Source organism: Pleurodeles waltl, chromosome 3_2 (assembly GCF_031143425.1).
Source record: "Pleurodeles waltl isolate 20211129_DDA chromosome 3_2, aPleWal1.hap1.20221129, whole genome shotgun sequence".
Taxonomy (NCBI): Eukaryota; Metazoa; Chordata; class Amphibia; order Caudata; family Salamandridae; genus Pleurodeles; species Pleurodeles waltl.
The window spans coordinates 181661106-181805284 of record NC_090441.1 but is presented as its reverse complement, the minus strand read 5'-3'; positions in this window follow the sequence as shown (position 1 = coordinate 181805284).

Here is a 144179-nt window from a genome sequence, read left to right as displayed (position 1 = left end):
GCCAAGTGAGCACCTATCAGGAGGGGGCTCTGACGTCACCTGCCTGACCTAGCCACTCAGAAGCTCCCAGAGGTCCCTGCCAACCTTGGATTCAAGATGGCAGGACCTAAGGACCCTCTGGAGGAGCTCTGGGCAACACCCCTGGGGTTGTAATGGACAGGGGAGTGGTAACTCCCCTTTCCTTTGTCCAGTTTTGCGTTAGAGAAGGGACTGGAGATCCCTGGACTGGTGAAGACTGGTTTATGCATGGAGGGCACCAAATGTGCCCTTCGAAGCATACCAGTGGCTTGGGGAGGCTACCCCTCCCAAGCCATGTAACACCTATTTCCAAAGGGAGAAGGTGTTACCCCCCTCTCCAAAAGGAAATCCTTTGTTCTTCCTTCCTGGGCTTGAGCTGTTCAAGCAGCAGGAGGGCAGAAACCTGTCTGAGGGGTGGCAGCAGCTTGGGCTTCCTGGAAAACCCCAGAAGGCTGCACAGTACATGGAATCATACTTCCAATATTGGCAACAGGATTGGCATATGATTCCGACATGTTTGATACCAAACATGCCTAGGTTCAGTTTTACCGTTATGTAGCTGGACATAGGTATTGATCTATGTCCAGTACACACATAAAATGGTGTCCCTGCACTCACAAATTCCAGGAAAGTGGAACTAGAGTTTGTGGGGGCACCTCTGCTAGTGCAGGGGTATCCTCACACATAGGTACTTGCACCCTTCCCTCTGAGCTAGGAGGGCCTGCCATAGGGGTAACTTACAGTGACCTGGTGCAGTGACCTGTAGTGAAAAGGGTGCATGCACCCTTTCATGCAGGCTACAATGGCAGGCCTGCAGATACACTATGCATGGACTCCCCAAGGGTAGCATAATACATGCTGCAGGCCATGAGGATCCCCTGGCACCCCAATGCCCGGGGTACCTGGGTACCATATATCAGGGACTGACATAGGGCCACCAGTATGCCAAATGTGGGGTGTAAGTGGTTCAAGTAACCAGGTTTGAAGAGAGAACACACAGACAACATGCAGAAAATGGGGGTAACTGTGCCAAGAAAGAGGGTACTTTCCTACAGGTGGTGAGAAGTAGAGGGAGTGACCGGAATGCTAAGCCCAATAGGCCCTGTGTCTCCCACTCCAAACACAAAACCAGTGTTCACTTGCACAAATCCATCTATTTGTGGACTCCCTATTAAAGTCTACCTACCTGGGAAGATAAACGTTGTCAAGTGTGAGTAGTATGGAGAGTGACATGAGTGAAACCCCCAGAAGGCACTGTTTCAATAACTCCAAACACCAGACCAGTGGTCACTTGTTCAAAAGCCCTTGCTTGCTACCTCTCAATTGAAGAGTTCTCACCTGGGATTGACCAAGATACAGATTATGCTCAACTCTGAGATGTCTCTGGCTACCGAGCTCCATCTTGACCTGCTAACCCAAAATGAAACTATTGAGGACAGGAAGGACAGCTTACCCAGTGTGAAAAACTATGATCCCAAAGACCTCAGGATGCATCACCAGAATGGAATTGGCAGCAGGCACAATCACAGTGTACTGACCACATGATGACTCCAGTCACAAATACAACAAACTCCCAGGTCTGTCTGCATCATAATCAACTAGGCATCAAAATGGACAAAGACATATCTTGGCTAGCCACTGTTGTGCCTGCACTGGTGGCAAGATGGCATTCTCAGGCAATCCCCCAAGGGCTAATGATCTGCACATTTCAGCTGCTGCTTGACCTAAATGGAATTGGCATGCTTCACAAATGTCAGGTCAATATAAACAATGCAATGGGTACCTGCACATTAACTTTGTACAAGGTCTAAGCTTAATGCAACACTAAACTGTTGGAGGTAGATGTCACAATACAACCAATAACATTGTATCTTTCGCATCAACATGTTGTACTGCCACTGGGCACACCGAGGCTACAGAAGAGACTGCCATTACTTCCCTGGATTAAGCCCTCAGTGAAGAAGACACTCCTGGATTGCTGGACGTGAAAGACTGTTCTGACCCATCTGGGCACCCTGGTCAGACAACAACAGTGAGTTTCACTGTGCCCATCTCAACACCTCCCAGCCCGGCTGCCTATACATCACAGGCAACCATTCGCCCCCAAACTGTGTACCGAGCACAGTGTCTACCACCTCATGTCCCCCAGTCCTGGCTCCTGGGTTGCAGAGCAACACTTCTGACAATGAGGGTCCAGGAACCAGTGGGAGAGGGCACCCTGTGGCAAGGGCACAGGCCAGTGGGGGCAGGGTGCATGGGAGGGATGCTGTTGGCCAGTGTGGCTGATCCTGGCCAGGACACCATCAACCATGTCTTGGGGGTCTATCAGGAGTCCCAATGCATGATGGGCCAGGTCTTGATCGAACTCCGGGAAATCAAGCAGCTACAGAGGGTCATGCATAGGGACACGCAAGAGCAGTAGGACACCCACAATACCAACATGGCCTCCCTAACAGGGGTGATGAGGGACCTAAACACCACTCTGAGCAGGGATTTACAACAGAACTCTACCCCTTCCTTGGGCTCATTAACACCAAGCACATCTACATCAGTGCCAGCCACTGGAAGGGAGGCCCTGCCAGTGAAAGAACCTGCCCCAAACACCCCTGCCTCTGTAGCAGCAGTTCCCCCCTACTACACAAGTGGGGATGTCCAGCAAATAATCCAGGAGGTACGGATGGCAATGCACCTACCACTTCTAGCAACTGACCTCTTCCTTAGGAAACTCCTTTGTATGCCACATATTCACTCTGTTGACTGAGCCTCAACCACATACCAATTCCAATGGGAGGATGACTGTGGACTTTGGACCACTAATGGTGTGGGATCTACTCCAATTATTTCATAAATCCATTACTGACACATTCACTTTATATTTTCTTCTTTTCTGTCCAAATATTTTTTTTTTATCAGCATTGTAATACAGTCACCCATCACAAACTCATTGTCTGGTTGCTTAATTTCAACATTTTGCTATGTAAAGATGTAAGACAATGTGAACCAGATGATAAAGACAGAATGTATTTGTGCAAGGAGGAATTTGTTACAGGTACACAGTGTCCTGTTCAGGATTACAGCCATTACACACATACACATATGTCTGGTCACAACTAAAATGTTATTAATGTGTATATCACATGTGCTGACCATATGTATGGACTTTTTGAAACAATGTTGTGTGACTCATACTGAGTCAAAGTACATATCCCAAGGTACAGCCAGACCATGGATGGAAGTGATTTGTCAGACACTGTCCTGTAGAATAGGCAAACATTAAAGTGGTTTGGTTGATGTCAGCAGCTGGAGCCTTATCACATACCAAACCAAAGTAATCCAACATTACATTATCCAAGAAACAGACAGATGGCAGTACAACAGTCCCTGACCACAGGCCCATCTTAATCCAATGACCATGCATCTGGTGGTATGACACAAACATATGTCAGAGATGTGGTGCAGGCACTGTGGCCTGCTATGAAACACAGCTACAGCTACATACAGGTCATATAAGAATAGGGTTTAGCCAATGTGAAGGGTGAATGACTTGGTCGCAATTGATGACTACATATTTCATGCCCACAAGATGACACACATGATGCTATCAACCCACCACAGCATGGTACAATCTGCACCTCTGATCTTCCACCCAAACTGTGCAAGCTGCCTTGGAACAGGTCTCATACACATCAAATCTGTGACCTATATTACCTGGAACAATCCATGTCCACTTCCTATGTCAGAACAGCATCAGATACCTGCCAATGTCACAACTCTGAAATACCCACAGGAGGATGTCATGGTGAAGGTAGCTATACAAAGACAGAACACAGAGTATAGGCTTCAAAACATACCTATTACACAACTCACATAGCAAGCACCTGGAAATGTCATTATATTGCAAGGAAACTGACACAAACAAAGCAACATCATCAAGGTGGAGATAGTTCAGAGGGTAACTCTTCATGCAGCCTTTGGCTGACTATTGCAGAGTATCAGCTCCCTAGTTGTTGCTAATACACCAGACTCCACACATTCTCACAAATACAGTTCATTGTACAGTCAGAGTCATTACATCACATGACATACTTACACTCATGAGAAGTAGCTGTTGAGATCTTCTCACAGGTCAGCTGCTTCCTCTTCACCACTATCATCCTCATTTGGCATTTTAGGATTTCCACCAGGTGTCACTGCAGGGTCCCCTCCTCTGGGATGTATGGAATATTCCTCCGTAGGGTGATGTTGTGAAGGATGCAGCATGCCTCCAGGAGCCCAACAGCCCATTCCACTACCCTCATTGAAGAAGACTTCCTCTAGTAAAGCTGGATTCCTTACTGGTGTCAACAACCAAGGATGGTTCTGTTGTGTGGAGTATCCTGTAAAGTAAAAGGACATATGTGAACAATGAGTCACTAACTTCGTGATTGCAGAATCTGACACTACACACACACACACAATCAAGACAGATTTGACTTCCTAACCAGCCAGGCCCACTCTAGGTACAGCTGTGACGTCAGCTGGGATACGGTGCTGTTCTGCATTATGAAGGAATCATGGACTGAACCGGATAACGGGCACAGACGTGAAATGTAGAGATCCGCCAAACAGACAACTTGCATGTTGATGGATTAGAAGTTCTTGCTGTTGGGATACACTTGTTCATTTGCCTGTGGTGGGAGCAAGCCAACATGTGTGCCATCAATGGCCCCCACCACATGTGGGATGTGTGCAAAACCATAAAAATCTGCCTTCACATTAGCTAAATTCTCACGTCGGGAAAAACAGTTATAACTGTCAAGGGGTTTTAACATTGCTGATAGGACATCCTTGAACATCAGACTGAACATAGGCTGGGACATCCCAGCAGATATCGCCACTGTATGTTGGAAGGACCCTGTGGCGAGGAAGTGCAACACTGACATGACTTGTACACTGGGCAGTATGCTGGTTGGATAATTAATAGCTAGCCTCAGATCTGGCTCCAACTGACGACACAAGTCCACAATTGTTTGCCTATCCAGGCGGTAGAACATTATTATATGGCTTTGTTCCATGGTCTGAAGGTCTGGCAGTGGATGGTAGACAGGCGCTTGTCGATTCCTCTCACTCCCTGGGTACCTATGTAAGACAAGAAATTATTTCTGACAGTAGTCAGTGTGTTCACAGCAACATATGATGCATTTCAAGGATATCATGTGACAAAGCCTTCCTGACTGGATAGACATGGCCCTCTGTACAGATCACAGATGAAAATTACACAAAGGTCACATGTGACCCCCATGGTTTACCACACATGTCAACAACATGGATAAGGAACCAACTCAGAAATGTGCAACACATTTCCCCTCGAAATCTGACTGTTAATCCCGACTACCAAAATGACCATCGGTGGTGGTGGCCTGTGCCCCGCTGTTAAATGCCATCTGTGTCCTGGAACATACTACAATGTTTGGGTAGTAGGATCTACATGGCAAGATAGGATAAGGATGTTTGAGACCTCAGAAACCCTTTTTACAGGTGTAACACATTTTCAACAGCACAATACAACATTTCAGGCTGCCAAAATCACAATGCCTGACTTACTTCACTTGACATTGGGAACCACCCACAACCGTTGGCAAAAGTCATCATGGCGGTAGGCAGATGCAACCACAATGGACACAGACATAGGGTGACATTCTTGCCAGTGGCGGTAGGAGCCAATGGCTGTGTCTGCCGGTGGTGATGGCAGTGTATGTGGTGGACGTGACCACCATGTTCTGCAGATTCACTCACTTGACTCCTGACACTGCTGCCAGAAAGACCTCCCCAACCTGAGCTGCCGAGTGCCGCATCTGGGAGCAGTCATGCCACATCCTGCAGGTGATAGAGCCCCTGCATTCTCATCAGAAGAGCAGGAGAGGCTGGTGTATAAGGTCCAACCCCTGTATGAGCAGCTCTATGTCTCACCAGAGGAGCAGGTAAGTCATTCATGTGCACACTTTCTTCTGTACATCACCATCCTTTCCCTCCTCACAGGCTAGAATGTGTCCCTATGTGCCAGTTAGACTTCTTGTGTGCTTATAGTTGCAGTCTGTGTAGCATCAATGGGATGTAGAGTGTGCTGGTATTGGTGAGCAGTACCATATGTTAAGTCCAGTCAGTTTGTGTTGTGTGAGGTTTTGGGGTCCTAGATCATCCTTGTGTTAGATGCACATAATGAGGTAAGGAAACATTACTGTCATCCACTGACATCTCTTTCCACATGATTGTTCTAAACGTCAGACAACATGTATGTGCATGACAGCATGAGCTGTGAATGCATGTTGCATGAGTCAGTTGACAGTCATTTGAGCAATGTGTATAGTGCTAGAGATCGTTCAAGCCACATATGCCCTCGGTAAACTGTTGTGTGGAAGTTACTCTTCTCTTCAGGCTGCCACACACACCACACGCCAAACTGCTGTTGGCCACATGATGTACTGTTATGCATAGCAGTGATTGTAGATTCTGTCTGCTCAGCCTGCAGAGACCAGGGCCTGTCACATGTATCTCCCAATATGGGACATAGTCTAGGCTGTGGGAGAGTCACTTTGACTATGCAACTGTGGCACTGTGCCGACTCCCTGTACACCAGCAGATCCTGTCACATGGCCAATATGTGGCTCTGGTGGCAAAACCTGCTCTGAATGCCTCATTCCTTTGAGTAGATTGGGAATGGGTACAGGGGTAGATCATTAATCTAGGCCATATCTGCACCTAGCATCATTGTCAGTGTGTGTCTTATACTCATGACAGGTCCCTTACTCCCACAGCTCTGTTGCCACCTTCACAAAGGTCATATTTGTCCTGTCAGGTATACTGCATAACTGACAGCCCCACAGTGCAGACAGTGTGTTGATTCCTGAGAGGCCATGATATATGAATCAGTAACTTGGTCACATAGCAGAAACTGTACAATGCCTGCCTATGTATGTTGCAGGCCATCTTTGTAGGATAGACACATATGTCCAAAGCAGTGTTCTGTGGTACAGGTACCTACCACAGCACCTCACCACCTGAAGTGACATGAGTCTACATTTGTTACTCCACATGTCCACACATGGACAGTCAAGACACTTTCTGTACCCACCATGCCAGCCCCTTCATTGTTACTCATGTTTAATGTTGAAGTTTGTACTCTGGCAGTTGCCTGTAGGAACTGCATGCAGTGAGTCATTCTTACAGAGTGTGAATGTGTTGGTCCATTCATGCCTAAAGAGGTTACCCTTCAGAAGCCACATTGGTGTATAGTGATTCATTATGGATCATGTCACAGTACAGGTTCCTAGAGAATGGTCTCCCTGATGTCAGTAAGCTTGCTTAGTCATTGTGGGCCATAAGCAGAGTAGTGGGTTAGTCTGCAGATGGAAATATATACGTCTGTAGACATGTCCCTGTACTTATTGGCTTGTGTGTGTCACATTTGGGGAGTATTGTCAAATAGAAAACTCCAATCATGATGTTACTGGCATGTAGGTGACTCAACCTTTTGTGATAAAAACATGTGATTATAATCTCTGGATTTGTCTTTTGCATCAATGCAGGTCAAAGCCCATGAAAAGAAGGCCCTATGGAGAGGCATTGCATGGAAGGTGCCGCGCCTAGGGGTGCCACAGCCGGCGGAGTGCCAACTGCAGGAAAATGTGGGATGACCTGAGACAATGGGCCAGGAAAATTGTTGAGGCCCAACTGGGGATGTGCTCCCAACATGGATAAGGTGCCCATCGGCCCATGACCCCCCAAATGGCCCGCTTACTGGCGCTGGCCTACCCAGACCTTGATGGGAGTTTGAACACAGCACAGCACCCACAACGGAAGGAGTACAGGGCATTTTCCTGCCTGTCACATGGCCAAGTGAATGTGTTAGGTCTTGACATCTCCCCCTGAAGAATAGGGATGAGCCATGTGTCACACAGTAGATGAGTGATTGTTTGTATAGACATATCGTGTTGTATACTAATGTGCCTTGCCTATTGGACCAGGAACCTAGGACACAACTGTGTACAGTCCACAAACCACTTGCTCTCCAGGGACGACACATGGCTGTGTACTGTGATGAATCAAGTACTGTTTGTTGTTGTAGCGTGTGTAAATTCTATGCAACAGACCACTACTCCTCAATGTTACAGGTCAAAGGTAAGCAAGTGATGGATCACTGTCCTCAGGCATGTTTCTGGGTAAATTAGTATATTGGTATCTGCAACCCACAGTCTAGTTTTCTTCAGCATGTGATGGGTACTGGTGCCTCACTGCAGTATGTAATGTGTAGAGGGCCATCACATATGTGACAGATGTTCTTTGGGTACAGCTATGGATCGCTACATTATCTTAGTAAGTGGGGAATGTCTATTTACATGATTAATGTGCTATCACTTTTGCCAACATTCCTTGGGCCTACATATCAGCATGTGTCCCTTTCTCATTAGCAAAACATTTGTAAGCTGCTGTTTCATGCATGGTCTACCTGTGTTGATGAGATGATGTATGTATTCCCTCACATATATGTGCATGGCAACCTTTATGTGGAATAAGACATTTATAATAGGGGTACATTACATGTTGTGCCACATCCAGGAGTGTGTCACCATTGTTTCTTGGGTGACACATTCCCTCATGCATCATAGTATGTCATTTGGCATGTACAATTGCAGTAGCAATGAGGGAAATGACAGGTAGGCCTAAAGTTTTCAGCCATGATGTGCATTTATATGCCATTAATGTGGCAGCCTGTAGCACAGTGCACTGCACATGTGTGATGGTTAAGGTTTGTGACCGGACTGTTGGCATGCATTATGGAGTGACTTGCAGTTATGTTGAAATCACCTGTGTTTGGGTACAAGCATTCATCCACAAACAGACATCTGGATTTGCATGACCATAATGGAGACAATGATGTAGCTCCCAATTTGGCAACTGTTGAGGGCCTTCAAAAAAGTACTCCCAAATCTCAGGGCCTCTCCAACATCCAAGGGACTAAAGGCGTCTACTGATGCATCAGAGTATGTCATTGTAAGGGGTGCCAGACATTAGTGGTGATTATCCTTGGGCTTGCTGATTCATTGTGTTATGGTTTTTGGGGACCTCTCTGCCTGACATACTGCACATGATGTCTACAGTGTCCATTTCCATGGCACATGTGTGGCCTACCTGAGTAACATTAGTACTACCTCCATGACTCTGTTGGGACAAATATCACTTGGTGAAGTGGGCATGGTGGAACTGCTTTCAGTGTGACATGAGTATTTCCATGTCACCTTCTCCAGGCTATTGTACTTTTGTTATCAACATGCCAGAATTTTAGAGCATCATTTCTTTTTGTTGGATCATTATGTATGTGACAAATAGATATGTGCATGACCTTGTGTGGGATTTGTAGGAAGGTGGCATTGGCCTACTATTGTATGACAACAGGTAACTGAGGTATGCTCCATGGGGCAAAGCATTGAGGATGATGAGGTCTCCTACTTGTTCAATGGCTACCGTGAGTGCACATCTTCAGCCATGCAATTGGAGTATCGTGAGATCCTGATTTTCCTGTGGGCAACTAGTGAGAGTTCAGATGGCATGCATGCATATGGTATGGCACATGTATGGGCCACTTAGGTGGAGTTTTTTGCTGGGGCCTATTTGACATCATGGTAATGTTTGGTAATCAGAGCTGTTATGCAAGTGTGATCACAGCCGAGTGGGGACACATCTGGCCACGGGACCTTGGGTCAAGACACCACAGACACAGAGGGACCTAGTGGCCTGGAGGGCGAGAGGAGTGCCATGGGAGAGACCAGAACATCCTCTTCACCATCGGATTGGACACTCCCTAGTGGTGGTGGACCCATCCGGGCATCCCCTTGTACCATCTTTGTCTGCCACCACCCGTTCTGTCGCTGCCCTCCCTGTTGCTCGCCAACCAGTTAGCCGTGCACGCTCACCCAATTGGGTGGGCGTCTCCTTTATGGCAGGCACCCCCGCTCCATCCCCTGTTACCCCTGCTGCCCTCAGTGAGGAGGCTATTTACCTCCTGAGAAGTATCTCTGTGGGTCAGACTGCCATTGTGAATGCCATCCAGGGATTGGTAAGCCAACTCCAGCAGACTAATGCATTCCTGGAAGGCATTTATGGTGTAATATCTGGCCTACAGAGATCTTTTCAGGCTCTGGCCTCCTCATTGACGGCAGCCAGTCACCCACCACCTTCCGTCCCCCCTCCACCTCCCTCTTCACATTACAAATCCCCTTTTCCCCTTCCTACCCAAAGCACACAGACCGCTCTGCACGCACACACCTCAACACACAAGAACTGCACACACAGACACAAACACCACAAAACACACCAGCACACAAGCAAGCTACAGACACCAACAGATACAACATCACTCACCACTTCCTCAGACACCCCCACCACCCCCAGCATTACACACACAACATCAACCTTTTCCCTGTTCCCTCCATCCCCCATCCCAAACCCAAGAGGCCTCAACCCACTTCCCAGCCCCTCACTTCCACCTTCCAGTCCCCCCCGTCACAGCTGTCCCCCTGCAAGCACCCATACCCCTCACCCAAGAAGAAGCCCACTCCTCCCAAAAAGTAGTCTAACCCTTCAAACTCAAGACCAAACCCACCTATCCCGAATCCAACCCCCCTAACTCCCCAAAGATGATCCCAGAGGTGCTTGCCTGCCCACCTGATGCCCCTTCCTGTGAAGGTTCCCTGGCAGTTAGGAGTCAAGTGATGGCACTATGATGTGCCTGTGCACACCCTAATGGACTGGCCAATGGCCTTGGATTTCTCAAGTTTGATTTAAATAAACCCAAAGAGTTTTTTGGGGTATGCATTTGTCCTGCAATTCCTTTTCTACCTTTATGTTGCTCCTCAGTGACTTGTGTTGTGTGCCTACAGTTGTGTATGTTTTAGCCTGCTTGCTGATCAATTTGCTGTTGTATGGAGTATCTGACTTTGTGGGCAGTGCTGGTGTCCCCCAAGACAAGGGTATATGTTGACTCTATGGATATGTGGGTGTAAATGCAATGGTGGTGCCATGGCATTGTGTACTGTTTGATATGGTAAGAATGTCATCTTGTGTTGTCTAATGTGCGCATGTATGGTGTTGGATTGTCCCCTTGATATGGCATATGGATCCATATAATGTGTTGCAGCTTGAGGTTTGTTTGTGCACACATGGAGTGTGTGCAATTGAGCTACCCTTGTTTGCAGTTGACTGTGCTTGTTTCCATTTAGCTGTGTGTACCTTGCAGCTAGTTCATGAAGATGTTGGTCCTATGCAGTTGGATTTGATTGTGCTTTGTTGACTTGCACTTCCACGTTGTGAAGATAGGCATGCCATTTAGGTCTAGTACTGTTTGTCCCTGAAATAGATGATGGGCCAGTTCCTGTACAAATATTGTTTAAGGGGCATGTGCAAAGTACTATGTGCCCCCATTAAGCCTCCTTCCCTGAATGTTCCAGATGCCCTCATCCCTATTGTGCCAGTATTGTTTGCATAGTGACCTTTGTATATTTGTCTCTCTGTCTATTGTGCATCCCATTGTCCTTCCATTGTGTTGCAATGTGGGTGATATGTGTGTCCATTGCAGGGTTGTTTGATGGTAGTGATGTTTGTGTTCCATGCAACATCCATACATATGTGTGTTGAATGTGACAACAGTCCATGGCATGTGAGGAATGTGTGAGTGAGTTGTGTTTGTAGTTGTAATGTTGATGTGTTGTTGTTGCTGTGTGACCCAGTGTTGTATACACTTCAGTGTCCCTATGCCTGAGATGGTCAGACGTGTGTTTTTGTGTAGTTTTGTGGTGCAGTGTGAATGCCCTGCCAAAAGAGGGTGTTAAATGGCTGTGAATGTGTCCTTCTGTGTGAATTACTCTGACTGTGTACACAATGTCAAGTGTACCTGGTGCCCGTAGCATGACCCGCATCTAATGTGGCTGACAGTGCGACAATCTGTTGTTGAGTGCAATAGAACAGGTAGGTGTGTGCACATAGTCAGTTGCATCCTTGGCGGCATGGATTTTGGACTTCATCGTTGAGCAGCAACAGCAGCAGAACACGTGTGATGGGATCCATGGCAGCACAGGATGTGTGAGGCTGCCTGCAGGTGAGCGTCTCCCTTTCCGCCTGCTGAAACGTGGCGGTAGGACCACCACATTGGTGGTGTGCAACCTCATAATGTTTTCTGGCGGAAACACAGGCTCCGCCAACCTGTTTCTGCTGCCTCATGACTGTGGCGGTCTGTGGTGCCGGCAGGACCGCAATGATCATTGCTCCGTAGGCCAACATAACTCGGAATATGGTGGTCCGACCGCCAATCCAACATCAGTCAGACCGCCAATGCCGTCATGACGGTCCACGGACCGTCAAACTCGCAATGAGGCCCTAAGACACCAAATGACACTTATGCATACAGTGTCAGACTCAGTGACAAACTTTTCCAATAAGTGTCAATCCAAGAAAGTCATTTTTTCCACATAGTCACACAAAATATCACATACTAACACGCATGCTCCGATATACAAGAGCACAGTGATACAGATGGTAGTATACCCAAGCACACACTGATGGATATGCTGACAAAGGCATAGGGGCATATTTACAATAAAGTGGTGCAGCAAGGCGCTGCGCCAAAATTGGCAGCACCACACTGCGTCACTTTAGAAATGGAGGGATGCACTGTATTAACAAGAATACTGTGAACCCATGGTTTTCCCACTATGCCGGCCCTACATTTTCTGCTGAGCACCAACGCAGCCACCCTTGTGCTATGATGCAAGGATGGCTGCATTGAGGGGGAGATTGTTTTTGTGCAGGAAAGGACACCTTCCCGCACAAAAACAATCTTCAATGGCAATTTGCTCTTTCTATGCATGCAGCAAAAAGCATCACACATAGAAACAGCAAAAAACAAGGAGAAATTAAAGCATTTCTCCTTGTTGCGCCATGCTAATGGCAACCCTGGGGTGGCATTAGATTTTGGAGCTACCTCAGGTTTACGAAATCTCGTAAATCTGGGGCAGCGTCAAAGGGCAATGGGTGCTGCTATGAAACGCCCACAGCAACACCCATTGCACGCCCCTTCCACGCAAAGTGTTGTATGTGAAGGGACAGTATTTACAAGGTATTGTTAAGCCACAAAAAGGTGCTTAACGCTGCCTTGTAAATATGGCGGAGTGCACAGCTCCACTGAAGCGTCATGAAAAGTGGGCCTCCGGTTGTGCTAGGGGCTTGTAAATATGCGCCCAAGAGTCACAGACATAAACATAATAAGTGAAAGAGTTATAGTAGGTATACCATAGTAATATATCTGTTTATAACATCAGTTAAATGGTTAAAAATATATTTAAAAGCATGTAAAGAAAAGCTAAATGTACTCAGACATTTACTAACACTTAAAAGAAAACAATCACAACGCCATCAAAAACTGCAAGAAGAAAGCAACAGAAAAAAGTTTATTATCTCCTCACAAATGAGAAACAAAAGGGACAAAATGCAGACCATGGAATGAAAGCGAAAAGAGCTGCTGAAAACATTTCTTAAAATGATATGTGGAAAACTGCAAAGTGAGCAAAAGCAAGTGAGAAGAAACCAAAGTTTTAAATTGGCTAAGAAAGGAGAAAAAAGTTCATGATACTAGGAGTAAAACATTGAAAAATAAAACAGATACTTTAACCAAAAGATAGAAGTGGTGTAAGCAAATAAGAGTTAGCATGTTTCGCAGTAGGGTAATTCAGAAGCTCGTAAAAACTATGAAGCAGTAGAAAAGGAGAAGAGAAGTAATCAAACAAAAGGAATGTGTTGAAACTGCAGTTGATAAGGCGTTTGCCCTCAAGTGGAAGCTATTTATTTTGATTCCAAGCAGACTGAGAATACTGGATAAAATAGTGTTGACTATGAGGAAGAGAAGCCAAAGGAAAAGATTTGTAAATAGAACAGAAGAAACTTCTGCAAACATTTCAGTGGCGAATGGAAGCATACTTCCAGTACTGAGCCTTATTTTATTGAAAAAAGCTACTTCCAAGAAAACATATTAGTGCATGCAGTTGAAACATCTGGAAGGCGTTATGAGATGAAGGATGGTAGTCCTATTGCAAAAGAGAAGATGGTACCTAGAAATATAGAGGAAGTTCTAGCTATAGAGGTAGAGGGACAGCATAGACAGGCACCTGTATATAAATTGAACTGTAGCAGCATGTGCAGTATACAGAAGGAATCAATTGATAGATTGAGAACTTTCCTTTGTACATTTTCCTGCAAAAGTTTGACAGAGAAAGTAGGGATATTGCAAGGATTGGATCAATGCAAAGTAAGGAAGTACACACATTTACAAGGGCATTCACTAGCATGTCTATCGAAAAAAGTGTGCCAAAGCACCTTTCATTATTTTAGAATGTTAGCTGTACACCACTCGAAAATGCGAACTTTCGTTATGAGGCTTTACTATGTCAAAACGTCTGCTCTATGTTTAGGAGAAATGAATAGAGTACTTTTACATAGTGCAGTAGCAGATGTGGATAGAGTTTGTGAACATGTTCAGTTTTGTTTCTTTGGTCCTGAACAAGAGCGTAGGGAAAATGAGGACTTTGTATCTATCGGTAAGGAGGAACAGGACACACTGCTGATAACTTCATAGAAGAAATTAGGAAGTTTAAAGCAGTTTCTTCAGAGAAACCAAACTGTGTTTGTATATGTTATTGATAGACTAACTACAAAAGTCAAACTTGTAATTTCGTTCTGTACTCAAAAACCGAAGAAAACAGAGATAAGTGGCTAGATTTTGCTGCTTATCTGTTTGCAGAGGAACACTTTGAATTGGGAACACAGCAAATAATATGTAAGTACTGCTATGATGAGTTAAAGGATAATAAAATGCCAGCTACAGCAGTACATAACAAGTTAGAAATAGTTTTAATACAGCAAGAACTTCAAGATTTAAATGTTTATGAATCAATTTTTATACAATGTGTACATCATTTCCTAGCTATCATTTGTATGGAACCGAGAAGAGGTAAATTACCTACGACTGAGCTACAGAAAGGTCTTAAGGGTAGAGATGTGCACTTGCCATTAGATTTTAAGAAGAATATTGAAACTATAGGGGATTTGGAAGATGCACTTTTTTTAGTAACTGGTGTACCTACAAAGAGGAAAAAGACTTGGCAAGAATTAGTAAATGTGAATAAGGTAAACAAAGCAAAATTATACTTGGTACAAAACCAAATTTATTACAAAAATACTGATGTTAATCAAGATATAACACATAAAGCAGATGAGACATTACCATCAAGTGGTCAAAAAGGAAAGGTGGATTGATCAAGATCAGGAGAAATTTATGAACACTACAGTATCCATCCTCTTCATTCAAAAGAAATTATTGGTGATCCAATTAACCTTTTTGTAAATGAAGCAAACTAAAGGAGCTCCCATGAGTGTCTGGGAAAAAAGGTTTATAGACTTGCTGTTTTCCACAACTGTTTTCCACTGGAGAAGGTGGAGGCTATGATGACTGACTTGTACAGACACCAGCAGCAGAATACCGCTCAACAAGATTTTATTCAGAAGATCCTAGATTTCGCCAATGTATTCCATATATATTTCTTCTTCTCTTTGAGTGTGACTGGACTTTCATACGCAGTAAATCATACTGATGATAGGAGTACATTTTCAAAACCTTTCAGCTAAGCAGTTTGTTGAAAAAGTTCATGGAAAGGATGAAAAGTTGGAGTACAGCTTAATTACTATGGATGACTTGTCAACGTGGTATCAACGAGTATTGGTACTGTCATCATGGTGAGCTGAAATGTATGTTAAGATATCTAGGTGCACCTACTTAGTTCCTGACACTCAGTTGTGCTGAGTATGCGTGGGATGGTCTGCTTGAATTTGTGAGAGAAGCAAACTGCTGAGATGTTACTTTCCATTATTTCCTAGGATATCCCTTTCTAGAATGTGGAATGTCATGATGCAGTGGGTGAGATCAAGAATAGAATGGGGAGGCTGGGAGGAGAGGATTCTGGAGAGAAGGAGAGATTGGATGAGGAGCTGCGCTGAAGGTGTCATGACTCTGAATATTAATAAAGGAAAAACTTATGAAAAAGGAAAAGGAATTCTGAAGGAGTGATCTTTATACAAACTCTAATATTAAAGACATTGAACTGAAGACAGGAGGAGAACTCTGTTCCTTGGATCCCACTAATGTTTGCAGATACTTTAACCACTGATTTCAAGCTATGGTGTCTTTCATCTGCAACAAGACTTGGTGAAGTAACTGGTTTCTTTTGGCATAAAGAGTACCAAGCAAGAGGTGCTTCTCATATTCACATGCTCTCATGGATAAAAAATGCACCTAAATTTGGAACAGACAGTGATGAGTCTGTCCTGTCTTTCATTGAACAGTATGTGACATGCACTATTCCAGAAAATACTGGTGAGCACTGATGCAGACACTAACAACAAGTTCTGCACTTCCAAAATCACATATGAGGAAAGTACTGCAGATGAAATATAGAACAAAAGGTAAATTTTATCCAAGATGCCATTTTGGATTCCCTCTTATTTCAGAAGTAAGAGTAAACAGCTTTATACCTGCAGTCAGACATACATTGACACGAAAGTCACTGAAAAATATTTACAACTTAAAAAGAATGGAAGCCTCAAAGTATGTTAATGATTATAATCCAGTCATTTTAAAAATGTGGAATGCAAACATGGACATACAGTTTGTTGCACATAACTCTATTGCTATTGCTCGGTACGTCACTTCGTATATCACAAAATCTGAGAAGACTGAGATGAAAGAGATGTGGGAGGAGATTTCCACAGAAAATAGTCTTACTAGGAAATTGTACAGTTTCAGCTTGAAAATGCTTTCCCACAGAGAAATTGGATCTTATGAGTGTGCGGATAGGTTGAGCTCTTTTAGTTTATTCTCCAAATCTAGGGTAATTGTTTGTGTAAATCCAGGGCTTGCAAACACATGAAACAGAGTGTTGAAGTATTTCCCGGAAATTCAATATCTAGCAGAGTTTGATCTGGAAAGTAGAGACATTGTAAAATCTAATATGTTGGACACATACTACCCAAAAAGGAGTCCACATCTAGAAAGTATATGCCTTTACGAAGTACTTTAGTACTACATATATAGAAGCAATGTAGGGGAAAACATAGAAGTAGGTAAATATGCAGTTGTTGGATGTGACAGTTGTTTGGTCAGACATACCAAACAAATCTAATTAACCACAGAAAACTTAGGCCCTCATTATGACATTGGCGGTAAATGCCGCTTACTGCCACAGTGACGGCTGCCAACATACCGCCACGGTGGCGAATATACGTTCGCCATATTATGACACACACACACCAATCTGACAGAATACTGCCACATACACAAATCCGCTAGACCAAAGGTCAGTGCTAAAGTGGTGGTAACAACACCCATACTGTTACGCCTACAAAATAAAGGCCCACTACATCATGACCCACGAATCACCATGGCGGACATTTAATGGCGGTAAAACATTGGCGGTATACACCGGCGCGCTCAGAATGGACACCCAAATACTAAACTGCACAATATTGGCCAATACAAAAAACACACACCTGACACTCATACACACACCACATCCACCCACCCACCCACAGCGCTATAAAACACACACCCACATTACCCACAACCCTTTACGAATACAAATTATTGCCACAAGATTGACACCAAGACCACTGCGAAAACTAGACATACACACCACATAGACCCATAAATCCCTCACGCACACCACTGTGCACACCCAACCACAGCACCCAACACCCACACAACACCAATGTCCCCACAAAGGCACCCTTGTTTCACAGAAGAGGAGTTGAGGGTCATGGTGGAGGAAATAGTCAGGGTAGAGCCACAGCTGTTTGAAGCACAGGTACAGCAAATATCCATTGCAAGGAAGATGGAGCTATGGCGGAGAATTGTGGACAGGGTGAACGCCGTGGGACAGCATCCAAGAACAAGGGACGACATCAGGAAGAGGTGGAACGACCCACTGGGGAAAGTATGTTCCATAGCAGCAAGGCACCAGCTCGCCATACAGAGGACTGATGGTGGACCCTCACCTCCTCCCCCACAGCTCACAGCATTGGAGGAGCAAGTCTTGGCAATCCTGCATCCTGAGGTACTCACTGGAATTGATGGAGGACTGGACACTGGTGAGTCAGTATTTACTACTTATCATCCCCCATACCTGCATGCCATCATACCCCCTCACTCCCATCATTCCACTCTATCCCACACACTGCATCTACACATATGACTAACCCCAATTCCCAACCCTGCATGCAATACCAATGCATGGACAGCCCTCCATGGACACCCACCACTAAAGCATGCACAGCATAGGGGAACTAACAATCCCACAATACATCAACATACACAAACCAAGGTGGCAGGGCAACAGCAACAATAGAGGGGAAGCTAGGGATGTACAATATGTCACAGGCATGAAGCATAATACATCCCTACATCCCTGCAGGCTCCCCAGCCAATGTCAGAGGAGAGGTGGTGCCACAACAAACCAGTCCCCCAACAAAAGATGCCCCCAGTAATGACAGTAACTCTGGACTTCTGGATCTGGATCAACAACCTGGCCCATCAGGGACCACTGGACAGTCGGTCACCACAGCCCACTCACAGTGCACCACAGAGCTTCCCCCATCAGTATCCAACACCACAGCACCCTCCCAGCGTCCCTACAACTCTGTCCCCAGGGCACGTCAATCAGCAGTGTGCCCATCTGTACAGGGACCCCAGTCCACACCTCACACCCAAGACAATCAGGGACCTGGGGTCAGTGGGCACACCGTTCAGGGGATAGAGGCACAGGGGAACAGGGACACTGGGAGGCCCGCTGTGCTCCAGGGGGAGGACAGGCCCAGGGAACCGACTCTCCAGGAGGCACTCACCAAGATCCTGGGTGCCTACCAACAATCCCAGGACACAATGGGCCAGATCCTTGACAACATGCAGGAGAACAAGCAGCTGCAGGAGGAACAGCATCTGGAGATCAGGGAGGACTTGCAGGCTCTCACCACCACCATGATCTCCATAGCAGGGGTGCTGGCAGACATGGGCAACATCATGAGGGAATCAACAGCACACCAGCGGGCCACTTCCACTAGCCAGTCTATTGACCAGCCCACCACCTCCGCTGTAGCTAGTGGGCAGGAGGCCCTGCCACAGGACCCACAGGCCACCAGCACCCCACCCCCTGCAGAAGGTGAACCACCCCGCAAAAGTTCCCTGCGAACCAGACAGAAGCCAGAGACACTTGCCAAGACGAAGACCACCACCAGGAAATGAGACTCTCCTGATTGTCCCCCTTGTGTCCCACCCTGTCACCTTGTCCACTTTGAGCTGCCTTTGCTCCCCTTCCTATGGCCCCTTGGACACTGCACCTGCGCTACAAACAGACTGGAACAATACCCTGGACTTTCCTCTACCCTCACCCCATTCCACTGCACTTTACCCTCAATTTTATAGCACTACAATAAACACCCTTGAACACAAGTTGACTGATAGTATTTTATGTGTTGAGAATGTGTATTTAGGGGAACAGTCACATCTGGTGCAAATGATATGGACACTGTGATAGCATACAATTAATGACCTGTAACTGTCTGTAGTAATCACATCAGGACACCGTTGTCATATCACCAACATCTGTAAAATGACAAGCCATAGGTGACAGTAAGTTTAGATGCAAAGGAAGCAAATGCCATCATGCAAAAGTCACACAGATGAAATCAATATTCAGAGCAATGATCAGTCCCACTCTCTCACCTGTGTTTCATTGGAAGTATTGACGTATAACTGATGTTCTGTTGTCCACATCCTTATCCTGCCTACTCATCCTCACTGTCCTCAGGGTCCACTGCTGCCACAGGGGCATCTCCAGTGTCCTCCTCCTGCAGAAAAGGCACATGTTGTCTGTGGGCCAGGTTGTGCACATGCAGCATGCCACTACTATCTGGCAGACCTTCCCGGGTGAGTAGCAAAGGGATCCATCTATCAGATGGAAGTACCTGAACCTGGCCTTCAGGAGGCCAAAGGTCCTTTCAATTATTCTTCTGGTTCGTCCATGTGCCTCATTTTAACGGTTCTCAGCCCCTGTCCTGGGATTCCTCACAGGGGTCAGGAGCCACAATAGGTTTGGGTAGCCAGAGTCACCTGCAAATATTGATGGACAAAATTTAGCCTTACACAATGCTATGGGGATAACACCTGAAACTCTTCCGATTCCTGAACACCTGTTCATTCTGGCGGGGGGAAGGGGCGAACACAATATGTGTACAGTCAATCGCCCCAATAATATTGGGGATATGCCCTATTGCATAGAATCCTACCTTAACAGTAGATAAATCTTTCACCTAGGGGAAAACAATGTAGCTGCACACGTGCTTCACCAGGGCAGACAAAACCCTTGCCAGCCCGATTGAGAACATTGGCTGTGACATTCCTGCTGCCAATGCAAATGCCATCATGCAAAAGTCACACAGATGAAATCAATATTCAGAGCAATGATCAGTCCCACTCTCTCACCTGTGTTTCATTGGAAGTATTGACGTATAACTGATGTTCTGTTGTCCACATCCTTATCCTGCCTACTCATCCTCACTGTCCTCAGGGTCCACTGCTGCCACAGGGGCATCTCCAGTGTCCTCCTCCTGCAGAAAAGGCACATGTTGTCTGTGGGCCAGGTTGTGCACATGCAGCATGCCACTACTATCTGGCAGACCTTCCCGGGTGAGTAGCAAAGGGATCCATCTATCAGATGGAAGCACCTGAACCTGGCCTTCAGGAGGCCAAAGGTCCTTTCAATTATTCTTCTGGTTCGTCCATGTGCCTCATTTTAACGGTTCTCAGCCCCTGTCCTGGGATTCCTCACAGGGGTCAGGAGCCACAATAGGTTTGGGTAGCCAGAGTCACCTGCAAATATTGATGGACAAAATTTAGCCTTACACAATGCTATGGGGATAACACCTGAAACTCTTCCGATTCCTGAACACCTGTTCATTCTGGCGGGGGGAAGGGGCGAACACAATATGTGTACAGTCAATCGCCCCAATAATATTGGGGATATGCCCTATTGCATAGAATCCTACCTTAACAGTAGATAAATCTTTCACCTAGGGGAAAACAATGTAGCTGCACACGTGCTTCACCAGGGCAGACAAAACCCTTGCCAGCCCGATTGAGAACATTGGCTGTGACATTCCTGCTGCCAAGCCCACTGTCACTTGGAAAGATCCAGTTGCCAGGAAATGGAGCACTGATAGCACTTGCACAAGAGGGGGGATCCCAGTGGGATGACGGATGGCTGATATCAGGTCAGGCTCCAATTGGGCACACAGCTCTGTGACTGTGGCCCTGTCAAGTCTATAGGTGAGTATAATGTGCCTGTCCTCCAGCTTAGCCAAGTCCACAAGGGGTCTGTACAAGGGGATTTTTCTCCTCCTCCGATTCATCCGCAGCGGTAGGTATCTAAGGGACACAAGAGTGAGTAGGCTGTCACAATTTGAACAACGGAACCACCACCTCAGTGTACACACAGCATCAATGTGATGGGACAGTGGGAATGGCAATGTATGTGCAATTTTAGGCAACAACACAGTTATGGTTTATCTGATCGTTGTCCACCACCATGAAATGGCGATTGTCTGCCCTGTATCTTGGGATAGGTGGAAGTGGGGTAACTCTGCCGACGTTGGGCGTTGTGGCGGAAGGCGGTCTTGCACCGCCGTGCAATTCCTCATTGGCTAATATGGGGCTTTATGGAGTACAGTGGCCAATGGGGATCAGCGCCGGCCGTGACAGTGTACACCGCTGCGGATGTGACCACCATTTTCTATCCAAATCCTCACTTGTTTACTGACTTTCCACAGGACAACACCTACATTGCGTGTGCTGCTGTGACCTGCATATGGAACCTACCATGGCCCGTGTGACTGGGGAAAGGGCCCCTGCCTTCACTTTGGAGGAGTTGGAGTGACTGGTGGATGGGGTCCTACCCCAGTATGGACTTCTGTTGGACGATGTGTGTGCCAATGGTGATGGAAACGGAATTGGTAATAAAAACTAGATCTATTTCTTTCAAGCGTGAGCCTTTATTTCCATCTCTACTGCTCCATCTTCATACAGCCTTTTTCCTCACAGCTCCCCAACATTCTATCATGAGCTTCAGTCCACATTCTATCTACTATGGAACATACTAACTCCTAAGGAACTAGGTGGGGTGGAACATACCATTAAAATACACATCTAGCATGCATTTAATACTTACAACGAAACATATAAAATAATATAATGTAACCAACATTGATTTAGATAGTTAAATAAATAAAATTACAACACATCTTCCACCCTAATAATAAACAAGGAATTATGTTAAGACGTTACGAAGGGAAGTTACAAGGAAGGTTGAATCAACCCAACGTGAATGGTACAATTCCTGGGAGGAAGGATGATTACAAAATAACATCCTAGTGAATTGATTAATTGCAGGAAGGAGTTATTCCCCGCAAAGAAAACACGCACAAGGATTACATTGGTGCAAAAGGAATCATATGTTAACTTCATAGTCCTTATGCCAGACAGGAGTTTGGATTTGTCTACTACATGTTCTTTTAGAGATGTCCATTCCTATATCTTGATCTGACATTTCCTTTCTTCTCCAGCTGGCTTCATTGGGGTGTCTTCTATCAAAGCCGGCAGGTGTATCCTGTTTGACAATCCTATCCATACTCCAACACTGACCATTTTCTAACACCGCCATTTTGTGCTTGACCTTATTGATCCGTATAGGTCCCATATATTTCGTACCTTTCATGCCTGTCCTCAATTTTGGTTTTTTAACATACAGCCAATCTCCCACCTTCCATAATTGGTGTTCTGTGCCGTGTTTGAGGTCATAATACATTTTGTACGTGTTTTGGTGTAAAGATTTGTGTTTTTGTATGTTAGGGAAGGTACGTCCCCTCCACCTAACCAAGTGGGAAAGAACTTTGTGCTAGGTTTCCTGCCTTTTAGTGCTGAGAATGGGGACATTTTAGTAATGGGGTTAGAAGTGGTGTGGTGTGCCTATAGCATGTCTCGGATGGCATTCTGAACATTTAAATGATTAATGCTGGCAAGTTGGATACATTCCTTGATCATACGGTTGACTCTTTCAACCAAGCCATTTGCATGTGGGCAATATAAAGCGATAGTAAGGTGGTTAATGTTGAGAATAGCAAGGAAGTCTTTAATTGCTGACGAGGTCAGTTGAACACCATTATCTGTGATGATGGTGGCGGGTATGCCTTCCATCGAAAATACATCTTTCAGAAAACTGATTAATGATTCAGTAGTAATTTGATTGATCATCCTTGCACTGATCCAATGAGAATGGTAATCAATTAGCACAAAAGCATAGCGTTTCGGTACTCCTGACATATTAATTGGTCCTATGACATCCAAAGCTCATTTTTCCCAAGGTTTACTCTGGATGGAGACAGGAGAAATGGGAGTCTTGTGAACCATTCTAGATTTGTCACTGTTTGCAGAGATAGAACAATCTTTCACCTCAGCCTCTACCATAGAATCCATACCAGGGAACCAATATTCTTCTCGAAAACATGATTTAGTTAGGTTTCTGCCCAAGTGACCCTCGTGGGCAAGCATAACGATCTTACGCCTTAAATTAACTGGGGGTATTATTTTGTCATTTCTAAACAGGAAGTTATTGTTTTCATTAATCTCATACCTTATCTCCCAGTAACCTTTGATGTCTTTGTTGACATCCTTTCTCGAGATAAGCCAACCTTCTTTAGTAAGTACTTTCAGCATGGATAAGGACTCATCCTGCTGATATGCAGAAACCCATTCATCTCTGGTGATAGAGGGTGTAGTGACTATCATAACAGGATATTCTGGGGTTTCATAGTCCTCCTTTATATCTAAAGTAGCTCTAGATAAGAAGTCAGCAGCAGTTTTCTTATTACCAGGGAGAAATTCTACCTTGAAACAGAAGCTTTCAAGGCCCAGGATCCATCTGGCGATCCTTGGAGTACTATTGAAAGACCCTTTTGTGGAAAATATATAGACTAAAGGTTTGTGGTCTGTACGAATGTCAAACTGAGTGCCCCAAAGAAAGAACTTAAAATGTTTAACTGCCCAGAAGCAAGCTAGGGCTTCTCTTTCAATTACAGAGTAATTGGATTCTGCTTTGCTAAGGGCCCTGGATGCGAAAGCTACAATTCTTTCCTTCCCCTCTATAATTTGAGATAAAGTCGCACCTAATCCCTTCTTGCTAGCATCCGTAGTAAGGATAGTTTTTCTTTTGGGGTCAAAAGTACACAGATATGGTGCTGCTAATATGGCCTGTTTTATTCTTTGGAAAGCATTGTCATGGCTTTCAGATTTTATAGGGAATGTGACTTTTCAGTAAGTCTCTTAGGTCGTATGTGAGTTCAGAGAAGTTCTTAACATATTTCGCCATGAACTCGGCAAGACCCAAAAACGACTTAAGTTCTTCTTTACTTTTGGGTGCCTTTGCTTTTTTAACAGCTTCCATTAGGCACAATTTAGGTTTAAAACCATCTTTAGAAATTGTATGCCCCAAATATTCCACAGCACTCACCCCAATTTGACATTTTTTGTTTTTTAATGTAAGTCCAGCAACTTTTAATTTATTGAGTACAGCTTTTAGATTTATGTCATGTTCTTCAACTGAGGCTCTATAAATCATGATGTCATCCTGGAAGCAAAGAGTTTTGGGTGCATCATGTAGAATGTGTTGCATGATTTTCTGAAAGACTGCAGTGGCTGACGCCAACCCAAATGGCATTCTGTTGAACATAAAAGAGCCCAAGGGAGTGGTAAAAGCAGTTAACCATTTGGAGTCCAGATGCAACTCCACTTGATAGGATTTGGATAACTCAAGGACAGAGAAGCATACGGCTTCACCCATAGTACTTAACATTTCATGAATTCTGGGGAGAGGGTGTCTCTCAATCCAGATATTCTTGTTTAAATCTCGAAGGTCAATCCAAACTCTGATGTCATTGCTGACAACGGGGGCTAGCCATTCAGAACTTTCGATGGGTTGTACCATGGATTCCAATCTGTTCAGTTATTTTGCAAGGGCATCCTTGAGTAAATAGGGTATAGGTCTGGTCTTGTGAACCACGGGTTTTGAGCTAGGTTTTAATTTTATTTTGTTCTGGAAATCTTTAAACCCAACTTCTCACTAAAAACCTCTGATAATTCCTAAAAAATTTGTGCCGCCGAGTTAGGTTCATTGATGACCATAACCTGCTCTGGATTGTTAGGATTGTTAGGATCCAACTTGATTCCAAGTTCCTTCTGGTGTTGCCAGCCAAATAAGTTGGATCCTTCTTGCACTACACATATTTTCCCAACAATGGAACGATTCTTGAAAGATATGAGGGCCTTAAACATACCTTTAGGAGGAATAGAGTCTTTGTTGTATCCCTTAGGGTTAATGTCTGGCTCAAGTAATTTCATTGCCTGTGCGCCTTCAATCTTAAAGAAGTCAGAAATATTTAAGAGAGTAAAAGGTGAGCATGAGTCTGCAAATACTTTGATAGGATTATCATCAATGTATATTGTGCATTCAGGATACTGGGTGGGAACAATATCTTCATTTTTGACTTGTAAAATAATCTTCTTGATTTCTTGATGGCTCTCTTCAAATTTTTTATTGTCATTAGGTTTGTCATTTTTAGAAAAATCTCTGCAGACCCTTGCAAAGTCACCTTTTCTACTGCACTTCCTGCATGTGGCTGTTCTGGCTTGGCAAGAGTTTGAGTTTGCAAGATGGTTGTTGGTCCCACAATGATAACACCTTAAAATTAGGTTTGAATTAAGGCGTAATTTGTCACCACTCCTAATTTTGAGTACGTTATCATCTGTCTTGTTTTCTTTAATTTCTGAAACTTGCTCCAAAGGTGTTGAGGATTTGATTTCTTCTAAGCGCATAGCTGTGTGTTCAATGGATTTAGCAATTTCAATTGCTTCTTTTAAATCAGGTTGTTTTTGCAACAGCTTCTCTTGTATTTTTGAATTGTTAGTACAACATACTAACTGATTACGAATGAGGGAATCGCCAAAGTTGCATAAGGTACTTAAACTTCTTAATGCAGCTACGTAATTTGTTATACTTTATTGTTTTCCTTGGGTGCGACAGAAGAATTTGTGGCGTTCTAACACCACATTAATTCTATCTCCAAACTGCCTTTTCAATTTAATGTAAGTGATAGCATATTCGTCACGTTCACCATCTGGTTCTGGTTCAGGCAAAGAATCATAAATTTTCCTACCATGTGTTCCTAAGTTATGCAGTAATATGTGTTGTTTCCTGACTGCGTTACATTTGTCCCTACCTATAGCAATTAAATAGGATTCGAAGATTTTCACCCAATCTTTCCATGGAATATTAGGCTCCCCCATTTCATTTAGAATTGGAATGGGCTGAGACTTACTAGCTGCAGCCATAGTGAAAGTAGGCAACCTATAAGTTACTATAAACAATTTGGATAGAAGGAAACACAAGAATGGAGATGTGCTTAGTAGGAAAACGGAGTGATTATAAAGTACATCCATAAACGTATAAACAGGTCAAAACAAATTTAAATCAGGTAAACTCAAGTTCTTTGAGAGGGGAAGACTCACAATAGTAAACTTCCACTGAATAGGTTAACCGCACTGTTTTTCTAAATGACTGCAGTGAATGGCCAATTTAGTAGATTATCCCAAAGGAACAGTATTTGCTCTCCTTAGTGGTTTACCCCACCACAATAGTACATGCTCCAGTCATCTGGTTATATCACGCCAGCAGCACTGATTCAGATAATTGGGATATCCTAAAACAGTAGTAAAAGCCACAAACTGACATATGCTTAAGCTAAATCTGTTCACTCCATACAGAAGCAGTATTGTGAGGGAACTACAACGGAGTCAGCGGAGTTAATGGAAGCACAACACCCGGTTTCTGACAGGCAGCACGATTCAGCTGTGCCTGTCAGCGAAACTGATGTGAGCGCAGCGTCCGGTTTCTGACAGGCAGCACAACTCAGCTGTGCCTCTCAGCGGAATTGACCTGGGGGTGTTTACAAGAAATACGGTATGCGGCGTTGTGAGAAAACTCCACTCAGCTGTGCCTATCAGCGGAAAAATGCAAGCGGGTTCCTGACAGGCAGTACGATTCAGCTGTGCCTGTCAGCGAAATTGACAAGGGCGTGTTTCCAGAAAATATGGTGTGCGTGTCACCGGTAAACCACCCTGACACGCTGAAGAAAAGTGAAGTAAATCAGTGCGATAGCACTTGCTGGAGAGTGCTGCTGTCCTTGACCATTGCTGCGACTGTTGCTGTTTGCTATACAATAGCGCGATGAGGCAGGTGTGCGTGCTATCGGAAAATCCTTCATAGTGTGCGCTGTAGATTGTGCGATACCGCCGCCGTTGCTGTAAGCGAGTAAGGAAAGTGTGTGCACTATCAGTAATCCGTACAATGATGATGAGGAAAAGCAAAGCGAAGTGACAAATTCTAGTCACAACAGTACGTGTCAATAATATATTTTATTAAGCCAATGAATAAACAGCATAGTACTTTGGCTCGAAGTAAACAGAAACAGAGGCTCCCAAGGTCGAATAAGGCTGGTAGGCAGTGTACAGGTGAATGAATAAGCTGATCCAGGAAGCATGGAGTGCTAGTTACTGGTTGATGTTATCGTAATAGAAATCACAGTACCTTATCAGGAAGCAGATGGAGTAATTGAAAGGGGTAGAAAAGGAAGTGCCCCCTTACACACTTTAACTCGTCGCCAGTGTTGTAATAAAAACTAGATCTATTTCTTTCAAGCGTGAGCCTTTATTTCCGTCTCTACTGCTCCGTCTTCATACAGCCTTTTTCCTCACAGCTTCCCAACATTCTATCATGAACTTCAGTCCACATTCTATCTACTATCGAACATACTAACTCCTTGCTTGAGTGTGAGGCAGTGTGCTCCCTTTTTTCTTTTTGTCTAACTCCTAAGGAACTAGAGGCGGTGGAACATACCATTAAAACACACATCTAGCACGCATTTAATGCTTACAACGAAACATCTAAAATAATATAATGTAACTAACATTGATTTAGCTAGTCAAATAAATTAAATTACAACAGTGGGCCATTCGTGTGACAGGCTGGATTGTATGTATAATGGTGTCCTCCTGTCTGCATTCCCTCTGCAGGTCAGAGCCCATCAAAAGAAGGGATTGTGGCGTGCCATCACCAAGGATGTGCGGACCCTGGGGGTCTACAGCAGGCGGAGCACCCACTGCAGAAAACGGTGGGAGGACCTGAGACGCTGGGCTCGTAAGACCGTAAAGGCCCAGCTCGGTATGGCCTCCCAACGAGGTAGGGGTGCCCATCGGAACCTGACCCCATACTGGCGGTGGCCTACCCAGAGCTGGATGGGCGCTTGAGGGCATCACAGCAGCCACAAGGGGGTGAGTACAGTGGGCATTACTATAATAATTGGTAGGTGGCATGGCATTCGGGCGCTGCGTGTGAGTTAGTGGGTGCCCCTTAATGCCAGGCCAGACATTGCAGCGTGATCCAGCTCAAGGGTAATGGTTGTATGGCAAATGCAGGTAACCTAGCTTGTTTGCATTCGTCAGTCAGGGCTTTGTGGGTCCCAGGAGGTGTGCAGGTGGCGGTGTTTGGCCCTCAACTTGCTGTGGCATCTACCCAAATCAATGGCAGTGCAATGCATATTGCTCAATTCTGATCCCTGCATGTGACGGTGCTGTGTATGCCAACAGTGGTGTTGGTGCAGTAATTGACCCAGTGTTCCCTTTTTCTCCCCCACCTTTTATCTTCTGTCATCCTGTCCATGTGTGCATTAGCATCATCTGGCGGCGGAGCAGGGGTACCGGCGACAGAGGGAGCTGCATCCCACAGTACCCAGGAGGCAGAGTCCACCGACGCCAATGGAACCAGTGAGACGGAGGGGGAGGGGAGCACCACGGTGAAGACAGGAGGTGACAACACTGACTCAGACACTTCCTCCGATGGAAGCTCCATGGTGGTGGCGGACACCTCTGTGACCACCTCAGCTGCAGGTACAGCCACCACCCCCATACCAGCACCGCCCTCCCAGTAGCCCCTCAGCGAGTTGCCCGTGCCCGCTCACCCAGGAGGGCGGGCAACTCCTTTGCCCCAGGCACCTCAAGCCCTGCCCCAGTGAGCCCTGCTGCCCTGAGTGGGGAGGCTATTGACCTGCTGAGATCCATCTCTGTAGGGCAGTCAACCATTGTGAATGCCATCCAGGGGCTGGGATCCCAGATGCCGCAATGCAATGCATTCCTGGAGGGCATTCACAGTGGATTGGCGGCCCAACAGAGATCGATTCAGGCTCTGGCCTCTTCTCTGATGGCAGCCATTGTCCCTGTTCCTACCCTCCCCCTCCAACTACCACTTCCCAGTCCCAGTCTCCTCAACCCCAACCCATCCCATGCACACATACAGATGAGCATGCACACAAGGCAACACACAAGAGTAGCACAGTCAAACACAGTCACCACACTTCAGCCCACAAGCACTCACGCAAACACCAGACAGTTGCACACACAACCACATGCACTGCCTCCACTGTCTCCCCCTTCTCCTCCTCCTCCTCCACCTCCCTCAGTCATGTCCACACTCACATCTGCATGCAATGCTTCAACATCCACCACCAGCATCACCACACCAAGCAGCACACACACCTCACTTGCAGACACTTCCACAACATCTATCCACGCGTCCCCTGTGTCCTCTCCCACCTTGTCTGTCTCCCCCTCCTAAAGGACACAAATGCAGGCACTCAGATACCCAACAGCCATCCACCTCACATCAGCACACTTCCCATGCACCTGCACCCAAGTCCAGCAGATGTACTCCTCCAACAACCACTCCCTCAACCTCCACTCCCATCCCTCCTCCCTCATCCCGCCCCACCATCCCTAACAAGCTTTTCCTTGCCCAACTTGATCTCTTCCCTCCCCCTCCACCCCGTCCTGCCCGTAAGAGCAGGGTCCCAATGACCCAACCCAGCACCTCCGCCAAACAGTCCACGGGGACAGTGGAGGCACCTCCTAGTCGTGGAGGCAAGACAGTGAAGGATCCCACTCCAGCAGCCAGGAAGGGGAAGCATTCCACTCCACCAGCGAGGAAGGGGAAGGATCCCACTCCAACAACCAGGAAGGGGAAGGATCTCACTCCAACAGCCAGGAAGGGGAAGGAACCCTCACCTACTGCCAGGACAGGAAAGAAGCCCTCACCTCATGCCATGAAAGTGAAGAAGCCCTCACCTCCAGCTAAGACACAGCAGCCCTCGCCTCCAACAGAGGCTGCCCAGCAGGAACGTTCCACAGCTGAGACAAGCAGCCCTCACATCCAGCAGAAGCTGGCATGGTACCTCCACCACCACCACCACCACCACCACCAGTGGTCACGGAGCCCTCACCTCCAGCTGAGACAGTGCAGCCCTCACCTCCAGCAGCGGACATTTAGGCCACCCTCCAGGGACTGCTGTACAAGGAGCCCCCTCCAGAAGCAGTGGGCAAGTCCCCCACCTCAGAGACTGTGACCTTGCACTCCCCAGCTAATTGTAATGGGCATGGAGCCCCCTCCAGAACCAGTGGGCAAGTTCCCGACTTCATGGAGGTGCCCCAAACCCTCCTTCCCCCTGAGGTGCCTGCCCACTTCAATAATGATGCCCCTGCAAAGTTCTGTGAGGATGTTGTCAGGAAAAGAGTTGGGCCTTGGACTGTGCCCTGTGGCCATGTGAGCCCTTAGTACTTTGGACTGGGCATTGGCCCTTTGTGAACAATTGTACATATCTGGTTTATGTGGTGGCTTTTGCCTTGCTAATACATTTTCAGTACTTCCGACCTCTAGTCCCTGAATTATTATGCTGTGTGTTGTGTGCCATTGGTTTATATCTGCAGCTGGTTGTGTGTATGGTGTGTGTGTGTCTGGTGTGTGTTGTGCATGTGTGTGTCACTCTCCTTTTCCTCCCTCCCTCCCTTGTGTGCTAGGCGGCTGTACTCACCGTTGTCATCTTCGTCGGCGTCGGTGCTCCAGGTGGAGCATGGCATAAAAGAGCCTCGGGAAGACTTGCAATTCTGGTTCCATGGCGGCGTTGTTCTTCTCTGTGTCTCTGATGGTGAGTCTTTGGTCTTCTGTGCAGTGTTTCCGTCAGGCTTTTGATGGTGTTGGTTCCGCCCCGGAAATTGTGGCTGATTGCAGTGTCATGATATAGTGGGTGGTACCTTGTCTTCCGCCTGGCTGTTGATGGATACCGCCGTGGTGACTGGTGTTAACGACCTGGCGGATGGTGTGGTACATTGGCTGTCTATGGGAGTTCTCACTGCCATGGTCTTAATAAAGCGGTAATTACCACCAGCCTGTTGGCGGTATTTCCACCACTTTATCACTCACCGCCAATGTCATAATGACCACCTTAGTTGTCAAATTGCAGAGAAAACTTTTACAACTATTCAAGCCTTGGCGTGCTGAATTAGAACTACTTGAAAACTATGAGTGCTATGAAGATTCCTTCAACACTGTAAAAGGCAGTATTGTGTGTTCATTCTTTCCAAACTACTTGCAAATGTGGAAAGATGAGATTGAACAGGAAGAAACTATAGTAGCTGAGATAGCTAAGGAGAGTTCATAAAGCAGCCAAAGGTCTGGACCACGGAGTCAAGATCCTTTTGGAGAACCAGTTGTTCAAAATGAAGCAGCAATATCAGTGAACGAGGTAGAGACTGCAATGCAGCAAGCAAGAGAGGAACGTGTCAATTTGGAAATGTTAGCACAACAGCTAAACAACGAACAGAAAGAAATTTATGACAAAGTAAAAGGTAAAATAGAGCATGGATATCTGCATGAAAACAAACAATGTCCATGCTTCCTTTAAACCACTACTACTACTACATAACAGTGGTGAAGCTGGCACCGGAAAAAGTTTTCTAATTAAAGTTCTCACTGCTTATCTACAGAAGACTACAGAATCAAATTTATCATGTGTAGTAACAGCACCAACATGATTAACTGCCACAACTTTGAAGGAATTACTTTATATCGGCTACTTATGCTTCCTGTTGAAGACGATAATAAACTGGAATACCAGAAAATTATCTGGTGAAGTGCGTCATAGAGGTTTCCAGAGTTTTGAAGAAACTGAAGCTTTTAATTATCGATAAGGTGAGCCTGGTATCAAACTTAAAGCTTGCCTTCAGAATGCAGCAAGTTTTAAAAACAGAGAAAGATGTACTCTTTGGAGGAAAGCATTTAATTGTGTTCGGTGACCCACTGCAGCTCACTTCAGTGAAAGGACAACCTGTTTTCAAGACACTTGTCCATAATGAAGCAAGAAATTCCTTGGAAAGTATTGGGAATGTAAATATTTGGTTAAACTTTGAATACAAGGAACTAGTGAAGAATATGTGCCACACATCCTGCAGAGAATATGGAAATACCCTAAAGGGTATTAGAGCAGAGGTTTTGACAAACAATGGAAAACATGCTTTACAGAGTCGCCTTATCAAGAAATTATTTCCATCAAAGAATACAGCAGCCAAACGATTATACAAATTTATCAAAGAAGAAACATCCATACTCTGTTTACTGCCTGCACTTTAAGAGTGTTCTAACTTCAATAAAGAATTATTGAAACTGGAGAAAGAACATATTTTAGAAATTATTACCATTGATAAAATGGAACATCAGGGAGTCACAATACTACTAACAGAAAAACTACAGGCAATATTGGATTATTTGGAAAAGTCTGTATCAAAGACTGCAGGATTAGAAAAGTGTTTACGCATGTGCAAAAACTGTCGAGTAATTTTGCAGCATAATTTAAGTGTCACACACTGACACATATGTTGACATACCCAGACACAAACTGATGCATACACTATTGCACCCATGTACACACTCATACATGCAATAACATACTCAGGCACTCACTGATGAATATGCTAATACCCAAGCACACACTGATGCATGGACAGACATGTCCAGGCACATCTTAATGCATATGCTGATACACCCAGGTACACACCCATCCACACACTCATGCATCCAGGCAGATACTGATACATACACTAACACATCCAGGTACACACTGATACATACACTAGTACACCAAGCGCACACTGATGTATATGGTGACACTCCCAGGCACATACTAATGCCTACACTAACACAAGCAGGCACAAAATTATCCATACACTGAGATACCCTGGCACACAATGATGCAGACACTAACACACTTACCAAACACTAATACAGCCACTCACACACCCAGACACACACCAAGGCAGACATTGACAAACCCACTCAAAAACAAATGTATCCAATAATACATCCAGGCACACACTGATGCGTACAATAACACACAAAGGCACAATCTGATACAGACACTGACACGCCCAAGCACACACCAATATACTCACTGACACACCCAAGCAGACATCGATGCAGACACTAACCTACCCAGCCAAACACTAATGCAGCTACTGACACACCCATGAATACACTGATTGAGACACTGATACAACCTGCCAATTACCATTCTTAGACTATTTATAGACATTAGTGCATACGCTAACAGAGCCATATATATACCAATGCATACACTGATAAACCCAGTTGTACATTTATTTATATACTGATACATCCAGGCACACATTAATGCAAACACTAACATACTCAGGCACACACTGATGCATACATGAACACAACTTGCCACACACTCATGCATACACTAATACATCCAGGCACATACTGACGCATATGCTGACACACCCAGCTACATAGCAATCCATACCCAACCTACCACACACACATGCATACACTAACACACTCATCAATGCAGGCACACATCCAAGCACACACTGATATATACACTAACACACTCAGACAGACAGTGACATATATTCTGAGACATCCAGGGACACACTCTTTCATACACTAATGCACTCAGGTACACATTGATGTACATATGTTGACACACTCAGTCACACACTAGTTCATACACTCCAACGCCCAGCCACACAAACATGTATACACTAAAACACTCATCCATACAGTGATACATCCAAGCACACACTGATGCATACAATAAAAAATGCAGGCCGACACTGACACATACGCTGACACACCCAGGCATATGCTCATGCACACACTAATACACTCAGATACACACTGACGTATATGCTGACACAATCAGGCATACACTGATGCACACACTAACACAGGTAGCCACACACTGATGCATGCACTAATACATCCAGGCACAAACTGACGCATTTGCTGACACACCCATACACATAGTAATACATACACTACAACACCCAGCCACACATGCATGCATACACTAACACACTATTCCATACAGGCATACATCCAAGCACACACTGATATATACACTAGCACACCCAGACAGACACTGACATACATGCTGACACACCCAGGCACATACTGATGCATAGGCTAATACATCCAGGCACACACTGACGCATATTCTAACACACAATAATGCATATACTAACACACCCAGGGACACACTGATGCATACACTAACAGACCCATGCACACACTTATAGATAGACTGATATAACCAGGCACACACTTTTGCATAATCTGACACATGCAAGTAAACACTCATCCATATATAGACATACCCACTCAACCAGACATATAGACCATTACATGCACTTTTACTTACACATGGACTGTTATTGTAACATTAATTCAGTAAACATATATAAACACACATAGTAACAGGTGCATACAAAGAAATATAAACAAAAAATATAGTTAATCTTTCTTTTAACCAGATAAGGTGTTCTAAAGAACCTTTTGATTTTTCAGGGTTTTCTGGAACTTCTTTTATTCCTTTGGATTTTCTAAATGTTTTTTTGTTTTTGGGGGTGTTTTTTGTTTTTAAAAATGGAAAACCCTTTTGAAAAACTACAAAAACAAGCTGCACAGAAAGAGTGATTTCATATTAAACTAGAAAAAAACAAAAATTAGCATTTATGACAACGCGTCACTGCTAGGGTAACAGACAAAGATTGTTCCCAACAGAAATAACTTTATTGCACGTTTTGCAAAAAGTACCCATATCCTTTAAATATCAACAGCTGGCAACACTTCAGTTCCAGGCACTGCACTAGTGCCCCCAGCTGCAGCTCTCCAGCTTTTGGCTGAGATGCCTCTTTACGCTCATTCTCAGCACAGAATAGATGTCTGGGTGCATCACCTGGAGATGTTTCAGCATTGACGAAGTGCAGTGACTATATTTTTTTGCTGTGCCTCTAGACAAATCTTTGCGGCACAGCTTGCACTGGACTTGTTGTGCCACACCCTTCTTACCTCATGATGGAGGATTCGCGAATATCAGAAAATCTTTTTAAAAAAACAAAAAACGATATAATACATAAGCATAGCTAGTACATTTTCACAAACAGGCTAATAAGACAAATCACCTGTATATACTTTGGCAGACCAGCCTCATAAGGTGGATACTGAAGGAGCATCATTACTACAATGTGGCATAGGAGGTTTTCCCCTCTCCCACAAAACATAACACAAACTTAGAAAATCTCTTCTTTTACAACATGTTTCTCATTTTACATTGATCATTATGAGTATGTGACCTACAGTAAACATTGACCCTATGATGCACCATCACACATGAATCTTTATTATGTGTCTTTAATGCTTTCCAGCATCACAGTGTGACAGTACGTCTTATCCTTGCATAGCTCCTTTCTCACATCTGTTTCATTTGTTTCAAAGCATTTGTCTTACCAGCATAGGATGTTGGACCAGTTTATATCACACACACATACATACATGAAAAATCATGCGTCTCTAAATTACTGTATGGAATATGTTGATAAGGGAAATACAAGCTCTACTATATACTCATGATCCATATTTGTAGGCATTTTCTAAGAATACTTTGTCTGGAGAAGCATAATCTAAAGATTCAGAACATGAGACAGTGGTTAGTACTAACTTTAATAAACAATTTTTTTATACCAAAAAATGTTTTCTTAAACAAAATTAGTATAATAAAAGATTGGGAAAAAACAAAACTTTCTGAGTTGCAGCATTACATTTGCAAACAGGTGTTATTGGGAAGCTTACAGGACATTCTCCTATATCTTAATTGTAACTAATTAACTACTCCATTAGAAAATGAGCTCTGTGACAAAAGCAGTATCACACTGAGGTATGCACATACTGTACTTTTCTGTGATATGCACAGAACACATTCTTTACATGAGAGCCAAGAGCAACAAACTTGGGTGCCGAGCCGCACAATACGAAGCCAGCCCCTGCCTCCAACTGTGCATTGCAATGGGCATTTCAGTTAATATTAAAAAACCTTAGAAATTCACAAAAAAACAGTTTACAGGTATGTTATAGTTAGGGAATAGAATGAAAAAAACTAAGAAAATCACTGAAAAAAGGAAGGTTTTAGTGGCGTTATAAGTAGTTAAAAAATAGAATTTTAAAAAGCGTTCTAAATTCACACAAAAAAAGAAAGGTTACGGGGATTTGATAGTAAGGTATTGAATTTACTCACACAAAACCATTGAAATTCAGCCCGAACTATAACTTGCGCCCCTGCAATGCGCTGCTTATGACCTCACATATTATATAACTCATGACATGGTCAGTGACATCACTGATGACATAGAAGGAATGAGGAGTCTAAGAGCAAAACAGATGAATGCAACTCAGTACTACTAGAAATGATAAGTATCGAATAAGTCAAAAAGGCATTCTTCATCAGACATGATGAGTGTCAGTGCCCCAATACACAAGCGGACAGCCAGTCTCGCAAAACCAACACCTGAGATTGTAATTAGACCTATATGCCCTATCTCATAGGAAATAGTGAAACTAATTGTTTATATTAAGGTCTAAATTTACTGTCCTTAGATGGCATATCCACCTTGCTTCAGCTTGCCTAAGTAGTATCTCTCTATTACCTCCTCTTTAACTGTGATATAGTTATTCTAACCCATGAACCAAATTTGAGTATTTGTATGATGGGATAAGTATATATGCATTGCTACTAGATATTTTTCATCTCGATGCTTCACAGCTCTAACATGTTCCTGTATTCTTATTTTCAAACACTGCACACTGCTGGTAACATACATTTTTCCACAACCCCATCCTATTGCATAAACAACAAAGGGTGTGTTGCAATTAATGAAGGAACCAAATGTGTATTCAATCAAGGTACTACACCTAAATTTAGGAATTTTATTAGCCCCTATATGACATATGGAGCAATCTCCAAAAGTGTAATAACCCTTAGGTTTACCTGGCAACCATGTACGGGCATCGATTCCATGGTAATTGCTTTTAACATAACTAGGGCATACCGTTTTTCTAAATGTGGTGCCTCTACGGTTGACTACTATGGGTTTTTTGGGCACAATCCCATCAGGGAGTGCATCAGAATCAAGTATTTGCCAGTTTTTTCTAAGTACATTAAAGATGTGATTACCTTAAATATTATATTTAGTGATGAAAATCACCTCCTGCTTCAGGTTGGTCCCTTTCTTTCTGTGTTCACAACTCATCCTGAGAGTTAGTTTTCTGTCCAATTTCCTGACCCTTTCTTTGGCATTTTCCAATACTATGGCATCATAACCCCAATCTTTAAAATCTCGCTCGATGCCCTGCACTCTTTTATCAAAATTGGCTTCTTGACTACAGTTTCGCCTTGCCCTAACTATTTTGCCAAATGGTATAGGCTCTATGGTACATTTAGGATGGGCGCTGGTGGTGTGAAGCACACTATTACATGCAGTAGATTTTTTAAACATGTCACTATGAATAACCTTGCCATGTATATACAGACATAAGTCTAAAAAATCAATCTCTTTGTCATATTTAAGAGTCAGTTTCACATTTAATCTATTCTTATTCAAGAATGCATGGCATGCCAGGAGATCCATCACAGTTCCATTCCAGATGATCAAAATATAATCTATGAAGCGTCCATAAAAGATGATGTTGTTAGTCCAATCATGTGCATTGGGACCCCAGGCATGCTCTGCATCAAACAAACCCATAAAAAGGTTCACGTAAGATGGAGCAAACCTGGAACCCATTGCTGTCCCTTGTTTTTGGAGAAACACCCCCGTCATGAAGAAAGACATTAGTAGTCAGAATGATCCTAGCCATTTCAAGCAACATAAGTGTGTGTTCCAAATGGCAGGTATTACACTTGCAGAGATGAAACCTAAGTGTCTCAAGTCCACGCTCCATTTGTATATATGTGTACAAATGTTTAATGTCCATAGTGACAAACAAAAGGTCAACACTATCACATTGAAAGTCCTCCAGCTTACTCAATACATCCTTGCTATCCCTCAAATAGGACAGTAAATTCTTAACGAATAGCTGCAAAAAGCCATCAACATATTCAGCCATGTGTTCTGTGGGTGAGCCATTGTTGGAAATGATGGACCTCCCTGGAGGAAATATGCCAGGTTTATGGGTTTTCGGTAGTACATGTATGCATGGAGACCTGGGATAGTGAACCAACACATATTTATATCCATCATCCATCAATAGACATGATTCATACCAATCTGCAAGCCTGGCATTGATATGATGTTGAATATCAGTAATGGGATCATTTTTAATTTTTTCACAGTAGACCATATCTTGTAACTACCTGTTAATTTCACCCAAATAGTCAGTCTTGTTCATTCAGAAAATGCTCCCACCTTTGTCAACTTCCCATATGATTATACTAGAATTATACTTCAGTGTATTTAGAATCTCTCTATCTTATTTGGTCATATTGGAACCATGCATACAGCTCCAGCCACTCATGTGCAAGTCCTCTATGTTATACAAATCGAAAGTAACTTTTTGATAAAACTCATCAATTACCATGTCCTGTACACTTGGTGGCATATATTTGGATGGAGGCCTCAAGTCACTATCGATGGTCATATCTTCTTGTACATCAATTTCACCTGCTAGTTGCACTAGATCACGCACATCCTCAGATTCATCTAGAGATGCAATCACATGTATGTCATTGATATCCGCAATAGAGAAGGTTGAGGCCAGTGGAGTGCGCATTTGAACACCAACCGTTATTGTGCACAGAGGTTCAATAAGAAACAAAATGGATTTCTGTGATAAACACTGCAGGTATTGGAGCATATGCACGAAATGTTATTAAATCAACTTGCTAAAGAATTCCCCGGGAGTGCGGTGTTTTTCTCTTGGGCGATTCTATTTTAAGGGTTGTGGTCTTGACCCTTACACCAGCACCAGCAGCTAGAGTGCTTTGCTTTGAAGACTGCGTTGAGATTGAAAATATATATATATATATATATATATATATATATATATATATATATATATATATATATATATATATATATATACATATATATAAATATACTAGAAGATGAAGGATCACAATAAAAAAACCAGCCAGCCAGGGCAAAAACGTTTCAGCTGTGTAGCCACTGAGCAAAACATCTTGTACTACCTGAGGAAGGCGGAAGCTGAAACGTTGTAGTGGAAATATATATTTTTTCTTTGGTGAGACCATCTGTTTGAGTCACTTCTTTCTTGGATAAATATATAGATGTTATGGTTAGGAAACAGAATTTAAAGAAAACATAGAAATTCAATTAAAAAAACCAAAGGTTACATGGACATTATAGTTAGGCTTACATTTCACACGTACAAAACTACAGCAATTCACCTGTTAGAGTTATATCAAGTAACTATAACTTGTGCCCTAAGGTAACTATATCTCGTGCCCCCGCCAAGCACAGTTTTTTCATTACATTTTTTACTGCAAATATTATAGTGATGTCATCGATGATGTTATAAAAGATGTCATGAGTGCAGTAATTTGTGGGGTAATTAGCAGTGCATGGCGGGGCGTGAGTTAAAGTTACCTTAGGGCATACGTTATAGCTACTTGATATAACTCTAACTATAATAGGTGAATTTCTATGGCTTTGCACATGTGAAATGGGAGCTGAACTGTAACGATCTTGTAACTTTTGTTTTTTAATTGGATTTCTATGTTTTTTTTATTCTATTTCCTAACTATAACGTCCCTGTAACCTTTGTTTTTTTCAGTAAATTTCTATTTTTTTTTAATGTAATGTAATTTTCATTACCATATGTTAATCCAACCACCACTGTGCATGGCCTACTGCCGTGTGCGGCGGCGGTTGGTGCTCATGCGCAGTGGGGGCTGGCTGCAGGGTTATAGGGGTTGGCTGCGGCCAGGCCCTGCAGCCAACCTATAACCAGCCAACCCCGTTCTGCGCACAGCCATTGGCTGTGCACAGCTGAGGTTGGCCACACGGCCTGGCCTGTGGCCAGTTCCTGCAATCACCCCTTATAACCACCCAACCCCGTGCTGCAAATGGCCTTTGGCCATGCACAGTGGGGGTTGGCCGCAGGCCCTGCAGCCAGGCCCTGTGGCCAACCCCCATAACCACCCAATCCTCCGCTGTGCACAGCCTTCATCCCCCTCCCCAAGGCCGATCTCAGCCCCAGGGACCCCATCCCCCGGTGCCCGGCCTAATTATTATTTATTTTTTGGGGGGGAGGGGGGTCCTGCGCCCCCTCCCCAAGCCCAATTTCAGCATTGGGAACTCATCCCCCGGGCTTGGCATAATTATTTCTGTTTTGGTGAGGGGGGCCGATCCCAGCCCAGGGGACACCGTCCCCCGGGGCCCGACCATGTGACCAGATTTCTCCCCAGGACACGCAGTAACAATGTTGGGGACTGCAGGGGGATCCTGAAAGCCCTTGCATTCCCAGATGGCTCCATACCTCCTGTGGGAGCCGGCATTGCTGTCACAGATGCTCCCTCTATCTGAGAGCAATGTTTCCTATTTTTCCCTGCCTGCAGCTCTGTGGGCAGGGAAACAGAGAAAAACCTCTGCTCACATGAAGTGAGAGCTGTTTGACAGCTCTCACTTCATCTGAGCGGAGTATTTGCCGTGACTTGATGGGAGCTGTAAGCTCCCACCAAGTCACTGCAAACAGCTATGTGGGCACCCCAGGACATAGCAGGAGCTGGCCCTGGTGGGTGGCAATCCCCAGGGTCATAAATGGTTCCACAAGGGGGACTCCGCTGCCCCCCTCCAACGTAATAGTCCCGGTGAGGTGGTGGTCCCTGGGGTCCACAATCGACCCCTACTTGTTGTAAAATTAGCCCGAGGGAGGTGGTGGTCCCTAGGGCTGCAGGTGGACCGCATGGCTCCCCCTGCACGTCATTTTATTTTGTGCCCCAGGGAGGTGGCGGTCCCTGGGGCTGCCAGGTGGCCCCCCCACAGTACGTTTTATTAGTGCCCTGTGGAGGTGGCAGTCTCTGGGGCTGTGGAGGGCTGGGCAGCACCCCACATTAGTTTTACTTTGGTGCCCCAGGGAGGTGGTGGTCCCCAGGGCTGCGTGGGGCTGGGACCGCCCATGTATTCTTTACAATTAAAACATTAGGGAGGTGATGGTCCCTGGGGTTGCGGGCTGAAGCTGAGTCCAAAGATGACTGGAAACACTTACTGGTTTGAAGTAGTGGCAGCCAATCATATCCTTGAATTTCCCTGCATGAGCTTGTTACTTTTCGCAAAATTGTCACGAAGGATCCGCGTCCCTAGATATACAACTTGTTTTCCCTTTAATATCTCCTAAACTACTGAATGGATTTACACCAAATAAGCAAAAGTGTAAATTGCATACCAAAAGCTAGCTTTATGTCAAATTTTGTGCCACTCGGTACAGCGGTTTGGGCTGTAGTTGTGTCTAAAGTTCATATGAGAATCACCATGCGAAACAACTTTTTTGGACCCCCTTTTTCTCGGCCCCTGATTGACGGATCACCCTGAAACTATCAATGAGCAACAAGAATCACCAGGGCACTTATTTTGGAAAATGTTGTGAAGATTAGATATATCTATATCTATATCTACATCTATCTCTCTCTATCTCTCTCTCTCTCTCTCTCTCTCTCTATATATATATATATATATATGTAATTCATAAGAATAAGAAATTCCCCCTGGTATGCGAATTGTAAGCTCTATAGGGTCTTTGTTGGAAAGCTCATTGAGATATTTAGATCTGTTTTTACAGGAGTATGTTGTTAACCTTCCTTCATACTTAAAGGACTCCACAGAGTTTTTGAAGAAATTGGATGGCATACCATGGAAAGAGGAAATATCATGGTAACACTTGATGTGATATCATTGTATACATCTATAGATCATATTCAGGGGATGCGAGCTTGTGAATATTTCTTGAGAGACAGACCCATAGAGTTGTTTGAACACACACAGATGCTAATGGATATGCTTAGGTAGTGCCTTACACACAATAGGGGTCATTATGACCCCGGCGGTCGGTGGTAATGTGGCAGTAGTACCGCCAACAGGCTGGCGGTACATACCACCACATTATGACATTGGTGGGTTGGCTGAAGCCAACCCGCCAATGTACCACTCCCACTGCCATGGCAGCCCGGAGGCTGCTATTGTACCGCCTCAGGCTTTTTGACCCTGCCTACCGCCATGGTTTTCGTGGCGTTCGTAACACCATGAAAACCATGGCGGTAGGCCCTATCAGAGACAGGGAATTCCTTCCCTGTCACTGATAGGAGACCCCCTCCCCCTAACACTTCCCCAGAGGTCCCCCACCCTCCTCCATCCATGCTCCCCTCTTCCAATCCTCCACCCCCCCTACACACACGCAGACACGCACAACGCATACACATACCCACTCACACAGGCATACACGCATGCATCCATTCATTCATGCACACTTCCGCACCACATTCACACTGCACGCAAATACGCATTCACATATCCATACTTACAAGCATTCTCACACATGCATACATGCTACAAATACACTCACATTCACTCACACACTCATGCACACCCCCCCACACACACACATAACACCCCCCCACAACCCTCCCCTGTCGGAAACCCGACTTACCTGAATCCAGGGGGGTCTTCCGGTAGGGGACGGGACAGGGCACTGCTACCGCCAGCAGCGCCCGCCACCAGATTACCTCCAGGCTGTATTATTTTTCATAATACGGCTGGCGGCGGCCTACTGGCTTGGCGCTGCTGGTGGTAGCAGCACCACCTTAAAGCCAGCAGCCAGCAGGCCACAGCCGGATTTCTGCCCTTCTTGTGGCGGAAATCCGGCTATGGTCATAATTTGGCAGATGGCTGTTAGCCGCGGCGATGGTCTTCGATAAGACATATTACTTACAGAAACAGAGAACAGCGATGGGCACCTCCTTCGCCCCCACCTACGCAAACTTGTTCATGGGGTGGTGGGAGAAGGAGGTGGCCTGGATTGAAGAGAATGAGAAATATAATCAGAAGGTTGCAATGTGGACATGATTTATTGATGACCTCTTTATACTTTGGGAAGGTGATGAAGTGGAATTGTGTTCCTTTATTGAAAAGTTGTTTCGAAATGAGAATAATTTACAATACATGAGTTCATACAGTAATACACATTGTGAATTCTTGGACGTTGAAAGGTTTGTTCTCAACAATCAACTGGTGACCAAAATATACAGGAAACCAACTTCCACTAATGCACTGTTGCATGCCAATAGTGGGCATCCTGGTGCTTTTAAGTGGAGCATTCCACATGGTCAACTGTTGAGGGCTAAGAGAGTATGCTCTACTAAAGATGAATATAATAAAGAAGCATCAAATATGACAAACAGATTCTTAGAGCGATGGTACTCTAGGAGTGTACTCAATGATGCAAAATGAAGGGTGGATATGAAATTAAGAGAACAGTTATTATATAAACAAGAAGGAAATTCAGATAAACATAAAGGCAAATTGAAAGGACTGTTCCTCAAATATGATTGAGCACAGCCTAGTATCAAGAGAATATTACATAAGAACTGGCACGTGTTGAATAGAGATGAGCATCAAAAAACATTAGTGCAAGCTGGACCGCAGATAACTTTTAAGAAGGCTAAATCATTGGGGGATATCTTAAAACCAACCTTCTCAGATACGAACATGAGGGGTGAAAATTGGTTAACCAAAAAAACTTGGATTTTTTTATAGATGCCTCTCTTATAAAAAATCTCAATATGGCTTAAATTGTCAAAGTTATCATACATTTGAGGGATGGAATGTGTTAATTCAGGAGAAGATCTCCTGCAGCACAGATCACATGGTCTATGCTTTAAAGTGTGGATGTGATAAACTATATATAGGGAGCACCACTAAAAAGTTAATGATCAGGATTCTCCAACATATGAGAGCCACTGTGAATGGTGATAAAAGCTAACCTCTGGCAGCTCATTTTGAAAAATACCATGCTTGATCTCGGACTACCTTTAAGTGCTTTGGTATAAAGCATGTTGGGATCCATCCAAGAGGAGGTGACAGGGAGAAAATGTTGCGAACGGAGGAACCCAGATTGATATTAATTTTGGGGACTGAAACTCCTTACAACGTAGAGGCTGAACTACATGTACATCTGTAATGATGTGTATTATTGCACTGTATTGCTCAATTTGCACTGTTTAGAGCACTTTAATGCTGATGCATCTGACTTTGGGCATAAATAGTAGATATTCTTTAGATATGATCGATATAAGTGATGAACACTCTTAGCATTGAGATATTTTGGGTACGTAGTATACTGTTTCCTAGAATATTTATATATTGATTTATAATTCCTGAATATGGAATTGCGCTTGAATATATCAATTAGTATAAAAAATATATGGATATTGATTGAGATATACAATATAAATGTACCTTGATAGTAGTGATGAGAACATGTGTACATTTATTGGATAGAGATACCTTATAGATGGCAGAAGAAAATCTCAAGGAGAAGTACTATTTTTTTATTCATATATTTTTAATAATTATTCCATATGGTGTCAGCAGGTAATTTATATGTGGAATTTATATTTTGTACATTAGCTATTTAGCACTTTATTTTGCTTTTCTGACACTAGCACTTTACTCCATTTTTGCATATAACATAATCTCATGTACATTGACATGTGGATGCTGCAGCTTGAATCTCAAATGATATTTTTGTAGACGCATACTTGGAGCTCTGTATTGTTATATGTAATGTTTGGAACATTAGAGTACGCCATATAGGCACTTTATTATTGGGCTCCTAGAGACATTAATTGTGGATTTGTATCTGGAGTCCCATATGGTAAAGTTTGATGTCTAGGATACCATATCAATGAGAATCCTGAGGGAATGATAGACACGTAGATAAACATGTATTAACTTGACAAATTAGACCCTCATTCAGTACTTTCATGAATAGTAAAGCACATGAGCACTTAGTTTTTATTCAAATATTCATGAATGTGTTGAACATTTTTATTTTCATCTATTACTCGGAATTTCATTGCATTTCTAACGTTAAAATAATTATTGAAATCTGAATTAATGCTCCAAGACTTTGTAACAGTGTTAGTTTCTCTTTAAATCATATTAATTAAATGAGTATTAAGAGAGAAAATAATGATGATAAAAGTTGAAATATCTCTTTCAATTTTATGTCTTAAATGAACAACAAGAGAGAAAATGATGGTGATAATAATGATGTAATGAAACATTGAGAAACTTTGTATTGTCACTTGAAGTAAAAATGGGGGACACAAGTAGATATCTGAAGTTACAGCTCTAATGTCTTTGGCCGTTGAATTAAAGAAAGGACTTTATAAAGCTTACTGTGAAGCCTAGTGGGATGTTTTGTGAGGCTCAGATGAAGACATAAGCCGATAACTGTGGGCTGCTTTTCTTTTTCTAAATGTGTTTCGCACTTCTTTGAAATTATATGATGATACCCAAAGAAGAAGAATACAATTAATTTAACAAATCGAATTGGACCAAGGTGCCATCTGTACTAGTGCTGCGTCCGGAGGAGAGGTTAAGAAGAGACTGTTTTGTTTTGAATATATATATATACATTCCTTATGGAGAGTTTATTTGTATTAAAAGAAACTGCTCAAATGAACCAGATATGAATGTTAAATTTGATGAGACCAGACAGAGATTCCTGAATAGGGGATATACACTGAAATGCATCAAACAGGGAGAGATTAAGGCAAGGAATAAGACTAGAGCACAGGTAATGATGAAGAACAGAAATGTACCAGATGAATCAACGTTGGAAAAGAATGAGATTAGATTAATTTTAGATTATAGCAAAGAGAACCAACAAATTGTGAAAATATTGAATAAATACTAGCATTTGATACAAAAAGATAATGATATTGGACAAAGAGTGGGCATCCACCCCTCAATTACATATCGGAAAGCACCATCTTTGAAAGACATGTTAGTTAAAAGTCATCTAGAGACACCAAAATCTCCAAACTGGCTATCAGAAGGCAGTAAGGGTTTCTTTTGCTGCAGGAAATGTAAAGCATGTAAAATCTGATGCAACAAAAAAGTCGTAACAGACTTTAGAGGAAGAGAAATAGAGATTAGAGACAGAATTACATGTGAAACATCTTTTGTGGTATATGTGTTGGAATGTCGATGTGGTCTTAGGTACGTAGGCAGCACTATATGCCCTTTGAAAAAGCGCATTTTAGAACATATAAGGGCAGTGCGAAATGAGGACACTACGTATGCTATGACTAAACACTTAAAAACTCACTAAGCATTTGATTGGCTGTCCATGACGTATTATGGTGTTGCAACAATACAAAAGCAGGACCGGGGTGGCGACAGGGTTCAGAGATTACGCCGTTTGGAGTTGAGATATATCATTAGGTTGAAGACCAAGATGCCATATGGGATTAATAATGATGAGGAACTGTATTGCCATCTCTAAGCTTGGTTAAATAGTATGGACTAGCTCTCATTACCAACAAAAAAACAACAATGAAGCATATCAAGTGAAATAAGTCAAATTGCTTTATTCAGAAACAATTGGGAGGTGTATCCCCACAATCAAATGAGAGAATATAAGTTGTAAATTTGAATAATGGTAACAGATATTGTGGAGTTGGAAATACAAACATTGTAAATAGTGCAACATACTAAAAAAGTTTAATGATTAGTAGAGTAGCTGTGGTTATGTTTGTTGTTTATTGTTTCATTGTCCTTTATGTGCACTAGGTTGGTTAATTGTCATCATTTTTCAGTCTTTTCTTTGGTATTAGAAGTACACAGTGGGATGTCCAAAAAGGGCATTGTGGTGTGATTAGAAATAGTATACATTATAAAGACTACATATCACAGAATGCCACATAAGGGCATGGCTTAGAGGAATAGTATAAATAGTACTTGTAATGGATTGGTTATTCACCGTGATCAAGACCGGGAAGGTCGAAACGCGTTGGTGTCTTTTTATTTGGGGTCCTGTTATGGAATATAAGAATTCTAATTCAATCCTGTGAGTGCTGCATCCCTGACTTAAGTGTCAACTTGGTGTGAAACATATATATATATATACATATGTATATCTCTATATACATATATAGATATATATATGTATATATATATATATATATATATATATATATATATATATATGTGTGTGTGTATATATATATATATATATATATATATATATATATATAGCATTATTTAAAACCATGGACATACAAATCGGAAACAGACATTACAAAAAACTATACACTTTACTACATACATACACCAAATTATGGTTATATGATCAGACAGATGTTTCATCACTATCACAATTAAAGTGTTCAGGAAACAATAACAATTAAACACATGCCATTTGTTGACTTGAATTCACTGTGCAAAGCTCTACATAAAATGACATACCACAACTAAATTACTAAATCTAGTCTAACTGAGGCCAGTGTTTCAAGAGTATAACAGGGGGCTCAGACAATGTTAACCAGGCACAACAAAGAACCAGATTTCTATAAAATACATTGCTATTTATTACACCCAGGTCAGTCCCATTCGGAATATATAAACCTTCTATACCTTATCTCGTGAATTAGCACAGGTCACGTACATTCAATACCTAACTATAATATCCCTGTAACCTTTGTTTTTTTTCAGTGAAAATATGTATATATATAATGTGTGCATGTGTAATATATATTTGTGTGTGTGTGTGCGAACATGCAAACCAATATATGTATGTGTGTGGGTGCAAATTTATATGTGTGTGTATATGTGTGCACCCATACATACATGCATACACTCACATTTATATCATCAGTATCCTCTTCATCCTCTCCAAGAAAGTTGCTGAAACTATGTGGTTTTTGCCACTATTTATTTAGATTCTACCAAACTAATTATTTTTGGCCTTTGTCACAGTGAAGGCCGCCATCTTGTTTAACCTTTATATATGTTATGCTAATGTGCTGCATTCACCTTAAAGGCACAGTGCAATCTCCTAACAAATAAAAAACAACATCCATGCATGTTATTATTAACACAATTTTTGCATTCCCAACACGTTGCTTTTCTTTTCTGAAAATTAAAAACAACAAACACATTAATTATCATGAAAGACACCCCTCTGTTGCATCTTGGGAAATGTAGTTCATTTTTTAATTCCTGAATTCTTTAAGTAACTACTCGTGGCTATGTAACTATGTCTTGAGGAATGTTGACTACATATTAAATTGTTAATCATCATAATATTTCATTTTTATATAGATGCCCAATAGCATTCCACCCAAGTAGGCTATCAAGTACCTCCAAATGTCCCTTTTCTCTTTGGGGCTGTCAGCTTATATCCCCAATGGGTAATCCTACAGAATCATACAATAATCATCAATCCTAGTTCAATGTGTCTTCAAAAAACATCATTAAAATACATGAAATATGTCTCTCCAAGCCTATGTTTAACACATGAACTTGCTCCTCAGATTGCACAGAGATATCTTATTGAATACAACTGCCTTTAGGAATCACTATAAATGTACACATAACTCCTCCTCAGAGATAAAAACATTTGGGATTCATGTATTAAGTTCAAGAAGAAATCTTGAGTTCAGTTTTCTGATAGCCTTTTCTCTGCCCCCCTCTTTTCTCTCTCTGTACAGAGTCTACAACAAAATATTACAAGCCTTCCTCCTTGCTGTCATGCACTTCCTTGAAGTGTCGAGCCACACTGTAGGACACGTCAACATTTCTGATTGCCCTAATGTGCTGCAATATTCTCTGGGAGAACTGTGGGCCCAATGCAGTTCTCTTACAGCAAAGGTGTGACAGGATATAGACCACATAATCACTTTTGCAATGAAAAACTTTTTTTTATATTTCTTTGACTTGCCTGGAATGTCACTTTGTAGTTTGATGTGTTCACCCCATACCCTCAAGCTTTGCACTTACTGCATTAAAGAATCCCTGCTTCTGGTTCAACCTTCTTTGCACAGTGATGGTATCAGAATTGCTTTCAACCAGACTGTCGCTCATGGAGTGGGATTTTCTGAAAGAAATAATAGGTCTCTTAGATAATTATTTTCCTAATGTAGGATCATGCTGAATGAAATGCCAATGTTTATTTAGCACTGCTGCCTATTCATTACTCTACGTTGCTATAAATCTATGTTCATTCTCATCTTTTTCTTTGTTTCTCGTCATCTTCTGTTGCTGAATAGAATCCTGTCTCTGCTCATTCCCTATGCCTTCCTTATAGCTGCATTGATGATATCCATAATATTTCCTCTCTGGACAAACTGCTTCCTCACATCTTCATCAGGTACTCTGGACTCTTTCTCCTCACTACAGTTTCTTTTAATCATTATAATCTCTCTGTAAGGGATACTTCTCTTAAGGGGCCCAGGGTGATTACTCAGACTTCCAGAGTGTCAATGCGTTTTGGCTAAACTAGCCTTGATAACGACACCAGTAGCCATACTGTTTTCCTAAAAAATAGACACTCCTATGTGGGTTCCTCTAGGTTGACAAATAAATTCAGTTAATCAAACTGTACAATTAAATTTTCAGAATCAGAATTCTGCCCCAGTGGACACAAATTAATTTCCCCATGGTATGATTGCATTCAATTCACTAAAAAACAAAATGCTCATGTATATACAATATTTGGAATTAATCCAGTTTTCAGGCCCAATGAATTTCTTCAATCCAAAATACACACCTCAGAGGAACTCTGAAAAATATATTGAAAACATTAAAACCATTAAAACACGACTGCAACATTATTAACTATGCTAGAAGAATTACAGATGAACGTGAAATTCTTCATCTATAGTCAGTCTCTGGGGCTCCTTTGAATCTATATCTATAATATAACTGGCTCTAGTCTTCACAAGTCTCTTTCCCTGCCCCCTCCTCTAGCTGGCTTGTTCACTTGATCAATCACTCTATATCTCATTAGCTTCTCATCTGCATTATATTTTTGAAAAATGCCTGGCCACTGGGTAACTAAAATCCTTATTCCTTATCGCTTTGAGATGTTGCACGAGTCCTTTATGTACCTGTAAGATGCTGCTTCCTATATACACTTTACAAACCATACTCTTCTAAGGGCCTGATTACGAGTTTGGCAGTCAGATCAGCCGACTTCCAAAGTTGCAGGGAGGATGCCACCGGCAAACCAATGGCGACCCCCTACGCGTATTACAATGTTCCCGCTGGGCAGACTGGTGGGACTGGTGGGAACAGTGCCACAATATTGGTCTCGACTCCTTCAAGGGACAGCACACCAGTAACATCGGAATGCGCACTGTCTGCAAAGTAGACAGTGTGCATTCCGATGATGCTGGGTGGGGGGGCATAGCATGGGCAGTGCAGGGGCGCCCCTGTGTCCCCCAGCACTGACTTTCCGCCAGGCTGGCAGAAAGCTGAGTGGTAATCAGCCAAGCAGCACTGAGTTCAGCACTCTCGTAGCTGAGTACAACTCAGACTGCCATCAGCCCATCAGGAACCATGTCCTGGCGGGGCTCCAACCATCTCCACAAGTCTGGCGATCCTCGAACCGCCAGACTCGTAATCAGGCCCTTAGTCTGTATTTCCTTATTAAATGGTGTTCTGATCTCTGTTATATTGAGTGCTGTTGACACAGCTTACATTTGTTGCAATTTTTGAAGTCTCCTTTAAATGTTAGCCTGGTATTCTTCTCTTCTTTGGCTTCACTTTTTATTAGTCTATCACTAATAGACTTTTCTTTTCTGCACATAATCTGGGGTCTCCTGGTCATGCCTTTACCTATTACAAGCTCATTCTTAATCAGATGCTAATGTATAAATTTCAATACATCTTACATTATCCTATTGACAGTGGTAAGTAATAATAAATCTGACCTGTTACCCTTTTTCTTCTCATTGTTCTTGAACAAAGCATCTTTGATAGTGCACTTTCTTATCCCACTGCCTGCCATGTTCAGAATCTCATCAGAGTACTTTCTTTCTTTCAGTCTGACCAGTATTTGTTTTTCTGCTTTCTCGTATCCTTCTTGTGTGCTACAGATTCTTCTGGCTTATATTAGCTTGTCATACAGGATGCTCTTTTTAGGGGCCACTGGATGGGAGCTGTGGGAATGCAGAATGCTGTTCCTTGTTCTAGGTTTTCGTATGCATTGCGCCACTTTGTAAATATGGAGCGGGAAAAAGGCCACCTCAGCGCCGCCTTAGTGTAAACAAATTATGCTAAGGCGGCGCTAAAGTGAAACTAGGCCCTCTTAAATCTGGGCCTTTTTACATTACTTTGGGTCGGGGGGTTTTCTGCCACATGATCGCTCTTGATTGGTAGAGGTTGGTGGTGTACTGCTTTTAGGTGGACACCTTACTCGAATCGGGCTTTCCTTCTTTTCACTTCCGCATTTCCATTTTTTCTTTCTAGAGCCCTCATTTTTTTTAGGCTGCGTTCTAGTTGCTAAACCTCCCCAAGCTATTTTAAACAGCTGATGGACCAGGCACCAGTGGACATGCACAGCGGGTGTGCCAAAGGCAAGCCCTTCTGCACCCGTCCGCTCTCGGATCGTGTCCAGTGCCAGACATGCTGTCAGTGAGTTTACCCAAACTGCTTCTTTTATTAAATACACCGCAGTGGATTTGCACGCTTTGCGTCCTAAGCAATGTGTGCAGGTAGGGGTACCATACGCTGTTAACCCAGAACTGGGATCTATTTGCCCACAGTGTAGGTTCTCTTTAGTGTCTAGGGAACATGTCAACTTGGTTTCTCACAGTCCTTCTAGAACCTTATATTCAAATGATAATAGCATAATTTCCTCTTCATTGCCTAAAATGTTTTTTTATGGCTGGTCTTTTAGACACTTTCTAAACATACCTTAGATATGTTTGACCTTTTGACTGACAAAAACTGGGATTCCTTATTTCTTTTGGAAACATGGATGAAAGCCAGTTCATCTGTTGATATTGCCCTGGGTAGCCCCCAGGAACTCTCCATTAAGCATTTTGATCGAGCCAATAAAAATGCTGGATTGCGATCATACATCGCTCGATAATTCATTGTTCAGTTTCTAAACTAATTAATATTGGCAATATTGAGGGCATGTTATTCACGATGGCTATGTCTCCTTCCTTTTCAGTGTCAGGTGTGCTTACTTACCGCCCCGAAGATGCAGCAGCTATTTCTTTGCAACCTTTAATGGACACTTTGGCCCAATTTTATTAATTTCATGCTAATTTTACAGTTTTAGAAGATTTCAGTCTCCATGTTGATGATCTTACTAATAAAATGGCACAACAATTTGTGAGTACTTTAGAAGATTTTAACCTTGAACAATTGGTTAAAGTACCCACTCGTACAGCAGACCATACTCTCGACCTGATAATGGCTATCCCCCTCTTGGTCAAAGTGCAGCCTGTGGTTAATCTGGTATGATAGGACCATGTCCCAATTCCATTTGATATTCCAGTACCCACTTCCTCTGCCATGCCTTGTATGACAGAAACATTGTTCAGACCCTGGCATAAAGTTAATGATTTGCTACTGGCCGATGCCGTTCAGTCTACTATGTTACATCAGACCAGAGTATTAGAACAGGAAGTGGTTTTGTTTAATGAATGGGTGGAAGAGGATATTGATACTGTTGCGCCTAGGAAGACTTACATCATAAAGAGAGCGAGGGTTTCTGCCCCTTGGTTCTCTAATGCTCTAAAATCACAGTAATCCAGCTGTAAGAAGCCTGAATGGTCTTGGAGAGCCAATTATTGAAAGAAAGCTGAAATGGTGTATCAGTTTGCCATGAAGAAATAACATAGAGTTGTTCGTATGGCTCGTGAAGCTTTTATCACCCATTCTATTTCTAAGGTGGACATTGCCTCGAGAGAGTAGTTTAAGGTGGTCAGTATTTTTTTGTCTGCTCCAGTGAGTAAAAATATTCTTCCTCCTTTAATAGAGCTATGTGAAGATCTTTCCAATTTTTTTCATGAAAAAATTCAAACTATTCAGGATTCTTTCTCTCAGTCTCCTCCTACCTCTGGGTCTCCCTTCCATTCCGTTATCCGTCCCTTTGTTGTCTTGTTTTGCCCCCATCTCCCTTGAAGAATCATCCATGGATCTTGCTAAATGCAAGTCAGGTTTACCACTCGACCCCTGTCCTCCGACAATCCTCAAATTGGCGACTGCGGTGGTTAACCCCATTGTGAATGCCATTTTGAATAATTCTTTGGATCAGGTGACTGTACCTTCGGGTCGGAAGCAGGCCCTCCTACTCTCTCTATTAAAGAAGCCTGCAGCCGATTTTAAGATTTTGAATAATTTCAGGTCCATTGCACTTCTCCCTACTCTGGCGAAGCTGGTGGAAAACAATGTTAGCAGGCAGCTTTCAGCCTTTTTGGAGGAAAACCATATACTGCATGACTCCAAATCAGGCTTCAGACCGCGGTATAATACCGAAACCGCTCTTCTTAAAGTCTCAGAGTTTATTCAAGTTAATCTTGATTGTAATTCCCAGGTTATGCTAGTACTTTTAGATCTCTCTGCAGCCTTCAATACGGCCTCGCACGCTATACTGCCTGAAAGGCTGAAAAGGATTGCCATTATGGGTCGTGCCCTGCCTTGGTTTAAATCTTTTATGGTGAATCAAACTTTTTCTGGCTTTTCAGGAAAATGCCCCATCCACCCTGGGTTCTCTTAAGATTTGTCTGAAATTCGTTATGGACTGGATGAACTCCAGCTTTTTAAAACTGAATTAAGACAAAACTGAGATTCTTTTCTTCAGCACCAAATCCAATTCAAATTCCAACCTTTGGAGGCTCCCAGAAATGGGACCTCCTCCCTGCCTTCCCCCGGTAGTTAAGAATCTCTGGGTCAAATTTGAAGTTAAGCTCACTTTTGAGCCTCAGGTTAAAGCTCTGTCTAGGTCTTGTTTTTTGACACGGAGGTCATTACGAGGTATGCTCTACCTGATCCCTGCGGACTCTCCAAAAACTATTGTACATGCACTGATTACTTAGCTCTTCCAAGTTTTTTGATTCATCGCCTGCAAATCATTCAGAATGCGGCAGCCCGCCTGATCCTTAAAATTTCTCCCAGGGTGTCAGTTTCCAGCCCTCTTCGACAACTCCATGGGCTTCTGATTAACAGTAGGATCTCATTTTTACCTTTAGAATTTTCAACCAAAAACGTCCTGCCTATCACAGGAACCGATTTAAGATGTCTGTGCAAGTTGGCTCTGTGCACTCCAATCACCGCAAACTGTTTCAAATTCCTAGGGTACAAGTCTAAAAGTGGTGGTTTCTCCTTTGTTTATTTGACAGCTAGACTTTGGAATGCACTAGCTCTTGCCCTCAAACGTTGCTCTTCTGAAAAGGCTTTTAGAAAGAGCCTAAAAACCTTTCTGTTTGATTCAGTTCTACAGTAATTTTTAGCCTTTTTTAGGGCATACAATAGGACATTCTTTTCCGCAAGCGCCGGGACACCTTTTTGGTAGCTGTGCGCTATAGAAATGCATTGAATTGTATTGTATTGTAATTGCAATTCACACAAGTCCTGTGCAACTGCCTCGAAAAAGGCATTAATGCTATCATGTGCCACACCTGGCATATACTTGGATTTAGGTCTGAAGGCCATATCCCCTTCCTAAATCACATATACTTGCATCATCTCAATGACATTTGTATAATCCAATTCCATTTCAATATTAGCACCATAAAAATCAATTAAGTGTTATTTATATGTACAATTAAATTATGATTCAGAAGATTTAACTGTACATATACATTGTAATTAATTGACTTTTTTTTTACGCCCTGATTCATATAGAGAAACACACTTGGGAAGGGATGAATTGTTTATTTTTTAGGTGCATGTGTACTATAAGCCATGGATAACGTAAAATGAAATTGGTGATACAATGGTATGAAAGTGACTGTGGTGCTAGATGGATTGTGAGCACCCGTTACAAATTTGTGAGTTAACTATCATGTATACCTGTACATGCTAAGATGGTGCCCATTCTGTAACCCAAGGAAGAGTGCGTATACTGTTTCTATGTTTACTTCGGAAGGTGTAAATGAGGGGAAAAATATGGTGGCCAGTGTCGGATCAAGGCTGGTTTGTTCAAAACACGGTGATGCTCTGGAACTCTCCCCAATGGATAATTAAATGTTGCCTATTTGCAAGCTTTGGAGTGCCATCCCATTTTCCTAGGAAAAAAGGAAGAATTGATGATCGAGGCATTTTGGCAGAGGTGCTACAGTTCGTGAACCAATGACAGGCAGATGCCGATGTTATGTTCTGTTATGTTATGTTATGCAAATTTGTAGAGCACACTATTATCTGGGAGGGTATCTTGGTGCTGAGCAAGTGTGAGTCTACTTATACCTAGGGCCTAGTGGGGCTAATTGAAAAGCCAGGTCTTCAGCTTCTTTCAGAATTTGAGAAGCGATGCAGAAGCTCCTATGTGTAGCAGCAGATCGTCCCATGATTTAGGATCAATGTAGGAAAAGGCTCTACCGCTGGATCTGGTTTCCCATATATGTGAGAGGCATGCAAGTAGGAGTTCAAATGAACAGAGATATTTAGAAGGTTTGTGAAGTAGATGCAAGTGTTAAGGTATGCTCATCCACTGTTATGTAGTGCCTTGAAAGTGCAGGTGAGGAGTTTGAACTGTGCTCAGTTATGAATGGGGAACCAGTGGAGCTCCTTCAGGAGTGGTGTGATGTGAGGGTGGAAATACATGTCCCAAATTACAATGTGCTCTTGGCGAGTCAGAGCAAGCTAACAGCACCTCCTAAGACAAGGAATGCTAGTTATGATTACAGTAACTCAGAGGAGCTCTAAAGGTTCTCTTTGTAACATGGTATATCACTTGGTAATCCTATTTTCTAATTGGGTTTGTGCATTTCACATGGGACAAGGCTGTAAATCTGCCCAAAGATCTCGAACACAGGCTTGGAGTAGAAAGTGTATACACTGAGTAGAAGGCATGACTGCAGGCCATGTCCAAACTGCCTATACCCTGTGCCGAAAACTCACAAACCCTGTGCTGAAGTTGTTAATCCTTGTATGCAATGCACTTGGGGCATGCATGTTTGTTAGAAGTGCTTATAGGGACTGTGTCGGGAACTTGATGCAGACCCCATTACATGCTTCTTCTGTTTTTGTCAGGTGTCATTAGCACCTAATTCTCAGTATTATACTTACATTTCCTGGAAGGAAAGAGAAAACATAGGAGCTATAGCATCTGGTACTACCTAGTGGTGTTGCCTTGTAAACAGCTTCATTATCTTCTCATAAATTTTGCTGCAAAAGTGCAAGGCCATGAAACCCATAGGAAGGCATTGCCTCAAATATGGATTGTAGTTTGTGTGTAGTAGATAATTCAAGTCGTGCACTACTGACAGCTGAAGTATTCATTAAACAGCAGAGGTTCTACAAAACAAGTTGTGTTGATGGGGTGTCACCATTAAACGTAAGAACACAAAAAATCCTCAGTTATTGTTATTTAAGTAAGTAAACATATCACCCTTGCTACTGGACTGCTCCAGGTCTCATGGATGACATTACATGTGACATCACAAATGTCATAAGTGATGTTGCTGGTGACATGATACACAAAATCAAGTGCAAGCAGCAGATATACAGTTGCATCACTGGACTACCAACCCAAGGGAAGACAATAGTTTTGAAGATCCTTCAATTTATGTAATCTGTGCTGGACGGAACAATTTCTTACCAAACCAACTGGAAACTGTCTCACATTTTGGACCCTGGACACAGCAGCACACTCATTAAGAGTGTGAACCTGGCGGTGTGCTGTGCACAGCCTTGCAGTAGTGGTGGTGGAGTATGCTGCAGTGGTTTTCACTGTGCTTCTGCTTGCTATTCAGTGCAATGTGTAAGCCTTGCAATGGTCTGAGTATTTGACGAATCTGGAGGCATTACGGTCCCCGCACAATCAAACCGATTTCATTTGTGCTATCAGATAACCTGTAGTCAGTTTTTGGACCGTAACTTGGATATTATCAGTGTATCATATTTGCCTTTGTTCTAGGTGGGAAGTATAGTGCAAGATAGGAAAATATGTGAGAGACAAAAACAGTTTGTTTTTGCCATATATTAATAGTTTTGTTCCTGTGATCAATGGTACTCAGATATATGATGGATGTGGTTCCAACAAAACCTGTGTCAAATTAACACAAATGATTGCAACATGTATCTTGGTGATCCTTACCTAATATGACTACCAAATACTTGTATCACCTGATGATGATATGATTGTACCTCTATATCACCTTCTTCTTTATGAAAAATCAATAAACATATTAAAAAAAAAAAAGAGTACTGTGCGACTTAACATTACAGGTAAGACTATTGGTTTTTTTGAGGTATTTAATATGTGTTTTCAAATGCTGTGTATAAAGTTGTATACAATATAGTTTTTTACAATATAGTTGTTTATAGTATCTCTTCATTTGATACATTTTACTTGTTTTAGTATTATCAGCTATTAGTATTGTAATAATATTTAGGCTTCATTTGTTTTAGTATATTTTGTAAACTTGAGTATGAAATATGTATTTTTAATTCAATTAGAAATTGTTAATTTAGTAATGGGCTGTTGGGTTTGTAGAGGATTAGGGTTGAACTTTTTTAATACATTAATTATTATTTTTAATTTATAATGATTTTTTTCTTTAGTGCGCTTATTTAATTGAAAATAATGTAAATCAATTAATTGATTGCTATTTGTTGATTTAAATTTATTGGTTAACTAGTTGATCAATGTATTCATTTTAAAATTGTCTTATTTCAAGTTTTATTTAACAATTGTATTCACCTGAATTGCTTTATTTAATATTTATATATATATAACAAAATAAATTTCGCTACAGCACAATGCAAGTTTTTCCCACCAATATTTAAATATAGTTATATATATATATATATATACATTTTTGTATTATTTCAATTGTTAGGCGGTTTTCAATATTTAGGGTTGTAGGGTGGAGAGTATTTTAATTGAGAATATGTTTATTTTGTAATATTTATTTATTTGTTTATTTTTAAAACATTTGCATTTATTAAATTACATTTTGTTTAAAAGATTTTTTTAAACATCTATATTTAAATGTTTTATTTAAGTAAATATAGAGTCGGAGTAGTAAATTAGCCTCCTCCAAAGTCCTACATTTTCCCTACTGTTGCTGGTGTGTAAGTACGAAAATCTAACCCTGTGAAAGACCAACACTTTCCCTGCTGTTGCTCGAACTGGCGTGGGAATAGGAAAAGCTAACCCCTCTAAAGTCCAATACTTATCATATGTTGCTTAGATTTAGGGGTGGACAAAACTCGTATTTTGCTGTAGCGTAATTATGTGAAATTAATTAACTTAAAAGTATGCAAAATTATGCTTGACTACACAAAATGCAACTTGCACTCAAAAAATTCAACATGAAAATGTAATTTCAAGTTGATTTCCGGTCACTCACATTCAAAACACTGTTGCTAACATTCAGATTTTTAGTTTGCACAAAACAATTACCCGAACAGTCCGCTTGTGTAAAAAGTCTACCTGAAATGTTTGTTGACTGTTAGCCTTCAAGGGACTACGGCTCGAATCAATAGACTGCCGCTTGCGTTCAGATTTGTAATTTCATGCTCAAAAGTTACCCAGACAGTATGTTGTAGTAATAAAATCCATTTGAAATGCTGCTTGCGTTCACTAATTACCTGAACAGTACATCTTGCATCAAACTTTCTACATGAAGCTATGCAATGTGGCCTAATGGCGTAATCTATGTGATGTTGCATACATTTTGTTCAGTGAAATTACCACAATGAAGCCAATTATGGTAGCATAATAAGAATTTTGCCCATGTCTACATAGATTGGAGTGGGAATAGTAAATCTGAGTCCCCTACAGTAGAAGATGTTTCCTACTTTTGCTTACGTTTGAGTTGGAATAATAAGTTTGACCCCTCTGAAGTACCACACTTTCCCTACAGTTGCTCAGATAAAAGTGGAAATAGTAACTATGACCTCTGCAAAGTCTAAAACTTCCCCTACTATTCTTAGTTAGGAGAGATGATACTTATTTTATTATGGTTCAAAATATATATAAAATAGAATAATGTGTATGTTTGTTTTTTATATATATATGTTTTGTCTTTTTTTGGCATTTTAATAATTTGTATTGTTAATATTGATGATTCAGTGTTTTTTTAATTTTTTTTAATGTTATTTTATATTTTTAAATGTTTACAATTATGTGTAAGTGCTTTCTTGTTTTCAACTTTAACATCTAAATTAAATTAAGCATAATGCTCTAAATAGTAAAACTGATAAACTTTACTGTTTTTTAAAACAATCTGGTCCACAATATTTTAGTCTCTAAACTTTGTATTATATATACAAAGGCCCTCATTAGGAGTTAGGCGGATGGTAAAGCCCATCCACCAAACTCCCGACAGGGTGGCCGCTGCCGTAGTGGTGACCATTCCGCCGGACCTATCAGGAGTTTCCCGCTAGGCCGGCAGCCGGAAACCTCGATTTCTGCCCACTGGTCTATCAGGAAACAGCCTACAGCATAGTCTCCTGCTCATAATCAAGCCAGTGGCAATGATGTAGCCCGCACGGTACACCAGCACCCTCGTAATGATCACTGTCTGCACAACAGACAGTGAACATTGTGACGGTGCTGGGCAGGGGGACAACTGCACTGCCCATGCCAAGAGCATGGGCATTGCAGGGGCCCCTTCTAGCCCACTGCACCTGTCCCCCACCAGCCTTTTCATGGCAGTGAAACCGCCATGAAAAGGCTGGCGAAGACTGAGGTTGTAATCCACAGGCCAGCGCCACCGCCAGGCAGTTGGAATCACCAATTTTGGCGGTGCTGGCGGAACCCTGGCATTCCTGACCATCACTGCGTGGCTTCCATCACAGGGCCAAGGGGCATCTGTTACACACTCTGCACATCCTGAAAGTCAAGTCTCCAGGCCTAATTACGAGGGTGTTACCGTCCATCAAACGTCCGTCAGAGTGGTTGCCACCATGCTAGTGACCTCACCGCCAGCCCCATTATGACTTTCCTACTGGGCTGATGGGCAGAAACCAAGGTTTCTGCTGGTCAGCCAAGCAGGAAAGTGGCAGCAGCATTGTCTCCAGCTTGTAATCGAGCCTGCACAATGCTGCCACCCGCAAGGGGCACAGCACCCTTGTAACGCTCACTGTATGCACAGCAGACAGAGTGCATTACGAAGGTACTGGGCAGAGGGACCGCTGCACTGCCCATGCCAGAGGCCCCCTGTACCTGTTCTCTGCCAGCCTTTTCATGGTGATGAAACTGCCATAAAAAGGCTGGTGGAGAACCAGATCGTAATCAGCAAGGCAGCACTGCGTGCTTGATGACTACAACCTGCACTGCTATCCGCATGTCTGGATCACCGATCCCGGTGGAGATGGCAGTTCTCTGGAGGTCGGACCGCAAGGATCGTAATGTCATGGTCGGGCCGCCACAGCAGCGCCGGTCCAGACCACCACCACGAGTTTGGAGGTCTAGTGATTGCCAGACTCGTAATTAGGCTCCAACTCCTGACTAGCGCATACTTTGCAAATCTCTCCAATGGAGGTATAGAATGTGCCATTTTAACCAGTGGGGCTAGTAGTTTAATGCTTTATAAGTGCCCAAAAAATGCACGGCTCAAGTACACTGAATGGGCACTATCTGGTGGAGAAAATATGTCTCTACAACAAGCCATGTCCCTTGATTGCCGCAGATGGAAAAGTTAGTACAAGTGTCACTTATTGCTCAGGAAATAATTTGTGTATTAGGCAACGCTTTCATGAATAGTGAGTGGGATTTTGCAAAAATGTATTAATTGCGACAGCACATTTCTCTCTTGTGAGGTGTAGCTACACATTGCAGCTCAATTTTTCCTCAATTATAAGATTAGATAATGTTAACTGTCGGAAATGGCCCTTTCAGCAGGGTCACCCCCAAACTTTTTGCCTTCTTCTGTCTGTTTTCCAGAGTCATATTTGATGACTTTTAGGATTCTAGACACTTTACACTGAGCAGTGTTTAAGTGCAGGTGCTCTGTACTCTAAACATGGTAACATTGGCTTCTCCACAATTGGCATATTTAATTTACTTGTATTTCCTTAGTAAAGTGCAATACATGTGCCAAGGCCTATAAATTAAATGCTACTAGTGGGCCTGCAGCACTGATTGTGCCACCCACTACAGTAGCCCTTCAAACATGTCTCAGGCCTGCCAATGCAGAGCATCTGTGTGCAGTTTTAAACTGCACTTTCAAACTGGCAAGTGTACCCACTTGCCAGGCCAAACCTTCATTTTTATTACATGTAGTCACCACTAGTTACCTCTAACAAAATCCCAGGGCAGGGTGCAGTGTATTTAAAATGTTGGACATGTACTGTTTAGTTTAACATGTACAGACAGTGAAAAACTCACAAATTTGTTTTTCACTATTGCAAGGCCTATCACTCCCATAGGATAACATTGGGATTACCTTAAAACATATTTTAAGTGTAATTTCCAAATGGGAAAAGACAGAAATATGGAGTTTGGTGTCCTGGACTCACAATTTAAAATCACAACTTATGGTGAAATCGAATTTTAAAGTGTAAGTCTTTAAATGCCACTTTTAGAAAGTTGGCAACTTCTTACTTTAACCATTCTGTGCCTCCGACTGTCACTGTGTAGGAAGGTGGGTCATTAGTTGTGTGGCCTGCACAAGTAATGGGTCTGCACTCAACCACCACTGGCAACCAAACACCCCATTGTAGCACTTGACTCCCGTAGGATAGCGTTGCAGAGAAGTCCAAGGCTTACTCAAGGGAGGGGTTGTGGGCTAGTCATCCCCATTCATGAGCACACAAGAATAACCCTCAATAAATGATTGTCCAATCTGTGCTTTTGCTTTTGATAAAGCAAAGGCACATTTATTACACACACTACTCAATACTATGTAACAATTTTCAAATATACATAATTGACATTGCATAATCATTGTGGTCTTCCCCTGAGGGGAAATACAATCCAACAACCAACATGGCAAAACATTACCTTGTATCCCAATGCAATATTTGACGTTAACTTGGAGTGAGAGCACCTAAATCTTGCAATAAAGTACATCTACTTTGATAAAAGGTGGCTGTCAGTCTCATTACTCAAATAAGCATAAACAACAACCTGTAGAGGCATGTTGGAATACTTTTTGTTGTTAGGATTACTTCGAGATCACTTTCAGATTACTCTCGGACTATTATTGATAACATTGTGTAACACCATCCTGCATCCCTAGAGGGTGCCTTGTCATATGTCCTTTGTGAGAAAACAGAGCTGATTGCAGAGGTCCCCTAACTTTTTGCCCCCATTTTTCACTTTTTGCTGGTGTTTTCCTGACTCTGACGGTGACCTGGGTACTGCTAATCAGTCTCACGGCCTGTGCTCTGTATAAAATAAGTATGCAAATTAGACTAATTATAATTGGCTATGTCAACCTATCTATAAGTCCCTAGTATATGGTAGGGCATGTAGGTTTAGGGACCACAGCATAGATAATGCACTGCTGAGGTGCCCAGTGTTTTTATAAAGGCAGGCCTGCCTTGCTGACTGCTTTTAATTTAAAGTTATATGCAAATTCGAATTTGGAATTAAAAGTACTTATAAAGTCTTAAACTATCTTATTTTGACATATAAATCACCCCTAAGGTGCGCCTATGTGCCTCTAGGGTTGGGTGCCATGTAACTATAAGCAGGGACCTTATAAAAATAGTTTTATAAGCCCTGGTGAGGTAAAACAGCCAAATGTGTTTCTCCCTCATTGTAGGGAATGGCCTCCATCGGTTAGAATGGGGAGACTTTTTTAATTTATAAAGTCCCCTTAAGTGTCAGATACCTTAAGCTTGGTATTAAATTGTTATAAAAATCCCACAACTTACAATTATTAGATTTAATAGAACTTGTTCAGGTAAAGAGTTTTAAACTATACCTAAAAAGGTGCCAACTTCAGCTTTGTAGTGCTCTGCTCTGATTGGACAGCCTCTAGGAGCCTGGCCAGGCTGTCTTGATGAGGTGTGAAGTAGCCTGGGTGTACACAAAGGGATGGGCTCAGCCAGATGTAACCTCCAAAAATCACTTTCTGCCATGATGGTTTTTTGAGGAATGTTGCTCCCTGGGATTGATTTTTGCCACACTTCCTAGGAAGTGGTCATCACAGGGGGAGGACCCTGCACCTGATTGGAGAACTAGGTCCCTCTGTTTTTCACCACGGAGCAAGGATAAAGCTGGCAGACCTGCAACCACACCCCAGTTCCCTACCAGATCCCAACAAGGAAGGATGTCAGAAGAAGAAGGACTGCCTGCTGGACCCCTAACCTGCACCTTGACACTGCACTCTGAAGGACCGCACCAGCTGCACACTTGGGCTAAACCACTAAAAGTACTTTGCCTGTCTTCTACTGCTTCAAGAATGGACTCCCTGTTTGCTACAGGTACAAAGGAGCTGCCCAGAGTCCCCTGCATCAAGTCCAGCAAGCAGAGCCCAGCTGACCAGCGTCCAGTGGCCATTTGAGGATTCTTACCAGGTGCATTCTGGGAACTGTAGTCCCAAATCCCAAGGTGCAACTCAGAGCTTTTGGAACCTTGGACCAAGTAGTGGACACTTCAAGGACCCCAAAAGGACCTCTGGAAGAAGATCCATAAGTTTGGAGACATTTGGAGCAACTCCATAAGTTGAAGAGGTGCAGGACCCCAAGAGGCAAATCAGAGCCTCTGAACCCTTGGGTGGTGCTGTGGACCACTTTCCTGAATCAAGAAACACTTCTGAAAGTAAGTGTGACAGTGTATCCTCATAGGTGACCTTAACTATGGGCTTTGTTCCTTTCCAGTGTGACCTTTTTTTTCTATCCCTTTGAGGGCTAATTGCTTCTGTGCGCGAGAAAGCATTAATTCTTTAAAAACTCATATCTCCGGTTCCCCTTATCCGATTTTAATCGTTTTGGTGTCATTATAAAGATAAAAAATATAATCTATTTTTTATAAATTGGTGTTGGATTTTTATTGTGTTTTGTGTTTTACTTATTTACTGTTTTGTGATTTTTAAATGCTTTACACATTTGTCTACTAAGTTAAGCCTTGTCGCTCGTTGCCAAGCTACCAAGGGTTGAGCTGCGTTTAATTTATTGAGACCAAACTGGACCTAAGTGGAGGTTAGTGGCCTATTGCTAAGTGTAGGTACTGACCTGCCCTTACCATTAATCCATTTTCCAACATTTTTGGTGGGATCCAGTACTAGTGTTTAAGATCACACTACAATTTTAAGTGAAATAAGTTAAAAATCCTCTAAATTGACCTAGAGCAAAAGTATTTTGGATTTTTAAAAGTTGGACTAATGTTTTAATTACTTCATTTTTGATTTTGCTAAATTGTTCTGATCAATTGGTGCCAAGTTTTTTTATTAAGTGACAAAAAACTTAAGGGAGACCATGGAGCTTGATCTTGCTAGCCTACCCACAATTACTGCAGCTGAGCTTAGGGTGTTGTGTAGAAAGAAGGGATTACCTGCTGCCAACAACCTTAGAAAGGCTGTGATGGTCAAGTCCCTTGAAGCCTGGGTAGCGCAGAAAGAGACAGAGGAAGCTTCAGAGGTAGGAAGGGAGAGGAAAGATGTCCTCTCAAACCTCCAGGAGGAGGATGATTGCCTCACTGTAATCTCAGCAGCTAGGGCCCCATCTAGAGCTAGTGGGAGGGGAGGGTCTGTGGCATCAGACCAAGAAGAAGCAGAACTGGACCTCAGGCAAAGGGAACTTAGCTCTCATAGCTTTGGAGGCAGAAAGATTGGCCCTAGAGAAAGAGAAGTGGGTAAGAATTGAACCGAGAGATAGTGGCAGTAACAGAGAAGTTGAGGTGTCCCTGGGTGTGGGGTTTTGTCCCAGACTACCCAAGCAGGTGGTTCCTGCTTATGTAGAGGGAGATGACATAGACAAGTGGTTGGAGGCCTTTGAGAGGGCACTCCAAATGAGAAGGGATAAGCCTCAATACTGGGGTTCACTTCTATGGGAGTTGGTTCCCAACTCTGGGAAGGATAGGCTTCTGACCTAAAGTGGGCAGGAGACAGATTCATACCCTAGTATGAAGAGGTGCTTAACCAAGAAATGTGGTCTCACCCCAGAGCAGTATAGGATGCAACAACCTTTCACAAACCATATGTTGGACTTTTTTGCTTATGCAGGGTCATCCCGAATCTTTTTGCCTCCTGCCTCCTATTTTTTCTGACCTGTCGCTGTTGGCTTTTGAACTCTGAGCACTTTACCACTGCTAACCAGTGCTAAAGTGCATATGCCCTCCGTGTAAATTGTATGTAATTGGTTTATCCACGATTGGCCTATTTGATTTACTAGTAAGTCCCTAGTAAGATGCACTAGAGGTGCCAGGGCCTGTAAATCAAATGTTACTAGTGGGCCTGCAGCACTGGTTGTGCCACCCACATAAGTAGCTCTGTAATCGTGTCCCAGACCTGCCACTGCAGTGTCTGTGTGTGTATTTTTACACTGTAAATTCGACTTGGCAAGTGTACCCACTTGCCAGGCCTAAACCTTCCCTTTTCTTACATGTAAGGCACCCCTAAGGTAGGCCCTAGGTAGCCCCAAGGGCAGGGTGCAGTGTATGGATAAGGTAGGACATATAGTAATGTGGTTTATAGGTCCTGACAGTGAAATACTGCCAACTTCGTTTTTCACTGTTGCAAGGCCTGTTTCTCTCATAGGATAATATGGGGGCTACCTTTAAATATTATTAAAGTGTAGATTCCCCTAGAGAGTAGATGGACATGTGGAGTAACATTTCTAACACCATACTACAGACCTCCATCCTGGGACCCTACCTTTTCCGTCTTGCTGTAAAACACTTGCAATTATAGCATTTTGCCCCTAGAGGGCACAAGTCCATCAGCAAAAAACAAAAGCTCCAGGTGGAAGGTCTTGAGGAGTACATTAGACCATTGGGGGTTTATTGTTGTCTTGTCCCAACCAACCTAGGGTGGGAGCACAAATCTTTGCGTTGGGGGAGGCTGTTCTGCTGCTGCAGCTCCCCCGAGCTATGGGCATTCTGTTAGTGGTGACCCGATCTTCCTGGGGCCACCACAAGTGTTGAACAGAGCCAAGTTAGATGTTGCACCTCGCAAGGCATTGTGGGTGATATGCATGTTTGACGAGCTGCTCTCCCGCTGTGTCAGGGAGAGCCGCTTCGCTGCCATTTGCCATTTCTTCCTTTGTGTCGCCCGCTGCCTCATGCTGTGTTTCTCTTGGTTCGGGGGGGGGGTCTGGTCCCACCCAGACACGCCTTGTCGTGCTGCCTTGTTGGAGGGCAATGCAGGGAGCCCACCCCCGGCTGCCCTCTTATGCACTGTCATTGGATGGCAGCGCAGGTAGCCCACCCCTGGCTGCTCTCAGGTTCTGGGGTGTCCAGTCCTACCCGGACACCCCCTTGCAGCCTCCTTGGTAGAATGACGTTTGGGGAGCCCACCCCCGGCTGCTACCAACGGCTCCCCGCCTGGCCAGCATCTCCAGGTGCTGTCGTGGGAGCTGGCCTGCCAGATGGTGTTTTGCTGCGCCTGCGGGCAGAGACACACGGCTGCTGTGGCCAGACGGGCTGCCTTGGGGGAGTGCAGCTGCACTTAAACCTTCTCCTCGGCATCTCGCACCGGGATAGGGTGTAGGGCCCCTTCTCGCTTCTGTGGGTAGCGCGTTGGCACTCCCCGCTCTCCTCTTCTTCAAGGAGTGGCAGGATGGGGTCCGGGGCCCGCCTGGCCACCTTCACGGGGGACGCGACTACACCCCCGACTTCGTCTTGGGTGCTGTGTCCTGGGATGGGATCCGGGGTCCCGCTGGCATTTTTGGCATGCACTTGGCCGTTCACTTGGAGAAGGTCAAAGGTGGCAGACCTCCTGGTGACATCTCGGGCCCCTAAGGCCTGATTTCAACAATCTTGATGTCATTCTGCTCCTGGTGGCAAGCTGTTGCCACCAGGAGCACTTAAATTAGGTCTCCTGACCTAAAATGTTCCTGAATTGTAGGGAGCCAGTCCCACTGGCTCCCTGTGCCAGCCGTTCATCTGGTTGCCTTCCTTTTCTTCTGGGTGGCATGCTCTCATTGCACCAGCCCAGTCTTTTCCCCAGCTAGTCCAAATAGGCTTACCTGGCCCTGGCATGCACCTTGCTGGGTCTGAGGTCATTCATGGGCAGACTTCCTGCTTCAGTGGGCAGTTAGGGGGTTCTTCTTTCCAGTTGTGCAACATGCCTGTCCTCAGTCCCAGTGCCCTGCAGGGAAGCACAGCCAAGAGAGAGAGCCCTACCCTGTGCAAGACCTTTTAGGTGGGGGTGCAAGCACCCAGCACGCCTGCAACTATGACCAAACCAGATGTGCCACATCACTTCCTTGCCACTGTCCCTCCTTCCTGCACAATCTTATGGGATAGCTCAAAATGGTGTTGTCCAGGAGTTAGCACCACATGTGCTCTGAAAGTCTCAGCCCCTCCTCCTTGGCATTCCTTCCATGGCCTCTCCACCCATATCCTGGCATGGGATGACAGCTGGCTATTGACGCAAGGCCCTGCTCAGGCAACTGGACAGAGTAGTAATTGACCCTAATCCTGTGCTGAGTCAGAGAAAGATGACGTTTCTGGATGACCCATAAGTTATACACCTATACTTTCGTATCCTACTGCTTTATTCTTTTCATACAGGTTACAGTGTACATTGGTGTGACTCTGGTCTCTGTGGATCCTGGGTGACTGGAGTTGCGCCCTAGGCCATCCTTTCCCACTAACATTTAATGTAGTGTCCCTACAGTGAAAAGACAGTGAGCACACTGACTATCCCTCACATGTGTACACCATCTCATGAGGCCTACTCCAGGTCACCACCCACTCTGCATAGTCCCTTCTGTGCCAGGCTACCTAAGTGCAGTTCTTGTGCTGTGCACCCCACCAATCCTCCCCGCGCCACCCTCACACAGGTGCACACTTGTGTGTGTACGTGAGCACGTGTAACCAGCCCAGGGCCTCCTACTCTAGCTGCAACACAGCAGCCTTTCCTTAGCAAGGTGGCCCCGGCGGAAAACGCGTGCAGTCCATTTTACCTTGAGTTTACTATGGGTGAGTCCCCAACTATGAGGCTCCCTCACAGTAAAAGGTCAAAAACCAGGTGATCAAAAAGTGAAAAATCAGGGCCGACCAGATATTCAGAATTGTCCTCTCACACTCTGAATACATTTCTGGGGTACATGGAAGCTGGGTTTCGTGCATTCCCTCTAGACAGTCACACAATGGGAACTTAGGTGTGACTTAAAGGGGCTTAATGGCCCATTAACTGACTTGATGGTGTGTGGCGATTAGCACTGCCTCACTTACACATGAATAGGGCTGTGCCTCTCTCCACACAAAGGGCTGAATAACCCCCTGTAGAGTGTTTGGCGCCAGGGAGGGCAGGACAGGGACCTTGTGGACTTCAAAAGAAGCCCTGGAAGTTTCTCACACTTTCCAGAACCGGAGCACCGAAGTATAAATACTGGCCCTCAAACCCACCAAATCAGATTCTACTGGAACCAAGGACACTCAGCTAGGAAGAAGGACTGCCTTGATGCATGGAGTGACTCCCTCTCTGCAACTGCATTTCTGTGTTGGCTTACTGCTGCTGTTGTAGGAGGGACTGCCACTTTGCAACTTGCTCTGCTGTGTTGGTCTACTGCTGCTGCTGCAGGAGGGACTGCCGCTCTGCTGTGTTGGTCTGCTGCCTGCTGCTTCTGTCCTGCAGTGAGAAGGACTGGACTTGTCTCTACATCCTTGTAGCCAAGAACCTCCAAGGGCTTGGCCCCTTTTCTTCTGCAATTTCAGGGACATCAAAGACTGTCTGCAACTCACCTGCTACAGCACATGGACTCTGCCATCTGTGAATCTACCCTGTCAGGTGGTGTTGCCTCAGTCCTGGACCCTTGGAAGTGGGACTAAGGTGCTGTGCCTTCTATGGTTGTCATCGGAACTGCAGCGGAGCAATGCGAAGCCCGGCAAAGCGATGCAACACAGAGAGCACGCCAGGATTGAAGGTACTATGTTCAGTGGGCCAAAGTGGGTCCCTGTAGCCAGCCTCCACTCCATTGCAGTCAGGTTGAACTTGTAACTTTGTCCCGGTCCAGCACGTCGAGATAACCAATGTTGGCGCTTTGCGCTTCTATGTGCTTTTTTCACCTAAATCTTTAAAATTGCATATCTCAGGATCTACTTATTAGATATTTGTTGTTTTGGTATTTTTTTACTCAGCTAAATATTATACATTTTCTAAACTAATGTTGAGCCTTTTTGTGGTGTCTTTCTCTGTGTTACTGTGAATATGCTTTGCACAAATACTTTACACATTGCCTTCTAAGTAAAGCCTGCCTGCTCTGTGCCAAGCTACCAGAGGGTGAGCACAGGTTAATTTAGGTTGTGTGTCTGACTTACTCTGAGTAGGACTGTGCTCACCATTTGGCCTGGATATATACCTTTGACAACTAGAAACCCAATTTCTAAAATCACTCTAAACAAATGCAGCCAAGAGGGAAAACGTATGCAAACTTGTTCTCTGCAAACACACCAACCGCCGCATCTGTCTCAAAAATCTCGATTTTTTGGCAAATGTGAGAAGGAGTGTAACACTGTGCAACCTGATGACATAGCAAAGCTTTCCACATAACGTTGCGTATGTTCTGAGACAAAACTTTGCAGCACCACACTTGCCTAACACGAATGACACACTATTTTGTTGGCGATGTCCCAGAATAGTCTGTAGCTTGTTGGCTCAAAATACTGATGTCTGCCAACAAATTGTATAAAGATGTCTAACACTAAAGCCAAAATAGGATTATTCCTGCTAGTGTGCTCTCTATGCACTGAAAACATATGTTTTCTGACCATTAATAGATGTTTGCCACTTCTACTAGGAGGTATCTTAAGACCACTGCCTAGCCTTCTCTTATGGAAGTACCAAGCTTGTACCTGCCCTCCTTCATCAAAGTCCACATTTTGTTACAAATGGAAAAAGTTTTTTTGCCCATGCACCCAGACCAACAAATCAGTGCATACAGCACAAATCCATTCACAGGCTCTTTTTTTTAATTCTTCACAGTAGTAATCCTGCAGCCAGTTGCTGGGAATGAGGAACTTAGTAGGTGCAAGTGTGTGATGTCCACATTCATCACAAATTTGCTTGCATGCCTACTCAGAGTAAGCACGCATGCCGAACCTGAAGGTAAGGCTCTGCAAAGACTTGAGTGTGATAGGCGAGGCAGGATGTACACAGCTTTCCCCTTCACATGTGCTTGTGTACATTTGAGCATTACACTCAGCAACTGCAGTACCTGTACAAAAGGAAATACTGATGAAGTTGCATCAGGAAAGAACTGAATTAGGAACACCAAGGAGTGGATACCGGTGATATCCTTTGAATGTTACATTTGGTAAGTCATACATTGTCAAAGTGCCATCATCTTCAAAACCCTTTATTACTGATGTCCTGAAGAATGACTACATACATGTTGAAACGTGTTGACACATGTAGTCTTGTAACTCCATCTTAGCTTTTAGATTTGTGGTATGAGGATTTCATTAAAGGTAGGGGTTTGTGACATTAGCATAATTAGCTTTTTCCGTCATTACGTAAAATCACACCAAAATTATGTGAAACTATGTGTAATTAAATGAAAAGCAAATCTGACGTCATGCTACATTTTAGCCCAAAATAAGTCCTCGCGTCAATTAACACAAAAGCACAGCTAACAGCAGCTGCTCACATTCTGTCATTCCTGTGCATTGGGAGTAGATTTATACCGCAAATAGCATGTAAACAAAATGTTTACTGTTAGTGTCATGTAATTATGCGGAGTAGCATAATTATGGGAATTTTGTGTAAGAAACGTAACTTGAAATTCTCAAATTTACAGCTGCTAATGTAAACCTTGCCAAACCTAAGTAGAGTTCATCTTCTCAGCCTCACACAATTTTAACTTTAGGCTTTCCTTAGAATGGACATGTCTATGTATTACAAACATTAGTAGCTACACACACAGCGGTAACCAGAAGATAATCTCTAGTGGCAATAAAGCTTTCCCTGGTACATGAAACTGACACTCTATCGCGTGTATTTAAGAAAAGTGGCCCTGCATGCAAAGCTGCGCCTCTTTTCTAGCGCCTCTGAGCTCCCTGCCACCACCATGTGTGCACCATATTTAATATACGGCACACCACGGCGCAGGGTAGGGGCAATAGCGTCAACATTTTTGACACTGTTGATGTGCTTTGCAGGACTATTGCCAAAGATTTTGGTGCTAGTACTGCAAAGTAAATAGAGGTCCATTTTTAAAAATAGTGTGCCTCCTTTTAATGCCTGCTCAGAGCCGGTGTTAAAAAATGCCGCTAAATATGGCGCAAAGAAATCTTTTAGATTTCAAAAAATGGCGCAAAGAAATCTTTTAGATTTCATTGCGCTATTTATTCGGTCCCTCTAATGAGGGAACACCCTTCTTGCATACATTTTGCCTGGCGCTGGCATAATGTGGCGCAAGGGGTTACAAAGTGGTGCAATGCATGCATTTCGCCACTTTGTAGATACGGTGCAGTGATTTTTGAAGCAAAACGTCACATTGGCATAAACAAATGATGTTAATGTGGCGCTATAGTTTCTTAAACGTGGGCCTATGTTTGATAGCCATCCTTACATACATCGTAAATCAGTGAATGAGCATTCAAAGCCCTTTTAAAAGAGCCTTTCATCTCGTCTTTTCAGAATAAATCCTATTGACAATTGTAGGGATGCCTTATTAGCCTGATTGCATGACGTATGGCATCTATTTGGCATGTATGTGCTTTTGATGGAGGATGTGATGCTCCCTTTCTTTAAATGCTCTGTTTCTTGATTGCCAATTAGAACCAAACCAGGAGAAGCTCCCTTTGTTCTTGCTCCTGGCATGACCTGATCTTGCAGTGCTCAAGACCTTTGCAATTGGAAGAGCCCACTGAATTTGACCAGTCCATGCTATTTGATTGATCAGCTGTGATAATAACTACTGATCACCAAGTTGTTCAAAGACTTCTGTACAATGCAAGAAAGAGTTGCACATCAGTTTAGCAAAGAGATGCCTTCTGGGGGAAGTACTCTGCTGGTGAATGTTTTACTTTTCAAGCAAGGAGTACGCTTGGACCTCAGAAACTCAAGAGAAAAGTTATTCTCATCTGGTGTGTGGAAGACTACTTGGAAGAGGGGACACTAGATTGTACCTTCCCAGAAGATATGCCTGCCAGCAAGCTAAGAGCCCAGCTGTACTAAGAAGACCTGTGGAAAAAAATGTGGGATTGCAGAAACTCTGAAACATGAGCTTTTCTCAACCGGTTGCTTGAGGATTTCACCAAAGGTCATGTCTCTGTAACAAATGCAGCCCAGGGGAAGAGCCCATTCATCCTTGCCGCTCTCTGTGCTGCAGACAAAGCTTTCTGAACCTTCAAGTGGGACCCAGGAGCTTTGAGGTTTTGAAGATCACTACAGCCTTATGCCCTGACCTGCGAATGTAAACAGGTAGCTGAAACAACAAGAACAACTAAATGCATCAGAAACCATTGAATGTTTTTGGGATATCTGCATTTATAGGCCCTCCCACCCCCAGCTTTGTGTTGGTTGGAGAGGTAGCCAGAGTCTGTTCTCTGGGCACTGAGGGCATTCCTGGCACCCTGGAAATCCAATGCCAACAAGATGTTTATAAGTTAGAGTGCATTTTAAATATCTTGATCCCTATCACAGGGTGTGTGGTGTACTGACAGTCTAACATGTGAAGTCACACAACTACTGGTTGGTGGGCTAATAGACTGCAGTAAACAGGTGCCAACACCATGGGGGCTGGGCACTGCCCCCACAAATGTGTTTGCTTGAGTTTTTGTGCATTTCAAACATGGAATTGGGTGAGAAATGTTGTCTTTATTCGAGCTCTGCGCTCTTCCATGTTGCTCATTGAAGACTCAGAGTAACTGGTGAGCCAATTCTTTGAGATCTTTTGTTTGTTAATATATGTGATCACTTTAACTGGGGTGTTGAATGGCTTCAGCTCCTCCTCAAATCAGTTTCTTAGTTAAGCCAGAGGAAGTCAGTAACATCAACATAGACAGTGTCCTGTCTATTCTTAACATATGTGTTATTTATTGTGTTATAGAATTTAAAATTATTTAAAGAGCATCGTTTCCAAACGGTGTCCTGTCGCTGGAACCCCATCGGAGGTCCTGTACCCTGTACTGGAAATGGGAACTAAAGCTGAGAGAGATTGTGTGGCATAACGGACCGAGCTGCTGACTTCGATGCGGGGGTAACCAGGTTCAAGTCTCGGGGTTTGGCTCAATGTCCTGTGATTATGGGCAAATCACTTAATTTCCCTCAGTTGCTTGAGACCCTCACACGTGATTTGCAGCTCTTTACAAATTCTGGATTTATTTATTTATAAAGCCATGTTTTTAAAGTTTTTCAAATGTTCAAAAAGTTGTTAACGAGGAGGAGATCCAAAAGCAGTGAAGTCTGAAGTTTAGCAACAAATGAAGAAAAGGTCAAACTACTTTGATGCACCTTCTTAGCTTCAGGTATCTCTAAAACATAAGCACTGGCAAAATGTAAGCTGCTCCCTGGGACATAACAGTTGAACGTCTGCTGAATAAAGGCTGGACGTTTGTTATGTAGTGTCTTAAAGAAAATACAAAGGGTCCTATACATTGAATGTTTGTGAATCAGCAGCCAATGAAGATTCATGAGACGCCCAGAAAAGGAAGATTATGGAGGAAATTCAAGGAGAAATCAAGCTGTGGCATTTTAAACAGCCGGAGAGGATAAACTGTGGAAGCAATGGAATAACAAATGCCACTGCAACACCCCTGGGGTAGGGGGGAGGGGTGAGCTCCAGAGGACTTCCTCAGCACAGCGCCTTGGTTTGAGAGCTCCTGAGTGAGTCCAGAGGGGGGCCTCTCCATGTAATTTGCACGGGCCCCTTTAAGTTTTGTTACGCCACTGTGTGTAAGCAAGAAGGCAATAATATAGGGAATTAGCAAAGACGTAAGCCAAAAATAGCTTCAAGAATATTGAAGTGCGTGTGTAGAGGTAGAAAGGGGAGAGTTGTATTCAATAACTTTACGATGTAGAAGCATGTGACAGTAACTTAAGGCCTGATTTAGATCTTGGCAGAATTGGTCCCGCCTTTGTTTTTCCATTGGATACGCAGTCCGGCTGGTTTATATAAATGCTGGTGAACCCTTAAAGCAAAGTTTGTCGGTGAACCGCTATCACTATTATACTTTAACACCCCTGTCAATGGTGTCTTAAGCAAAAGCGACTGGCAGTGGGACCATAGCCAGTTTTAACGCCGAGCCAATCAAGATGTGACGGAACAGTGGCCGCTATCCTCCACACCTGAGTTGGAGGGATCAAAGGCATATAAGGTTGAAGCTTACCTTTTAAAAAACTTTTCACTACCCTTACCACAGTGAACCCGATCGTACAAGTCCTACCTTTGCTGCTGCTACTAGACCATGATGAAAATCAACCCCATTGTCACCAGAATTGAAGGTAAGTGACTGTTTTACCTGTTACCATTCGAACTGTCTGAGTACATTAGCTCTGATCCCATGCATTTTAAAATAATTCTTGCAAGCAATAGTACAATAAGGTAAAATGCATATGTGCATAATGGTGTAGTTTAAGAAATTTAAAGAAACGCACTTGTATATTTTATTCACCAATTTGGTACAAACTGCCTTCATGCTAATGGACACCTACACAAAAAGGCACATTGATACCAAATTCTAAATGTATTCATACAGGTGTGTTTAATCATTTTCCTCCAAACTATCAAATCAGATACATATGCATTACACATTATTTAAACTACATAAATCTAAGAAAATGTAATCATTGCACTACACAATGCAACAAGTGTGTTTACAAGAAATGTACATTCTGCGCTTCATTACGAGTTTGGCGGGCGGCAAACTTGTGCGTCGGGAATACCATCAGTTCTGTATTCTGCCCACTGGCCCTATTATGAGTTTCCTGCTGGGCCAGTGGGTGGAAACAGCAATTTTGTGGTGCGTCGGGAGCGGCAGCACTCGTCGCCTTTTTTAGTGCCTGTAAATCTGGCAGTGAAAAGCGTGACGGGACGGCCGATGGGGGCACCTGCACTGCCCATGCCAAGTGCATGAGCAGTGCAGGGGTCCCCATAGGGCCGCTGGCACCACGTCTCTGCCCATCTTTACATGGCGGTGGAACCGCCATGCAAAAGCTGGCAGACACGGGGTCGTAATCCCCAGGGCCGTTGACTGGTGCAAATGTGGCAGTGCCAGCGGTCCGACTGTGGCGCTTTCACAACGGTCATAATGTAGAGGTTGGACCACCGTATTGGCGGCGGTCCAACCGCCACTGCGAGTCTGGTGGTCCTGGGACCGCCACACTCATAATGAGGCCCTCAATGTCACCTCTAAACTCATTTGATATATGTATTAATGTCACATTTACCATTGTCTTGTGCATTTTCTGTTAATCATTAGATTTTTTTTAACTCAAAAGATTTTTTTATGTGCAATCCATATGTGTTTATTAACACTTATCATTTTAAATAAACACACCTCCATTCACAAATTTCAAAAATATAAACATATATAATTTTAATGTAAGTGTCCATTACTGTGTTGAATGTTTGCACCAAAATTAACATGTCCATTACAAATGTTCATAACCAATGTATGCACTATACAAATATGTCAAAAATAACACCTGCTGTGTTCACTGTCATAAATGAAATTAAGTTCATGTTACTCACATTTGCATAAACAACATTTTTATCAATCAATTACTATTTATTAAAAAATAATGTCAGGACAAAGTTTGTGAAAAGAAATTATTTTTATAACAAATGCGATACTTCTCTCATAATCAATTGATTCAACATAAAATAATAATTGTCCATAATATAGTTATTGAATCACAACCTGGGTTTCTGGCACAGAATCTCCCTCGTAATGACATTTCCCAGGGACAACATCCTCAGTAAGGGCATCTAGTGGGCAGAACAGGCATCTCAATGATCTTTCTTGGAAGGGGTGGAGTTTGGTTTCTTAGGGGTCAGGGACAGGTAAGCAGCAAATGCGGGTGGATGAGAAGGGGTGGGAGAGGACTGGGTTTGGGAGGTAGAGGGAGCTGGAGTATGTGTCAGTCTATTTTGCATGTGCAGGTCGGTCTGGTGTATGTAGTGTATGTTTGGGTGTGTGTTTCTTTGAAGGTGTTTGGTGTCTGGGTGAGTGTGTGTACATCAGTGGTTGTTGTGGATGTTGTTTTCTGTAACTGTGTTTGTTTGGATGAGTGTGCAGTTGAGGTGGGTGGTGTGGTTGTGCTGTGTGTGTCTGTATGTGTTATAGATGCATGTGTGTCTGGTGTATGGATGTGTGTGGTTTTGTAGGTGTTTTGTATATGGGTGACTGTGAGTGTGTGGGTTTGGTGGGTGTTGTTTTGCATGTAGGTGTGTGTGACTGTGTGTTTGGATGAGTGAGCTGTTGAGGTGGATGTTGTGGTGCTTGTGGGTGTGCTGGTGGTTGTGGGTGTGGTGGTGGTGATGGTGCTTGTATCTGAGGTAGTGGGTGTTGTGGGTGTGGTGGTGGTGCTTGTGGGTGTGGTGGAGAGTATGGTTCTTGTGGTGGTGAGTGTGGTGCCTGTGATGTAGTGTGAGTAGTGTGTGTATATTGGATGGGTGCAAGCTTGTGTTTCTTTGTGTGCTTGTGTTTCTTTGTGTGGATGTGCTGCTTGTGTCTGAGTGAGTGGGTGTGTGCAATGAAGTGATTCTGCTTGGGATTGGAGTGGGAGTTGGGATTTGGGATGAGGAAGGGGCTGGTGTAGGGGCACAAGGTTGGGCTGGTTGGGGGGCTGCGGCCATTGTAGACTATCTTTGCAAGTGATCTCTGCATGCCAGGCATTGAACTATGAATGGCATCCAGGAATGCAACTGTAATAACTCGCAACCAATAGAAGTAGTTGACAAGTTTATTGAACGTACTCCTTGCAAAACACCTCCTCGCTTGACAGCTTCTTTTCTCCTCACTGCACTCTTCTCACCAACATTCTAAGGTGCACTCCTGGTCGTACCATTAGCTAACATTCTACAGGAGAGCATAGGAGCGCACCATTACACTAGTACTAATGAAATATAAACCTAATTGTAAGGATTTAGTCATGTAGGATTTAAGTTAGTTAACTACGTAAAACAGTGTTTCTATAATAGGTTAATATGCTAAAATACATAGGTATTCATCATTACAACAATATTACAACACTTCCCCTTTCCCTCCAATACATAAGGGAGAATGGTTCATCATATTGTTTATTGTCGTAGGACATAGTCCTTGTGCCATGCTGGAGGAGTCTTTCTCCTGGGAAAATCAGTCTGGGTTCTCCGGGGAATGGTATTGCTTCCTTCTCCAATTCTCTCCTGTTCCTTATCCGGTTGGCTGTCCTCGATGGCAGATATGCGATCCATGCTCCATACCCGACCGTCTTCCAAAGTTACCACATTTTTATGTACTCTCACAATTCGTAACGGTTCAGAGAACTTGCTCATTCCTTTCCGAGTGGATTCTGGAAGTTTCACTCTGACCCATTGACCCACCTTCCATTGTTTTCTCCTAGTACCATATTTGTTGTTATACTACTCCTGATACTTTTTCTGACTCTTCTCTACTCTCGCCAGCACTTCCTCACGCTGAACCAAAACAGGTTCCCCCCCACTTCAACCAATTGGGGTTTAATTTGGTTCCCGGTTGCCTACCCTTCAGAGACACAAATTGAGATACTCCTGTGACCAAATTAGGGGTGGTGTGGTATGACCACAACATTCGCTCAATCGCACTCTCTCCAGGCTCTCGCGACATGCTAGCTAACTGCAAACACTCTTTGACCATCCTGTTAACCCTCTCCACAAGACCATTAGCCCTCGGGTTGTACAGTGTTGGATCCCACTGTTTCTTAAAAACTCTCACATGGCTCCGGAAGTGAACTGCACCCCATTGTCTGTCACAATAGTGCTAGGAATACCTTCTCTGGTAAAGGCTTCTTTCAGAAATGTTATTGCCTCTTGTGTTGTTACATTATGACCAGCTTTTGTCATCACCCAGTGTGTATGGTAATCGACTAAAACGAACATGAACCTTGCTCTCGAACCCAGACATGTGAGGGGTCCCAGGATGTCCAACCCTAACTTGTCCCAAGGTTTGGTGGGAACCTCGACGGGAGACAAAGGGGACCTGTGCGTAACCTTGGTTTTATCACTCATTGCGCAAAGGACACACTCACGAACAGTACTTTCCACCAACCTGTCCATGGTGGGAAACCAGTATGAAGCTCGAAGTTTATTTTTGGTTAAGGTTCTACCTAGGTGTCCCTCGTGTGCCAGAGCTATAAGTTTTTCCCACAACCCTTTGGGAGGAACGATTCGTTCACCTCTCATAACTAAGTCATTGGCTATATGTAACTTATCACGCACCTCCCAATACCCCTTGAGTTCCTCATCAATCGGTTGTAGTCTCTCAGGCCACCCACTCCTTATTTTACTTTTCAAGGCTTGTATTACCTGATCCTCATTAGTGGATGTAACCCATTCTTCCTTAGTAATGCCTGATAGCTCTACATAGAGCACTGGTTCAAGGGTCTCCTCCATTTCGTTTTGCCTCTCCTCTCTGGGTAGCCTAGACAGACAATCTGCTATAATATTCCTTTTTCCTGGAACATATTGCATATCAAAATTAAAGGCTTCTAGCCCCATGATCCATTTTGCAATATGTGGTGTGGCGTGGTCTTTACCTTTAATGGTAAACAAAGAAATGAGGGGTTTGTGGTCCGTCCTAACCAAGAAAGGCAAACCCCACAGAAAAAACTTGAAGTGGTTAATAGCCCAAAAGCACGCCAGCGCTTCTCTTTCAATCGTAGAGTAGTTGAGTTCTGCCTCCCTTAATGACTTGGATGCAAACGCCACTATCCTTTCCTGCCCGTCAACACACTGAGATAAGGTGGCACCAAGACCTTTCCCACTAGCATCCGTGGTAAGCCATGTTTTCCTAGTGGGATCAAAGTTTCCTAAAGTAGGACAATGGACTATGGCGTCCTTGACTTGAACGAATGCAACCTGACACTCATCACTCCACTCAAAAGGTGCATTCTTCTTTAATAATGCTCTCAAGGGGGCCGTGACCACCGCAAAATTGCGAACAAATTTAGACATAAACTCAGCTAACCCTAAGAACGATCTCAATTCCTCTTTATTAGTTGGGGCTGGGGCTTCCTTCACTGCCACAACAAGATCGCATTTGGGTTCTACCCCATTTTTATTTATCCTGTGCCCCAGGTATTCCAGTGATTCCACTCCTAGTTGGCACTTTTCCTTTCTAATTGTCATGCCTGCATCATCAAGAGCTTTGAATACCTCTCTTAAAATGGAATTGTGTTCACTCTCCGCACTTCCATACACTAATATGTCATCCTGGAAGCACATAATCTGCTTAATTCCCTGCAATATGGTTTGCATAATTCTTTGAAACACCGCTGCCGCTGAAGCAAGGCCAAAGGGCATCCGGCGATATCTAAATGCTCCAAACGGAGTGATAAAGGATGTGAGTGAGCATGAAGATGGATGTAATTCCACTTGGTGGTAAGCGGACGATAAATCAATTACGCTAAAATATCTGGCTGCCCCTAACATACTCACCATTTCGTCTATCTTGGGTAAGGGGAACCTGTCCACCCATATATTAGTGTTCAAGTCCCTCAAATCCACACATAGACCAATGCCTCTGCCGTTAGGTTTCCTAGTGACCACTATGGGTGCTAGCCACAAGGAGCATTCAATTGGTTCAATAACTTCGGATTTAACTAGTTTTTCCAATTCTTCTTTCAGGGGTTCCCTCATTAAGTACGGCACAGTCCTGCACTTGTGTAGTACAGGTGTAGCACCCTCCTTGAGTTTAATTTTGTGCTGGAAATTTTTCAGTAATCCCAGTCTATCTTCAAACAGCTTGGGAAATCCTTCACTAATGCCTTCACTAATTTCTTGCTAATCTACTAATAACACTTGTTCCTTGCTGTTAGGATCCAGTTTGATTCCAAGATCCTTTTGGTGTTTCCACCCTAATAAGTTTGATCCTTTCTCTGTGATATACACTACTCCCTTTGTGTGCCTATCCTTGAATGTAATGCCCAGTTCTAGCATCCCTTTAAGTGGTATAGGATCATTGTTATATCCTCCCGGTCTTATATTAGCCGTGTTCGATTTGTACCCCTGGTCATGGAAATTATCAACAAAGGTTTGGTAATTCATGAATGTGTATGGTGAGCATGAATCAGCGTACGCTTCTACCTCAATACCATCAAGTTTGATGTTGCACATTGGATAATTGTTACTAAGGGGTTCCCTCCCATGACTTGCCTTGACTTGCAGTATAAATTTACTACCTAAATCAATGACCTCTTCCACCTTATTAGTTCTTTTTTTCGTGCTTTTATCATTTCTACACACCCGTGCATAGTGCCCCTTGGCTCCGCATTTCCTGCATAAACAGTTGCGCGCCAGACAAAGGGGACTGTTAGCCAGGTGATTGGGATTCCCACATTTGAAAAACTTCCCTTTTGATATATCTTCACTTTGATTTTTTTTCATTGGTGCGGTTGATAATATTGAATCGTCAACTTTGTTGACCACACTTTCATCTAGGTTATTACAACTTTTGACTTCCTTCACCCCTTCTACCTCTGGCGAATTTTTGATTTCCTTCATACACTCCATCGTATGCTCAATACTCTTAGCTATGTCCACAGCTTCTTTAAGAGAGGGGTTATGTGTGAGGAGTTTTTCCTGTACCCTTGGACTACTTTTACACCTCACCAATTGGTCTCGTATCAATGAATCCTCCAAGCCCTCAAAATCACAAGTATGAGCTAAGCCCCGCAAGGCGGCAATATAAGTGGCTACTTTTTCTTCTTTGCCCTGTACTCTGCAAAAGAATCTATGCCTTTCCAGAACAATATTGATTTTGTGACCAAAATGACATTCCAATTTAGCAAGTGTTTGTTGGAACACATCAAAATTTTCTCCGCCATCCTCACTATCATCTTCTGCATCAGTCAGACGTTCATACACCTTTCTTCCATGTATTCCTAGATTATGTAGCAGTATATGTTGTTTCCTTAATGCCGTGAACTTTTCCCCCCGATAGCAATCAGATATGATTCAAACAGTTTAGACCACTCTTTCCAGGGTAACATCGGTTCACCTATTTCATTAAGGAACGGGGGAGGTTGGGACATTCCTGCTGCTGCCATTCCCTTTGTAGTTGGTCTCACTCAATAATATAGTGACTTGCCTGAACGTGATATGTAACCTTTTTTTTTTTAATATATTCCTACCTAAGCATGTACTGTATCAACACTCACAATTCAATCTCAGACAGTAACTCACTAATTGTACTCTCACTAAATTACAACCCTTGTGCACCAGGTTGAAACAAACGTGCTGTTGATACAAGAATTAGCATCATTTAGAAATAGAAACTCTTATTATGAAAGCGATCCAAGTTCCAACAGACAGGACTTTTATTTTGACAGATATTCAGTTTCTGTCTTCCGTGTTCTTTGGTTGAAGTAATTACTAAGATAGTTTTTACGACTGTGGAGTCCCGTTGCTATGCTTCTTCATGCCGCTTGATCGTGACTCTCACCAGGTAGGCTCCTCGTGCCTCCAAAGTTGACCCACAGATTCCCAACGGGCTCCGATAGGCACGATGAGGGAGAATTTCCTGAAGCACTTCGCGCAACTCCGTCAACACACTCAGAGGAAATCCTGCGCGTTAAGGAACCATGCTGCGCGCATGCCATGCCGAACCAGCTGGCTCAACACAGTCTCACAGGTTGGTTTCTCCTCACGTGGCTCTGGCGCAGCGGAAACCGGTAGGGCAGATCCCTCCCGGTAATCGCGCTTCCCTCAGCCAGTAATGACACGGCTAGGACGCCGAACAACTGCCTCTGCACGGTTCTCCCCACACTTCGGTAGTCGGGAGAACTCACGCTCAAGTAAGCACACGCAGTATCCCCTTCTGTTGAACACGGCAAGGGGGGGCACCGTCCTCAATACTTCCGCTCCGCACTTTCCCACAGTGTGAGAAATTCCTGGTCTCCCTCGTACCAATACAGCCCTAGTAGTGCCTACCGCACACTCCACTCGGAATCTCCATATGGTAGAAGACTTCGCTTTCTACTGGATTAACCCTATCCAATTATCACACCACGAACAGTCACTGATGGGCAAACCCAGACCGTACCTTCCTAGATATGCACAAGCTGAATATAGTATGTCGTTGAGGTGTTGAACATATCAGGGGCAAGGAGTCTTCACCGCCCCTGCGCAGTATCCCACCCTCGTTGCCAAAAGTTCTTCTGTAATAACTCGCAACCAATAGAAGTAGTTGACAAGTTTATTGAACGTACTCCTTGCAAAACACCTCCTCGCTTGACAGCTTCTTTTCTCCTCACTGCACTCTTCTCACCAACATTCTAAGGTGCACTCCTGGTCGTACCATTAGCTAACATTCTATAGGAGAGCATAGGAGCGCACCATTACAGTAGTACTAATGAAATATAAACCTAATTGTAAGGATTTAGTCATGTAGGATTTAAGTTAGTTAACTACATAAAACAGTGTTTCTATAATAGGTTAATATGCTAAAATACATAGGTATTCATCATTACAACAATATTACAACAGCAACCATTTGTTGCATTTGGGAACTAAGCCCCTAGATGCCATTCACAATCACTGTCTGGCTTACAGAGATGCTGCGTAAGAGGTCAATAGCCTCGCCACTGAGCACAGCTGGGCAAGTGAGGTGCCTATGGTGAAGGAGACCCCAGCCCTTTTAGGAAGTGGGTTAGACCAACTGGGGGAAGCAAGAGAAGGGTGGAGATGGGAATCTGGGTGGCGGATAAGGATGCAGACGGAACAAGTCCTAATGGGTTCACCACTACTAGTGACTGGTCACTTGTGGAGGCCTCCGATAAAGATGCAGAGCTGGTGGCCTTCGTGCCAGTCCTTCATGCCACTGGTTCCAGTGTCTGATGTTTCTGCACCCGACACACAGCAGCCAGCTGCTTTTCAGCCCTTTGTGGCCAAAGTCTCCTTAATCTACTCCTGAAGATGCTGAAAACACACAACAGTTTTATTGTACCCGTGCAAAGAAAAATGATCAAGGGGTTCTTTAACAAAACATTTCCTAAATGTAATGTTTCACTTGACTCAAGGCTTTGAAACTTAGGTATAATATACTGTTCCCCCATTCATGTAGAGAACATGTTACAGACCCATGTGCTTACAGTTTTGTAAATTACCATCATTACTACCATTTCATTTTTAATAATTTCTCTTAAACACTTCAACTTTCTCTTGCGTTTGTTTAGCACCTCGAGAATGGTACAGATTGGTTGTTTGGAACTATGAACTCATGTCAAAAAAATAAATATGTAGCAAGAAAGCTTTTTACCATGTACATTGTCCATCTGTAAAAGTCACTTTCAATAACTTGTTTTCTTCAATATTGAATTATCATCTGGATATAACAAACAGCACAAAAATTTGATTTACGGGTATGTGTTATTCTGTTACCAATGTGTACACCTTTCTGTCTGTTTAATTTAGTGATGTTTACCTGCAAAATTCAAGTGGAGGAGTAAAGCTTCAGGGCAATATGCAACTGTTAACATGAAGTGACTTGAATTTTGCATTGCAAACCTATTTTTGACATGTTTTTGCCCAAAAATGTTGCCATTGTTCTCATGTTCCCAGTCATTTTGGATTACATGCTCACTATTGTTTCTTCATTATACCAGCTCACCAATGTGAAGTTTGGAGCATCCACTGCATCATAAGTGAATTGTATGCAAAGTCACCTGTAATGGGGCCAATATAACCTCCTCACTATTGTGATGAAGCATCACACCTGACACAATTCTAAATTGTGGACTGTTTGGTACAATTGCCCGTCATAACAGAGAAAAAATCCAGGTACCTCTTTTCTTAGGTAGGCATGTGTCTGCTCACAACAGTCCTGTGCTTCTGATATGAAATGTAGTGGTAGCATTTACCACAAATCATTACACAAAACATATCATCATACACCTTGTTCAAAACCTATACCTTCCAGAACTATTCTCATGCATTAAATGTGTGTCAACCTGTATACTGCTGCCATACATTTTTTCTGGAACCAAAAGAAGTTAACAATAAGAACTCAAAAATAACTTACTCCTTTGATGCTTCTGTTTGGCTCTCAACCCATGTAGGTCCAGATAGGCCACTGCAAGTATGTGGGCCAGTAGGGGGTCTGTGTGCAATGCAAGCGCTTCACATTTTGGGGGGACTTGCCAAGCTGGACTTCAGTTGACTTTCAGGTCCAGCGTTGTAAGCCCTCCTACCTCTTTCTGCATTGAATGCTGCACTGTCTGTAGATCCTCAGGGTCCATACTTTCTTAGTGATGGCCTTCCATATGGCCTTTTTCTGGTGGGTTTCGACCTGTATGGAAAAGAAAAAATAAAGAAGAAAACATGTTGGTGAGGTTTTGTTTGTTTATACTGATGTAAAACAATTTTGAAAAAGCTATCACAAGCGTGTCTAAAACTTTAGTAGAGCATATTTTTTCTATTGATTTTTGACTTGAACCTACAATTTTGTAGTGATTGATTGAGTAGTCATCACTTTACATGTCCTTATCTTACAAATCCAGACCACTAACATCATCAAGGCCAGGCTTGAGAAACATTTCCTGCAGTGAGAGATATTTCTGATAAGGGCAAATCATTGTGAGGTACTGAAGGCTAAACAACGTGTGCATTGTTATTACATACCCCCAAGCCCAGCTGCATTAACTTAATGCCTAATGTTCAAAGCACTATGGAAGAGCTGCCATGTGTGTAAGTGAGAGCATGGTCTTTGGTAATGCATATCTGCCGAGTTTCACAGGTCCATGCATGATGTGCTGCTACAGTTGAGGTTTTTTCCTTTGAGTTCTGGGACTGTTACTCCTGTTTTTCAATGGAATAAATAAAACTAAAAGTCCCAGAATTCAAAGGAAAAACCTGGAATGGAGAAGTACATCATGCATGGACCTTTGAAAGTTGGCAGGGCTGGTGATGTCTGAACATGTGTGGGTATGAATGGGATATATTTGTATGGGTGATTGAGAGCATGTGTCATACAGTATGTACTTGCAGCACAAGACATACCTTTCCCCATGTGTGCCACCATTACATATATAATACAAACAGACACTCACTAATATGGAAATAGGGTAAATGTAAAGGGAAAAAAATATGCAGACAAGTTTATAACTTGTATGATTTGTTAGCACTTTACATTTCTCTCATTTCAACATAAACCTGCATTTTTCATTTATACTTACAGCACAATGTCTACTGGCCACTGGAAGTAAGGGGCATACAGTTTGTAAATGTGAGTAAATTGAACTAAAAGGTTACCTTAATCATCAAGATAACTTTCCATTTAATTTTACAGACATTTAAAGGCATAGATAAACATCACATTGTTCACTGCCAAATTATTAAGTTAACTTCACTCCAATCACAACACTTTACTCAGAAACTAAAAGGATCCATGTCGGAGGGAGGAGCGGAAATATGGCTTAAGAGGCTTTGGTTTAGGGCTAATGATGGCTGTATTGAGATAATGCACACACAAAAAATGTTTTAGTCTATAGCTTCTTCTCCTTGCAGGTGACCGTCTGTCATTGGCTCAAGGGGTTGGAGTGAGGTGATATTAATCCTCTAGCTTTTCCTTCTTGCAGGTATCAGGAGATCTGCCTGACATCACTCTCAGCAGGAGAAGACAGCACGGTGAGTATTTTTGTTCCCTTTATTCTGATCACACCACCACCATAATACCAAGTGGAGTGCGTAGTCTGCCTGGGATTATCCCAAAATAAGGTTTGGGGACGGAGGTTGGAAAGAGTGCTGCAGTGAATAAGTTGAACAAAACAAGCAGGACAACACAACTCATTTCCTTAGCCTGAGTTCATCAATAAGCTCTCCTTTTGTCTTTTCAATACTTCTTTCCTAGTCACTTCTCACTTCCCTGTATTTATCGATGGAGGAGTGTGAGGGTCACACAAAAAACAAAAAAACAACGGAATGGGCGGTTGAATGAGGTCCCAAAATAGAAGGGAACATTTTAAAGGGAACCCACAACAAGATTGGGGGGTGAGTAAAGGAAAAACAAGAAAAACAAAATATCTCCAAGTTACAAATGCCAGGCAGTTTGTCTGTCGCTCACCGTGTCTGCAACAACTCTACAGAGAGTTGTGGTAGGTGTTCATGCTGATTGGGTGGTTCTGGCACCCACTACTCTTCCGTCCACGATTCGCCTTCCTCTCCGTTCAAATCCACAGCCTTCCTCATCCCGTCAGATTCACCCGGTGTCTAGTTGGTTGTTTCCCCCTGTCTATCTTTGTCTCGCTCCCCTTCCTCAGTCCCGCGCTCCTTCTGATCGGTGTTTCCCAGTCTCGACTGCACCTCTTTCAATTCTCCTTCTGGTTTATTCCCCCACTGTGGATCCCCTTCCTTGAAAATACTTCCAGGGTTCCCCTCCTGTGAACAGAAGTCAATTTGTAGTGTTGTTGACGTTCCATCCTTTGCCTTAGCGTCATTGTTTGTTTGTTCTCCCCTCTTTAGGTATGGCGTGAGGTGAGTGTTACCCGAGAGTTCCAAGACAGGATCTGAAGGTAACTGCCTTCTTGTCATAAACCAATTAGCTTGTGTTTTTAAAAACAAAGAAGTTAGTTGGCAACACATTTTCCTTTAAAACATGTACATGTTCCTCTGGTGCCCCATACAGCTGGCTGTACAAGGACAGGACCTCTGTGGTCAGAAACTCCAACTCCTCTGCTGAGAAGTTAGGGGCCCTGTCACCTGCTTTGCCGGGCATGGTGGCTCCCAGAGGTCAATAACAGAAGAAAGAGTGGAGGAGGTGTTGTTGGCTGCAGTGTTAGACAGCAAGTGAGCTTTTTTCGATGTACCACATACATGTACATAGCTTACGCGATCCAAAATGGAGTTGGACACATCCATTGGCTTTCGTACATTATAGTCACATATGTTAACCTATGGCTGTATCCGTCATGGAGTGTTACACTCACTACGTGGGAAACTTCCGCCTCTGGCTGTCGGATTTCAAATGTCCTGTCTGCAAAGTCAGGTGCCTGCCATTTTAGAATGGGAACCAGTGTATTTTTAAATGTTAAGTGCGTCACCACCACCTAAAATGGTGGCTAGTTTGTTTATATATATAAAATGCAAACTTACTGTATTTATTTAAATTTAAAATAGTTTAATGTTATGCATTACTGTGTTTAAATGAGATAGTGGCACGGTTTAAATTATACTTCTGCTGACATAAATCTAGGGGAATTCTTTTTTTTAAATGTGTAAATAACACATTTACAATTCATTATTTACACATTATTCAAAAAAATATATCACACATGTTAAAAATTATTACATTTAATTCCAGCATCACTTGCAAAATGTTGTATATAGATATGTCATAAAAACATATAGACTCTTACAAAGACATGAGATATGCGTTGATTTTGCAAAAATATGTTTGCAGATTTAAAGAGATATTTCTCTTTTTTCTTAAAAAATATGCAGACATATGAAACCAGACAGAGGTAGAAAATAAAAGCCTCAAGTGTATAGACCATTTCCAGGTCTTGCCACTGTAGAAGAAAGGGCTAGTATCAAAATATTCTAATTGAATAGGTGAATTATTTTTTATTTATGTCATCAGCTGGAACCATAACTGCTGCCTCACAATAGGACTCCCACCTCAATTACATAAATAGTCATAATCCTGGCAGTACTCCATTTTATGGCCACAGGATCCTTTCAATACACCGTGGCAGTATCTGGTGGCATGTCACAACCAACTTTCAGTGGTATGTTACATGATGTTCTTTCTTTAATGATGAGACACATCAACATCTTCATCCAGTTTCCACAAAATGAGGATTTTTCCAATGTGAATGGTTGTCTGCTTTCCTGATTTGTACAACTCAAGTGTGTGTGCCTGTTTCCCAAGATCAAAACAATTCCTTTGAACTACCGAACAGCAGCATACCCCTGCAAATGTCTCAATTTCGACCTGAGTGGACCTGGCTTGTTGGTAAGTACAATCTGTCATTATAATTCTTTGGTTAATGTATAGTTTGTGAATCTACAATGGGATTCGATATTTAAGCTCAAGAGATTTTTTTCTTTCCTATAGGGGACTCAACTTATCCTAACCGACCATGGTTGTTAGCACTGCTGAGGAATCCAACAACACCAAGGGAAGTCTGCTTCCATGAGGCCCATGGAAGAACACGGAGGCCAGTGGAGCGGGCTTTTGGGACCCTAAAGGCCAGATTTTGCTGTTTGGATAAGACTGGTGGAACCCTCCTCTACTCACCTGATAAAGGGTGCATCTAGCCTGCTCCCTTGCAGGGAGCATCGATTAACAGACACATATCTGACAACACAATAAATAAAACAGTGCACTAAATACACAGTTTAAATGTATAGCTGTCATAAGGGTAAGAGCAAAGATATGAGCCATTGTGTACCAATGTGCCGCTAGCATTAAGGCAAGGAAATTCTGGATAAAGGATGCAATGCTTCACTCCAGAGGTGTTAAACGCCTATTCAAGAGATGGTAGAAGACACTAACCAAAATATGTGAACAAAAGGTGGGAAGAAAACAGGGGGAGATTGTGGGGTCTCTAGTCTAATTTCACACCAGTGAGAGTGTGGAGGGGGAAGGAGGCCAACAGGAGAATGTGTATCACTCAGCGTGTGTTTTTGCTTGGGGGAGGGAATAAGCCCCCTATTCAAGCAGATCAAATGTGTAGGGCACAGAGTCTAGGGGGCTGAAAGTATAGATATTCTAAGCCAGACATGTATTTGTAAGAGTAACAAGCTGTTGATGAGTCTCATCATTGTAGAAAGAAGTTTTTATTATAACCACTTTAAGTTGATTGTGGCATGCCACTACATGCTGCCACAGTGTATTGGAATGATCCTGTAGCCACCAAATGTATTACTGCCATGATTTTGACTACTGGTGTAATTGATGTAGTATTGTGAGGTGGGATGTCTGGCTCCAGCTGATGACATGCATCAACAATAGTTTGCCTATTGAATCTGTTTTGTAGGATTGCATCTCATTCTTCGATGGTGTCAAGGTCTGGAACAGTAAAAATAAAAATGGCACAGACTATTTGGGTTATGCATGGGTTGTATTTTTTTAAACAAATTGACAAACTATTCTTAATTACACATGTATGAAATATATACATTAAGATTTGTTGTGTTTGTTATAATTAAACTTTTTAGGAAGTGAAAGAAACATCACCTAAATGTATCTTTGACTTTGTGTTATTGGAATTTACTTTACAAACACAAATAAACTAAAACATGATGTGAACCAGAAAACAAGGGAAAAATAAAAGAAAACAGTCACTCATAGTGAATGAAACTATTATTGTAGAGCCAAAATTGCTTGAAGTTAAATGTACAGAATTACACTGGCATCAAAAAGTTAAATGTGTCTAGAAAATAGTCCATAGAGTGAATGGTATTCACACACTGGAGGAAATTAGGTTATGCGTCTCTTGCTGGTGGAGGAAGTCTTGCCATCTTCTCCTGGTGGTCCAGGTGAACGTCCCCTCCTGGGTGCAATGAGCTCAAATTGGAGTTAATATTATGCATTTCTAAATTGAACTTCCTCTGCAACTGCTTCATCTCTGTGAGCTCTGTCGAGACCTGGCCCATCATGTCTTGGGACTGGTTGCTAGCTCCCATGACTTGGTCAATTGTGGCCTCGGTGACAGTGAACCCAGTGGCCTCACTTTGCTGGCCTACAGATTGCCTCCCACAAACCCTGTCCCCACTACCCTGTGCTCTTGAACCAGTGTGCCCCGTCCCAGTGGGTCCTGGATGACCTAGAAGTGGTGGTGGTGTTGGCTCAACAGCAGCCAAGACCGGGGGCAAAAAATTGGGGTGATGTTCATTTGGACACAGGAAGTGGAGGTATCCATTGGCTGAGGTGTTATAACAGCTGGGGTGGGAGGTGTAAGTGTGGGCCAAGTGATACTCACTATAGCTGTCTGCCCAGACAGACCAGATGGACCAGCCAGCTCCTCATCATCCGGACTTGCAGGAGTGGAGTCCTCACTGGAGGCTTGTTCCTGGTCTGGAGTGGAGGTATCCTCAGTGGCAGATGGTTGTCCATGTACTCTGGGTTTAGGACATAACATGAGTGACAAGTAAACAAACTGTAAAAGCCAACAATTGGAAAATTGTAACTTGAACATTCCTAGTAAAATATATGTAGGGATGAAATACACACATCTACTAAATTGTGACATATCTGAAATATGTTAAAAGGTGAAAACATAGCACCATATTTTCAGGGTATAATAGATGGTGTTTTGAACCTGATATCTTCACTACAAAAATACATTAAGACAAACAAACAAGCAAATGCAAGGAATGATCAATGAAGAACAACACACACATTGACCACACATACTGCCCAGTAGTAAAAGGAGAGATGGCACCATAATTCTAAGGAACAGGATCAAGACTGATTTGCATATGGCTGTGTAAAAACTGAGGTGGTATGGTGGGTGAAAAATGATGGATTGGGATGTGGCTTGAGCGACTGCCAGTGACTGAGCTTAATTTAAGCATTCTCTCCATTACCTTGATATTTTTAAATGGTAATCTGAAGCATTATAGGTAAATAGCATGGGAATGAATATGTAGTTGTGTTGAAGCAAAGAACTGTAGAATAACATTGGTGTAGGTGGAAAGGTCAGGCCAGGTCTAAAAATCCATGTAGGTTAATGACTGCCCTCATCCCGTCTGTGCTGCTGCCAGAGAAAAACAACATAAATGATCTAGGGCCAGATGTACGAACCGTTTTGCATGGCGCAAACTGCGAAATTTGCAGTTTGCGCCATGCAAAACGGCCATCGCAATGCACATTCCCATTTTGCGAGTCAGTACCGACTCGCAAAATGGGAATGCGACTCGCAAATAGGAAGGGGTGTTCCCTTCCTATTTGCGACTCGCACCGCAATGCAGAATTGCTTTATGACCACAAAAGCGGTCGCAAAGCAATTCGCAGTTAGCACCCACTTGAAGTGGATGCTAACTCATTCACATAAGGGAAGGGGTCCCCATGGGACCCCTTCCCCTTTGTGAATGTCGCCCAAAATATTTTTTCAGAGCAGGGAGTGGTCCAATGGACCACTGCCTACACTGAAAAAACGAAGCCAAATGGTTTCATTTTTTCTTTTGTAATGCAACTCGAACGCGCTGCATTACAAAAAAAAAAACTGCTTTGTTGAAAAAGCAGTCACAGACATGGAGGTCTGCTGTCTCCAGCAGGCCACCATCCCTGTGAGTTCAGGGAATCGCAAGGGGGTCGCAAATTGCGACCCGCCTCATTAATATTAATGAGGTGGGTCTTTGTGACCCCCTTGCGATTCGCAGAAGGTGTCTGAGACACCATTCTGCATATGATTTTGCGAATCGGAAATTGCGAGTCGCACCGACTCGCAATTTCCGATTCGCAAAAACGTATCTTGCTACATCTGGCCCCTAGTTATTTAAGACAGGTTCATACTATTACAGTATCAGGTCTGTGCCGCTGAAAGATCTAGCTAAACAAAATGATAACCCCTGCATCTAGGATTTGGAACGACATCCCCATGTCCATCAGAACTGCCCAATCCTGCTGCAGTTTCGGAAAGAGTTGAAGATGCAACTGTAGCAGTCCACTTGTGCTCTCATAACCCAACTACCTTTCCTATCACTTGTTGACTCTTTCTTTGCTTTTGACCCTGTACAGTGCTACTCTGCAGAGGGTGGGGATAAAACAAATTCTTCCTCTTCTTCCCAACCTGCACACATTAAAAAGCCTTGGTGCTTTGTGTGTAAAAACAGAGGCCATAGGCCAGGGGATAAGTCCTGTCCAGGTAACCCCCCTGAGCCTACCACCACTAATACATCAAGCTCTAGTGCCCCTAGCAGTAGTGGTACTAGTGGTGGGACTGCTGGCAACAGTCAAGCAAAGGGTGTAGTTGGGTTCACTTATGGGTCCATAGTGGAAACTGATGTAATCAGTCCCAAGACAGTTTCTGTCACACCTAGTGGCATTGGCCTTGCCACACTGGCTGCTTGTCCCCTTACAATGGATAAGTACAGGCAGACAGTTTCAATAAATGGTGTTGAGGCCTTGGCCTACAGGGACACAGGTGCCAGTTTCACTTTGGTGACTGAAAACCTAGTGCCTCCTGAACAACACATCATTGGACAACAGTATAAGATTATTGATGTCCATAACTCCACTAAGTTTCTTCCCTTAGCTATAATTCAGTTTAGTTGGGGTGGAGTTACTGGCCCTAAGCAGGTGGTGGTATCACCTAGCTTACCTGTAGACTGTCTCTTAGGTAATGACCTAGAGGCCTCAGGTTGGGCTGATGTAGAGTTTTATGCCCATGCAGCCATGCTGGGCATCCCTGAGGAATTGTTCCCTCTCATTTCAAGTGAAATGAAAAAGCAAAGGAGAAAAGGCCTGAAAACTCAGGACCCCTCTCCATCAACAGGTAAAAAGGGTATCACAGTATCCCCTAACCACCCTACCATTCAGGATACTATTCCTGTGGTGGGAGAAACCTCTCCTGGGGTGGCACCTGTTCCAAGGGAATCATCAGCTGGCAAAGCTGGACTCCCTGAGGTGGAAGTACCTCTCTGTGGGATAACTAACATTGGTGAGAAAAAGAGCACCATTTTAGTTAACATGGAGCATCCCTCCAACCCTCCCAGAGAAACTTTAGTGCAGAAACCCTGCACTACCTCACAACACTTAGGACAGCATCCCTGCCCTAGTGTGGAGCTCATAGGACAGCATCCCTGCCCTGCTCCAACTCAAGAGAAACAGCATCCCTGTTCTCTCTTCCAGCCAGATGGACAAAGTTTTTGCCCAGCTATGGCTTTTCTGAGACAGCATCCCTGTCTGGCATTTCCATCACTACAAATAGGTTCAGTGGACAATTCCCACTGCTCTAAACTAAAACTTACTGATAGAAACTCTGAAAATATATCTTCACATTGTTGCTTAGCTAAAAAACTTCAAACAGGGTGGTTTACATCCCCACAGGGAAGTAACCATATAGTGGATGATAAAGGGAGTAACCAGTCTATTGCAGAGCTACTCTCTACTTATCACCACTTAGACAATAAAGTCTCAACTGGCCAAGGTTAGCCTTATTGTCCTTCGTTTGGGGGGGGGTTGTGTGAGAAGGTAGCCTCTTTCTAGCCTTGTTACCCCCACTTTTGGCCTGTTTGTGAGTGTATGTCAGGGTGTTTTGTCACTGTTTTCACTGTCTCACTGGGAACCTGATAGCCAGGCCTCAGTGCTCATAGTGAAAACACCATGTTTTCAGTATGGTTGTTATGTGTCACTGGGATCCTGCTAGTCAGGACCCCAGTGCTCATAGGTTTGTGGCCTATATGTATGTGTCACTGGGACCCTGTCACACAGGGCCCCAGTGCTCATAGGTGTGCATGTATATGTTCCCTGTGTGGTGCCTAACTGTCTCACTGAGGCTCTGCTAACCAGAACCTCAGTGGTGATGCTCTCTCATTACTTTCAAATTGTCACTAACAGGCTAGTGACCATTTTTACCAATTTACATTGGCTTACTGGAACACCCTTATAATTCCCTAGTATATGGTACTGAGGTACCCAGGGTATTGGGGTTCCAGGAGATCCCTATGGGCTGCAGCATTTCTTTTGCCACCCATAGGGAGCTCTGACAATTCTTACACAGGCCTGCCACTGCAGCCTGAGTGAAATAACGTCCACGTTATTTCACAGCCATTTTACACTGCACTTAAGTAACTTATAAGTCACCTATATGTCTAACCTTTACCTGGTAAAGGTTAGGTGCAAAGTTACTTAGTGTGAGGGCACCCTGGCACTAGCCAAGGTGCCCCCACATTGTTCAGAGCCAATTCCCTGAACTTTGTGAGTGCGGGGACACCATTACACGCGTGCACTACATATAGGTCACTACCTATATGTAGCTTCACCATGGTAACTCCGAATATGGCCATGTAACATGTCTATGATCATGGAATTGCCCCCTCTATGCCATCCTGGCATTGTTGGTACAATTCCATGATCCCAGTGGTCTGTAGCACAGACCCTGGTACTGCCAGACTGCCCTTCCTGGGGTTTCTCTGCAGCTGCTGCTGCTGCCAACCCCTCAGACAGGCAGCTGCCCTCCTGGGGTCCAGCCAGGCCTGGCCCAGGATGGCAGAACAAAGAACTTCCTCTGAGAGAGGGTGTGACACCCTCTCCCTTTGGAAAATGGTGTGAAGGCAGGGGAGGAGTAGCCTCCCCCAGCCTCTGGAAATGCTTTGTTGGGCACAGATGTGCCCAATTCTGCATAAGCCAGTCTACACCGGTTCAGGGACCCCTTAGCCCCTGCTCTGGCGTGAAACTGGACAAAGGAAAGGGGAGTGACCACTCCCCTGACCTGCACCTCCCCTGGGAGGTGTCCAGAGCTCCTCCAGTGTGCTCCAGACCTCTGCCATCTTGGAAACAGAGGTGCTGCTGGCACACTGGACTGCTCTGAGTGGCCAGTGCCACCAGGTGACGTCAGAGACTCCTGCTGATAGGCTCCTTCAGGTGTTAGTAGCCTTTCCTCTCTCCTAGGTAGCCAAACCCTCTTTTCTGGGTATTTAGGGTCTCTGTCTCTGGGGAAACTTCAGATAACGAATGCATGAGCTCAGCCGAGTTCCTCTGCATCTCCCTCTTCACCTTCTGATAAGGAATCGACCGCTGACCGCGCTGGAAGCCTGCAAACCTGCAACATAGTAGCAAAGACGACTACTGCAACTCTGTAACGCTGATCCTGCCGCCTTCTCGACTGTTTTCCTGCTTGTGCATGCTGTGGGGGTAGTCTGCCTCCTCTCTGCACCAGAAGCTCCGAAGAAATCTCCCGTGGGTCGACGGAATCTTCCCCCTGCAACCGCAGGCACCAAAAAGCTGCATTACCGGTCCCTTGGGTCTCCTCTCAGCACGGCGAGCGAGGTCCCTCGAATCCAGCGACACCGTCCAAGTGACCCCCACAGTCCAGTGACTCTTCAGCCCAAGTTTGGTGGAGGTAAGTCCTTGCCTCACCTCGCTGGGCTGCATTGCTGGGAACCGCGACTTTGCAAGCTTCTCCGGCCCCTGTGCACTTCCGGCGGAAATCCTGTGTGCACAGCCAAGCCTGGGTCCACGGCACTCTAACCTGCATTGCACGACTTTCTAAGTTGGTCTCCGGCGACGTGGGACTCCTTTGTGCAACTTCGGCGAGCACCGTTTCACGCATCCTTGTAGTGCCTGCTTCTGGCACTTCTCCGGGTGCTACCTGCTTCAGTGAGGGCTCTTTGTCTTGCTCGACGTCCCCTCTCTCTGCAGGTCCAATTTGCGACCTCCTGGTCCCTCCTGGGCCCCAGCAGCGTCCAAAAACGCCAAACGCACGATTTGCGTGTAGCAAGGCTTGTTGGCGTCCATCCGGCGGGAAAACACTTCTGCACGACTCTCCAAGGCGTGGGGGATCCATCCTCCAAAGGGGAAGTCTCTAGCCCTTGTCGTTCCTGCAGTATTCACAGTTCTTCAGCCTAGTAAGAGCTTCTTTGCACCAACCGCTGGCATTTCTTGGGCATCTGCCCATCTCCGAGCTGCTTGTGACTTTTGGACTTGGTCCCCTTGTTCCACAGGTACCTTCAGACAGGAATCCATCGTTGTTGCATTGCTGATTTGTGTTTTCCTTGCATTCTCCCTCTAACACGACTATTTTGTCCTTAGGGGAACTTTGGTGCACTTTGCACTCACTTTTCAGGGTCTTGGGGTGGGTTATTTTGCTAACTCTCACTATTTTCTAATAGTCCCAGCGACCCTCTACAAGGTCACATAGGTTTGGGGTCCATTCGTGGTTCGCATTCCACTTCTGGAGTATATGGTTTGTGTTGCCCCTATCCCTATGTTTCCCCATTGCATCCTATTGTAACTATACATTGTTTGCACTGTTTTCTAAGACTATACTGCATATTTTTGCTATTGTGTATATATATCTTGTGTATATTTCCTATCCTCTCACTGAGGGTACACTCTAAGATACTTTGGCATATTGTCATAAAAATAAAGTACCTTTATTTTTAGTATAACTGTGTATTGTGTTTTCTTATGATATTGTGCATATGACACTAAGTGGTACTGTAGTAGCTTCACACGTCTCCTAGTTCAGCCTAAGCTGCTCTGCTAAGCTACCATTATCTATCAGCCTAAGCTGCTAGACACCCTATACACTAATAAGGGATAACTGGGCCTGGTGCAAGGTGCAAGTACCCCTTGGTACCCACTACAAGCCAGTCCAGCCTCCTACAAGCGCTATACAAATTCTACATACATACACACCTTTTATACTTAATGTGGAAGCTTACTGCCTCATTTCCTCTTTGAAATCAGTAATTTTGTGATGCCAAACTCCTTAATTGCACCAAGGGTGATTTTTGCAACTGAATGTTTTTAGTGCATCCAAATGTGACTTTAGCTACTATGTTTGTATTTTATACCTAAAAGTGTCCCCGCCTTCTTACTGATGTTGCACCTATTGTTAATTTGTAATAATGTGAAAGTAAATTCACTTGCATATGTGCCTTAATCCTAGTTTATATATTCCGAAAATGTAAATGCCCACATGTGCCTTAATCCATCCTGTTATTCCACATTTTACTCTGCACATTTTAGCTGAAACATTCTAGTAGGCATAGCCGTGCTCCGAAGTTGGCACATAGAATCAAGGATTTTAGAAAGTAGTAGAGTCAACTCTTGCTGGCAAAACGTAGCTTTTCAGTCACGATCTTCTCGCATTCTTCCAACAAGAAGAACCTGCTGCTCTTCTTCAGGGTCCATCTGCATATTTCAATTGTCTCACATACTCTCACGCCTATTCATCAGCATTGACTAAAAATATATAAATGCAGCACCAAAATGTGTCGATTTTAGCACCACATGCTCCAGCTAATCGAGGGCAAAGCTCTGGTCCACTGAACTGGCAATTGCATTCCTTAGTTTGAATCTCACTGGCTATTTTTGTATTAAATGCTTGTCAGACTTCTATGCGCTATACCAAGGCCCATATTTATACTTTTTTTGCGCCGCGTTTGCGCCGCTTTTTGACGCAAAAACGGCGCAAACTTACAAAATACAATTGTATTTTGCAAGTTTGTGCTGCTTTTGTGTCAAAAAATTACGCAAATGCGGCGCTAAAAAAGTATAAATATGGGCCCAAGTGTTTTTTGTATTACAGCACTCAAAGGTCATACTGCACCTAAATGTGAATTTTCACCTAAATATGCTTATGCAGGTATTTTTGCACCTTCGCCTGGTGTGGTCCACTTACATAAGGGTTCTATTCTGATGAACCTGGGGGCCTATTTATGGGGAAGTCATGCACTGCAGCGCAGCAAGTCACCATGGCATGCCTTCTCGGCGTGGGGTAACGCAACGCAGGAATTGGCGCTGTATTGCTTTACTCCAGATGTCTGGAGCCGCTCAAAGCTGCTCAACGTGGTTTTGCATGGCTTCAAAATTCTGACTTAAGGTTTGCGTCGCTCTTGCCCCATGTTGCGTGGGTGCAAGAGAGACACAAATATGTTCGCAAATAGGCCCCGTGGTTTTTGTAAAGAAACAAAACATACAAATCTTTAATTCTCAGAAATTGGGCTCGTCCCTTCAGAAGCTAGAGCTTAGCAAAACAAGCACTGACAAAACCAACAGCTCTGGATTTAATGTTCTAAGACACGCAAAGACATGTGGGCAGACTAGTTGTGTCACATTTTTGTGTCGCATCTCTGCACAACCTGTCACTTTCTTTTTTCTTATGACCATGTTTACAAGACCACTGTAATGTATAGCTTAGACACCATGGGGCTGGAAACTTTAATTTCGGACACCAAGCTTGCAACAGAAATACATGGGTATCAGTTATTTTCTTTGGAATGTGAAATAAAAGACGGACCAACTCTGTGTTTTTCTCCCAATTCCGGGTAAAATAACGGGCCCAGGTGCGCATCCATCTACCACCTGCTTACTGGGACATTCCCTTCTCAGAGGTGACTTTGTTCTTACCCTGGAGTCAAGTGTGGTTTCCATTTTGCTTGGATGTCTGAGCCACGTCAGTGCTCCACCAACTCCTGGAATTCTGGTTTAATTACAAAACATCCATCTTGAGAGCCGAAGGGAGACCTGGTGACAAAACTGATGACGCTTGATCGAACCCAATGGCAAAGATGGAGCCTTCGGTGAAGGGCTAGCTTGTATGAATACTCGTTCATCTCAGGGGAGTCTTTCTCATTTGTGGGAAGTCTCCCCAGTGAAAGAGACTCTACATTTTCCTAAATTATATATAAAAAGATTAAAACGCCACAAAAGTGAGAAAAATCCTAGTTAAATTAATGTATTTCACAATTTTACATGCCCTCTTAGTTGTACATGTTTGCAGGGTTCACACATTATACAGATTAATGGCAGTGTGTAAGACCACAAGTCTGGAGTCCGCTATTGGCACCTTACCAACCCGCAACTGTAGCTTTTCCACGTGGTAAATTACCATGTTATGATGTTTTTACTTGCTTGTGTCTATGCTACAAGAATAAAGGTTCTGTGGGTCTTATTTCAAATGATAATATATGTGTGGACAAATCAACAAGTAATTTCAGTAGGTGTGATCTACACAAACACCAATAAACACAGCCTTTCGGTTTGAGAATGTGTGTTCCTTGGATTAGTGTTAGGCTGTATATTGGGGTAAATGGCGCGGTGCTCATGGGTGCAATGAGAGACACGTCAAATTATGATACACACATGTAAAACGAAAAAACCAAAGTCCCCTATTCAGGTGTTGCTCAATCTAATTCAATCTTAGTTCCTAGTGTTACAAATCAATCTGCTATGGGCAATCCCTTTCTTACTGTTGAGGTTACGACCCACACACTGATTAGGACAACAAATGCCACCCACCACAACACCTACAGGGTGAAAGGTAAAGAACTGCAAGTTGGTCCAATCAGTTTAGATAACCCTATGTTCTTCATGTTTATAATATACCTCTGTGCCGTGGGAAGCCTATAGCGTGCCGAGTTAGTCAGATAATAACGCCACAACAGTGGCTTATAAATGTATATGCTAAAATACATTTGTATAATGGATGCCTATCAGTGGTTTCCGATAATTCGTAACCCCAACCATGAATAGTTGCCTAAAACAATTTTCCAAATCAAGGGTAAGGTTAGATCATGAAGATGTGAGACACACCTAGTGCAGTCTCAAATATGCTATACGTAGGAATGTAAACGTCATCGCTTGTCACTCCTGTGCACTGGCAAGGAACAGGATGATCTGCCCATCATGTCACTACCGACACTGGAGAGGGAGTCAATAAACAAAGTTCATTCAATATACATCATCATGCTGTCAGCAGTGTCTTCAAACTGCATATCTGCCATCAGTATCTTAAAGTAGAGTGGATCCCCAAGGAGCGACATATATAGAACCTCCGATGGCTTTAAAAAGATATGCATCACGTGTAGACTTCGATCATGTTACCTAAATGATCTCCCCGCCCCATAACATTGTATACGTCGACTCACTTCACTAACTTTTACCAAGCGGGGGCCTGACAATCTGCAACAATATATCAAAGCTTACAAAGGGGGATGTAACCCATTAATCTACAGTTAATTGTTATCAGGTATGGTGCCTTAAGGTGCCCGCAACATTGCATCAGTCGAGGTGAACCAACACCAACTGGCTGGAAGAAAACTTTGATTTTGTTTAACAAAAATATACTTCTGCTTTGGGAGTTTATGCTTGCAAATCAAAAACCCTTGCTGTGCAGAGGCATCGAACATTGTGCTGAAACAGCAAAGCTACAGTGCCTTCAGCAGAGCTGATGTGGTGGCGGCTTCTCAGAAGGCACAGGACACCCTACCAGGTAGATGGATGTCTCTAAATATGGTGACTGTACTCCATCAGACCAGGCGAGTAGGTCTCTTGCTGCCCTGGCACAAAACACCCTGGTATAGTTATGTTTAATGGAGGTGAATGTCTACCTATCTTCCTGCTGAAGAACTGCCTGTAATGAGAAAAGCATCATCAGGTCTAGGAGCCAGTGACAAACTGAGGACAATCTGCATCCAGTCCAGGCACCATGGATGATGACTAAGTGAATCATGTGACATAGTGGAGTGGGACTCAGTGGTCCGATGAAAATGATAATGACATAGAACTGAAGTACAGGTAGGCAGCCCTTGGGATGAAACTTACACTCCGGTGAAACAATGATAGAAATGTTGTCAACACTTACCCCACGGGAGCTCACTGCTACCACCTCTTTAGCTATTGGACACTTTGGTCAACATCATTCTTTCGTGGTGTTGCACAGACAACACAAACCAGGAGGCAGGATTAAAAAAGGTATAAAAGTCTTTAATTTGCAGATAGCACACAACTGCTCCGATGGCCCGTCCTGCCAAGGCGTAACTGCTGAGATCAGAACGTCACCACCAGAATGATCGCACAAAGTTCCATAACCATAGTTAAACAGAACATACCGCCATTCCCCCTTCCAATGCAAAGAAACACAAAGGCAAAAAATGTAAATATTACTTTAGAGCCTGAGAAATGTGCAGAAACAAAATGCAACTTAAAATGGATACATATGTATATTTACATCGGAATTAAGAAAAATAAAACTTACTGCTCAAACTACACTCTTAGCATAACTGTAGTAAATTAATTCAACATGTAATGTCACAAATCTGTAGGAGGAAAGGTCTTTCTTCTGCTACTTTCCATCCTAGAAAGGAGTTGAGGAAGGAGCGGAGCTCGCCACATCTTCCCGCGAGATGTTATTGGCGTCCCCTGCCGGCCTAGCACCTACATTCAGCAATGATCCATCTGTAAGAATTACCACAACCACTGCTTGACCCAGCAATGCTTTCCAGCAACATTACATCCTCAGAACTCTCCAACGCACTCCCCTGCCACCATCCAGTCATGGCTCTGGCATGCTCTGCAGGCATATCTTCATTAACCCTTTCTTAAGACTCCTTAATAAATGCCGCATTTCATTTGTTCCACTACTTCCCATTTTCAACCAATATGGTGTGATTGGATACTTCTAACACATCTGTAGCGGGGAAGTATTTTGAACCATAACTCTTCTGATCATGGGGTCTTTTGATTTTTATCAAATCCCCTACTTGAAAAGAAACATCTCTAACGTTGTGCAACGTGTTGTATCTTTCTTTGCTTTTCCCTTGTCCTTCAATCGCCTTGCTATGCACTTCCTCCCTCCGAGTATCATCTTGCTGGCCTCAGTTCTCTCCAGAACCCATGGAGGTGACAACTCGCAAGAAGATTGCCTACTCTCAGCAACATGAATGGAGAAATCTCAGTGGAGGAGTGCAGGGTATTCCTGTAACTTCATAATCTGTCCTGAACCAACTTCAAGACATCCATCCCAGAAGCCAATGTCACTTGAATACTTTCTTTCAATATTCATTTGACCTTTTCTTCCATTTCATTGCCTTGTCAACTGTAAACAGCAACTGACAGATGTATAGACTCATGCTCACTGACAAACACCTGCATAGTACTAGATTTAAACCGCACCCCATTGTCGGTGTTCGCGTCCAGCCCTTATAAATTACCTGTACCTGGACACGTTGGAGGTCGGTGAATCTTTTAACCGAGTCGGGCTCTCCACATCCTAAAATAGTCGAGTCACTCAGATCAATAATCAATAACTATTGCAATCGGTAATCAATACTCAATTAATAGATCAATATAGCACATCAGAAATCAATAACAGTTGGTATTTCGGCGCACCATGACCTTTCAGTCATGAATAACCACACCAGTTTATTAAAAGTTAGTGAATTTATTTCCCTATATTAACAAAGCTAACACGATGTATATAAGTCTCAAAACCAAATGATATATGTATATGAACATTACTGTCTGTCCATAACGGCAGAAGAAACGCAATCTACGCAAAATCTGGATAATGATACACTTAGTTATGGCAATGCAAATCACTAATATGACTAACTGTATTTGACTAATTTCATACATTGGTCAGCATAACAAGATTTCAATTTAGCATGATACATCGAATGAATACCTCGACTAACCTCTAATTAGCATTGGCATGTGGGGCTTCATGCAAAACGAATTTAGTCAACAGAAATTTGGAAAACTTCTAGCTAGGACCCTATCAAAATAGCAGTTGGTACCTAAAAGGAAAAAGAAACACAATGCATAATACATTTATCCTTTCATATTTAGCAAATACAATCAGCATTCAAGAAAAGTCTTCGTCCTTCATGTTATGCTCATCACAGCAGTGCCTTTGAACCTGTGGCTGATAGTTATCAGCAGGTTTCAATGTAGGCACGTCTGGGTATATTCTCTGAATCTGTGGTATTTGTGGTGAGAAAGGCATGTCGGAGCTGCTCGGCCTCTGAGATATTCTCAAATTTGGTGTTACATTACCCTGTACTGGTTCTGGAGGGGCAGTACTAATGCTTGAGCCTTTTTCGCTTTCCACATACTGTGGCGGGCGATCATTCAGCAATTGTATAATGAACTCCGCATCATCTGACTCGTCTCCCCTTTTCGAGTTTCTATTGTTCTCTCTCTCTCTGGACTGACTCCTGTTTGTCTTATAGGTGGCTTTCCTTCCTTCCGTCTCCGCTTCATCAGTAATCGCTGGGAACAATTTAATCCCCTGCAATACGTCTGATCTCCAAACCTTTTGTGTGCTGTCCCATCTAGCATCCGCTAGTGTCTTTTCTACTTTTCTTATTCTGGTCTCGAACTTCTTTTGTTGTTGGTTTCTAGCTATTAGCTCCCAAATTGCTAGTGCCTCAAACTGTGCTGGTCTTGGAGGTACTTTCATGTCGTATAGCGCAAATCTCAGATTTTCTCAAACTCTTAGATTAAACGACCCATGGATACGGAACGCTACACTTCCATGTTTCTCTGTTAATTTGCACCATTGTTTTAACCAAAGGCATGGTGTTACACCCTTTTCTTCATTGACAATGTAAGCTGGTATACCCTCAGGCGGTGTTTCTTCTCCTACATTTGCTTTAATATAAACATCTCCCCTCATGGCACTCTTAAATGGTTTGAAAAATGTCATCTTTCCGTCTTTTGTTTTTTTCTAAAATATGTAATCATAACACTCAAACACTGCGGCTGACAAAGTCCCGCGGCTTGTCCTCTTTTCATTCGGCTTCACTCATAAACTAATTTCTGCAATATAACGCGAGCACTTAACCAAAAGAATAAACAGATCTGTCGGTTTACTACAGGAAAGGTAATACAATCGCTTCAGAAACCTTTGGGATTTTTCACTAGCCTCGGCAGTTATTCCATCTTTCTCGGTTTCCCACTTTCGCAAGCAAAATTTGACCCGCAAACTTTACTCTCAACTGATCAATGAACTATTCTAGTGCACTTTAGAATTCGTCAAATCTCAAAGTCGAAGTTTTCTTTCACTCTGCAACATTCATACCGACTTGTTGACCACGCCCGATCAACCTATTAAACCTGACCAGATCACAACATCAAACAAGTGTCACATACACTTTTCAACATACTCCGGAGTCTCTTGACCTCGCAGGGCCCGTCTCAACATCAACAACCACGTGGACAATTTTTTTTCTGCTCAAAGCGCTACACACACGTGAAGTTCGATGACTTCCCTACTCTCACACTTTTGGAGTAACACTCCTCTAATATCTTTTAACCCCCTAAATCCTCACAAACTTCTCAATTAGTCTGCGGCAATAAGCTGTGCAAGCGCAAAACCCTAACTTCACTCATACCGTCACTAGAAACGCCGAAAACCATTCTCATACCTCCATGTTCTTCATTCGCAAGCTCTGAGATTCCGGGAAAGTCATTGGGGACTTAGGGCATCATCATCCCTCCAACTTGTTTTATCAAAGAAAATTCTAACTTGACTCTGTCTATTGTTCGGATGGGGTCCCAAAGGGCCAAACCATCAATCTCTGCTACCATCTACTGATAACGCGTCCAGCCCTTATAAATTACCTGTACCTGGACACGTTGGAGGTCGGTGAATCTTTTAACCAAGTCGGGCTCTCCTCATCCTAAAATAGTCGAGTCACTCAGATCAATAATCAATAACTATTGCAATCGGTAATCAATACTCAATTAATAGATCAATATAGCACATCAGAAATCAATAACAGTTGGTATTTCGGCGCACCATGACCTTTCAGTCATGAATAACCACACCAGTCTATTAAAAGTTAGTGAATTTATTTCCCTATATTAACAAAGCTAACACGATGTATATAAGTCTCAAAACCAAATGATATATGTATATGAACATTACTGGCTGTCCATAACGGCGGAAGAAACGCAATCTACGCAAAATCTGGATAATGATACACTCAGTTATGGCAATGCAAATCACTAATATGACTAACTATTTGACTAATTTCATACATTGGTCAGCATAACAAGATTTCAATTTAGCATGATACATCGAATGAATACCTCGACTAACCTCTAATTAGCATTGGCATGTGGGGCTTCATGCAAAACGAATTTAGTCAACACAAATTTGGAAAACTTCTAGCTAGGACCCTATCAAAATAGCAGTTGGTACCTAAAAGGAAAAAAAAACACAATGCATAATACATTTATCCTTTCATATTTACCAAATACAATCAGCATTCAAGAAAAGTCTTCGTCCTTCAGGTACCGGTTCGATCAGCATGGGGCAAGTTTAAAAGGGGCAAAGTTAAGGGCAAGCTTCCTTGCAGCGGCAAGGAGAATGGGGCAAAGTTACTGCATGGGCAAGACGGGGCAAATCAAGGTTAAAGTCTCTAGGGTGAGAATTCTTAAAGTCTCTTTCTCTCAGATAAAGAAAAGGGCATCAGGGTGTCGTCCAAAATGGAGTCTGGCATCTGGCTTCAAACTGGCATCGAGGAAAATGGCTGACTTCTCTTTGTCCAGTGGGTTTAAGTAAGAAACATTCCAAATTCTGCAGGGTCTTCCATTGGAGGGTTCATAGGTTGGCTTCAAATTGTCCAATGAAAATTGTCTTTTACTAGCGCTCATTTATGCATACACTGTCCTTGGGGCCTTGGAACACAAATTATAACATGGTTTGCCAATTATTTTACTATCTGTACCTTCATTGTCCGCACCTGCAGACTGACCTTGTATCAAAGGGGATGAAACCGGCCTTATACGAAACCTTGGAGATAAGTGTATCAGTCAGCTTCTACTGGAAAAATACAACTTCAAGCAAGAATATATGTTTCATTAGTTCAAGGAAAAGCCACGCAGTTAGAATTTGAGACCAGGCAACTAGGCCAAAGCCTGTACTAAATTTAAGCTAAGCAAAACAGTTTTCAAACAAGAAATCATGGCATATACAGCCACAGCCAACACGTGTTTCGTCCTATGAGAACAGTACTCTCACGGACTTCATCAGGGCTGAAATAAAATGAGAACAGTCACTAATTCATAACATGTGTACAGAACCGTCAAGAGCAGACCATAAAGTATATCTTATCGTGACAATTTGTGAGATCCTAAAACGAAAACATGTAATTTGTGACTTCTTGTGATCATTCATCTGGTGGGAACTAACATATAGTCCCATCACCACAATAAAATTATTAAAATTATCACAAAATATGATAACATTGCCTATAAAGTTAAAGCACAAAATGGGAATATATATATGAATAACCCATGTGTACAAAGTTTGATCACAATATGAGTGTGCATGTTTCCAAAGTCCAAAGAAAAGTCACCCCAGACACCCAGTCAACACCAAAGTGCGCAATGTAATAATAGCTTGCCCAGTGTAAGATAACAGAAACACCACCAGAGCCCTTCATAATAAACAGTGAAAAACCCATAAATCGAAACATACCTTAACTCAAATTATATCTACATGTATAACCAGTATCATTAAGAACCGTCCAGAGTCTGTGGAAAATAATCATAGATCCACTATATAATCCACTAAGTCTCCTACATGTCTAAATAGAAAAACGTCCCCAAATAAGGGTACAAGCAAATGTGACCAAAAGGTCCCAGACTGACCTGAGTAAAATATATATAATATCCAACATTAGGATGCAAATGAAGTATTCAAGAACCGTTTCCTAAGTATGCAGAGTGAAGAAAGAAATCGGAAAGAAAAATTATTATATGCTGCAATTGAGGCATGCTAAATATAAATCAACACGATTAGGAAATATCCCCAAAAGTAATAATGAGACATCAAGTCACCAGGTCCCCAATAACCAAATTCAGTATCTCACCTATCGTATACGTAAGTAGCCATCATCAAGAAAGGCAACGACCGCGGTCGAAATCCCCCCGCGGCGTCCTCTGTATCGGTACATTAATCTCGAACGTCGAACTAACGGAGGAGGATAGAAATTTAAAACCTCCGCGCGTTGGTAGTGAAGTAATAGAAAATGGACTAACCATGAGTATGGGCGCCATCTTAGACAAGGAGAGAAGGACCAGCCTTCAACAGGACACGAGAGGAAAAGAAGGACTATCTCCCGTAATGGGCGTCATTTTGGAACTGCATATACCCCGAGCTTGATGTATGTTAATAATCGATATATACAACAAAAACATAACGAATAAATAAGTATCCTCCCAAATTCTTATTAGCCTAAGTCATGCAATAAAGCAAAAATTGTAAAGAATTCCTTAAATTGCATACCGCCACCATCCGTGTCAAGATAATGGCCTATGGGGAGAACTCCTTCCCCCAAGATATCTGGTTGTAACCATAATTGTTTATTGCTGCATCTAACAAGATATATGTAGGTGAAGTAGTAGTATCCCTCGCACAGCACAACCGAATAGATTAATACGAAAAACCCAGTGGTCTATACGTAAGTGTTTGGTGTAAAAGGAGAAAGGGGAAGAGTACACGTGACCGTCTCATGCCCCACTCATATTATGTATAGACAACACACTGTCAAGTATACCTAAAACATATAAATTACACCATGGTTTGGATTACAAACAAGCAAACCTGAGACAGTTAATGATGATCTACCATTGCATTACTATGTATTCCTGTTCTAACACAATATATGTATCTGATCTCTCCAAATGAGTATTTATGCATGCCGCAAATACAGAGTATATGTCCCTCTGAGTTGGGTACCAGTGAGTATAATCAATTCACATAGCATTTGACCCAGTGACAGAAATTGCTGAATTAGAAACAGATATTAACAAAATGAACATGGAGGAACCAACGGCTAAGAACTATAAAATTCTTAATGAAATTATGGAACTGCATCAAAATGAGATTACACAAAGGAAGGCACGCAAACTTAGGCGAGATGAGTTGGATTACAAAAATGGTAGGATCTTTACATTCTCCCATAAATATGATCATTTATCCAAAAGAAGTGCGTCCCCATTAGGTTCTGATTTAGGCTCCTCATCCTCACTAAATAGTGCTTCTACCAGCAACAGTGATTTAAGTGCTATTTCCAACACTTCTAGACAGGACAGGTCAGCACAACCCTCTTTTTTAGCAGAGGTCCAGAGGATAAGGCAGGGACAATGGGAACTAGGCCGACGCAAGATAGACCCAGGAAAATCAGGCGGGGTGGCAGAGGAGGAACACGCAAATACAAGACAAGGAATGCAGACAAGATCATGGAACAGGGGGAAATAGCCAATTCTGATATTGGTTCTATCAATGTAATTAACCTCTCCAACTTGGAGCTTACTTCTCATGACCTTACACTTCTTGGCAAGGGACTAGGGTTCTGTCCAGGAGAATTTGGAGACTTTCAGAATACGAAAATTGATTTTTTCAAATTTATTAGACGTCTAAAACTGAAAAAATATTTTGCGAATCATTCTGATAACAGGGACAACATCATCTCCCTGGATGGTCTCAATGAAGACCAACAGTTGTCCATTAAGGATATTCAAGACACGGCCACTCTATTGTCTATAGCGGACTGCGAACAGGATCCTACCACTATAACTCGAATTTTATCGGATCTAGATATCCCATCTGACTCACTGCCTAGTGGTTTAAAAAGCAAATCAATGTGGACACCAACCCTGAATAGGGATAACTGTATAGAAACCTTTTTCAGAGTGGTCTGGCGTGATTTTAATAAACTAGAATCAAAGAATGACAGTCGCCATTATATTTGGCATCAGAACCTCACCCAAAAGGAAATGACAAACTTAAGACTATTGCGTACCAATGGGGAGATTACCATAAGAGAGGCAGACAAGGGGGGAAATATTGTAGTAATGAACACCTCAGATTATGATCAGGAGATTTATAGGCAACTAGGGGATGTGACTTGTTATGAAAAGATGATATCAGACCCTATCCCCGCACTTACGAATAAAATCAATAAATTTCTACATGACTGTTTTACTCAATCACTTTTAAAAGAAGATGAGTATATGTACCTTCGTATTCACAGACCCAGGAACCCTTGTATATATATACTACCTAAAGTACATAAGAGTCTCACTTCCCCTCCTTGCAGGCCTATTGTTTCAGGCATCGATGGTCCATCTGAGAGACTGTCGGAATATGTTGATATTTTTTTACAGCCTTATGTAGGAAACTTACCTTCCTATATTAAGGATACGAAACATATTCTCAGCATATTCTCTTCCTCTATAAAAGACCGGCGAACCTATATGGCCATACCCAAATGCTAATAAAAATGGTAGATCTGATCTTAAACAATAATGTATTTTTATTTAAAAGTGATTGGTATCGCCAAAAGCAAGGTGTAGCTATGGGATCCAAATTCTCACCGGCCTATGCGAATCTCTTTATGGGAATGTTTGAGCAAAATATGATCTGGAGTAAAGAGGGTAGTAAATGGATCTCTGATATACTCTATTGGGGCAGATATATCGATGATTGTTTGATGATCTGGACTGGCGACTCACAAGAACTTGACAACTTCATTAACTATTTAAATAATAATGAGTATAATATTCACTTTACTTCTGAACGAAGTGTGACTAACATTGCCTTTCTTGACGTGGAACTTCTGATTTGCAACAACAAAATAGAAAGTCGTCTTTACAGAAAGAGTACTTCCTGTAACTCTATCCTACACGCAAAGAGCGCACATCCAGTTCATCAAATTAATGCGATACCGTATGGTGAGATGGTTAGGGCGAGGCGCAATTGTAGTCTTGAGGAAGATTTTGGCCTATGTATACAAGATATGAGCATGAGATTCAAAGCACGGGGATACTCCACTAAGGTGATAGACAAAGCTCGGATTAGGGCTTTACGTCTGTCCAGATCAGACACACTGGGTCAAAAATTGAGAACTAAGGATAATGGTATCCGCTGTATTGTGAATTTCACAAAAACGGCTACTTTATTACGTAAATGTATGAACAGACATTGGTCTATTCTAACAGCAGATCCTACTCTGAAAAAAGTGATCCCGGCTACCCCACTGTTTACGTATAGAAGAGGCAGAACCCTTAAAAATTTGCTATGTTCTAATTTTCGCTGTAAACCAACTCAGACTAACTGGCTTACCAGCCGTGGAAAGGGTTTCTTTAAGTGTGGACATTGTGGAATGTGTAGATGGGCCAAGTCAGGCATCTCCACATTCACCAGCTGTACTGGGACGCCATACAACATTAATCACAATATTACATGTGATAGTAATTTTGTCATCTACATGATTATGTGCAATTGTGGCCTATACTATGAAGGCAGTACTATCAGACCACTCAGAGTTAGGGCGGGTGAACATTTCAGAGCTTTGAGACAAGGTGACGAGAGATACCCTATAGTAAACCATATGCGACACTGTCCAAAACAAAAAAACATTGTTGGTTTTGAATTCTTTGGATTTGATCAGGTAAATAGAGACCCCAGAGGTGGCAATAGGGAACTAGCCCTCAGGAGAAAAGAATGTTATTGGATTTTGAAACTCAGAGCGGTGGAGGAGGGTCTCAATACCAACTTTGAAATGGAATACTATTTGGGAACATAAGAATACTTACTGATATTTATGCATCATCTTTACAATCTACTCTCCTCTCATTCTGACTTACTAAGTTCATTAAGCATATGTTATTCATGAATCTACTGCAAGTGTAGTCTTTTGATTATATTGTGTCTTATCTACATACAAGTCACTGGGTCAAATGCTATGTGAATTGATTATACTGACTGGTACCCAACTCAGAGGGACATATACTCTGTATTTGCGGCATGCATAAATACTCATTTGGAGAGATCAGATACATATATTGTGTTAGAACAGGAATACATAGTAATGCAATGGTAGATCATCATTAACTGTCTCAGGTTTGCTTGTTTGTAATCCAAACCATGGTGTAATTTATATGTTTTAGGTATACTTGACAGTGTGTTGTCTATACATAATATGAGTGGGGCATGAGACGGTCACGTGTACTCTTCCCCTTTCTCCTTTTACACCAAACACTTACGTATAGACCACTGGGTTTTTCGTATTAATCTATTCGGTTGTGCTGTGCGAGGGATACTACTACTTCACCTACATATATCTTGTTAGATGCGGCAATAAACAATTATGGTTACAACCAGATATCTTGGGGGAAGGAGTTCTCCCCATAGGCCATTATCTTGACACGGATGGTGGCGGTATGCAATTTAAGGAATTCTTTACAATTTTTGCTTTATTGCATGACTTAGGCTAATAAGAATTTGGGAGGATACTTATTTATTCGTTATGTTTTTGTTGTATATATCGATTATTAACATACATCAAGCTCGGGGTATATGCAGTTCCAAAATGACGCCCATTACGGGAGATAGTCCTTCTTTTCCTCTCGTGTCCTGTTGAAGGCTGGTCCTTCTCTCCTTGTCTAAGATGGCGCCCATACTCATGGTTAGTCCATTTTCTATTACTTCACTACCAACGCGCGGAGGTTTTAAATTTCTATCCTCCTCCGTTAGTTCGACGTTCGAGATTAATGTACCGATACAGAGGACGCCGCGGGGGGATTTCGACCGCGGTCGTTGCCTTTCTTGATGATGGCTACTTACGTATACGATAGGTGAGATACTGAATTTGGTTATTGGGGACCTGGTGACTTGATGTCTCATTATTACTTTTGGGGATATTTCCTAATCGTGTTGATTTATATTTAGCATGCCTCAATTGCAGCATATAATAATTTTTCTTTCCGATTTCTTTCTTCACTCTGCATACTTAGGAAACGGTTCTTGAATACTTCATTTGCATCCTAATGTTGGATATTATATATATTTTACTCAGGTCAGTCTGGGACCTTTTGGTCACATTTGCTTGTACCCTTATTTGGGGACGTTTTTCTATTTAGACATGTAGGAGACTTAGTGGATTATATAGTGGATCTATGATTATTTTCCACAGACTCTGGACGGTTCTTAATGATACTGGTTATACATGTAGATATAATTTGAGTTAAGGTATGTTTCGATTTATGGGTTTTTCACTGTTTATTATGAAGGGCTCTGGTGGTGTTTCTGTTATCTTACACTGGGCAAGCTATTATTACATTGCGCACTTTGGTGTTGACTGGGTGTCTGGGGTGACTTTTCTTTGGACTTTGGAAACATGCACACTCATATTGTGATCAAACTTTGTACACATGGGTTATTCATATATATATTCCCATTTTGTGCTTTAACTTTATAGGCAATGTTATCATATTTTGTGATAATTTTAATAATTTTATTGTGGTGATGGGACTATATGTTAGTTCCCACCAGATGAATGATCACAAGAAGTCACAAATTACATGTTTTCGTTTTAGGATCTCACAAATTGTCACGATAAGATATACTTTATGGTCTGCTCTTGACGGTTCTGTACACATGTTATGAATTAGTGACTGTTCTCATTTTATTTCAGCCCTGATGAAGTCCGTGAGAGTACTGTTCTCATAGGACGAAACACGTGTTGGCTGTGGCTGTATGTGCTACATGGATACTGACTTCAATACTGTGTTTACTACATGAACATGGATGTCAAAGGACAATTCTGTGGTTACTATGATGAACTTTTTTGTTGAACAATAAATTGAGCTTGAAACTCTCCATGGTATTAATGCCATTATACATTACATATTGATATATTACTTACTTGGAATTATAGATTCATGGGTGCCCTGACAGCTGTGTTTTGTCATTGTGAGTTTCCCTGGAAACATTAGAGGAGTTAGGAAGATCCTCTTGCCAGGAGCACCATGTTAAAATTGGAATGTTAATGCTATTATATTGACTCACTGTGAGCGCCCATATCCTATGACTTGCTTCCTATGTGCTCTCAATTTTCCAAGAAATCATGGCATACATTTGCAATTATGACGTATTACTACATTTTCAATACTTCATGATTAATAAAGCTCGTTTACAATGATGGCGAACTACCCCGAGGGCACAATTTCCCTCGTACATTATTTTCTTTACTAAAATCACACTACATGATACGTTTTTATTACACGATATGTATGAATATATGTTGGACCCTCTCTTTCTGCGTCATCAATCCCTCCTCTGATGACTAATTATGTCATCACATCAAATCTACCCACAAATTTTATTCCATTAAAATTCTGTATAGTAATTTGGCACTTCAGTCAATTCCCTTTTTCTTTTAGTCCCTTTTGACTTTTCTCTATAAATTTCCACCATTTTGTTCTCTATTTTCTCTTCTCTTTTCCTTTTGTTCCTTGCTTTTAACATTTTGATAGCTTTCCATATTCCCCAAGAGCCTCATAGACAAATTAATATTATTAATATTCCCTTTACTATTTTTAGTAACAATCCGTTCCAAACGTTGCTGAGCCAATTTCCCACAGAAGCAAATCCTTTTCCAACTTTCTCCCAAACTCCTGGTTCTTTCAATTCCTTTAAATCTACACTTTCTTTAGTTAAATTTGTAACCACTGAAGGAATCAATGCTCCAAATATATCTCCTACCACACCAGAAGCTGTCTCTCTCTTCTGAACATGATGTGATTCAGACAGCTTTGGAAATTTCGTTAAGTCATCCAGTTGATAAATCTTTGGGAACACTATTCCCAAGTAACATCTCCCATACCATCCTTTAGGAAGACGATAATAGGCGTTGAGTCCACAAATATAATATATCCCAGGAATAACCGGGTCTTGTCCATTCAGCATGAACGTCCACTTAGGTTGAAACAAAAACGTATGTTTGCATTCACTCGTTCCCACAAAAACTGTGTCATAATATGATTTATGTCTATGAATACAAAATCTCCCTACATGCAATGTATCTAAAGCTATTTTCCCTTGTGTCTTTATTGAGGCAAAAGCATAGTTATCTACGGATGTCCTTTTGTGTAATTCCTTTTCTAATTCCTCCTTCATTTCTTTCCTCCTATCATGAGTGCGGTCTAAGAAGTTTATCTCTACCTGTGAAAGCAAGCATGTAAGGTTCTCTCTATGTGCGTGTGCTGTGTGAAAAGGTGATAACGGCTCAAAGAATTCCCTCATTAATTTGAAATAATAATCTCTAGCTATTTTACTCAGGTACTCAATTATGGGGACATATGCAAATGTAACATCATAATTAGAGTAAAAATAATGAATGTACGTCTGACCATAAAATCTGGACGTTATTATACTACATGTAATTCCGTAAGTAAGAGGCATGCTGTGATACGTTACCCCTTCCACTACTGAGGTAGGTATTTGTTTACACACATAACAATCTTTCGCATCCATGGTCTCAACATACTCACTCAGCAAGCGATAGAAAACGTTAGATGAAAGTTCCTTCTTATCATGCAAATGTCTCTCGTCTCGTTCGAGTCTCTTCAGAGCTGTTAGTTCAGTAACAATAGTAGGTTTAGAAGTAGAAGCATCATTCGTCTCACTCTCATTTTTACCATGCATTCCAAGAACTATTGCTACAATGATTAGTACGCATGCGGTTATTAAACCTATACACATGTATTTACAACACTTCATTTTACGCCCCTGTGTAGTGAAGCTAGTCATGATCTGTATAGAATCAGAAAGTTGAAGACACTTTATCAAAACGGATTTGCAGATATTTACAAAGCTGAACGAGTTCAATGTTCACACAGTTTTCTTTAGCAGCTTAGTCTCTTATCGGTTAGCAGCGTTGTCTCAAGATCGGTTTCAAAGTCAATCAAGTTAGCAATGTCTTAGCCGGTTGAAAAGTCAATCAGGTGATCAATGTCTTTAATCAGTAAAGTTCATGAAGTTTTATTTCTCATGTGCCAAAATGAAGTTCTGCCTCTTCGTTCTCGAGACTGAGGGATACGAATTCGTCTGACCAATCGTTATTGGCTAAGAATGCCCACTCCGGACCAGAATATCTTTTGCTCGGTATCCTTTTTCTTTTCAATTTTGCATCTCTCTTTGATTCTTTCTCGCTGTTACTTTCTTCCTTGGCCAAGTCTTTCTCTTCGCTTGGTGCTGCTATTGCGTCAGACACTTCCTTTCTTTTCTCTTTCACTCTTGGCCCTTCACTGTCGTTCAACGTTTCTCTAATTCTTAATTTTACTGGCGATATGCTTGGTCTTCTTTTTGCACTGTGTCCACTTGATGGACCTGCAATCTCTTCTGAAGGAGTTTGAGCAGTTTCGTTCTGTTCTGCCTTGTCCCCTCCTTCTGGGGAGTCAATCAGGTTTTCCTTTTCTTTTCCTGTATCGTCTGCTTCTGGGAAAGCCCTCCTCTGATCAGGCTCTCCTGCTTCTTCACCTGTTTCGAGCCCTTTGTCACCGTTACTTTCTTCAGGCTCTTTGTCACTTTCAGTTGTTTCAGGCTCTTTGTCACCTTCCGGGCCTTCGTCACTCTCTGAGGCTCCTCCTTGGTCTTCCCCAAATGAATCAGTTGCTTCGTCCTCAGATATTATTTCTCCCTCCTCTATTTCTGCCTGTTCGCTTCTAGTTCCCTTTCGCTCTGTCTCGGCACTTTGTTATCAGACACTGGTGATTTCAGCGCTTCAACTTCTTCATCTGTGGGACACAATACCCTCTTTGTGTGACTGGCGTGAATCCAGTTGGGAACTACCGCACACTTCACAGCGGTGGTAGTCGTCAGAATCACTTGAAAAGGTCCTTTCCAACGGGGTTCCAAACACAACTTCCTCACGTGCTTCTTTATCACGACCCAGTCACCTGCTTTCAGGGCGTGTCCTGGACCTTGGAACGGTGGCAAGATGGTTGCCTCCACCTGGTGAGAGAAAGAGCGAACCACATCAGCTAGACCTTTGCAGTAGTCTAACACCATATCATCTGTAATATTCAAAAGAGCATTTGCAGGGACTACTGGAAGTCTCATGGCTCTGCCCATGAGAATCTCGTGCGGAGACAGTCCAGTCTTTCTGTCAGGGGTGTTTCTCATTGACATTAGCACCAAAGGCAATGCGTCAGGCCATTTTAAGTTTGTTGATGCACATATTTTCGCCATCCTTGATTTCAATGTGCCATTCATTTGCTTCACTTGACCTGAGGCTTCAGGGCGGTAGCTACAATGCAACTTTTGCTCAATGTTCAGCGCTGCACAAAGCAATTTTATTACTTCGTTATTGAAGTGACTTCCCCTATCTGATTCTAAGGAGATCGGAAATCCGAAACGTGGTATTAACTCTCTCAAGAGTAGTTTTGCAACTGTGAGACTGTCATTTCTGCGTGTAGGGTATGCTTCAATCCAGTGACTAAAAATGCACACAACCACCAACACATACTTCAAGCCTCCATGCACAGGCATCTCAAAAAAGTACATTTGCATCCTGCTGAAGGGACCCCCTGCTCTTCCAATGTGGCTCAAATTTACTACGGTTCCCTTCCCTGCGTTCATCTGTTGGCAAATGACGCAACGATGGCAAACTGCTTCAGCAACTTGATGGAATTTGGGGTTAAACCAATCAGTTTTAAACAATCTAATCATGGCATCCCTCCCAAGATGAGCTTGTCCATGTTAAAATCTGGCTATCTGTGTCAAAAGGCTGTTTGGTAGAACAAATTTCCCTTCACTTGAAACCCATAATTCATCTAGTCTCTTCACACATTGTGATTTGGTCCATGAGAGTTTCTCATCCTCACTGACATCATTCTGTAAGGATTTCAGTTCGTCCATTGTATCTACAACCTTTAGAGCAAAGATTTTGCTTGGTTCGAGTTCTGGCTCATTTATCAAATTCCATTCATCCCTGAGCAATATACAGTTCAATGCGCAAAACCTTGCGACTTGATCCGCATATCCATTTCCCAGAGAAACAGAGGGGCATATTTATACTCCGTTTGCGCCGGAATTGCGTCGTTTGTTTTGACGCAATTCCGACGCAAAACTAACTCCATATTTATACTTTGGCGTTAGACGCGTCTAGCGCCAAAGTCCATGGAGTTAGCGTCATTTTTTAGCGTGGACACCTACGTTGCGTTAATTAAATGCAAGGTAGGCGTTCCAGTCTAAAAAATCGACTCCGAGGCATGTGCGTCGGATTTATACTCCCGGGCAAAATTCACGCCCGGGAGTGGGCGGGTCAAAAAAAATGACGTACGGCCGCTTTTGCGCCGTTTTTTAGCACCTGCAAAAGGCAGGCGTTAAGGGACCTGTGGGCTCTGAAGGAGCCCAGAGGTGCCCTCCCATGCCCCCAGGGACCCCCCCTGTCACCCTTGCCCACCCCAGGAGGACACCCAAGGCTGGAGGGTCCCATCCCAGGGACATTAAGGTAAGTTCAGGTAAGTTTTTTTTTTTTTTTAATGCCTGATTTGTGCCCCCCTACATGCCACTATGCCCAATGACTATGCCCAGGGGACAGAAGTCCCCTGGGCATGGCCATTGGGCAAGGGGGTATGACTCCTGTCTTTGCTAAGACAGGAGTCATTTCTATGGGGGTTGGGAGTGAAAAAAAAATGGCGCAAATCGGGTTGAGGCGAAAAAATTGCCTCAACCTGACTTGCCCCATTTCTTGACGCCCAAGCCCCATATCCCCCTACGCCGGCGCTGCCTGGTGTACGTCGTTTTTTTTAACGCACACCAGACGGCGACGGCGGCTAACGTCGGCTAACGCCGGCTAACGTCATTCAATAAATATGGCGCCCGCATGGCGCTTCAGAATGGCATTAGCCGGCGCTAATTTTTTTGACGCAAAACTGCGTTAGCGCAGTTTTGCGTCAAAAAGTATAAATATGGGCCATAGTCTTGTCCCTTCGAGTGTGCACTGCATTTTACCACTGCTACTTCCCCTGGCAATTGAATGGCATGTAACAATTCTCTTATTCTTTCACCATTTTTCACTGGTGATCCTGAAGAGGTCATGAAGCCTCTCTGTGACCACAATTGTCCAAAGTCATGCACTATTCCAAATCCGTACTGGCTGTCAGTGTAGATGGTGACTTTCATCAATGCAGAGAGTTGGCAAGCTCTAGTAATGGCTACCAATTCCGCTACTTGTGGAGAGTAAACTCCTTGAAGCCAAGATGCTTCCAGAACACCTGTTACCGTGCATACAGCATATCCTGCTTTTAATATTCCCAGGGCATCTCTCAAACATGAACCATCAACAAAAATGACTTGATCATTTTCTTCCAATCGGGTATCTTTGATATCAGGTCTTGGTTTGGTGCAAAATTCAGTCACCTGAAGACAGTTGTGCTCGATGTCTTCAGCGTTCTCAATTTCGGCATTTTCACTGGGAAACAAGGTTGCTGGGTTCAACGTAGTGCACCTTTTCAGCTGCACATTAGGTGATCCCAGAATTATTGTTTCATACCTTGTGAGTCTAGCACCAGTCATGTGTTGTGTTCGGGAACGTGTCAAAAGTATCTCGACTGAGTGAGGGACCATGGCTGTTAAAGGGTGTCCCATCACTATTCCTTCACTCTGAGTGAGGCTGATACCAACTGCGGCTACGGCACGCAAGCACCCTGGCAGTGCTGCTGCGACCGGATCCAAAGTAGCTGAAAAATATGCTACTGGTCTGTTTACGCCGCCATGGGCTTGGGTCAAGACAGACAAGGAACACGCATCACGTTCATGACAAAACAATGTGAAAGGCTTTGTATAATCAGGCATAGCTAAAGCTGGAGCCCTGCACATGCACTCTTTCAATTCAACAAAAGCATCCATCTCATCTCCTTTCAGCTCTGTTTCATCTAGCGCATCCTTCTGGGTCAGTTTCAGTAAAGGTTTTGCTAGGGTTGAGAAATTGGGGATCCATTGGCGACAGTAGCTCACCATTCCCAAAAACTTTCTCACCTCCCTCCTCGTCTTTGGGGGACTCATTTGAAGTACACTCGTTATCCTTTCCTTCATAATTCTTCGTGACCCTTTCTCTATTTGGTGACCCAAATATTTCACTTTCTTCTGGCAGAACTGTAATTTTGAAGGACACACCTTGTGTCCATTCCTTCCCAAATGGTTCAATAGGGCAATGGTGTCGGCTGTGCAGTCACTTTCTGTCTTGGATGCAATCAGTAAGTCGTCAATGTACTGTACTAGGGTTGACTCGAATGGCAATTCCAACGCTTCCAAATCTTTCTTTAGAATGTGATTGAAAATTGACGGTGACTCCGAAAACCCTTGAGGAATTCAACACCAACTGTAAACTCTGTCTAAGAATTTGAAACAAAAGAGAAACTGGCTGTCCTCATGTAGGGGCACAGAAAAGAATGCTTGTGATAAGTCGATAACTGAGAACCACTCAGCATCACAGGGAACTTGAAACATTATCACAGCTGGATTCGGTACTACGGGACAACATTTGATTATTATGTCATTTATTTTCCTCAAATCCTGAACAATTTGGACCTTCTCACTCGGTTTTATTAGTCCCATAATTGGTGAATTACATGGACTACTTAACACCTCTTTCAGTACTCCCTGTTTTACAAACTCATCAATGAGTTGGGCGACTTTCATGAGGGTGTCTTGTGCCATATGGTACTGTGGGGTCTGGGGAAAGGTTACATTGGGTTTTACAGTCACTTTCACTGGTTCCACTCCTTTCACCAATCCCACCTCTTTTCCTGTCATATCCCACACTTCTTTTCCGACTGTTTCCTGTAACTCAGCAGAAATATCTGCTTCAGTGATCATCGGATAAAGGGTAATTAGGGGATACTCTTCATCGACAGTCTCCACCTCATCCCCTCCTACACTGTCCTCTTCTTCCCCATCACTGCTTGTCTGAATTTTTATTCCATCGTTTGAACACATAATCGAAAATCCCAATTTGCACAATAGGTCTCTCCCTAACAGTGATATCGGGCTTGAGTCACATACCACAAATTTATGTGACCCTTGGTAGTTACCAATTCTGACTTGAACTGGATCTGTGATTGGGTTCGTCAGGTACCTGTTTGCTACTCCCACTACTTGAACTGTTCTCCCCGAAAGTGCCAAATTCGGTACTTCAATGCTGCTGACAGTGGAACGTGTAGCTCCTGTGTCAACCAAGAATGAAACGCGATGACCCATAACTCTTCCCTCCACATACGGACCCTTTGGATCAACTTCCAAGGATGCTGCAAGCACACAATTTCCCTCCTCATCTGAACTTTCACTCTCCCATACATCGTTTATTCCATTCTCGCTGTGTAGTGGGAATTGGTGTACTGTGTCATTTTGACTCATTCCCTGACCCGTGACCTGTTGAGGAAGCATTGCTTGCTGCTGATTCATTGGTGCTAAGGGTATTTGCATTTGCTGATTAGGTACCATAGGAAACTGCTGTTGCATTGGCTGCAATTGTGTCATTTGCACACGGGGCATTTGCACCTGTTGCGGTTGCATGGGTTGTAAACTCTGCAGCTGGTTTATATTGTTTTGGAAATTTGGATTTGGACCTCTCAGTTTCGGTCCTCTCATAGTCTGGAATGCATTGACATCATTGTTTGGCTGACCTACACCTTCCTGCACCATCATTGGGCACTCCCGTTTCCAATGCCCGACAATTCCGCACGCGTGACACTGCCATCACCTTCTTCATTGCCTGTATACCATTTGGAATCATAACGGTATTCAAATCAGGACCATTATTCACAAAACCTCCTCGGCCTCTGCCTCTCATCTGCGGCTGAAACATAGCGTTTCCCTGTTGCTGTTGCTGTGGCATCTGTTGTTGGAAACCTTGTAAACCTTGCAAACCTGTCTGAGCTGCTCTAAGCTGCATCACCATCACCTTTTCTTTCAATCTTTTCTGCTTGGTCTCAATCTCATCACTGCAGTATTTTGCATAATTCAACACTTCATCGATCGACTTTAACTGCCAACAAATCAAATGCGTTTTAATCATCTGGCTGATTTCGGGTCTCAACCCTTCCACAAACCTGAACACAAAATGGAGCATGTCCTTTGCCTCAATCGTTTCCGTGCCACTATAATTCTTAAACGCTTTCAACAACCTCTCATAAAACGCATGTATAGACTCTTTAACCTCTTGGGCGGTCCTGTCAATCCTTTGCCAATCCACATTTTTCGACGCAACCTTGGTTTTCAAGTGCTCGATCACCTTGTGGTACAAACTCATTACCGTAGGTGATGGCGCACCTGTGTCCCTATCTCTCTCTGGTTCACTCGTCGGCCAACCTACAGCCCTTTTACAATCTTCCCACAAATCTGCCGGAACCACGATCTCAAATAAAGTATTCAGGTCTTCCCAGAGACATTTCGCGAGTTTCACAAATCTATCTGTTTGTTGATACCACTCAATCGGCTTCTCTCTCAATTTGGGAAAGTCATCCGTAAAGGATTGAATATCGCACCTGTGCCATGGTACATGTACAAGTTTTCCCCCTGCTGTCTCTCTCATTGGTAACATAGTTATCAGATCGTCATTCTGTTGTTTTTTCTCATTCCGCTCTGGAGTATTTTCTTTCTTTTTGTCCTTTTTCTTAACCCACCTGCTTTCCCACTTGTCTAAACATCTCCAGACCTGTGCACTCTGCAGTATCTCTTTAAGGTGTGTTTTCATCCCTGCGGATCTCATGTGTTCAAAATCTTTTGTCTCAAAGTCTAACCTGTAACTTCTGCTCAGGTGTTTAGTCTTACTTATATCGATCTCGTTTCTGTCTGCAATTTCTTGTAACTTCTTATGTATGCTGCTTACTTCTCTTGTAATCCTAGGGCACATGTATCTTAGTTCTTCCTCTGTGTATGATTCTAATCTGTTCAAACCCATTGTTCCCTCTACCAGTTCATCTGCCTCCATACCCAACCTTATTTTATTCAGGTATTCTTCTCCCTTCCCGCTGGATGTACTCTGTGGGGAGTTCAGGCTGTTGAACCATTGTGTTAACTGTTGCGCGTTCAGTCCCATCAGTGTAGCAGTTACATCAACTGCTACTGATGGTTTCTGTAATGTTTCAGTCTCTGAGGTTAACGGTACTAATAGTGGTGGATGTGACCTTACCACGGTTGACGGAGCACAAATTGGAATTGGACTGAATTCCGACAAGGACCCAGATCCATTTGGCAGTGCCACTATCGGAGTTGTCTCTGGAGTGGTTTCTATGCATCTTCTCCCTGTCCCATTCTGTATCATTAACACTTGGTCGCTTGTGCTTGAATTTGCCTGTATGTACAGTGGTACTGGTGGACCTACAGTGATAGGCAGAGATATCGCGTCTGGATTCTGTCTGTTCCCCGAATTCTGTGGCATTTTAATCCCCACATTGTGGTTCATCATTGCTGGCATACCTAACTGGCTTTCTATTACTCGCACTTCTTGTGTCTGCTTTTGGGGCATCGAGAACTGTGTTGATTCAGCTTGAATCAATGTCGGTCTCTGATATTTTTGTCCTCCCTGCGCCATTGAATCAGAAGTCATTCCCATGTTATGCTCATCACAGCAGTGCCTTTGAACCTGTGGCTGATAGTTATCAGCAGGTTTCAATGTAGGCACGTCTGGGTATATTCTCTGAATCTGTGGTATTTGTGGTGAGAAAGGCATGTCGGAGCTGCTCGGCCTCTGAGATATTCTCAAATTTGGTGTTACATTACCCTGTACTGGTTCTGGAGGGGCAGTACTAATGCTTGAGCCTTTTTCGCTTTCCACATACTGTGGCGGGCGATCATTCAGCAATTGTATAATGAACTCCGCATCATCTGACTCGTCTCCCCTTTTCGAGTTTCTATTGTTCTCTCTCTCTCTGGACTGACTCCTGTTTGTCTTATAGGTGGCTTTCCTTCCTTCCGTCTCAGCTTCATCAGTAATCGCTGGGAACAATTTAATCCCCTGCAATACGTCTGATCTCCAAACCTTTTGTGTGCTGTCCCATCTAGCATCCGCTAGTGTCTTTTCTACTTTTCTTATTCTGGTCTCGAACTTCTTTTGTTGTTGGTTTCTAGCTATTAGCTCCCAAATTGCTAGTGCCTCAAACTGTGCTGGTCTTGGAGGTACTTTCATGTCGTATAGCGCAAATCTCAGATTTTCTAAAACTCTTAGATTAAACGACCCATGGATAGGGAACGCTACACTTCCATGTTTCTCTGTTAATTTGTACCATTGTTTTAACCAAAGGCATGGTGTTACACCCTTTTCTTCAATGACAATGTAAGCTGGTATACCCTCAGGCGGTGTTTCTTCTCCTACATTTGCTTTAATATAAACATCTCCCCTCATGGCACTCTTAAATGGTTTGAAAAATGTCATCTTTCCGTCTTTTGTTTTTTTCTAAAATATGTAATCATAACACTCACACACTGCGGCTGACAAAGTCCCGCGGCTTGTCCTCTTTTCATTCGGCTTCACTCATAAACTAATTTCTGCAATATAACGCGAGCACTTAACCAAAAGAATAAACAGATCTGTCGGTTTACTACAGGAAAGGTAATACAATCGCTTCAGAAACCTTTGGGATTTTTCACTAGCCTCGGCAGTTATTCCATCTTTCTCGGTTTCCCACTTTCGCAAGCAAAATTTGACCCGCAAACTTTACTCTCAACTGATCAATGAACTATTCTAGTGCACTTTAGAATTCGTCAAATCTCAAAGTCGAAGTTTTCTTTCACTCTGCAACATTCATACCGACTTGTTGACCACGCCCGATCAACCTATTAAACCTGACCAGATCACAACATCAAACAAGTGTCACATACACTTTTCAACATACTCCGGAGTCTCTTGACCTCGCAGGGCCCGTCTCAACATCAACAATCACGTGGACAATTTTTTTTCTGCTCAAAGCGCTACACACACGTGAAGTTCGATGACTTCCCTACTCTCACACTTTTGGAGTAACACTCCTCTAATATCTTTTAACCCCCTAAATCCTCACAAACTTCTCAATTAGTCTGCGGCAATAAGCTGTGCAAGCGCAAAACCCTAACTTCACTCATACCGTCACTAGAAACGCCGAAAACCATTCTCATACCTCCATGTTCTTCATTCGCAAGCTCTGAGATTCCGGGAAAGTCATTGGGGACTTAGGGCATCATCATCCCTCCAACTTGTTTTATCAAAGAAAATTCTAACTTGACTCTGTCTATTGTTCGGATGGGGTCCCAAAGGGCCAAACCATCAATCTCTGCTACCATCTACTGATAACGCGTCCAGCCCTTATAAATTACCTGTACCTGGACACGTTGGAGGTCGGTGAATCTTTTAACCAAGTCGGGCTCTCCTCATCCTAAAATAGTCGAGTCACTCAGATCAATAATCAATACCTATTGCAATTGGTAATCAATACTCAATTAATAGATCAATATAGCACATCAGAAATCAATAACAGTTGGTATTTCGGCGCACCATGACCTTTCAGTCATGAATAACCACACCAGTTTATTAAAAGTTAGTGAATTTATTTCCCTATATTAACAAAGCTAACACGATGTATATAAGTCTCAAAACCAAATGATATATGTATATGAACATTACTGGCTGTCCATAACGGCGGAAGAAACGCAATCTATGCAAAATCTGGATAATGATACACTCAGTTATGGCAATGCAAATCACTAATATGACTAACTATTTGACTAATTTCATACATTGGTCAGCATAACAAGATTTCAATTTAGCATGATACATCGAATGAATACCTCGACTAACCTCTAATTAGCATTGGCATGTGGGGCTTCATGCAAAACGAATTTAGTCAACACAAATTTGGAAAACTTCTAGCTAGGACCCTATCAAAATAGCAGTTGGTACCTAAAAGGAAAAAAAAACACAATGCATAATACATTTATCCTTTCATATTTACCAAATACAATCAGCATTCAAGAAAAGTCTTCGTCCTTCAGGTACCGGTTCGATCAGCATGGGGCAAGTTTAAAAGGGGCAAAGTTAAGGGCAAGCTTCCTTGCAGCGGCAAGGAGAATGGGGCAAAGTTACTGCATGGGCAAGACGGGGCAAATCAAGGTTAAAGTCTCTAGGGTGAGAATTCTTAAAGTCTCTTTCTCTCAGATAAAGAAAAGGGCATCAGGGTGTCGTCCAAAATGAAGTCTGGCATCTGGCTTCAAACTGGCATCGAGGAAAATGGCTGACTTCTCTTTGTCCAGTGGGTTTAAGTAAGAAACATTCCAAATTCTGCAGGGTCTTCCATTGGAGGGTTCATAGGTTGGCTTCAAATTGTCCAATGAAAATTGTCTTTTACTAGCGCTCATTTATGCATACACTGTCCTTAGGGCCTTGGAACACAAATTGTAACATGGTTTGCCAATTATTTTACTATCTGTACCTTCATTGTCCGCACCTGCAGACTGACCTTGTATCAAAGGGGATGAAACTGGCCTAGTACGAAACCTTGGAGATAAGTGTATCAGTCAGCTTCTACTGGAAAAATACAACTTCAAGCAAGAATATATGTTTCATTAGTTCAAGGAAAAGCCACGCAGTTAGAATTTGAGACCAGGCAACTAGGCCAAAGCCTGTACTAAATTTAAGCTAAGCAAAACAGTTTTCAAACAAGAAATCATGGCATACATTTGCAATTATGACGGATTACTACATTTTCAATACTTCATGATTAATAAAGCTCGTTTACAATGATGGCGAACTACCCCGAGGGCACAATTTCCCTCGTACATTATTTTCTTTACTAAAATCACACTACATTATACGTTTTGATTACACAATATGTATGAAATATATGTTGGACCCTCTTTTTCTGCGTCATCAGTGTCAAAAGCCTGGGGATAACCTTCCCTTCTAAATAAGGAAGAGAAAAAAAGTCAATGAACACCTCAGTGTTAGGTTCCTTTAGAAATGTACACTCTACCCATTTGGAATAGTAATCTACAATTACTAAGACATATAGGTGGTCATTCTGACCCCGGCGGTAAAATGCACTTACCGCCGGTCAGAAGACCGCCATAACACCGCCGCGGCCGCGGAAACCCGCCACGGTCATTCTGACCCGCAGAAGGCAAACCTCCGAAAATCCGACAGCCACAACCGACCGCCAGACCAGCGGTCGGCGGAAAGGTGGAGGTGACAAAACCTCCACCGCCACGCCAACAGAAATACGCCCATGCCATTACGACCCACGAATCCACGCGGCGGTCATTCAAACGCGGTATTCCATTGGCGGGACACACCGCCGCGGTCAGAATACACACAAACGAACAAAACTCAGCCACATTGGACGATTTGAATCCCACACACCTGATACACATACACACACCACTCCCACACACACAATACAATATAAAACACACACCCACATCACCCACAAACCCCTACGCCAAAAAATTCTGAAAGAAGGCCAGAGCGAGACACCAGCATCCACAAACTAACAGCCACAGCCACTCAACACCATCACCCACACACTATCCACACACAAAACAACACACACCACCACACTCAACACACTTAACTACACATACTCCACCCCACACATCATACACACCACCCCATGGCACCCCAAAGACAACCCCGCTTCACAGACGAAGAACTCAGGGTCATGGTGGAGGAAATCGTTCGGGTAGAGCCCCAGCTGTTCGGCACACAGATACAATACACCAGCATTGCCCGGAGGACGGAGCTATGGCAGAGGATTGTCGACAGGGTCAACGCTGTGGGACAGCACCCCAGAAATCGGGAAGACATCAGGAAGCGATGGAACGACCTACGGGGGAAGGTGCGTTCCATGGTATCCAGGCACAACATCGCCGTGCAGAAGACTGGCGGAGGACCCCCACCTCAACCCCCACAATTCACATCATGGGAGGAGGAAGTCTTGAACATCCTGCATCCTGACGGCCTCGCAGGAGTCGGCGGAGGAATGGATACTGGTAAGTTGAAGCTTCACTACTGCTTCCCCCCCACCTGCATGCCAAATCATACCCCAACCCTCACCCCCATCCTCGAACCCCACCCTCACCCCCACCCCCACCACCATCCACACCCCCACCACCATCCTCACCCCCACCCCCAGCACACCTATTCCCCGCCAATGTCTCACCATCACAACCCACACATCCCAAAACCTAGGCCTGCATGCGTCCACTAAGCATGGACACCCATCACCAAAGCATGCCCAATGCATATACACATCCCCCCCACAAGCCACCCTCACCAAAGCCCCCACACACGAATGCCAGCACTTGGGAACACGAGAACCCATAGATACACCCATATGCCACACATTGAAACTATAACCATACCTCTATACCCCTGCAGGACCCGACCGTCAACACACCGCGGCGGAGGGGCCAGAATTCTCCACACCCCCCACCCAAGAGGCCGTCAGCGATGACAGCAGCTCTGTCGACCTGGACACCGATGACCAGCCCGGACCATCGGGGACCTCTGGACAGTCGGTTCCCCTCACACAGGCCCAGGCCACTACAGACCCAAACCCCTCTGGGAACACCAGCACAGCTCCCACCCAGCGGGCCCATGCCTCTGTCTCCAGGGCGCGTCAATCTGCGGTGTGTCTACCACTACAGGGCACCCAGGATAACCCACCACCCCAACAACAACAGGGACCTGGGGGCAGTGGTAGTGGGCACACCGGCCAGGGGGCAGAGGCCCAGGGAAACAGGGCAACTCGGAGGGCAGCTGTGCGACAGGGGGGGGACGGGCCCAGGGAACCCACTCTCCACGAGGTCCTCACCACCATCATGGGAGCATACAACCGCTCCCAGGAGACGATGGCGACGGTACTGGCCCGGTTCCAGGAGATCCAGGTACTGCAGGAGGAACACTATCGGGGGTACAGGGAGGACATCAGAGCCATCAACACCACCCTGGTTACCATGGTAGGGCTGCTGCAGGACCTCGTCAACACCAGGGCGGACACTCAACAACACCCAAGGGCCCCTGCCACTAGCCTGGACCAAGAACAGCCAACCACCTCCGCCGGCGCTAGTGGACAGGAGGCCCCCGCACAGCAGCAGCCCACCAGACCCCCACCTCCTGCAGGAGAAGAACCACCCCGCAAGAGGGCCCTGAGATCTCGCAAGAAGACAGAGTAGGATGTCAAGACCCCCGCCAGCAATGGATACCACCTGATGTCATCCCACTGTCCCACATTGTCACCCTGTCCATCCTTGAACTGCCCATGCTCCATCTCTCCACAGGCCTCTGGACAATGCACCTGTGTGACTGTTACTCTGGACTCTGCCATGGACATTCCTTCACCATAGCCCCCACCCACTTGAAACCACCCATCCCATTTTGAGCACTTAAATAAACACCTATTTTGCACAAAACTATCTGGAGTCTGGCTGTGATTTCAATATATTGTAATTGACATGACAGTGCAAATATGTCCTTGTACATGGTGAAGTCAACAAACAGCTGCCACAAAGCTGTAGTCCATGGGGAAACGAAGCACAGGACTCGTAGTGGGGACCCCAGATCTGAAATAGGGAGGGAAAAGCCACAACTCAGTCATCATACACTGGGGCAAATAGACAGGCAGCAGAGATGCAGGAGAGTAGTTCACATTTACTAAATTATCTTTGAAATGTTACCTGTGTCCTATTGGAAGTACTGTTCAATGATTCTGTCCCTGTTGTCTGTTTCAGTCCCTGTTGTCTGTTTCAGCCCCGTCGTCTTCCTCCTCGTCACTCTCCTCAGGTTCCACAGCTGCCACAACACCACCGTCTTGACCATCCTCCTGCAGGAAAGGCACCTGGCGGCGCAAAGCCAGGTTGTGAAGCATGCAGCAGGCCACGATGATGTGACACACCTTCTTAGGTGAGTACATTAGGGATCCACCTGTCATATGCAGGCACCTAAACCTGGCCTTTAGGAGGCCAAAGGTGCGTTCGATCACCCTCCTAGTACGCCCATGGGCCTCATTGTACCGTTCCTCTGCCCTGGTCCGGGGATTCCTTACTGGGGTCAGTAGCCACGACAGGTTGGGGTACCCAGAGTCCCCCACTAGCCATACACGGTGTCTCTGTAGCTGTCCCATCACGTAAGGGATGCTGCTATTCCTTAGGATGTAGGCGTCATGCACTGACCCTGGGAATTTGGCATTTACATGCGAGATGTACTGGTCAGCCAAACACACCACCTGGATGTTCATTGAATGGTAATTTTTTCTGTTCCTGTACACCTGCTCCCTGTCTCTTGGGGGAACCAAAGCCACATGGGTCCCATCAATGGCACCAATGACGTTGGGAATATGTCCAAGGGCGTAGAAATCACCCTTCACTGTAGCCAATTCGCCCACCTCAGGGAAAATGATGTAGCTCCTCACGGATTTCATCAGGGCAGACAACACTCTGGATAACACCTTCGAAAACATGGGCTGAGACATCCCAGAAGCAATTCCCACTGTTGTCTGAAATGACCCACTTGCCAAGAAATGGAGTACTGACATGACCTGCACCAGAGGGGGAATCCCTGTGGGTTGGCGGATGGGGGACATCAGGTCGGGCTCCAGCTGGGCACACAGTTCATGGATAGTGGCACGGTTAAGACGGTAGGTCAAGATAATGTGGCGTTCTTCCATTGTCGACAGGTCCACCAGCGGTCGGTACACGGGAGGATTCATCCGTCTCCTCGCCCAACCCAGCGGACGGTGCCTAGGAAGGACAACATGGAGCACACAGTCAAGCAACCCACAGGTACGTACTCACAGCTAGCACAGTAAACGATTCTCTATGCAGTGAATGGCGTGTCTGAGTGGCTATGCAAGGCCTAGGCCTGTGTGACGCAGTTGAAATTGAGCCATGTGGGCCCTGGAAATGGCAGCTGCCTGACCTGTGAAGTGTGACAATGGGATGTGAGGTCAATGCGCTGGCGTGGCACACCGCGGCGGGCGGCGGGCGAAGACCGCGGCGCGAAGCCGCATTGGTTAACATTGAAGCCTATGGGTTTCAGGAGCCAATGGCGAAGGGCGCCGGCGGTAGCGGGACGCACCGCCGCGGTACGCACCGCCGCGGACGTGACCGCCATTTTCTATCTACTTATCCACTTGCGACTTGAACTTTCACAGGAGAGGACCTATACTGCAAGTGTTGCTGTGACCTCGGTCTGGAAGGGACAATGGCTGCTGCGCCTGGGGAAAGGGCCCCTGCCTTCACTGGAGAGGAGTTGGAGAAACTTGTGGATGGGGTCCTCCCCCAGTATGCGCTACTCTACGGTCCTCCAGACCAACAAGTGAGTTTAATTCAATCTGGATTTGGGGCCACTGGCTGGCTTGGGGGCCTGGCGGGGGGCCTGGCGGGGATGGGGGGCATGTTGGGCCTGGCGGGGGGCATGGCGGGGGGCCTGGCGGGGATGGGGGGCATGTTGGGCCTGGCGGGGGGCATGGCGGGGATGGGGGGCATGTTGGGCCTGGCGGGGGGCATGGCGGGGGGCCTGGCGGGGATGGGGGGCATGTTGGGCCTGGCGGGGGGCATGGCGGGGGGCCTGGCGGGGATGGGGGGCATGTTGGGCCTGGCGGGGGGCCTGGCGGGGATGGGGGGCATGTTGGGCCTGGCGGGGGGCATGGCGGGGGGCCTGGCGGGGATGGGGGGCATGTTGGGCCTGGCGGGGGGCCTGGCGGGGATGGGGGGCATGTTGGGCCTGGCGGGGGGCATGGCGGGGGGCCTGGCGGGGATGGGGGGCATGTTGGGCCTGGCGGGGGGCATGGCGGGGGGCATGGCGGGGATGGGGGGCATGTTGGGCCTGGCGGGGGGCATGGCGGGGGGCCTGGCGGGGATGGGGGGCGTTGGGCCACTGGCAAGGAAAATGCTGACAAACTTGAACGTGGTATTTCTCCCTCCCTGTACGTGTCACATAGGTCCGCGCCCATGAGAAGATCGGGATTTGGCGTGCCATCGCCAAGGAAGTCCGGACCCTGGGGGTCCACCATCGACGGGGCACCCACTGCCACAAGAGGTGGGAGGACATCCGCCGCGGGACCAAGAAGACCGCCGAGTCTCTGCTGGCGATGGCCTCCCAACGTAGGCGGGGTGCCTGCCGTCAACTGAGCCCCCTGATGTTCCGGATCCTGGCGGTGGCCTACCCTGATTTGGATGGGCGCGTGAGGGCAGCACAGCAGACACAAGGGGGTGAGTACAAGCATTATCTACTCTGTTGTCGCGCAGTGGAGGTGTCTGGGTGGGGGAGGAGGGCTGGGGGTCCCCCTAGGCCAGGGCGATATCTGTAGGCTGGGCACCCCCGTAAGCCCCTGTGTCCCCAGCCACCACCCTCAGTAGTTTGTCAGTACAGCCATCCCTGGGCCGTGTCATCCATGGGTGCAGTTGTCAACTCTAGGCGTGTAGGGCATGTTCCACGGAATGCGTAGCGGACCCCAAGTGCGCAACTTAGTGCAGGGGGCATCTGTGTCTGTCATGTCCGCTAACTGTACCGGAGATCCATGTACTCAATATCCCTTTATTTCTCTCTCCCCCCCCCTTTTTGTTTGTCTTTCTGTGCTTGTGTGCATCAGCATCATCAGGCGGAGGAGAAGTGGCATCGGGGCAGGAGGGAGCTGCATCTCACATGGCCCAGGAGGGCCATGCCACTGAGTCAGACTGGACCAGTGAGACGGAGGGCGAGGGGAGCTCCACGACGGGGACGACTGGACCCTGCAGCGACACGGACACGTCCTCGGAAGGGGGCTCCCTTGCGGGGGTGGCACCATCCGTGCCCCCCGCCATTACAGGTACAGCCGCCACCCAGCGCACCATCTCCGCCCTCCCAGCAGCCCCTCAGCGTTCGCCCCGTGCCCGCTCTGCCAGGAAGCCGGGCATCTCCTTCGCCCCAGGCACCTCAGGCCCTGCCCCTGTTACCCCCGCTGCCCTCAGTGAGGAGGTCATTGACCTCCTCCGAACGCTCATTGTTGGGCAGACTACCCTTTTGAATGCCATCCAGGGGGTGGAGAGGGAGGTTCATCGCAGCAATGCGTACCTGGAGGGCATTCATTCGGGTCAGGCTGCCCATCAGCGATCGTTCCAGGCTCTGGCCTCAGCACTGACGGCAGCCATTGTCCCTGTCTCCTGCCTCCCTCTACTAACTCCCTCCTCCCAGTCTCCTGTTCCTCTGCCTGTCCCACCCACACCATCAGACCAGCCTGCACACACCTCAACACCCAAGAGAAGCTCATCCAAACATAAGCACCACAGATCACGCATTCACACACGCAACATTCCGATGCAGACATGCCAACAGTCACTACCACCTCTGTGACCCCCACCTCCTCATCTCCCTCCTCCCTCCCTGTGACGTCTACACTCACACCTCCATTCACCTCACCATCAGCCAGTGTTTCCATCACCAGCACACCCTCCACTCCAGTCCGCACACGTGCAGTCACCACCCCCACTGCCATTTACACGTCCCCTGTGTCCTCTCCCACTGTGTCTGTCACCCCCTCTTCCACACCACACAAACGCAGCCACCCACCCACCCAACAGCCATCCACCTCACGACAGCCTATCCCTCCTGCACCTGCACCCAAAGACAGCAAACGTGACTCACCTACAACCACATCCTCTCCCTCCACTCCCATTCCCACTGTACCTACCACTCTCCATTGTCCCAAGAAACTCTTCCTCGCCACTACTAACTTCTTTCCTGACCCTGAGCCCCCCCCTCCTTCTCGTAAGGGTAAGAAGAGCACCTCAGCCACCACCAGCCCTGCAGCCCCCTTGACAAGGGTGCAGGGGTATTGGAGCCCGCCAGCTCGCATGTCTGGATCCTCGCCCAGCAGCAAGGGGACAGCCAGCCCACCCCCTGGGAAGAGGAGCAGAAGGCGGAAGGGGCGCCGCAGGAGCCCGCCTTCTACATCCCCCCCGGACACCACCCAGAGACAGTCACCAGCCACAGCTCCAAAGGGAGGAAAGGGCCACAGGCCCACGACTAAGGAGGGCAAGGGCAGCAAGTCGGAGAGGTCAGGCAGCAGGCCTGCTGCCCAGGAGGAGCCCACAACCCCCATAGCCGCTGCCCCGGGAGGAACCGGCACAGCTGCCCCGGGAGAGCCCACCACCCCCATAGCCGCTGCCCAGGGAGGACCCAGCCCAGCTGGCCAGGAGGGCCCCACCACCCCCAGCCCAGGTGGGCATTGAAGGAGCACCATCCCCGCTGCCCAGGAGGGCACCACCAGGCAATGAGCAGTTGGCCATAGACCGGCCGCCGTCTCCAGAACCGCTGAACTGGGCCCCGCCGTCTCAAGCACCGCTCCGCTGGGCCCCGCCGTCTCAAGAACCGCTGAACTGGGCCCTTCAAGGCAAGGAGCGCTGAACTGGGCCCCGCCGTCTCAAGAACCGCTCCGCTGGGCCCCGCCGTCTCAAGAACCGCTGAACTTGGCCCTTCAAGGCAAGGAGCGCTGAACTGGGCCCCGCCGTCTCAAGCACCGCTCCGCTGGGCCCCGCCGTCTCAAGAACTGCTGAACTGGGCCCTTCAAGGCAAGGAGCGCTGAACTGGGCCCCGCCGTCTCAAGAACCGCTGAACTGGGCCCCGCCGTCTCAAGCACCGCTCCGCTGGGCCCCGCCGTCTCAAGAACCGCTGAACTGGGCCCTTCAAGGCAAGGAGCGCTGAACTGGGCCCCGCCGTCTCAAGAACCGCTGAACTGGGCCCCGCCGTCTCAAGCACCGCTCCGCTGGGCCCCGCCGTCTCAAGAACCGCTGAACTGGGCCCTTCAAGGCAAGGAGCGCTGAACTGGGCCCCGCCGTCTCAAGAACCGCTGAACTGGGCCCTTCAAGGCAAGGAGCGCTGAACTGGGCCCCGCCGTCTCAAGAACCGCTCCGCTGGGCCCCGCCGTCTCAAGAACCGCTGAACTGGGCCCTTCAAGGCAAGGAGCGCTGAACTGGGCCCCGCCGTCTCAAGAACCGCTGAACTGGGCCCCGCCGTCTCAAGCACCGCTCTGCTGGGCCCCGCCGTCTCAAGAACCGCTGAACTGGGCCCTTCAAGGCAAGGAGCGCTGAACTGGGCCCCGCCGTCTCAAGAACCGCTCCGCTGGGCCCCGCCGTCTCAAGCACCGCTCCGCTGGGCCCCGCCGTCTCAAGAACCGCTGAACTGGGCCCTTCAAGGCAAGAACCGCTGGCCCTTTGGCAGACGTGGCAGGGCAGGATCTATCTCGGGCAGGGCTGCAGGATGTCCTCTGGCCAACTTGCCTCCTCCAGTGGCAGTGGGGTCTGTTATGGACTGTATGGACCGTGGCTTTGCACTCCCCAGGATGGCCCAGTGGGCAGGCCACCCACTGTATGGACTGTATGGACTGTGGCTTTGCACTCCCCAGAATGGCCCAGTGGGCAGGCCACCCACTGTATGGACTGTTTGGACTGTGGCTTTGCACTCCCCAGGATGGCCCAGTGGGCAGGCCACCCACTGTATGGACTGTATGGACTGTGGCTTTGCACTCCCCAGAATGGCCCAGTGGGCAGGCCACCCACTGTATGGACTGTATGGACTGTGGCTTTGCGCTCCCCAGGATGGCCCAGTGGGCAGGCCACCCACTGTATGGACTGTTTGGACTGTGGCTTAGCACTCCCCAGGATGGCCCAGTGGTCATGGAGTCCCCTCGTGGATCTGGCGTCGTGTACTCAAGTGGCTGAGGTGCCCCCCCTTCCCTTCCCCCTGAGGTGCCTGTCCTATTTACTTTCTGATGCCCCTGCAGTGTTCTCTCCGTGGAGTTCTTGTCGTGGGACTGGGCCTTGCCCCTTTGCACAGGACCCCTGTGATCCACGGACAGTGGTTGGACTACATTTAGTAGCTGTGTATATTTTGTACATAGTTTATTTTTTTATTGGGATTACTGGTGTACATATTTCAATATATCTGCCCGTTTATGATCTCTTATTTTGGTCTTTGCATTATTTCGGAGGGGGGTGGTTTGTGGGTTGTGACAGTGATCTGTGGGAATGCATTGATGTGTGTGTTGTAGTGGGTGTGGGTGGGTGGGTGTGTGCCGGTAATCTTTTCCCTCCCCTGTGTCGTAGGTGCAGTACTCACCGATGTCTTCCGCGCCGCCGGGCGTGCTCCTGGTATATGAGCAGGTATAGGAGTGCGGGGATGACCTGCAACTCTGGTTCCATACTGCCGGAATCTCGCGTGGAGTGCGTAGAGGTGAGCGTTTTCCCGTTCGTAGTCTGTTTCCGCCGTGTTCTTATCGGCGGTGCTCCCGCCCCGGAAAAGGTGGCGGATTGGTGGGTCGTGATAGGGTGGGCGGTACATTGTCTGCCGCCTGGCTGTTGGCGGGGACCGCCGCGCTGTTTGTTTGTACCGCCGTGGCGGGCGGAGTGTTAATACGGCGGGCTGTGTTGGCGGTTCCCGCCAGGGTCAGAATTGCATATTTTAGACCGCCGGCCTGTTGGCGGCTTGGCCGCCGCTTTATCACCGACCGCCAGGGTCAGAATGAGGGCCATATTCTATTAAGTGACAAGCAAACATAGGCCCCACAAAGTCCATGCCCAATTTCTCCCATGGCTCCACTGGACATAAAGAGTAAACATGTAGAGATATATCGGCCTGGCAACAACCACTGTACTTGCTCACCCACATGACTATTTAATTATCCATTCCAGACCACCAGTAAAAATCATGTGTCTTTTTTTAGTGCCACTTCTGCCTACATAGCCCTGGTGTGCTAAATCACCAAGCAGATTCTTAGTGCAGTTGGGGGAATCAACATGTTTCTTCGTATCACCAAATTGCCCTACATGGATAGATCATCCTTAACCTTGAATAAGAGCTTGATCTTCTCATTTACATTTCTTTCGTGTGGCCACCCTTCGATAATGAACCTTCTCAATTTGGTTAGACCAGTGTCTTTCATAGAACATTCACTCTATTCATGATATGAGGTGGTTTTCCCAGTTGTTACAGCACCATTCACCATTCCAACAGTGCATTCAATCTCATCAATCATTGTATCATCAATACTGCTCCTGAGTGAGCATCTGGAAAGGATGTCTGCCCTTGAGTGTGTGGTTCCTGAAATATGTATGTTATCAAAATTGAACTTCTACATCCTTGCGAGCAATCTGACTAACCTAGGACTAGCTTTGTTTAATTATTTTGGGAAAGAAGGAATACAAGAGGTTTGTGGTCAGTGACCACTAAAACTTCCGCTCCCAAAGGGATATAGAAAGATGTCTTGTTGCCAATACGGATGCTATTGCTTCGCGCTCAATAGTGCTAAAATTGTGCTCTGACAACCAAAAGCTTCTGGAGGCAAAAGCCACAGTACATTCTTTGCCATTCACCATCTGCGAACGCATTGTCCCTAATCCAGTGCCACTTGCATCCACTGTCACAATGGATTTCACATTGTCCCTAAAAGGTGATAGAGCAGGGGCCTATATGATCAAAAGCTTTAACCCTTCAAAAGCTTCACGTTCGTCAGATCCCCAAGCATACTCTATACCCTTGTGTAAGAGTTTCCTGAGGGGCTCAGTTTGTAAAGCAACATTTTCTATGAACCTAGCATAATATTCACATAGAACCTGCGGGTTCAGGACTTTGCTTAATCGCTTCTACTAAATCTGATATGGGTTTAATGCCAGTTTTAGACAGCACGTGGCCATGATAAGTGACTTCTGGTACCATGAAAAAACATTTCTCTTTCGTTATTGTGAGTCCTTGTTTATCTAATGCATCAAGCTCATCATTTAAAACTTTCAAATGTTCTTCTTCATTGCCTGTAAAAATCAAAATGTCATCCTGGTAAGCCAAAACCTGCTTGTTGTCACTAAAAGGTTTAAACATACATTTCTGGAAGACTGAAGCAGCCAAGCTAGGCCAAAAGGCAAACGTAAAAAACTGTATTCCCCAAAAGAGTATTGAAAGCAGGAAATGTCCTGGATTGAGCACATCATTTTATTTGGTGGTAGGCCACCCTTAGATCTATGGTAGAAAATATTTTTGCATCACCCAATTAATCCATCATCTCCTGAATGTCAGGGAGAGGGAAGCAGTCTACTAATATATTTTTATTTAGAGACCAATCAGTGCCTGGTCTCAACACCATGCCAAATGCTTCTTGGTCTTTCCACCCCTTTTTTGCCACTTAAGGTTTTGTAGTGATAGGCCTTTCCTGGAATGACAAAGTGTCAACAAAATAACCCATTAGGTCAATGCTGTGTCCTCCAAAAGCAATGGTGTGTATATCTGGAGGTGACAAACAAACCCCAGTGTGCCCAATACAGTTTATCAGTAATGATGGTAGTAGGTGATCTGGAATCCACAGTGACTGCTAACTTGGGTTGACCTATATGCACATCACAAAACAGAGTCCCTCCCTTTGGAGTCTTTCTGATTTGCATCCACCATACTGATGGACAGCACAACCCTTTCAACTAATTATTCTGTTAAATCAAAGTTTCTGTGACACTCTTCCTCTTTAACAAGACCCATCTTCTGAACATTCTTGCATACTCTTGCAATGTGGCCCACTTTTTTACATTTTAATAAAGTTTTGCTAATAGCCGGACAATTCTTGGCATTAGCAAGGTGGGTACTGTAACCTGATATGAAACAAGTATTAGATTTGCTGAAGGATTTCCCACTTCTCTTGGTATCGCTGATCGCCGGATTTTGAGATTTGAATGCATTCACTTGTTCAGTTGACAATTGGTCCTTGTTTCTATTCAACTCCTTACATGCTTGTATGGGTCACTCTATCACTCTGGCTATTTCTAAGGTCTTGCGGAGGTTGGGGTTGCAACAAGATAAATGTTTCTCCTGAATTCCTTTGTCATACCATTTGATGACAATTTGATCCCTAAAATAATTACCAAGGTTACCATCAAATTCACACGTTGAAGCCAAAATCCTCAGTTCAGCCAGAAAAGCATCAATAGATTCAAATTGAGATTCTGTAATGGTGAAAACTCTCTGCCCTTCTACAATTATGCTGGTATCATATTTGAAGTGATTTTTCGTCTGTTGGTACCTTTTGTATAAGCATTCCGCTCTGTGTTAGGAGGTGGAATGGCCTTAGGCAAATAGCGGAATACGGGTTGACCTTCTGCGCCCAAACAGTTATACAGTAAAGCTAATTGCATTCTTGAATTATATTTATCACCATCAATGGGGATTATATAGCTTTCAACATTTTTGAACCAATGTATCCACTTGTATTTTAGGACACCTGCTTCTGCTATGAACTGTGGTGGAATGCAGGCACTTTGCAATTTCCAGGAAAAACAAAATGCTGAACAATGAAATACTGTATTATAAAGTGCTGAGCAATGAAAGTATGCTTATCGCTGGCAGATAATCATAATACACAACTTAGGTAAGTAACATTTATACAAAGATGACATGTAATATGAGCAAAGAGGTCAAAGCTAAATGCAACACAAAGTAAGTACAAAACTTTTAGGATGAGGCATATCTATCTCCGAAGACAGGCAGGTAACTGATGAGGTATAGTGGATTACAGCATTTACTGTAGCGAAGGTGTGCCTGTCGCCGAAACAGCCGGGTAATTATTGAGATGTGTACCAAAATATGCCAGCAAAGTGCTTTCAGCATGCTTTCTACAGATAATTGGTCTTGTGTGGAGAGGGCGCTTTGCATATGTCGTAACTGACTAGAAAGAAGCAGCGTGTGTGAGAAGAATGGCCGCCCCTGCCAGAGAATTCGGAAGGCTGCACTCGACTATGGACAGAGGTAAGAACCCCCTTTTTAAATATTTAAGTGGCGCTGGCAAAAAGGGAGAGTCCTGAATTGTGCAGAAATCCCACAAGGTGCTAATAAATATATTGAAGTATTCCCAAGACGAGCCTGGACGATTTGTACTGCATCTTACAGATACTGACGGTTAAGCGAGGATAGGTGCCCCTCCCAGCAAAAAATGTGTTTGCAAGGACAACACAAAGCAGGAGGGAGGGTTAATTAAGGTAGAAACGTCTTTAATGTGCAGACACCCCATGACTGCTCTAATGGACCACCATGTCCAGCTGAAAAAGTCACCACCAGAATGATTGTACAAAGTTACATAACCATAGTTAAACAGAACATAACAGGTGGCCTGTCGGAAGTCTGGGATTAACTGTGGCTCCGTGAGGACCTTCAAATTGTTGAATGTTCAACAATGGTGCCTGATTCTTCACCTGGAACTAGAATGTGCCCCGGCCCTAGTGATATTGTGAAATCCACTTGCACTGAAAACTGTCCATAGGAATGCGACGGCGTTTAGGGAACTCAGGATGAAAAATAATATTCACCATCATCGGGTGGTTGTGCTATGTTATGTTATCTGATAATTGTGACGGGAGACTCCCATGGATGCTCTCAAGTTGGAGCTGGGCACTGTTTCAGTCGACAAGCATTTAACTACTTCTGTATTGGATTAGAATTTGAGTTGATCAGTTACCTGAACTTTTTTGTGAGCTTTGGTTAAGTGTTACACTTTTTATTGTTCCGGAATGCCTCTTAGAAGGAAATTCTTTGAAGATTATATACAATGTTATTGATTTCAAAACAAGAATGCCATATATCATAATACCAAGGGTGTTCCTATACAGTGTTGGCGCAGTGCAAGGTGACAAGGTGAGAAAAGTGCACTGGTGCTATGTACATATACATGTGACTGGAACAAATAATGTGTTATGATGGGATATCTGTCCATCGGATATGCCTATCCACATTAAAAAGTTAAAAAACAGTCCACACTTTTATGTTCTGTCGATGTTTCAACCCTAATAACAGGTTAACCAGTGCAGGGTCATCATCAGGAAGGCCGTATTGACTTTACATCCAACATCACCAATAAAAGATGGAATTTGGGGCTGAACTAAATTTTGGGGCTGCCAAGAGAGCACTCTGTCTGTGCTTGCCACTGCACACACTTGCTCTCTGGGTTGGGCTAACCCGCTGTTGTCCCGCTGCACAGACTGTGCTTGTAAAGGGACAGCATGACTGCCCTCATTGTCTTCCTCAGAATCAGTGGAAGAGGTGTTGTCGGATGTCAGCAAATTGCAGGTGTGTGTGTGTGTGTGTGAGATGTATGCAACAATAAATGTCAGTCACCTTATCTTTGCTTCTTCCTTCAATCAGCAGGTTCTCTAAAGACCCTGAAAAAAAAGATACACTATTACTTTACCTTGCCACATTCCCATCATCACACCCTTTAGTGCCAGTGGGCCCATTGCGACAATCATTTTTGGCGTTCCTGTCCAATGACTTCCTCCTTGTATTCCCTCACTACCACCCAGCAAAAGTGCCCTTCATCTCTCCATAGCCCCTCTCAGACATACATTTCATTTGTTTGAAAGAGAAGGTATAGTCTGACTTTACTAATCCACTTAGCTATTCACATAAAATACAGATCTGTTCTTTGCAGCAGGCATATGAAACTTCTGTGCTACTTTATGACGTCAAAACTGCCACTAGACAAAATCTGATCTCTTTCTCTAGCAGGAACATAAGCATAAGAGTTATCTTGACATTGTTATTGCTGCCTGACAGCTGTCTATGCCTGATATATATCTTATTAAAGTACCCCCTCTCTCTCTATATATATATATATACATATATATATATATAGAGAGAGAGAGAGAGAGATTCTCTCTCTATATATATATCACTTGTTATTTTAAAATATATGTATGGTTTCCCTGTGGGCTGATCGCTGCCGCCCCGGAAGACCACACATTTATAAAACAAAGAGAGGGTCAGTCTCTCTCTATCGCTTTTTTTTTTTACATGTGGTTTCCCTGGGGGCCAATCGCGACCCTAAATGAAACAACATGTATAAAAAAAATTATACTGCAATAGGGGGTCGGCCCGAGGCAGGAGGCTCGACCCACCATTTTTATTATTATTATATATTTTTTTTTTTTTAATTTTCTTTATCCCCTGGAGGGGCGCGATCGGGTAAAAACCCTTATTTTTTATGAAAAATATTGCCCCCACGGGGAGCCGGCCCACTTAAACATGGGCCGACCCCCCCTAAACAAGATCCCTGGGGCCTAGGGCCGTTTCCTTGTCATGGATCGCAGCCGCGCTGCGATCCTTGGCCAGGAAACAGTGCAAGGAAGGCATCGATGGAAAGAGGAGACTCCCTTTTCCATTGATGCGTCCCTGGCATCTGGGGAGGCCATTTTGGGCTTTTTTTCTCCACTGGAGTGGGGAGAGAGCGCTCACCTGTTCCTCGATCCTCCAGTGGGGAAAAACTGTGCCGTCAGCGCACCGCGACGTACTGATGTCACAGATGGGCAGGAGGGGGGACGCGGAAGCTCTTCTGCATCTCCTGAGGGAATTTAAAAAATAAATCCTCCTCTGCAAAGTACAGGAGGATTTTTTAAAGCCCTCCCTGATGTCGGCCAGTGGTCGTGGCACGCACCAGGGAAGGTGTGCGTGTGTTGCCCATTGGCTGACACAAGCACCAATGGGTATAATGTTGAGTGTGGATGCTCTGCAGTGGCTAACCTGACGGAGGTGCCCAGGGAGAATGTGGCACATGACAGCAATTGACGTCCTCCTGGGGGGAGTTGACGTCCATGATGGTCCCAGGACACACGTGACAGCAGCTGACGACCATGAGAGTCCCAGGGGGCACGTGACAGCAGCTGATGTCCATTATGGTCCAGGGACACACATGACAGCAGCTGACATCCATGAGAGTACCGGGGGGCACGTGATAGCAGCTGACGTCTGTGACAGTCCCAGGAGTCATGTGACATCCATGAGGTCACCAGGAGGCACGTGCCAGCAGATGAGGTCCATGAGGTTCCCAGGACCTGACATGCCAGCTAAGCAAGGTCTAGGCGGTAAAGGAACAGTGCAGGGGTCAATTTGTGAAATATTTACGGACAACTACTAGAATGGTACCTGAGGAGGCAGCCAAGGCAGGCTGTGGCCCACATGGTGCCGTGCAGCCACTGTAAACGCACGTGACGTTACCAACAGGTACAGCACAGTCTTGCATGGATCCTTCTTACCGGCCCACTCCTATCTTGCAGTTTCACCTTTTTCCCCTAGGTTTAAGGCAAACTGGCTGTATTTCTTCGCAAGCACTAGTTGGGTCTGATAATGGATGTGCAAGTTAGAACTTTTTTTCCTCAAAAGTTAGTATCTGGATGGCTGTTGCAAGTTTTTTTTTTTTTTTTCCGAAGTCCAGATTTTAACTTCGGAGCGCACCTGCAGAAAACTTTGGAAAGCATGGAGGGTAATTGCATTCATGATAATTTAATGGAAGTTCTTGAGAGAAAAAAAATGCACCTTTAAAGCAAAAAGAAGTCTCACGAGAGGCGCCTGTATTTCAGGGAGAGCCATGTTGCTCGATTCAGGCACCGGCGGACACCTGCCCGAGGGCCCCCGGAAGCCTCAGGTGGCAGCGAGGTGTGAATGTCCTGCCCCAGCGGTCACCTGCACGCAGCACCAACAGTCGCCCGGCGCCGGTGATTAGCAGGCAGGTGGCCTGTGAAAGGCCTCTTCCATCAGCAACACCCTGACCTGCGCAGGATTTGTTCCCAAGGAGACAAGCGACGGTGGAGCAGCTAGTTTTACCACCCTCGCCTGTGCCGGCGGCTGCAGAACCTCCTTTTTAATTATAACAGACGTGCCACATGCTCTCGCGAAATTGAATTATGCACAAAAACCCTCTAAAAGCATAACAGCCGTGCCCAACGCGCTGACCTGAAAGCGTGACTCGCCCACGCCGGGTTACAGAGAGCAGGTGTGCGAGGCCCACCGTGGGGGGCACCCGGGTCTCTTCCAGTGAGCAGAGCTCAGGGTCAGATCTGCAACTAGAGATTTATCGTCCAAACTGGAAAAAAATAGAATTTGGAAACATTCATAGGGTGAGCTGCAGTTTACAAACCCCATTACCTCCTCGCCCGTCTTCCCAGACCCAGTCCTTACACACGAGATTCTTCTAAAACTGCAGAACATACTCCAAGGCAAACAAAATACTTCCTCCAAGATGGCCGCTATTTAGCCAGCCATCCAATAAAGGGGAGCTCATGACATCACTTCCTGTTGGAATACCAAACATAACAGAAGGCAATATGTATCCCACATCTGGGAGGGATGGCGGGAATCAGGACTGTCAGGGAAGACCAGGACTCGGAGTAATGAAGATTACCTAACCGGGGCATTACCAGTGAGGCCATCCCAGCCTTGCATCCACTGCTTAATTTGTACAAACACAAGTGCCAGTGTGTGTTGTGTTTCGCAGGAGGCCAAAATGGTCAGGACTACCAATTGTCCCTGCCAGCAATGTCAAATACTAAGCATCTGTCAATACAATGTTTTATTTCTGACTATTCCAAGTGTCATCAAGCTGAAAGGATTGCCCGCTGGTCTTACGATTTTACTGAAGTATGTTAAACATTTTATGGATGACTACTGCTCAAAAATAGTCAGACAGTGCCACCATGTGGTAGGCTGTCTTAAATAAGTGCCACTGTATAGGACTGAGTGCCGACGCTGATCACCAGCAAACACCGGCACACATTAAGCACTGCTTGTATCATTCCAAAGTCAGTAAGTTGCATACCATTCACAGTCTAATTCCCACTGGGAGGTAGAAACTTACCTGTTAAATACTAATATTGCAGGGTGTGATGTTTACAAGAAGTAGTATTACACACCCCTTCCACATCTTGGAATTGGATATAGCTCTCACTAACATTGCATATTTTAAATAGTCCCGAGCTCCAAAACTTGTGGTAGTACAGAGCTTCCTTGCACAAATTCTTCCAGGATTTACCTGTCAAACTTAATGGAGGGGTAATGGGAAGTGTGATATGCATTTTTGCATTAATTTTTGAGATTTGGGTGCAAACTTCAATTTAGGAAATACCAACGCGACTGGATGAGGGCACAACTTGGGTAATAGTAAAAGCTGCTGTTTGTGACTCTTGGAAACAGCGGAAGTGCAGTAGAAAGTGCTCTATATGTAGTAGTCATTATTTGAAAA